This window comes from Rattus rattus, chromosome 11 (genome assembly GCF_011064425.1).
Source record: "Rattus rattus isolate New Zealand chromosome 11, Rrattus_CSIRO_v1, whole genome shotgun sequence".
NCBI classification, from domain to species: Eukaryota; Metazoa; Chordata; class Mammalia; order Rodentia; family Muridae; genus Rattus; species Rattus rattus.
In genome coordinates, this window is record NC_046164.1 from 15,415,884 (window position 1) to 15,559,120 (window position 143,237).

At 48.3% G+C, this 143,237-nt stretch overlaps 1 protein-coding gene across 3 annotated transcripts; it reads left to right on the top strand.

The window, feature by feature from the left end:
* Positions 1-7,993: 7,993 nt before the first annotated feature.
* Positions 7,994-117,623, top strand: Lrrc8d (leucine rich repeat containing 8 VRAC subunit D). 3 transcript variants are annotated; one of them, XM_032916110.1, is made up of 3 exons: positions 7,994-8,288; positions 36,435-36,579; positions 114,359-117,623. In XM_032916110.1, the coding sequence occupies exon 3, from the start codon at positions 114,361-114,363 to the stop codon at positions 116,935-116,937; it is 2,577 nt and encodes an 858-aa protein (XP_032772001.1). In that variant the 5' UTR covers positions 7,994-8,288; positions 36,435-36,579; positions 114,359-114,360; the 3' UTR covers positions 116,938-117,623. The 3 variants fall into 3 exon arrangements, with proteins under 3 accessions (XP_032772001.1, XP_032772004.1, XP_032772002.1); XM_032916113.1 differs by lacking the exon at positions 7,994-8,288 and adding an exon at positions 8,623-8,703; XM_032916111.1 differs by lacking the exon at positions 7,994-8,288 and adding an exon at positions 9,075-9,133.
* The last annotated feature ends 25,614 nt before the right edge of the window (positions 117,624-143,237 follow it).

Genomic DNA, 143,237 nt, shown 5'->3' on the forward strand with positions numbered 1-143,237 from the left:
AAACTGCACTGCTAACCCCGGGAGTGGCATAGCCTTTGTTCTTTGGACTTCAACTAAAGTATCATCCTGGCGGGTAGGTCACTAAAGCCCCGTTGTTGTTCATGCTCAGACTGCCGATCATTCCAAAGTCCTCTGGCCACTCTTGCCACCGTCCTGTCCCCGTCCTTCATGGGGCCTGGAGTTGCTGACTGCAGTGTGTGATACTCAGATAGTGTGTATCTGCTCACTCACGGTATGCGTGAGGTCTGGGAGAGAGGGAGGGATTTCATTTCATCCTCCCAGAACCCTGTTGGCATTAAAATGCAGCCAGCCAGCAGGATTTGTCTTTAGAATCCACGTTATTCTGAACCTTCCACGACTGTGGAGAAGATGGGGGTGCTCACCACAAGGAGGCTAAGGGGCTGCCGGTCATCTTGCGTAGAAGAAATGACTTTCAGAATACTGAGAAGTGAAGGAGACATTCTCGAGGGACAGCACTTGTTTTAATGTTTTGCTGATTTATACAACTCATATTAAAATTTGAAGGTAGACAGGGTTAGGGCAGTAATTTTTTTCTGAGTTGCCTCTCACGACTAGTGCTCATAATGAAAAAAGGCAAACAAGTTTGTTTAGACGTTTGATGATTGATTAAACAGTTAAAACAACCATCCTGGGCCTGGAGGGGTATGTAGCTCCCTTGGTAGAGTGCTAGCTTAGCAAACACCAAGCCTTGGATTTGATCCCAAGAACTTTGTGAACTAGATGTGAACCTCCCAGCACTGGGGGAGAAGCCAAAAGATCACAATGACAAGTCCTTCTTGCACATGTGGGGAGTTTGAGGCCAGCCAGAGCTCTGTAAGTCTTCATTTGGGGCAGGAAAAAAAGAACTAAAAATGAGTGTCCTGACATAGGGAACCATGGAACTGAAACTCTGCTTCCTAGAACCCCACTCAGTCAACACAAGAGTCATGTGACCTCATGAGTGTGGGAATCACCCGCACCAGCAAATAAAGCAATTACTTCTTCGGTGGGTCCCATGGATTATGGATGTCTAGTGTCCTAAGATGAGACATCGGAGAACACTCAAGGGCCATGTGGAGACACAGGGAAAAGCAAATCAGCAACCTAAGGGTAAAGAGGTCATAAGACACGGAGCCTTCTAGCAGGTTGATCTTGGTCTTCGTTGTCGCCTCCAAACCTTCAAGGAAGCCCATTTCTGCTCACCCCTAAGAGTATTCACATGGAGTAGCATAGGGTCCCATAGGTTAGGGGCCAGTCCCATGGTTGCCTCTTTTAACTCTGGATGCCAGTAGCAAGTCTCAGGTGGTGGCCCATACTTCCAACTGAGTAGCTACAGGCTGGGACCGCATCATCCCTTCTTGAGTTTAATTTGCCAGGACTCATGGACCTCGGGAATGTACTTAGTGAATTATTGCGGAGAAAATCATAGAACAGCAGAGCTTCATGGGGTGGAGTAGGGAAGTACGGGATCAGAACTCGTAGACCTCTGTAGGCATGCTGCCTTGATCTGAGAGCTCCCTGAATATTTCTTTGGGGTGGGGATGGGGGTGGTTTGAGGCTCTGCTCACACACGTTTGTGGTTCAGTCATTGATCACGAGTGGGCATGTCACCTCCAGCTTCACTCACAGATGTCAGGGGAAATGAAGACCAGAGTCCTGGCCCTCTGACTCTTAACTTACTTCCATGTGACCAGCCCCAATTTGGAAAGTTTCTTAAAAACTACCAGTCCTCAGTGCCCATCTCGACATGGAAGGAATTAAAGACAGCAGCAACAACAATCCACGACTCCCAAGATTCCGGAAGAAGCTGTAGGAGTTGTGTGACAGGACACGAGGCCAAAGATGAAATACCTATTTCATAATCTCACACAGGTGGTTATTATAGGCCATTACAGAGTCCCAGAAAAAGGGACTTTCCTGGGCCTTCCTCGTGTGTGAGTGGTTTATAGCCCTCTTTAACTCCTTAAGGCCTTGTCCTTAAGACCTTGATAAGACTGTGTCTTTAGCTCCTTGAGACCCTATTAGGATCTTCCAGAGAGTTACACACCATGAGCCACAGGCAGATGTATAGATTAGGCAATGTATAGACAGGTGACATAAACATACAGGAAAGGGGTTTATGGTGGGGGTTGGCCCGTGTGATTATGGAGGCTGAAAAGCCCTATGCACTACTTCTACACAGGAGAAGAACACGGGGGTCCACACATAAGTGGTCTGAGTCCAAAGGACTGAGAGCTTTCCAGATGTTGTGTGACACTATTTCTGGGGAGATGTACACACATGTCTACTCATCCCAGATAGAGGGCTGTCAACAGACCACAGTAAGGACACCAGGAAAAGTCCACACTGATGAACCAGTTTTTTGTTTATTTTTTGGGGGGGGGTGGTTTCCTTACAGAAATGTGAGTCGTTACCTACAGAAGCAGAAATGACTCAAAGACAGAGCCGCATCACCAAAGACCACCCCAGCACGGATGAGACACGTGGGTGACAGCTCCCAAATGCTGGGAACCTGGAGCACGCTGTACAGCGTGCAGGAAGCTCAGGAGGTTGGCAAGGGGCCTTTTCATGTGACTTAGTTGGTTTAAACCTCTTTCAGGCAACAGGGCTGGTTTCCGCGGCTCCCCCGGTCTGATCTCAGTGTCTCCCGTGCAGCCGGGCTTGTCTGAGAGGGATTCTCTATTGCTTACTCTGGGAGGGAGGGGCCTAGTGACCCTGGACTTCTGGAAGCTATTCTGAGTGTTTACCTTCTGGTTTAAGGGGCTTCCCAGTAGGATGGAGTATTTCTAGGAGGAAACTTTGACCAAACAAGGGTACAGGAGGTCAGTGTAGTATCGGAGGAAGTGCTTCCGGACACTCTGAGAAATGCTTTGTCAATTGTGTCATTGCACAAAGTGACTTTGTTCAGAGCTAAAATGCCTACAGGCGATCAAGTCTCAGGGAACGGCCATTATTCAGTTTGCTGTTGTTACTCTACAGCAAAAGACTAGTTAGAGGCAGAGGTAGGTGTGTGTGTGAGAAAAAGGGGGAGGGGGGAGAAAGAGGAGGAGAGAGGGAGAGGGAAGGAGGGGAGAGAGAATGAGAATGTATCCCGGGCTGTAACAAGTACTGGAGAGCTGTTTGAAGAAGGACAGATTTGTTTTGGTTCAGGGTTATAGACATGCATACCATAGTCATGTGGATCCACTGCTGTGGGCTGGTGGAAAAAACAGAGCATCATGGGATAGCAGGGATAGTAGAACAGAGGAGCATTATGGGATAGCAGGGATAGTAGGACCGAGGAGCATCATGGGATAGCAGAAATAGTGGAACCAAGGAGCATCACGGGATAGCAGGGATAGTAGAACATAGCTGCTTACCTCACGGGTACTGGAGGAGGGCAGAGGGACGGTAAGAGAGCCAAGATACTCCACAAGTGCATGTCCCCTAGTGACCTACTTCCTCCAACAATGTCCTGTCTGTTAAAGTCTCCACAAGCCTCCCAGAAGAATGTCACCAGCTGCAGACCAAGGCCTCAGTGCACGAGCCTGTGTGGAACAGTTCATATTCAAGCCACGACAAGAGCTGACTGACTGAACTTTCCTGACTCTTTAGATATAAATGGTGAGAGAAAATGTCGAGAATGCCCGTAGAGCATCCTGTCTGCGTAGCACCAAGGGTTAACTTTCCATTTACTGAGGAGAAGTTGAAGAAAGTCCCGAGGAGGAACTGGCTCCGTTCTGGTCATTTAAGTTTAGGAAAAAAAAAAAAAATCAAGAGAAAAATGGATATCCTTGGGTGCAGTCAATCTCTTGAGGTGTTCAGATGCAAATTTGAAAAGAGAAACGGGTAGAGGAGGTAATGAGACATTTTAAAAGCCCTGAACCGATTCATAAGTGCATGTTCTCACTGAAAGCCCCTCTGGTCTCTTGCTCTAGATCCCAGTGGATGACTGAGACCAGGAGTACTTTTCTGTTCTCTTTCCCCGGTTCACTCCAGTTTTGCCATCGCACCACTATTTTTCTTAGCCGAGGTGGTAGCAGGCAAGAAGTCAGAGCCTGCAGGTTCAGATTTGCAGGCGTCTGAATTTGTTCTATCTGTTCTCTTGATTCGTCGTTTTTCCCTTCATTTACTGAAATGGTATATTTACTTCAGGGCTACAACTTGCCGGCAACCACACGGTGGCTCATGACCATCTATATTGAGATATGGTGCCATCTTCTGACCTGCAGGCATACATATGTGCAGGCAGAATACAGTATATACTGTATACATAATAAATTAATACTTTTTTTTTTTTTTTTTAAGGAGCGCCTGTTCACCCAGACGGGCTGGCTAAAACCTGCCAATCTTGGAATCCCTTTGAGAAGGGCTCAAATCCCCTTCTCATTCTCTTTGGCTGAGACACCTGCCTTAGTTTTTCTGGTTTCAATTTCAACACATTCTTTCTAACTATAGCAGCCTGGCAATGTGCTATGTCATAGGAAGTTACCCAACACAGTCCACCCAGGCCCGATTTCTTTCTGCCCTGCTCACAGCTACTCCGGCCTCCATCACTGAACCGTCCTCAGCAGTAAAGATAGAAGGGGATTTGCCGCCTACCTCAAGGCTAAGGGTTTATTTATATAAATGTAAAAAGTAAGATGGCTTAAATCCACTTAAAGAAAAAAGAGGAGCTACCTCAAACAAGGAGAGAAAGCCAGTAGTGGTGGCATTCAACTTCCATCCAACCACTAGAGGTGCATGGGAGGTCCAGAAGTTAAGGCCACCCTTGGCTACATTGGAAGTTTGAGGTCTGCATGGGCTGGCTACCTGAGACCATCTCAGGTCCTGCTTTACCATTGGCTAAGGCTAAGCTCACAGCATTTAACTCTAGCCTCTGTACTCACCCCGCTAGTGCTCTACACCTTAGCAGTGCTGTGAAGCAAGAAAAGTAGACATTTTGTTACACTTCTGCTATGTAGAAATATGTAAATTAGATAACCCCTATGTTCTAGGCGCCTGGCTAAGCCCTTCCATAACTTTCTCACTCTCCTAAGTCTCCCGCCACACCCTACGTTGTTTATATGTGAACATCCAGGTGTAAATCAGATTCGGCCCCTTCCCCAGGGGTTGTGTTTTATTTTACAAGTTACCCCAGCACATTTGGGACAAGTCTGTAAAGTTTGATTTCCACACATTTAAAAAAAAATATGTCTGTGGATCATTAGTAATGTCTATGGCCTGTCACACTAAGCTTTGTACTTAATGGTAGAAAAATAATGTGAAACCCTCACCTCTAAGGAGCCAGGTGCCTTCTCTGAGTGGAAGGTCAGTGACCCACTCGGTATAACTGAGAGTCTTCAAGCATACTGCAGCATGGGTAAAAAGCAAACTACCTTTATAATTAAAACACCCAGGAAAGATGGACTATTACTACACTGTCTCTCTATCTCTCTTCCTCTGAGACAATGTTTCATGTATCCTAGGCTTGCCTCAGGTTTGTTACATAGCCAAGAATGACCTTCTATGTCTGATTCTCCGTTGTCTTCTTCCACAGGAATGCTAGGACAGGCATGCACCACCATACCTGGTGTACTGTGTATTTCGTGCTTGAGATCAAATCCCAAACTTACTGCATGCTAGGTAAACTCTCTACCAGTTAAGCTGTGTCTCTGGATGCCACTCATAAATATTTTTGACACATATAATTTTTGCACACATGTACTGAAAGCAAAAATTCCTAGGCGTGGAACTGTGTATTCGAAAATGGTCACATGACTTTAATCCCAACACCTGGGTGGCAGAGGCAGGAAGATCTCTGTGAGTTCCAGGACAGGCAGTGCTGTGTAGAGTAAACCTGTCTCAAACAAAACGAAAACGTCCACATAGAGGGGCTGGGGAGATGGCTTAGTGATTGTTTTTGAAGAGGACTGGTTTGATTCTCAGTGTCAGGCAGCTCCCTGCCACCTGTAACTCCAGGCAGATCCAACAACTCTGGCTTCCATAGGCTCTTGCTCTCACTTGTACAGAACCACAGGCAGACTGTACAATACACATAACTAAAAATAAATTAAAAAAATTTTTTTCGGGGCTGGGGATTTAGCTCAGTGGTAGAGCGCTTATCTAGGAAGCGCAAGGCCCTGGGTTCGGTCCCCAGCTCCGGGGGAAAAAAAAAAATTTTTTTTTTCATGTTTTGGCTGGTGACTCACTCTCCAGCAATTTCAGCAGGAGCTGGAGGTGAGATCAGGAGTTCCAGATACACTGTGAGTTCAAGGTCAGCCTAGCCCCTAGATCGAGGGGACCTGATCTCAAGAACAAAAAAACATAATTTCCAAATTGTATTTCTGAAGAATTTGTCTCTGAAATGTCAAACTTAATCTCATATTCGGAGTGTGACAATGTGTTCTTTCTCTCTGCGGTGTGTGCACGGACTGGTTGCCTTAACATCAGTTCTTTGCTTTTTAAATTTATATCAATGCTTTTTTTGGGGTGGGGTGGGGTGGGTGAGAGTGGTTTTTGAGACAGGACTGAAACTGGGTATGTAGCCCAGGATAATCTTGATCCTTATCCTTATCCACTGTAGTGCTGAAATTACAACAGGCCTGAGCTTTTAATTTATACCAATAATAAAAACATTAAACAAAAGCCAACTCTAGAATCAGCTAAAAAAACAAAAAAAGAGAGAGAAATAGAGAAGACAGAAAAGGCAAGTAGCCGTTCTGCAAAGGGAGAAACTTTTCTAAACTGACTGTAACAGCAGGGAATTGTCCATCCAGTCATCCCATCACTAGCTGTCAGGAGCATAAAAACCTCTAACCTCCTAGATCAGCAAAGCCAGGACTGTAATTAGATCACCTGCCACACATTGGCTGCCCACGCACTTCCTCCTTGGCAGGGTGTAGGGAATTGGAGAGGCTGCGCTCCGGGAGGGTCCCGGAAGGAAACAGAAGGCTCCATTTTAAACTGCCTGGGGCTGCTCAGCGGGAGGGCGTGGGCCCCAAGGCTGGCCTCCTCCCACTCTAGGAGTTCTATTCCCACCTTTTAGGGGCAACTATCACCATCTGGGAGCACAGAAAAACATTCTCTTTATTGCTTCTCTGTGGGACCCGGACCTTCCTAGATACCTTCGTGGCGCTGGCTCCTCAAGAGCGTTGGATGATAAATGAATCTTGAGGGCATCTTTTTGGGCATGACTTCTCATAGTTTCAAGAAACACGGGATTTCGGATGAAAGGAGAAACGAGTATGGGGAGGAATCATTTGCTTTGATTGAACCAAAATAATTACCCTGCCTGACGCGGTGTCCTGGCCCTCATCTCTCTACGGAGGAAAAAGAAAAAAAAAAAAAGACACTAATAAAACTTCACCCGTACAGGAACAAAAACCACAGGAAAGCTATCAAGTTGGGAAACTTTTTAGAACAACTTCCCAAGTGCCTGTTTCGTACGCACGACGTTTTTGGTTTAAAGGCTTGAGACAGGGGAGGTCCTGATTCAGCTGAAAACAAAACCTTCGAGATCCGGCTCTGATAGCTGAGGTAGCAGTTCGCGCAGAGATTGAGTTAGTAGCACGTGCCCTAAATCCCAGGTAATTGCTTTCTCCCGGTTGGAAAGCACTGGGTGACTTTTAAATGCCAATCCCGCACCCGTTCTCCCAACCTCATCGGCTCCTAGTGGTCAGAACAGCCTCCTGAAACTGCAGCACGGACGAAGCTTCCCCGCCCAACCCGGTTGCTACAGGGGAACAGCCAGCCTGGCACCATGCCCTGCCCAGGTGCGCTTGGAGGAGATATGCCCTGCGCCTCCGGCGACGTTTGGCAGCCATTCTTCTCCGCGCGGTGCACCTGCTGAGCTTCAAGCAGTCAGTCCAGCATCCCGGCCACCTCCCCGCCACCCAGTCCCTCTGGCCAGCCGGACAGACCCCTAGGCAGGCGCGGCGGGGCGCGCGGGCACAGCGCAGGCAATCACATGGAGGCCCGGGCCCGCCCCATTGGCTGCGACCCGGCCAGTCGCGGCGCTCGCAGGCTGCGGTTGGTCCCAGAGCTGCGGCGCCTGCACGGGCCCGGAGTCCATGTTACGCTTTGTCTAATTCCCCTCGTTACAGAGTCATGTGCTGCTGCTCCCGTCGCCGCCGCTGCCGCCGCCCGGGGTGCCCCGGCTCCTCCGCCGCGCTTCGAGGTGGCAGCCGCGGGCAGGGCCGCGGACTCAGGGTCAGGGCGCCGCGCGCCTCCGGGGCGCGTCCGGTGCAGCCGCCGCCCGCCGCAGGTGATGCCGCCGCCTCCCGCCTCCGCCTAAGCTCCGGCACGCGCGGCCCGGGCTGCCCGCGAAGGTGGGTGCGCGTCGGTCCACCCTGGCGGGGAGGGCGCAGGTAAAGCGGCCCCCGGACGCGCAGGCGTCCGGCCTCTCCGCGCGCGGCGCCGCGGAGGAGCAGGGTCTGCCCCCGGGGCCGCGATCGAGAACTCGGGAGGGCTTCGGAACCCCGGGGCGGGGAGTGCGATTAAGTCCCCCACCCTGCGCCGGGACATTGTTCCGCTTTGGGCCCTGCGCAGGCCGGGTGCCGGCTGCCGCGCTCCCGCCTCGGCCTCCGTGCGCGCGATCGCAGGGGCGGAGATTGCCTATCGCGGCGACTCCGAGTCTTCCCGGAGGTGGGTGTCTGGTGTCTGGCCTGGTTGGCCGGGAGCCGGCGAGAGGAGCCCTTGAACTTCTGCAGAAACGCTTCCCTATCCGCCTCCGACCCGCTCCGGGTGGGCCGCGCGGGGTGTTCCCGGGCTGGGGCGGGGAAGGGAGCGGAGCCCTGCGCCCCGCCCTCCGCGCCCGGGGGGAGGGCACTGGGGCCGCAGGTGCACCCTGCGCGCCGCGGGCCATCTCCGGGTTGGGTACCGGTATAATCCGCTTCTAGCTTGTTTGGAAGCGTGGGCTCTTGGGAGCGGGACTTCTGCTGGATTCTGGTTTAGGGGCTTGAAAAAGAGGAGAACTGGGGTGCCTTCCCAGAGGACTGTTGCCTCCAGTTACTAGAGGGTCGATGGGGGACTCTCTCTTTCTGTCCCCCTTTATGCGGGGTATCCCTAACAGATAAGGAAATGAGATTTTTGTTGTTGTTGTTGTTCTTTGATTTTTTTTTTTTTTAAGCCATCCGCAGTGAAGGAGAACTGCTTCGGGTCGAGGGGAGGAGAGGTAGGTCCCCTCTGGAGAGGGTTGGGGTGTAAGGTCTGGAGGTTCCCTCGCAGCTGGGGTGTGTGTGTGGCAGAAAGTGGGGAGGTATGATTGCTGGAAAGAAACAGCAGGGTAAAGAAACGGGAGCAGAAGGAAGAAGGCGAAGAGATGGGACACCCAAGTGTTGGGCGTCCTCGCCGAACCGGAGCCCCAACTTGAGACTTTGGGGCTCTTGTTTGTGTTTCCCCGTACGATTTCCTTCTCCTTGACTTTGAAAGTTTTCTTTTAGCTTTTATTTTTTTGTATTGGGCAAGACAGTTGTGAAGACGTTTTTTTTTTTTTTTTTTTTTTTTGGAAGAGATAGAGACGTGAAGCACTGATTTCCAGAAACTTTCCTCGGCCACTTAAATAATAAGATCCCACCCAGGCAGCGTTCCCAGAGCACCTGGTACACACACTCAGTGCTGGAGTGTGGAAAGAGCCCCGGCAGAGCATGGAGTCTGGTCTCAGTCAGGGTCAGGGCTGCTTACTTAATAAACAACCGAGGAGAACATGATTCAGGCTTCCCTCCCCAAAGTGTCTGGGTCTTCGCATAGGGGGTCCTACAGACTTGGGGTGGGGGTAAGTCACTCTGTGAGGTCTTCAGACACCACCTGTTACTACAGCTCATGAACACAGGGCATATATATTATGAGCTGGGTCAGGGGCAGAGCTGCCCTGACACCAACTGAAGTTAAAATCCAATGTCCAGACGTGAAAAAGAATCGAAGATTAAAATGAGGTAGAGAACCTGGGAGTGTTGACTGCCGCTAATTATTTAGGGAGCCCTCCGGAAAAAAGAGGAAGTAACTATGCCCGGGATTCCACAGTGGAGAGTTCCCAGCTCTGCCCACAGGAACATACTACCTTAGATTCCTCTAGTTTTTATTGAAGGTGTGTAAACTTTGTTGATTGAAACCTAATAGATTAAGAGGTCGGTGTGAGCTGTCCTCAAGTGACCTATGGTCCCCTCCCCCCACTCCACACTCGGGGAGGGTGGAGTGCTTCTGATGCAACCAAGTATTGAGCCACGGCCACAGCTCTCTCTGCCTACAGCATTGAAACACTTCGTCAACATGTGCCCCCCCCCCCGCCTTTAAATTGTATATTTGAGCCTTTTTTTTTTTCTTAATTCTTTTTTCCTTCACTTTATTTTAGAACAGTCTGCTGTGTTTGGCTTGTCCAGGTAGTTTAATTGTTTTGTGAGCTCTCTGTCTTGGAAATTGGACTTTCTCCCACAGTGTGGGCAAGTTGTAGATAAGTTGACTTAGGTCAACTTATAAGAAGGTTAAAGTTTGGACAGATCTTTGTATTTATGGGGGGGGGGATTTCTCACACTGTAGCCCAGAGTGGCCCGGAACTCTAGGCTGTCCTCCGTATGCCTCCCCTAGGACTGGGATCGCAGGCATGGCCTGCCTTACTCAGCCACACATGCTGTCGAAATGGTCATTGGAAGGGATTTCTCCCACCGCTGGAGATGGTGCGTCTGACCAGAGACACACGGGACAGCAGTGGCAGAGTGGATGGTGTGTGAACTTAACGGGGGTGGGGCTAGGGGGGGGATTGCCTGTATGGCAAGGGTAGACAAACATGGAGTCCAACAGTTCAGGATGAAGACGTGTGTCAGGACAGAGGCAGGGATCAGAGTAGATTTTTGTTTGTTTTAAAGATTTATTTACTCTGTGTATATGAATGCACTGTCGCTGTCTTCAGACACACCAGAAGAGGGCATCGGATCCCATTACAGATGGTTGTGAGCCACCATGTGGTTGCTGGGATTTGAACTCAGGACCTCTGGAAGAGCAGTCAGTGCTCTTAACCGCTGAGCCATCTCTCCAGCCCCCAGAGGAGACTTTCGACAGTAGTTAGGGTTGGGGTTGCCTCAAAGGAAGGGATCAATGGGTGCACACACTTGAGTGGAAAGCTTTGAGAAGTGAATAGGTTTGCCTAGCTGGAGCAGAAAACTCTAACCTATCAACTAGTTATGGAAAAAGTTAGCATTAATTGTTTGCCTTACCCCAAGGTTCTCCAAAGGACCATTCTGCCTCGGTTGACAGTTGGTAATGTGTGGAGAATGTGTGCTTACCAGCCCAGGGGCAGGTGCCACTGTCTTCTGGTGGTTAGAAATGCCATTTAGACAGCCTTGGCGGGGGGTGGGGCTGGAGATGGCTTAGCACGGAAGAGTGTTTAATTCCTGGAACCCACCCACGTTGGAATTTGAGACTGTCTCTTGTTCGTTACAGACCCTCCCCCATAAGTAACTAATGTAAAACATCAGGGAGGCCTGCAGTGCACAGGAAAGCTCCTAGCCCAGGGAATACCTCATCGACCATGTCAGGAGGGCCAAACCCAGGGCTGGGGGAAAGTTAGCAGGTTAAGCTCTTGCTCAGGCCTGAGGAAACAAATTCAGTTCCCCGTGCCCTGGAGAAAGCCAGGCGTGGCATATGTTTATAGCCTCAGGGTTGGGGAAGGGGGAGACAGGATTCTTGGGCTCATAGGCCAGCCAAGCTGATGTGGTGACGTGAGTCCAGGTTCTACATGAGACCCTGATCTCAAAGACTAAGGTGGAGAGGATGGAGTATGTAGCCTCTATACACATTCCTATGGGCATGTGCACGCAGGCACAGGCAGTGCCCAAGTTGACATTGCTTGGTGTCAGCAGTGAGCAGGAGTGTTGTGTGTCCTTCCCAGAAGTGAGCGGAGGGCAGTGGTTCAGACAGGTGAAGGAAAACAACAGGAAGGCCGGAAGCCCGTCTAGGAGAGCATGTCTGTTTAGGCCCGCAATGACTAGGGTCTGGGCAAATCCTGATCAGGAGACAGTTTCCGAGAGCAATTAATCGATGAGCTTGCGTGCAGGATAATGTCGCCAAACTGCTGTTTTAGAGAGTCTCAATCCTTCAGCAAATCCTTGCCCTTGGTAAGTAGCTAGTTTTAAATATCCCAGGGAAGAGGGAGCTCCCCCATCTGAAGAGGATCACTGTCTTTGGACTGTTTGGATATTATTAGGTCTAAAGACGGCTCTGTCCCATGGTTTCATAGGAGTTTCTGGAGTTGTTCCTGTTCACAGGATGAGGTCGCCTTTCCCCTTTTCACCATGGGAAGTAGCCTTCAGTTCTAGTCAGTCTTCTCAGGGGATGCTAATCCTCCCAGTCTTTTCAGCCTGGCTCCTGAACAGCCTGGGATTCAGTATGGTGGTTGAAATTGGCGAGGCAATCCGGGAACAATCAAAAAATCTGCTCTGGAGACCTGGTGAACATAAACTTCTATCTTTGCTTAAACTCCCAGCTTCCTTTCCGATGAGCGGTACCTGCTGTGGACTCAGGTTATAGGTGATCAACTGCAGGGGCTGCTGCGGGAACTGCCTATACATTGCTGTGCATGGAATAGCATTTTTCTTTACTTCTTGGGAGCTTGATTTTAAACTTTGTTACCTCGTGGGCCTTTCTGAATTTTGGTTCCATCTTGTATCCTGACAGGGCAAAAAGTAGGCAGCGGTGGTAATCCCAAAACACTAACTGCCCCTCATCTGGTGGTGGTGGGACTCAAAGATTTGGGGTGCTCTCAGACTTTGAGAGTTGAGTGTGCTAGGGATGAGGGAGCTCTTGAGGTTGGTTAACCCTTTGGTGAGGGGCGTATGGGAGTCTTGTCCACACGGCTTTGGGCTCTCTCAGCGTTTGCACCTGCATTGCCACTTGCCCCCTGTCCTACTGTCACAGGCCTCGGAGAGGCTGGCTTCCCCCTCTGGGGTTCTTGTCCTTCTGTGTGGACATCTGGAGGAGAGTTGCTGATGTTTTCCCCAGGTTGAGAGCCTGCCAGCTTGCCAGATCAGAGTCGCCTTCGAGCTTGTGAGGTGGTAGACAGTGTGAGGTAGCTCGGTTCCCACTCGGGCTCTGTGCTGTTTTCTCTTTGCCCAGAACACTGCCGACAGCTTTATGCCTTGGAAGAAGAGACAACTGGGGCTTAGAATCAAACAGCTGTCCCAGCGCCGAGCTCTCGGGTGCATTGTGATTTTGTGTGTGATGTGGATTTCATGACCTCACTGAGAGTCTTAGGAATTACTCCCAGTCAGGTTTTAAAGGGAACGGGTTAGAAATCTTGGGAACTTAGTGCCAGGGCCTTCAGATATTCTGGATCTACCCAGCAATATTGATTGATGATTGATTGATTACTGATTGAGACAGATTTGTGTATTCCAGACTGGTCTGTCTCAAATTCCCAGTTCCTTATGTAGCTCCAGGATGAGCTCGAACTCCCGATCTCCTGGTTTCCACTTTTCCTAGTGCATTGCAGGCGTGTACCACCATGCTTGATGTGTGCAGTACTACAGAGTTAACCCGGGGGCTTTGTCCTTGCTGTGGTCACATCTATCCAACTAGTAAAACTAGTTGTGTCTTGCTTCTGTTCTGGTCCACAGGGGAAACCTGTGTGCACCTTCTGGGGATCAGGGATGTTTCTATAAGGAGGGGTGTTTGGTGAACATGTGATAAATGATATTGAAATGATATTTGATGTTGTCCTGCGTTGCTGGGGCCGTAGCGCAGTGTAGCTCAATGCTTGTTTAGCTTGTTCAAGACCCTAGATTCAGTTCTCTGGACAACCAGAGAAGGAGGGAAGGAAGGAAGGGGGGAAGAAAGGAAGGAATAAAACCAGAATGGATCAACCTTTTAAGTATTACGGACAAGGATGGCCCCGCGTGGGAAGGTGGTTTGATTAAGCTTGCATTCACAGTTTCAGGCCTCAGAATCTTTCTTAAAGAAGACAAAGGCTCAGAGGAAAGATTTCTCCTCTGCGCGGAGGTGTGTAAACAGTTGAAGTCCCTCAGGTCTTATTTATATAATTGAACCAAAAGAAGGCGTGCACGGTGGGACTTGTAGCTTCGCAGGTGGCACAGAGCTTTTCTGGATTATGAAATCTAAGCAGAAGGGATCTGCTCTGGGGAAACCACACAGGCCAGTGTTAGTCACCGGAAGGCTTGCAGGTGAGCTACCTGGCTGCAGATGGGTGGAGCTTTCAGGGAGAATTGTGGGGCTATCATGGGACAGGGTCTTGCTTGTTTGTTTTTCGGGGGTGTGTGTGGGGGGCATGGAGAAGCTATGGAGAGAACCACATAGCACTGTCCTACTGTGTCAGGCAAGAGGACAAGGAATGCCACTTTCAGAAAAGAGACTTGGGGAAGACACAATAGTCTCCCCCCCTCCCCTTTTTTGGTTGAGATCAGTGTATATGCATTTATCTGCTTATCAGTACTCAGGATTTGCCTCTGATCTTTACGTTGCTTTCTGGGAACTAGGTTGAATTGTACAGCAGATGTAACATCTAAAGCAGAGTTGTTTGTTTTTTTTTTAAGATTTATTTATTTTATGTATGTGTGTACACTAACGTCAGACACACCAGAAGAGGGCATTGGATCCCATTATAGATGGTTGTGAGCCACCATGTGGTTGCTGGGAATTGAACTCAGGACCTCTGGAAGAGCCAGTCAATGCCCTTATCCTCTGAGCCATCTCTCCAGCCCAACAGTCTTTTTTTTTTTTTTTTTTCCCCCCCCTCGGAGCTGAGGACCAAACCCAGGGCCTTGCGCTTGCTAGTCAAGCGCTCTACCACTGAGCTAAATCCCCAACCCCAATAGTCTTTTTTTTTTAAAAAAAAATAATTTTAAAGTATAAGCTGGCCTCAAATTCTGGTCATCTTCCTACCTCCACCTTCTACATGCTAGAGTTGCTGGTGTGCACCGCTAAGGGCATCCTAGAAATCAGTTTGAATTTCATTTCCATGATGCTTTTTTTTTCCTGGTCATGGTCACTCTGCCTCAGGAAACACAAAGGTGTGATTCCCGGAAAGACCCAAGAGTTCTTGTTGGAGCGGAAGCCCCTTGGGCACAGGCTTCTTCCACAGCTGTTTTTTCTGACAGAAATTTACAGTCTGGAAAGGTTTGCTTGAAGGGTGTTGTCAAAGCCCCAGTAACCGCTTCTGTAAGGATTCAGGAAGAAGCAATCCTGTAATTCCAGTGGAGACTGGGCCCACCGACTTTTTTTTCTTGTGCCATACAGGTGAGAGCCTCTCAAATAGCGTTTGTCGTCTAAAAGAATGAAGGGAGAAGGGTTTGCTTTCAAATGTCTTAAGTGAGACGCAAATGAGTTCAGATCAAATGTTAAAAAATGAGGTTTTAGTTCCCTTTGACCTGGGATGCTGCAGAGGCAGCTTAGAAAATACTGTTCTTTTAAATGTACGCCAGGATCTGGAGAGATCTCTCGGTTGGTAAAGCACTGACCATACACATGAGGACCTGAGTCTGATCCCTGAGCCAGCTGTGGTAGTGTGCGCTTGTAACCCGATATCTGGGGAGATACAGGTAGATTCCTAGGGCTCCCTGGCCAGCAGGCCCTAGCCTCATTGGCCTGCCCCAGGTCCCAGCACAAGAAACAAGACCCTAACAACAAAACCAAGGTGGTGCTGGTGAGATGGCTTAGTGGAATAGGTAAAGGAACTCGATGTGCATGCCTGGTGGCCAGCATTGGGTCCCCAGAACCTACACTGTGAAAAAAGAAAACCAACTACACAAAGCTATTCTCCGATTCCTACTTCCATGTGTCTTCCCCCTCCCCGCCCCCCATACTTCATACACACATTGGTGTGTCTGCACCAATAAAAGGTGCTCAGGGAATGACACGTATGTTGACTTATAGCCTGCACATGCATGCGCACACATGTATACATAGGACACACACGTGCATACATGCCAAAGACCTGTCCATATCTTTCACCATGTCTGGTGAGTCAGAGTTTCTGGAGCCACCAGAGTTGCTTATTTTTGGTTTTGGTGTTGTTTTATGGAGGTTATTCAGATGAAAGCCTTCCTCGCCTCCAAGTAGCTCTGATGTGCAGCCAAGGCTAAAAGCCAGGCACCGATTGGCTGAAAACATTAGGGTGTGGCCGGTGAGCTGTATAGGTTACTAGGAACTTGGAGGCAGCCTTAGCTCCCTTGCACAGTAAGGACCAGGACAGCGTATGTCCCTCGTGTGGCTCTTGGTGCTGCCATGACATAGGCGCCCTGGACAGGACGGCACCTGCAGTCCCTTCTTGAGCAGTTGTCTCCGTAGTGAGACTGCAGTTTGCCCGACCTGTGGGAACCCGTGGGAACTCGAGAATAGACAGTATGCAGCAAGCGTCTCGTTTTAATTTTCCTGCTAAGTGTGTTCCGTTCCAAGAGGGCTTTGCTTTTAGGTGATGGTTCTATTTCTCAGGTTGTTTCCCCTGCCCTGTCGGATTGCTATTCTTACTTCTTTTGTGAAAGGATGATAAAGGGGTTTTTGTTTATTTATGTTCCATAGCTGCCTCCCCTTTATCCGTGTGTCTGTCCATCATTCCATCCATCCACCCATCTGTCCTATTTTGAGTGTGTCATGTAGCCTGTCCTGACCCCCAAGTCAGCACGTAGCCAGAATTTGAGGCCAGCTTATACTTTAAAATTATTTTTTTTTTAAAAAAAGACTATTGGGGTTGGGGATTTAGCTCAGCGGTAGAGCGCTTGCCTCCTTCCTTCCTCGACCAACCGAGACTCATTGCTGCCTCGATTTCTTCTTTTGGCCAGGGTCTTACTGTGGACATTAGTATAGGCTGGCCTCAACCCAAGACTCCCCCTGCCTCAACCTCTCCACCATACCCAAACCTTGGTCAGACTTTAATCTCCCAGTGTCAGGATGGTCTTCTGCAATTTTACTAGCGTAGGAAACCAGAGGTCTGTGAATTAGGTTCCAAGATGTCCGGAGCCTTCCCTGACAGCCGCCATCCTCAGAAATGTGCTGACAGTTTTCATTAAGTCTTTTGGGAGAGACTCCCCCTGAGTGATTGCCGGCGACAGTGTCTCAGCCACTGTTCTTGTTGCTGTGAAGAGACACCATGACCCAGGCAGTTCATCAAAGGAAGCATTTAGTTGGGGTCTTGCTTGTTTCAGAGTCTTTTTTTTTTTTTTTTTTGCGGAGCTGGGAACCGAACCCAGGGCCTTGTGCTTCCTAGGCAAGCGCTCTACCACTGAGCTAAATCCCCAACCCCGTTTCAGAGTCTTAAGTTCAGTATCCTCATAGTGTAGTGGGGAGCGTGGGTGGTAAGCAGGCAGACATGGTGTTGGAGTTACATCCTGATCTGAGGGGGGGGAGCGGGGGAAGAGGAGGAAAAGGAAGAGACTGTAGACCTGCCATTGGACTCCCAACAAGCCTGCACCCTCTCTCTGGTGACTAATCATTCAAAGAATGGCCTATGAGGGACCGCATAAAGTGACCAGGTGGAGCGCCTGCAAGCTGTCAACAGCTGTGGGATGTAGCTCAGTGGTGCAGCTCTTGGCCGGCATACAGGAGGCCCTCGGTTCAGTCCCAATGGCAACAAAGTAATTCTGTCAGCACTCTCCTCACTGACTCTCTACAGCAGAATTTTAAAGCTCTCAGGGAAACTATCCTCACAGCGCTTTCCATGAGAGTCTCCAGAAGGCTTAGAACCCAGCTTAGAGCCGGTGACAGGGCTCAGCAGGTAAAGGACCTGCTGTCAGCTTGACTGACTTACATGGTAGAAGGAGAGAATGGATTCCACAGGTATTCCCTGACCTCCATGCGTGCTGTGACACATACATGCCCGGTCAATCAATGTATTAGAAATCAGTTTATCATTAGATGTAAGTTTCCTCATTTAGTAGACCAGGAAGTAATTGGACAATGTACCGAATGCCTGAAGGTTTGCTTGTTGTAATGGGACCTGAACCCAGGGCCTTGTGCGTGCCAGGTAAGAACTTGACCAAGATTTATTTCCAGTCTCCAAAGTTCTTAATAATAACAACCGCCATTTTTTTGGCTTCAATTGATCACCGAATAGGTACTGTGAAATGTGTGCGTGCTCTTGTTTAATTCTTCGACCAATCTTACGTTAGCAGCAGGCTCACTCCCTCTTGATGGGTGAGGTAGTGAGGATGGGGAAGGCATTTGGTTTTCATGTGTGGGTTTCTTGCCACCCCCATGCTGGGGACAGGGGTTGAAAACAAGCTCAGGTATTTCACGGCCTGTTCTCTTGTGCCCTGTAAACTTCGTCTCATTTCTCTTCTGTGATCACCTCATAAACTCCGTGATATTTCTGTGAAAGGGAGACCCTGAGTTAGGGGTGGGGTCGTGTGGGCTGTGGGTATAGTTCTTGCTTTTCCTTTGAGCAGTGTGGCTCTGCTGGGTCATGTGTCACCCTTGTCATTCCAGGTCACTTTTATAGGGTGAGTGTTTATACTAGAACTCAGAGGGTAATTGTGTGTGTGGTGTTCTGTGTGTGTGTTTGCACACATGTGCGTACTTGTGTGTGTGTGTGTGTGTGGCCTGTGTATACATATGTGTTTGTGTGTGTGCTTGTGTATGGTCTGTGTATGTGATGTGTGTGTGGTATGTGTGTGTTTTGTGTGTGTATGGTATGTTTGTACATGTGTGGTGTGTGTGTGTGTGGTCTGTGTATGCATCTGTGTTTGCATGTGTGTGCGCACTTGTGTTTGTAGTGTGCTCAAGCATGTGTGCATATACTTGTGTGTGTGGTGTTTGGCGCTGGTGGTGTGTGTGTGTGTGTGTGTGGTGTTATGTGGTGGTGGTGGTGGTGTATGTGTGTGTGTGGTGTTATGTGATGGGGTGTGTGTGTGTGTGTGTGTGTGTGTGTGTGTGTAAGTGGTGTGGTGTATTCGTGGAGTATGTAGAGGTCACTCTCTGTTTTCTTCCTCACCTACCACCTTATGCTTTTTTTTTTTTTTTAAGATTTATTTATTTATTTAATGTATACGAGTACACTGTAGCTGTCTTCAGACACACCCAACCCCATTACAGATGGTTGTGAGCCACCATGTGGTTGCTGGGAATTGAACTCAGGACCTCGGGAAGAGCAGTCGGTGCTCTTAACCGCTGAGCCATCTCTCCAGCCCCACCTTATGCTTTGAGATAAGAGTCTACAGATTGGCCAGGCTGGCCGGCCCTTGAACTCCAGGGATCAGCCTGTCTCTGCTCTTCCTATGTTGGCAGAACAGATGGGCACGGTCACACCTGGCTTTTATGTGAGCTGGGGATCCAGAATCGTCCTCACACTCGCTCAGTAGGCTCTTTCCCAACCAGCCTTTTCCCAGTTACAGCCCCCAGACGTAGCTTCACGTCACTTAGTTGTCTTGGTGTCTCTTTAGCCCCTTTCTCTTTAGTCATGGTAGAAGGCTGCACTAGGACATGAGAATGCTCCTCCTAATCAGGCTTAACCCCACAATACCACTGTAAGAGCTGTATTGCAAAGCAATGACCCTGTTTGCCAAGAGAGCAGGTCTTCGGTGAATAAATGCCGTAACAAACAAGTGTACTAAGACATGATCTACCACATGCTCAAAGTAAGAAAAAAAAAGAATAAATATATATTCATACATCTTAGGGTCTGTTTCATTTGTGCAGTTTATACTTTAGTCATTTGGGTATTGTTGTGTTGTGGTTGTAAGCCTTGTCTTATTTATTCTGCGTGGGCCTGTGTGCCTCGTGGAGCATGTGTTGGAGGGCCAGAGAACACCTTATGGGATCAGTTTTCTATTTCCACTTTGATGTGGTTTCAGGAATCCAGCTCAGACCGGCAGGCTTGCACGCAGGCCTTTTACCCACGAGCCATTTCCTGCCTCCCAGATTTGTGTTGTTGTTTGTGTTCTTTTTCTTCCTTTAAAAAGTATTTATTTATCTTGAGTCTGGCCTTGAACCCTGGTCCTCCTATGTCTGCCTCTCAGTTGCTGAGCTTGTAGACCGGTGTCAGCATGCCCGGGTTAATTACACATTCACTGTGTTCAAGTATGGTTCCAGTGGATTGAATTTCTACAGCTAAGTTTCCTACCTCAGCAGTTGTTTTTCAGACTAACATTTAGCCTGTGACGAGGTGGTTGGCTGTGTGTCTTACAGAAGTACGTCCCTGTTTCATACATTCTTGTTTTTCTTTTCTTTTTCTTAAGATTTATTTATTTTATGTATATGAGATACAGGTACACTGTAGCTGTCTTCAGACACCCGAAGAGGGAATTGGATCCCATCACAGATGGTTGTGAGCCACCATGTGGTTGCTAGGAATTGAACTCAGGACCTCTGGAAGAGCAGTCAGTGCTCTTAACCTCTGAGCCATCTCTTCAGCTCCTTGTTTTGTTTTTCAAGAGAAGGTTTCTCTGTGTAGACCAGGCTGTTCTGAACTCACAGAGATCCGCCTGTCTCGGCTTCCTGAGTGCTGGGATTAAAGGTGTGCACCTCATGGCCCCATTTGTTGTTACTTTTTAAAACTCGTGGGCTGTCTGTCTGTCACTGTCTCTGTCTCTGTCACTGTCTCTCTGTCTCTGTCCTCCCTCCCTCTCTTCCTCCCTCCCTCCCTCACTCCCTTGTTCTTTCCTTTCCTCCCTCCTCCCCCTTTCCCCTCTCCCCCTCCCCTCTGTCCTGGAGCATATGGAGGTCAGAGGACAGCATTTTGGAGTCAGTTCTTGCCTTCACTGTGGTCTCCTGAGATCAGAGTCAGGTTGACCGCTTAAGCTGAGGGCTCACAGAGCTCCTCCTCTCTCCCTTTTAGTTTAATTCCTTAAACATGTTTTTTATGTTACAAAACATTTTTTCTCTTGCTTAGTTCTGAATTGTTTTCCATATGATTTATTTATTTATTTATTTAGGTATCTTGTAGATTCTGTGCTAAGTAGGAGCCTCCTGGTTACTTTTTTTGTTTTGTAAATTTATTTTATTTTATTATTATTATTATTATTATTATTATTTTTGCATGAAAAAGAGAGACTCTGGTTTGTCTGTGAGGTTGGAGCAAGAGGTGTTTGGAGCAGGTGGATACCAAGGAGTCCCGTAAGGCAGCATCTCCTGAGATGCTATGTGGCAGTTAGAGCTCGGTCTCTGGGACAGCAATCTGGAGGGAGGTGGAGAGGGCTGAGCAGATTCGGAAGAGGCCTCTCTCTGAAGAGGGTCTATTTACAGCTGTTCGCCCTGTCAGAATGTGGGCCAAATTTCTGATTTTTTTTTTTTTTTAAACTGGAAGCCAAAATCCGGATTCTTTTGTAAAATCTGATTTTAAAAGGTTAGCTAATTCAACATTTCAAATAAGAACTTCCTGCAGTCTAAACAAAAATAATATTGTGGGCTGGAGAGAGCCTAGGCGTTTAAGCCCTTCAGTAGCAGATGGCCTGCCCTTTGTGGCGAGATAAATTGGAAAGGCAGGATTGGAATAGGAGCATAGTGCATTCTTCTTTACTTCTCTAAGGCAGGGTGTCACTTTGTAGGCCTGTCTAGCCTGGACCTCCCTGTGTAGTTCAGGATGGCCTTGAAGCAGATTAGAGCTCTTGCCTACAGAGGGCTGTGATTATAGGGTCTGAAACATGTATGGCTCACTTAACAAAAAGTCCAATCAGAACTTGATACCATCCCTCTGTTTCACACACACACACACACACACACACACACACACACACACACACACACAGAGAGAGAGAGAGAGAGAGAGAGAGAGAGAGAGAGAGAGAGAGAGAGAGAGAGAGAAGAACAAAACTTGGAATGTGATATTTTCTGTCTTTACATTTGGGTATGTGTTCTTCTCCTGGCCTGTGAGTATGGCATCCCCAGGTAGTAGGTGTGAACTAGAGGGGGGCACAGTCTGGCTCTTCTGCTCCCTCGGTGCAAGACAGGTCCTCAGATCTGTACCTCACCAGCGTGGTTCACCTCTCGTGGACATTTTATCTGCTCGGGGCATCCTAAGGTGGTGGTCGAATTATACCTAGCTGTGCACACATCCTCTGGGACAGAAGAGAGGGGAAGTATTTCGGGAGATCTCTGTAGTGGCCAAGTTCAGAATCCTACTGTGAGGATGAGGATCTCTCGGCACATTTTCGACTTTTAAATCTCAGTCACTCCCAGTGGCTAATGGATTGTGTTGGAACTTTTTTTTGTCTCTGGGAAGAGAAACTTTGTGTCCATCTGCAGGTTATATTCCTAAACCTTCCGGTGATACCATAGTGCGAGTCGAACCAATCCCTCCCGAGCAGAGTAACTTTAAATTCCTTTTCTTTTTGAGACAGTCTCATGTAACTGCGTCTGGCCCCCGAGTCCCAGAGGAGCCGAGGCTAATGTTGAGGGGTTTGTTTTGTTTTTTAACTATGTAAAAGGTTTATAATGTTATGTGTACAAGTGTTTTGCTTGCACGTATGTCTGCATACCACATGCATGCCCGGTGTCCTCAGAGGTCAGAAGTGGTCAAGAGGGCATTGGGTCCCTCGGAACAGGAACAGCAGAGGGTTGAGGGCTGCCAAGTGTTAGGACTTGAACCTGGGTCCACCAGAAAAGCCATCTTCTCAGCCCTAACCTTAAACGTTGATACTTAGGGTCTTTCTGCCTCACTTCTCAAGTGCTGTAGTTTCAGGTCTGTGCTGCTAACACACCCTGTTTCTGTGACTCGGGAATATGGGGGCAGGGGTGAATCTTGGGACTTTGTGTGTGCAAGGCAGGTGTTTTAAGCAATCAAGCTTTAAATTTCCAGTGTTTTGGTGGTTTTAGAATGGCTGCATTTAAAAGCCTCTCAGCAAACACTTAGAGCAGTAAGAATTTGGGGAGGATATTTTCCCCCTCTCATTATGAAGCAGGGTTGTGGTATCAGGAGAATGGGTTTGTTCTTTGCTCGCAGGAAGTGTCTTTGCAGTGGCTTGGGACATTGTGGACTAAAAAGCTGTACAAGATGTCTTTGTTGTTAGTTTTTTGAGAGGGTTTCTCTGTGTACCAGCCCTGGCTGGCCTTGAACTCACAGAGATCAGCCTGGCTTTGCCTCCCAACTAATGTTGGGATCAAAGTCAGGCAGCCTGGCTCCCCCTTAACCCCCTTGAGATGCCTTCGTTAAACTCCTTATAAAGTGAAATGTGAAGAGAAAAGGCACCCCCGGAAGCACCCAGAGGAAATGTCTGTGCAGCTCTCCTCGTGGCCGAAATGGTAGGGAGCACTTTATACATATGTTAGCTCATTTATTCTGCACAGCAGCCGTGTTTTGTAGGGGAGGAAACCAAGGTCAGTCTTCTGTCAGCTGCTCCACCCAGTCACCAAGGACAGCCAAGTGATTCAAGGTCATGTAGTTTGGATTATAATTAAGTGGAGGAAGAGTGGTGGTTTGAACCCCCAGTGTCTGCCTCCCAAGTACTGGGATTCCAGGTGTAGGATCCCAGTCTAAGCTTTGCCTGCCGATCTGTCCTAGAAATTTCTTTAACTTTATCATATCGCTTCAGTCTTGAAATCAACATCACAGTTTGACTGAAAACAAAGAAAATCCTATGCCTCTGGTCGAATGTGTCCCTTAACCAGCACAAGCAAATAGAAACAGAGTAGAACAGAGAGCCCAGTTCTAGCCTTCCTGGAGCCATGTCCCAGACAGTGGAATGACCAGTATAAGGCTGTACCGAGAGCCTGTTGCTGTGACAACCCTCATCCCTGGCACCAAATTATTTTCAGGAATACAAAACCCGCGTTGTTTCACCTGTCCTTCCCAGGAGTGTGTTTGGTGAACTTCCAAAGGGGTATTTTAAAATCACCTCTTACAATCAGTGTGAGCTGTGGGAGAGACCTGAGCTTGGGGGCTTAAAGAATGGGCTGCCGGTCTCTTCTACAGCCTGCTGTGACCTTGGCTTTCTCAAAACTTGAGGTTCCTCCCCTGCTGGTGGGGGAGGGGCCGACTCAGCAGTGTAACTTGCTCTGGGAGGGTTAGGAGCTTCTCACTGCAACAATGTTTCACTAACAACAACAAAAGCCACATGTGGTGGATAATGAGCTGCCCATCACAATCTTTGTGAGCCTTGGAGTTTGATTTCCATAGTGAGTGGGGAGGTGGGTGGGTGGCTGAGTGGCTGGGTAAGGCCTGTGCTGGCCTGAACTCATTTCTTTCAATCCCTTCTTACCTGTATTAGTGTGGAGACCAGAGTGTGGGCGTTGACTCCATTTCTGGCCCCAACTCTTTTTTTCTTGGTTTCTCTCCCCTCCTCCTTTGGGCTGGCTTCCAGTTTCCCTACAAAGTGCTATTTGTTTTAAGGGTGAAGCAGGCGATTCTCTGGGCAGAAACACTGGCTGCAGGCAGTTACTGTAATCATGGTGGAAAGCCAGGCTGGAGTGGGAGGGAGACTGAGGGGCTTGTTCCTAAAACTTGGTACATTGATTTTTTTTTTTTTTTTGAAGGAAAGCAAGGAATGGCTTCTCAATAGAAATATTATGAAATGCCCTTCACAGCAGAACAAAACTGAGTAAGGAGAAAGGGCTTTCAGAAGTCCCTGTTTATGACTGTAAAAGCCCCCTCCTCTTCCTCTTCCTCTTCCTCCTCCTCTCCCTCCTTCCCTTCCTTTTTATTTTGAGAAAAGATAATAACCCTCTTGAGTATCACTCCGTCCACCATGCACTGCAGCATGAAAGGAAGTGCGTGGAGATCCTATCACTGACCACGCGACAGTCACTGCTCCGATGCATCTGCCCAGACTCCCAGCTTTCTCCCCTCAGTCGTGAAGGTCATTGCCATTACTGTCCCATAGCAGAGATTCTAAAAACCGAGGTTCAGTGAGTCGAGGTTAACACGTCAGCATTACCGCACTTGATGGTAACTCAAGCTGGCGAAAGATGACGCTTTCAACTCAAGCCGGTCTCACTCACCGCGTGAAGTTCTGTGCATTCGCCATGCTTCGAGGGGGTGGCCAGCTCTCAAGAGCCGCTGTGGAGAAAGATTTGGCACATGCCAGTCTGCAGTCTGTGCCACGTTCTCGCATGAGCTGCACGCTGGGGCAGTTTCTCCAAGGAGGGAGACTGACTTTGCCTGCAAAGTCTGGAGGTGACTTGAAGCAGGAGATGACCTGTAAGGGAGATGGTGACAGAGAGAGAGACCTGGTAAGAGAGGGAGGGACTTTGGAACAGCCTATAACCTGGTTCTGTGGCAGACTGGGGTGGGGAGGTGGGGGGTGGGGGAGGGGTCGGTCAGAAGAGTGTGGGGCAGGTATGGAGGGTTAATGTCCTGCTATGGAGCATGGACTTTTGAACAAAAGGGTTCTTTGAGTTGTAAAAAAATTAATTGCATTACTTATCGGAGACTGTGGGCGCATGCATGGGACATGCCAGTCACTGTCATTGCGTGCTCAGAAGATAACGTTTGGGAAGCAGCCCTGTCCTTCTGCCGGTTCTGGGGGCCAGGCTTGGTTCCTCAGGTTGGTGTGGGAAGCGTTTTACCAGTTGGTTGAGTCACTTAACCAGTTCTTTTCATTTTCTGAGGCAGAGTCTTATGTAGCTCAGGCTAGCCTTGAAGTCCTGACTTTTCTACATCTGCCCCCTTGTGTGCTGGGACTACAGGCCTGAACCATGCCCTCCCCAGAAGGTTCTTGAAAGGGAGCTAATTTACTCTGGTATATGAACATCCGCCTTCATTGTTTACAGCAGGAGAGAGAGGGGAGTAGTATTTCTGCAGCACAGCCAGAGCAGCTAGGGGGGCCGTTCCTTAGGGGGCCTGGGAATTATCTAAATGTACAGCTTCCACAAACTCCCCTGCTGTCACTCTGAGGCTGCAGATCTGGGGTAAGGCCTGGGGAACTGTTTAAGGGGCCTGCGTGTGACTGTACACTCTGGCGAGGGCTTTAGGACATTTAGAAGAAGAGTCTGGGTTGCAGCCAATTTGTAGTTTGTATGGAAGATTTTCTTTTAAACCATAAGAAGAGACCAGTCATCAGACCTTGTGTGCACGCACTCACACAGTCATTCGTGTGAGTGTATGTACACCAGGATGAGGCCAGGGGTCTGTTGGTGTGGTATTTCTCTCCACTGATCTCCACCTCTCTCTCTTTTTTTTTTTTTTTGGTTCTTTTTTTTCCGGAGCTGGGGACCGAACCCAGGGCCTTGTGATTCCTAGGCAAGCGCTCTACCACTGAGCTAAATCCCCAACCCCTCCACCTCTCTTTTGAGATAGGGATTCTACGTGGACTTGTTGCTCACCGATGCTCAACTGTTTGTGCCATTGAATTCTGGGGATCTGGTGGCTGTCCTGTCTGCCACCTCCTGCTCCCTGCCTCCGGATAACAGATGTGTGACTGTCTGGCTTGGGTGTGTGTGTGTCTCTGTGCATGTGTGTGTGTATGTGTGAGCACTCCTGTGTGTGTCTCTGTGTGTGTGTGTGTGTGTGTGTGTGTGTGTGTGTGTGCGCGCCTGTGTCTGTGTGTGTCTCTGTGTGTGTGTGCGCATGTGTCTGTGTGTGTATGTGTGAGCACTCCTGTGTATGTGTGCGTGTGTGTGTATGTGTGTGTGTGTGTATGTGTGTGCTGGGGAACTGAACTGTAGTTCTCACACCTTGAACCACCTCCAGCCCCACAGTGTTTCTATTCCCTGTAAATAAATAGTAACTTCAGAGCTTAGTCATAGGACAGATGTGTCCACGTCACCTCCCCACTCCTGTGTAGACCTCAGCGTGCTCTGCTTTTCGTACCGTTGTGTAAAACTTCTCTCCTCCTTTGTTTGTTAGAAGGAAATGGAAGACGTAGGCTGGAGTCCTGCCTATATTTTGGTCCTCCTGTGTCACTAGCTGATCATGGTCCACGGCAGAGCAACCTGGCTTCCTTGTAAAATGAAGATGTGAGTGTGCGGTTAGTGGTGAGGATAATTCATGTAAAGCGGATGCTGTAGTTCCCGCCTCAGAGTTAACTGCTGTTATCGTTGCTGTTGGTGACTGCAGCTCCGAGTCAGTCGTCCTTCCTTCCGTACTCTGGTCTTGGCGAGATCTGTCCTTTTGAAAATAGCTGCCCAGACCACAGAGGAGAGTCCTGAGAGTGACTGACGTATCAGGAAGTTTCAGTTACGTAGGGTCCCTTCTTTCAAGGTCTTTTATTTTCTAGAAGCACGTCTTGCTTACACAAACAAGCTTGCCGGGATATAACTGGAGCCTATATCCCAGGGCAGGGGAGGTTTCCCCTCCCAATTCTTACTTCTTAGTTCATTCTTCAGTCTCTGTGGAGCTCTAAGATGGTCTCTTGTTCATTTCCTGCGACCCACTGAGCAGAGGCCATTACAGACTCATCCTCCTCCCCCTTCTTTTCTTTCTTTCCTTTTTGCCTTCCAGTTTTTCTTTTCTCTCTTTCTTTCTTGACAGGGTCTCCCTGTGTAGCCCTGTAGTTTAGATTTGTAGACCAGGCTGGCCTCAGACTCACAGAGGTTTTTACCTCAGTCTCCTAAGTGCTGGGACCAACAGGTCTCTGACTGGCCCACTCTTCTCTTTTAAACTTTGTAGCTGCTGCTAACTTTTGAGGCAAAGTTGTAGCTCAGTCTGGCCTTGAACCTCCTTTGTAGCCAAGAGTGTTGTTGAACTTTTTATCCCCTTACCTCTAGCTCCTCATGTTTAGAGATTACTGATGAGGACCACCCAGCCCAGTTTATTCTCTCCTGGGGACCAGATCCATGCTAGGCAGATAGGACACCAACTGAGAAATGGCCCCAGCCCCCTCAGCTGATGACTTTTGAAGTATAATTTTTTTTTCTGGGAAGGTAAACAGTTCTGTCAAGGGAAAAGCTATTTTTTCCAGCATTAAAGATATTAGAAATGATAATTTATGCTTGAAAAAACAAAATTAGTCCAAGTTTTAGTGCTCCTCTCCTTGTCTCAGCCACTCTTCATCCCAGCACGTATCTGCCAACTCTTCTCACGACCTCCGGCCCAGCCATGTTTGTACTGGAGCCAGAGTCCAAAGGCACCATTTCATCTGACCATCAGACTTCAACCTCTGAGCCCTTCTTTCCTTTGGGTTTTGCTAACCAGCTCTTTCACTTAAGGGGTGACATTTGCCATGGAACTTTACTGGGATATCAGGATGTGTTTGATGGTGATCAGTCAGAGTTTCAAAGTATTCCCTCTGTCCTGCCCTCTTGGAGCTAGAGGCAGTTACTCGGCATGGACACCTGCAGACCCTCCCTTGAGGAGTAAAGGGATCACAACAATGTAGCAACTTGCTTCTTTACCATTTCTGTTACTTTGACTAAACCCTTCACTCACTCTCATTTGCCCTTTCCACACCTCCCAAATTAATGTTATATGCTAATTTGGTTATACCAATGTAAACAGTTTCTGTTACTTCTGAGTAGAGGTTAAATGATGTTCCTCCTGGCGCTCTTCTTCCTGTTGCTAGGAAATGTATCCACTGTCTGTGCTCTCCGGTTCTTGGGGCCAAGGAAGTTGCAGGTGCTCAGGGGTCCTGACTTCTCAGGTCACTGTATCAACTGCTTTACTAGGATCTAAGTGCATGAAGTACAGTGGGTTAGTCCATCTCCCTGCAGTTGCTAGTCCAGCTGCCTCGGAGCCAGGAAGTTCTACAGTCTGGAAATCTACGGTGGGTGCTGTCAGGCAGAGGAAGCAGTAGCTCTTCCTGGTTTGCCTTGCTGGAAATATCTGCACTTTCCTTTAGTTCTTTATTCTGTAACTTTTATCAGACTCGGGATTCCTGCTGTGCCACAGCTCTCTCTGTACTGTGGTGACCAATGGTTACACTGTTGCCACAGAGAGGAAGACCTGAGGATTTAGCTGTACTCATAACCATGACACTGGACCCCTCAACTGGGGAAGGCATACCCTCAGGTGTCTGGCTGGTAATTTGTTAAAATGTAGTTATTGTGGCCAGGCCTTCATTCCATGAGATAGGCAGGCAGAGGCCTGAGGATCTCTGAGTGGCGGATGCGTTGAACAACAGCCTGGTCTGCATAGGCAGTTCCAGGCTGCTGGAGTTATACAGTGAGTCAAAGAAAATACAGCTACTGTGGCCAGCCAGGGTGCCGGTAGGATGCGGTAGGATGTGCTGTCAGTGACTCGGGGGCAAACTTAGATTTCTCTCTGTTTCCTGACAGTTTATGGAGATAATTCTGGAGGGACTGGTGGAGGCAGGAAATTATGTCATACATGTGTCATGATTGACATTTTCCTGAGCCAGAGTTAGTGTTTAAAACATTGACCATCAGGCTGAGTGAAGTGGCATACGTTTTTAATCTGGGCACTGAGGAGGCAGAGGCAGGCAGTTCTCTAAGTTCAAGGCCAGCCTCGTTTACAGAGAGAGTCTCAGGACAGCCATGGATATATATCGTGTCTTAAAAAAAAAAAAAAAAAGGGGGGGGGGTTTGAGCCGAGGGGAAGGAGCTGGAAAAGCACTTGCCCTAGGAAGGACCAAGGCAAAAAAAAAAAAAAAAAAAAAAAAAAACCAAAAAAAAAAAAAAAAAAAAAAAAAAGAATAAGCCATTGATCATCAGCTTTCAAAAGTTTAATACAATTTCTGGATTTTTTAGGGGTGTGTGTGCACTTTTATGTTTATTCCATGCCCTTTACATGGCTGTTTCATTGAAAGGAAACGGAATGAAAATCAAACTATTTATCTGCCCCATGCACTTTTTATAACCTGTAGTTTTTGTTGCAGTAGGCAATTAAGAGGGGATGTTGTCAAGACTGTGTGTATGCCTTATTCCCCGTTGACTTCTGCATTTTCTTACTCCTACGTCTTACATGTTTGGCTACATCAGGTACTTGTGTGTGCACAAAGTCAGGCTTTCCCCCCTGGGGATTGCTAAGTATCTGTTTCTCTAGCTGCCTCCAGCCCTAGGAACTGCGACCTTCCGGTCTCTGCCCCCTGAGCTGAGAGCATAGGTGTGCACTGGCTGCTTTGTAACAAAAGTTGTTTTAAGAGTATTGTTGCCTTACTAATAATCATATTTGTTAGAACAAATTATTTTTAAGTTGCTTGGGTTTCAAATACATCACGGTAGGATAGAGTAGAGTGCATAGAGAAAATGAAAACAATTCTTTGGAGAAGGAGGCTGAGATACCCAGCATAGAAGGTGAACGGCTTGAAACATGCTTTCCAGGGAAAAAATGCTCATCGAGCATGCTCAGAAGGCAGTGGGCAGTCAGTGTTCCCTGCACTTTCTTTGCTGATAACATTTTTAACAGTCCTCACTTGCTTGAAGGTATTTGGATTTAGCCATACTTTTGTGACATCTTTTTGTTGTTGTTGCTGCTGGGTTCCTTGCTTTGTTTTCGAAACAGGCTCTCGTGCATCTCCCCGCTGGCCTCAGACTCCATAGGTAGTAGAGAATTACTGTGAACTCTCGATCATCCTTCCTTGTCTTCCAAGCACTAGGATCACAGGAGTGGGTGGCCATACCCTGTCTAACTTTTTCCTCTTTTAGCCTTCTCGTGTATTAACCCTCAAAAACCACAGACATTGACCTAACTAGCTGAAGAATAAGAGAGGACGCATGGGACAGTCTGTTAGTTTTGTCCACCACAGTTCAACCCAGAACGTGTCTAAATGACTGTATAAAATTACGCTTAGCTCATGAGCACGTTCAACCGTCTCTACTCCTGCTGGTACTACCTATTGGGTTGTTTTAAAATTGCTACAGCCTTTGCCAGGGAAGGGACGCACTACCAGCTCTTCCCTGCTTCCTTTCTTACCCAGCCTTAACTCTGGGAGGTTTCTGAACCACCAGCCCACTCCTGAAACCTAGCCCCTACCAAACATCCTAGGCCAACCACCTGTAGCAGGGCCTGCAGGCTCTAGCTGTCCCCAAGGCCTTACATGATTGTTGCCTTCTTTTTGTTCCAAAGCATGGCAGAGAAAGCCCCTCTCCTGCATTTGTCTTTTCCTCCTGGGACCGGGAAGTCCCACCTCTACCTTCTGCCCAACACTTTGCCCCCTGGCCCTTCGTTACTGACAAATCAAGGACCAATTGGAGAGCAGGATGTTACTATCAGAACCTCCCCTTACGCCACTAGTTGTCCATCGCAAAATAAGCAGTTGTGCCTTGCAGTTCACCAGAATTTTGGAAGGCAGTGAGCAGTCGAGGCACCATTCATTACAAGTTAAGATGTATTTATGTGCGGTTTTCTTTATGCTTGAGACGAGGTCTTGCCTTGTAGCCCAGGCTGGCGAAACCTAGAGCAGCCCTGCTGGCTTTGTCCCCTAAGTGCACCTTGAAGCCAGCTCATGGAATATGCACCCACTCATTTCTATCCGTTTAAAGGGGAGGAAGAATAGATTACAAGGGAGTATTTGCTCATTTACCCTGTGCCTTAGAACACAAATCAACCCTGAGTGTACACAGCACATGCATGCAGACACAGTCTCACATGCACACGCGTGCACAGACACACACACACACACACACACAGAGGCAACTGCACATATATACAACATAAAAGTTAAAACCTGCATCTGTGCTACCCTAGTTCTGCTGAGCTCAGTGACTACACCTGCCCCTGCCCTGCCCAGCCAAATTGGGAGAGTTCTGTGGGGGGGCAGGTTGGCCTGTCGGGTGTATTATTATTATTATTATTATTATTATTATTATTATTATTATTATTATTTTTGGTTCTTTTTTTCGGAGCTGGGGATCGAACCCAGGGCCTTGCGCTTCCTAAGCAAGCGCTCTACCGCTGAGCTAAATCCCCAACCCCATTAATTTTTTTTTTTTTTTAACCTGAGGAGGTTCATGACTCTTGTGTTCAGAAGCTGAGAGTACCCAGCTCAGACCTTGACATTGTGCCCCAGCTTTAGGGCCGTGGAAGCCCTGCTTTCCAGAGCAGCTAGAGGTCGGCCCAAATGGGATCCCATCCCACCCCACAGCCAGATGCTCTGAGAAGATGGACCGGCAACCCCGTGTTACACTGTGCCCTGAAAAGGGACACTCACCCTGGCTCTGCGAAGATGGTAATAGCTCTCTGGGGGGCATGCCAGTTGAGCCAGCCAGTTGGCTTGAGAACACTTCCTTGAAAGCCCTCGGCCGGGTTTTAGAGCCTCACTCCGTGCCAGGGTCCACCTTTCCAGAATGGGTTGCTGCCTGTGTTCTCCTGGGAGGGAGGGCCGAGTCAGGAACATCTGTTGTGAAGGCTGGGGGCGGAGGGCATCTCTCAGGGAACCAGACGGCTTGTCAGCTTCCGCTCTCCTGTCTGCGTCCATCTGCAGCCATGCTGATATCCACACAGAGAAACCTCGTGGTAAACAGCTTCAACCTTCAAAGCTGTGCCTCCCTTAGGACGAAGAGCAAGCAGCCATGTTTTGAGAGAAGGTAACTTAGCGTAGAGCCTTTAAAATGGCTTTTGCACACTGTACTAGGTTGTGGTACTGAGGGAGAGGTTTTACTTACACACACACACACACACACACACACACATGCACGCACGCACGCACGCACGCACGCACGCACACATACACACACACGCACGTGTGCCTTCTAAAATCAATGTTTTCAGACAGAGTCTCATGTAAGGAAGGCCCCATGCTGATTCCCCTTCCACCTCCAAAGCACAGGGATATTACAGGAGTGTGTCGCCCAGTGCTACTCCATTTTCAGTTTCTGCCTACCAAGAAGCTTCTTTTTCCTCAGGGGTTGGGGATTTAGCTCAGTGGTAGAGGGCTTGCCTAGCAAGCACAAGGCCCTGGGTTCAGTCCTCAGCTCCGGAAAAAAACAAAAACAAAAACAAAAAAACCAAAACAAAAAAAACAAAGAAGCTTTTTTTTTTTCTCTTCTTGCCACACTATGATTTCAGGGTTTTCCCCCTTTGGGTAACAGTAAGAGGAAACACTGTTCTGTGTTACACAGAAGGAGCTGAGGAATAGCTAGATCAGGGAGAAGTATGATGTAATATTAGGCCTGGTGCATGTCGAGGGGTAAGCAGCCCGTTAGAGACTGTGTCTTATTCAGTAGGGTCTCTGTCGTATTCAGTGGGGTCGGTGTATCCTAGTGTATTGCTCAGGGCCAGGAAAAGATAAGTGTGGCTTACGGTTCATGTTTCACATTAGCGACTGAATGTGGCAGACCTAGGGGAGAGCCTGAGAAGCAAGGTGGCGTGATCTCATTCCTTAGAAGTCGCGGCTCTGCGAGGTAATACAGTTAAACCTTTGCTTTCTGTTCTTCTATGTGTGGTTACATCTGTGTGGAGGCCCAAGGTCAGCTGGGCAACCTTCCTCAGGCCATCCGCCTTGTCTTTTGAGACAACCTTTCAGTGGAACTCAGGGTTGCTGACCTCACCAGGCTGGGTGGCTATGGAGTCCTGTTTACATTCCCCGGGGCTGGTGTTACAACCTCACATCGCCATACCTGGCTTTTGACGTGGGTACTGAGAACTCGGGCTTACGTGGTAATCACTGTACTGACCAAGACACCTTCCTAGCCTTTCTTTTTCATGTGTGAAATTTTTAAAAAGGAGTTGAAAGTTTTATTTTGTACGCGTGTATCTTTTGTCTGCATGTATCCTCCTTTATGTACTACGGTCATGCCCTGTACCCGAGGAGACCAGAATAGGGCATCGGAACCCCTGGAGTTACAGACAGGTGTGAGCTGCTGTGCGATTGTTGGGAACAGAACCCGTGTCTTTGCAAGAGCAGCCAGTGCCTTAACCACTGAGCGGTCTCTCCCACTCCTTGCCTTTTCCTAGAAGCTATGCCCTTCCTTATGCCCAGCATTTGGAGCCTGAGGCAGGCAGGCAGATCGGCAAGTTCTAGGCCAGCCTGGTCTACATAGTGTATTCCAAGCCATCTAGAGCCATGTACAGTGTCTCCTAAAAACAAAAAAAGTCATTTTTCTTCAGAGATTCCCCTTCTGGACTTGGGGTTATAATGAGTAACTGGAATACAGGGATGGCAAAAGGTATTTTAAAAGTGGAATTACGTCCTTAGAAGCTGATGGTTTATAGGCTTTCCTTCTGACTGGAGACTTTGTGAGCCCTTTGGGAAGAAGCATTTCGCCAGTCAGAAGCGTGGTTGGATCCAGCCATGGGATACCGGTGGGCAGAGCAGGACCTAAATGGGTCAATTCAGAGCCCTTCAGATTTGTAGATCACTCGAGGACTAGGGCGAGGGTCACCGATTCTTGAGGCCCCTCTATCCTATCTCTGCCAAACTTGAACTCATCTGTGTCATCTACAGCTCTGGTCTGTGCTGCTCTGTCACATGAAGGGGAAGGGTGGGGCCGAAGAGGGTGGGGCCGGAGAGATGCAGTTTGTGTTCTATGTAGGTGTCTGGGATGCCTTTACTGCCAAGACTCCTGACTTTTAAAGACGTGTTCCATGTCTTAGCCTCTGTCGGGAGGGAAATAGCTCCATGCTACCGACAGATGAGCATCGAGCGAGTGCTAACACAGAAGGAAATGGGCAGTGAGGAATGGCCAGCCACTTTCCTGAAAGCTTCAGGCAGGCATTAGTTTTTGCCAGCGGCCTTTGCCTTCTTAAACTTGCCCTGCTAGACAGACAGAAAGCAATCTGTGGGACAAATATTAGCTAGTTAGATTCTGCACTGGACAGACTTTGTCCCTTGGCATACGAGTGGCCATCAGAACCCGTTGGACTTTTGCTACCAAGTAACTCTGAAGAGGCTGACGGAGGCAGTACAGCTGGCTCCTGGATGAGTGCACCGCATGCCCCTGCCTCACCCCTCCCCTTCAGTCATCAAGGGCTTTACAAAATCAGCTGGGTGAAAAACCCAGTTCCTCCACAGTGGGAGCCTGTAAATTACAGGATCATTCCGAGACAAGGAGTGGATCCCAGATGGTCTCCGGCCTTGACTTCTCCCCTAGAACTCACTGTTGTCTTAGGAATTCAGAACATAGAGGAAATGACCCAGATTTTATACTTAGCAAAAACCTGTATCCATCTCTCCAGTGGACCACTCTGTAGCTGAGACATCGGGCCAGTTACTTAACTTCTTGACCCTGTTTCTTCATCTGGGAATATGGGAGCAAGGTTTTTAATAGAGCGGTTGGGAAACGTTAAGACCTAGCGGGAGAGAGGGGAGGCCAGTAGCACCCAGTAGGGCCTGAATTCGCAGCACGTCCTTCCTACTGTCAGTATGTGTATATATATATATATATATATATATATATATATATATATGTTGTTTCTGTTCTTTTGGGGTTTGGAAACAAGAGCAACTTAATTAAACCAACAGGTTGCGATGCCACACATCTGTTGAGTGCCTGTTGCCTGATATTTCCAGTCACAGGGGCAAGCAGGTTGCAAACTCTGGCCAACTCCTGGAACTGATGAGACCCTCCCGCCTTTGGTAGAATTTGAGCCACCTGTTTACTACTTTTTTTTTTTTTTTACAAATTAAAAAAAAATAGTTGTTTGTTTATATGTGTGTGGGCAGTCGTGTGCCACCACTGCAGCCATGGAGGTCAGAGGACAATTTGTGGGAATCGACTCCCCCTCCTTCCACCTTGTAGGTCTCTGCTTGGTGGCAGCCCGTGCCTTTACTGCCGAGTCATCTCCCTCCGCGTCATCTCCCGCCGCCTGCCCCACCCCCAACCACCCCTCCACGTGCGCCTTAGTTTACTACTCTGAAGTTATTTTTAAGTCGGTGCAGTCCTGGAAAGGCACTTGCCATCAGGCCTGACTACTTAAGTTAGAGCCCCCAGGACCCACAAGGTCGAAGGAGAGAATTGACTCCGAAAAGTTGCCCTCGGACCGCCACACAGACACTGTGGTCCGCATGCGCCGCCCATCTCCCCCGCCATAAATACATTGGGGGGGGGAAATTAAGACGGAGTTTGACCAAATTGAACATTATCTCAGAACTTAACTTTTCAGTGATGCATAATCACATGGAAGAAAAGTTGAGGGTTGCGTCCCGGGGGCATTGGTATCTGGTAAAGTGGGCTGGTGATCTCCTTGATCTGAATGGAGAGACCCTAGGAGGAACTCGGAATATTTGCAGGGTCCCCTGACACCCCCCACCCCCATTTCTTGACGGCTCTATTGCGGTAGTTGTGCACACGCTTCTCTTTTGAGTCAGCAAGGCACAAGACAAGTAATTTCCCATCCTGAAGCTCCCTGCTGCGCGTGGATCTGCTGGGATGTGGCTGCTAACTTCCCAGATTTGCATACTCGCAGCCTCCTCTCTTTTGGCGAGGCTCGGTCTTTATACCTTCCCGGAGGTGATTCTTCTCCTGGGAGGCGGAGGCAGGGTAGGGAGGTGAGGCATTTGGGAGGCGAAGGCCAAGTGCCCGCTGCCCACCCCAGGGAGCCTGAGCGTGAAGTCCACGCAGGGAGGTGCATCCTGCAGCTGGGGCTGGACCGGCGGCCGGCAGGGGGAGGCCGGGCTGGGGCAAGCGAGCCGGGTAGCCGCGGACTCCGGTGTGCGATTGTGGGCTGGATGGCTGCCTGTGCGTGTGCGAGCCGCTGCCCCTCGCTCGCTCCATCCGCGGCTGCTCCGCGGCCCCTCTGCCAACACACTCTCTCGCTCTCTTTGAAACAGGAAGTGCACTGCTGACTGCAACGTGCTGCCGGCTCCCAGGATGGAGGAGTGAAGTCTCGCGTCGCAGCGGTTCCAGTCCCCGGAGCCTGCCCGCAGCCGAGTCCTCGAGAGCGCCCTGAGGGAGCAGGGTGGCCACCTGGTCCAGGTGCGCGGGCCGGGGCGGGAAGGAGGGGGGTCTTTGCTCGCGGGGACTCTCTTGATCGCCTGTGCCTGCCACCATGTCTTCCTCCAGGAGTCTCCGCCACTTTGTCGCCACCGCCCAGGTGTATGGGACAGGGCAGGAAGGTTCTGGCAGCTCGGTCTGGGGACCTCCGGGTGTTCCCCTAGACTGGTGCTCCCCAGGCTGGGCTGCCCTGGGACTGTCTGGGCCGCCTCCAGCAGTCCCTAGCTGCCCTCACCACCCTCTCCAGCTGCTGCCCAGAGCAGCTGCTCTTTGTTCCTCACTCGTTGGCCTGAGGCTGTCTAAATACCGCTCTGGGAAGCTCAAGACTGTTGGGTGTTGCTGAAGTTGGTGTGAGGGCGAAAGTGGAGAGGGAAGGAGGAAGCTCTTGGCGGAGTGTATGAAAGGCTTGACAGCTAGGCTAGGAAGCTGAAGGGCTGGGTTACTTGTAGAGCCAGGCTATCACAAACTGAGGGAACTGGTGGTGCAGATACACACCGGAAAGGTAGGGACCGCGAATGAGGGACAGCACCGAGTTCTGAGGTGTTTAGTCTGGTGTCTGGCTGGTGAATGCTGCTGTGGTTTCCCCTGTGTGGAAACATGGTGCTTTATAAATATGAGCCAGACATTTTTAATTTATTAAATTCCAGTTGTCACCAAACCAAAGTAGGGACGGCTCTTCTGAGGCTCACCAGGTAGACAGAATTTCTTAACCCTGCCTTGCTTGGTACCAGCTGTTAGTAGGAGTGGAATAAATGCTTAGGAACAGGTGGGTTCATGGTGTAGACTTTGCACCTTTATTTCCAAGGATGCTTCTCTGCAGGTTCAGGCTTCCCCCTCGGTGGAAGGAGGCCTGGCCGTATTTGACTGCCTTTATTTATTCTCTGGAGACGGCCATCGTGCTAGGGAACCACTTTGGCTGAGAAGACTGTTTGAGATGGTTGTTATGACAAGTTAAATGTCTGAGCCGTGGAGAAGCCAGCAGCAACTTCTTGCTTCTTTTGGAGGCTGAGGTGTGAGCAAGTGACAGGAGGGAGAAGAGGGAGGGAGACTCTGCCAGAAGGAGGGCCTTTCTTTGTACTCCCAGTCCTTCATCCAGTTGCGGATTACTGAATTTAAGTCCACGCCCCTCAGTGGCAGCCATCCCTTTGGGGGGGTGGGGCAGGGACAGGGATCTTACCCTGTAGCACAGACTGGCCTGCAGCTCAGATTTGCCTGCTTCCCAAATGCTGGGATCTAAGGCTTCCAAGTCCACACCTAATCTAACTATGTCATCCTAATGTCTCAGTGGAATACATTTTTTTTGCATAATTAATTTTGCTTTAAGAGAAAATCCTCAGATGGGTCATTAGGTCTGTGCCCCATCTTTTTCTTTTTAAAGATTTATTTATTTATTTATTTATTATGTATGAATACACTGTCGCTGTCTTCAGACACACCAGAAGAGGGCATCAGATCCCATTACAGATGGTTGTGAGCCACTGTGTGGTTGCTGGGAATTGAACTCAGGACCTCTGGAAGAGCAGTCAGTGCTCTTAACTGCTGAGCCATCTCTCCAGCCCACACTGATCTCTTTAAATTAGGGCTTTTGAGCACCTTAACAATGTCAGCAGTTGGTGTGATACAGTAGCAGTAGCCAGGATACTTTGTATGGACTGAGCAGCTAATTTCCTCCTTGCTAGATAGATCTGCTTTGACCCAGGCTTGAAGTTAATGGTATATTACCTCTATTTATTTGTGCCTCTTCTTTTCCCAGAGACTCCCTAAGAATAAAAACCAATCATCCAAGAAGTCCCCCATTTCTTTCTCTCCTTTTCTTAGTTCTCCTGAGTTTTGAACTCAGAACCTTGTGGCCAAGGTCCACTCGGTTACACTTGATTTTTACACACACACACACACACACACCCCTCTGAAGGATCCAGATAGCCTTACTATTATTCATATTTTAGGAGTATGCACTGCCCTCGGGTTTATTGAGGCATTTATTGCACGAGACTTTGGCATCTTTCTGTCACTCTGCTTTAAGATGCAGTGGGCTGGCTTTTCTGACCCTCTGACCTGCTGCTGGAACAGGTTATATTCCCACCTCGGGAGAGTGTGAACTCGGAAAGAGTACAGCCTTGGGCATCCTGCTCTGTTTGCAGGGCTACTTTGTGTATCTTACATGTAGCCAGTCGGTCCTGACACTAGTGAGGTAAAAGAGTCCATTTATGGAGAGAGTAAGGCCAGTAAGAGGGTCATCAGCCTCTGTAGATGGAGATGCTGGGGTTCAGACAAGGGTCTTGGATTTGTGGCTCTCGACTCTTTGCGGTAGTCTGGGAACTTGCCTCCAGACGAGAGAGCAATGCTAAATCAGGTAGGCCTTTACTGGTCCGAAAAGAACAGGATCAGGTGACACTCCCCCCCACACCCCCAGTTCTAAAAAGGACCAGCTCACAGGATCAGGTGACCCCCACTTCTAACAAGGACCAGGACACAGGATCTGATCAGGACCAGGACCCCCAGTTCTGATCTCCCCTCCTTCTCCGTTTAGACTTGGCCAAGAGCTTGGCTAAGCCTCTTCCTTTTGTCTGTCACTGGGTTTAGTTGCATTTACATGAATATGATTTATGTTCTGCCAAAGTTCTGGCATGTTTTAATCTGCAGCATCTCGTGTCAGGTGTCAGCGAGCACGTGTCCTTTCAGGGAGCTAGGTCAGCACTCTGTAAGCTTTCGGTATTAAAAAGAATCCTCTTAGCCGATCACAGTGGCATGTGCCTTTCATCCTAGCGCTTGGGAGGCAGGGGCAGGCAGGTCTCTGAGTTCCAGGACACAGCCAGGGGCAGTTGCATAAAGAAACCTTATCTTGGAAAATACATAGACAGACAGACAGACACATAGACACAAGAGGCAGAGGCAGGCAGGTCTCTATGAGTTCCAGAATAGCCAGGGGCAGTTGCACAGAGAAACCTTATCTTGGAAAATAGATAGATACACAGACACACAGACAGACAGATGAAAGGCCTCTCTGGTTCGTATGTCAGGATGTAATCAGTCTATACCTGGGTTGTGCAGGCAGATCTTTTGCAGGATAGCCAGGGTGAAACCCTGTCGGGGGTGGGGGTGGGGTAAATAAATAAATATTAATTTGTTAATTAGTAAGACTGGTTTGTATCTCAGGATCTAATCAGTTCATATCTGGTGTGTGCAGGCAGATCTCTGTAAGTCCTAGGACAGCCAGGGCGGTTGCATGGAGAAACCCCGTCTCAGAACATCAATCAATCAATCAATCAATCAATAGCAATGCAAAAGACTCTAGTTTGTATCTCAGGCTATAATCAGCTCGTCCCTGGGGTGTGTACTTCTCCCATGTACGCCATCATACATACTTTCCCTACTTGTCGGCACGGAGAAGTCCACACACGCTCATCTACCTTTATGTTAACACATGAAGTATTTTTGGGACGGTCCCGAGATGGGAGCTAGGGTGCCGTAGCTTAGTTGGTACTGTGATTGCGTACTGTGCGCGAAGTCGTAGGTTTGATCCAGCTCTGTGTAGACTGTGTGTGTTGATGCATGCCTAGAATTCCAGCCTTCGGGAGGGACGGGCTACTTAAGCTACACAGTGAGTTTGAGGCCAACCTGGGATACATGAAACCCGGTTCCAAAAGCAAAAGTTCTGACAGGGAAATAAGCTTGTTTTAGTATCTTTGCATTACTTAAATTTGAGGCGTTCCAAGGTATTCAAATTTGTGGTACATTTTCTTTGGGAAATGATACATAAAACACCTGTTTCCTTTTTAGTTTCTAGTGTTTTTAGTGGTCTAAAATCCTGGCCATGTAATACTTTGTCAGAATGTCAGGGAGAAGATAGGAAAGACTGAAGAAGAGAAAAGGGGGGGAAGTTTTTGGTTTTGTTTCTTTTTTAAGGGAGCGATGAACTGAAACACGCAGGTTCTCTTAAATGCCACAGGCTGCCATTTCTGTCTGTCCTGAGGACTTGCTTGAGCAGTGGGTTTTTCTCTTCCAGCAGAGAGGCCAAGAGTGAAGGGTGAGTGTCTTTGATGTTAAATGCCAAGGAGAAGTTGGTGGTCAGGAGCGGGTTTTCGTGGAGGTCGGCGTAAGCTAAGGTTTTCATTGTTTTCAGAGCCCTCTAACTTTTCTAACTGTGGGTAAAGTGAAAATACTGTCTCTGTCAGACCTTGTGTTCCATTGGTTCTCAGCTCTTAAAAAATCAGGATGGTTTTATTTACTAATACATTTCAGAGGTCTTGCCTTATGATGATTTCTGTCATGTCTGGTGACTAAATCACTTAATGTTATTCAAGTCCTTACAGAGTAATGGCTATAGGTTGTCTGTCTGTATTAGTACTTCTGAGTATGAAGCAGGGATTCAGGGATGGGGATTCCCCCAGGACCTTAATCCAATTCAACACCAAAGCAAGCCTGCTCCAGACTGAACGAAACACTCAACATCCATGGTATGCTACCGCCAGGCTGTAAAGATTCCTTGGTGCGATTTTTCTTCTTTGTTGCACATTAGGTTGGTGACGTGTGACGTCCTGCTTTTGGGTCTGATCTTGTATCCTGGCTAATTGTTATTTCGTGGTCAGCTTTGAGATCTTGGAGTTATTCAGTCATAGGTAACGGGGTGTTTTGTTAGACACCCCCAGCCTAAGCCACGAGCATCCATTCCTTGCGTCTGCCAGGACTCAGACACCAACTACAGCATCACCACCGTCTCAGCTCCTGTGGCCTCCATAGTAGCCTGTCTTCATTTCCCAGAGGCCAAGAGCGGCCCACCTTTAACCTTTACAGTGTGTGATAAGCATGAGGAAAGGGACCTGTAAGTTATCTGTGGTCTGCAGTGGGGAAAACGTAGACACTTATATTGAATCAGCCTCTCTGGCTGTCAATCCAATTGTTAGAACAATCCTGAAGTTCTTTTATCTAGTTAAAAAAGAAAACATGTCTTAGGCCAGGCATGATGAGTGAGAGTTGGAGGCTAGCTCAGACTACACACTGAGACCTTTTTGTGTATGTGTGAGAGAGAGTGTGTGTGTGTGTGTGTGCATGTCTGTGTGTGTGGTATGTATGTGTGGAGTGTGTTTATGTGAGTCTGTATGTGTGGTGTGTATGTGTTTCTATGTATGTGTCGGATGTGTGGTATATGTCATTGTGTGTGTGTGTCTCTGTGTGTGGTGAGTATGTGTGGTGTGTGTCTGTTGTGTGTATTTGTATGTTTGTATGTGTATATGTTATGTGTTTGTTTGGTGTGTGTGTCACTGTGTGTATGTATTGGCTGGTGTGTATTACTGTGTGTATGTGTCTATATTACTGTGTGTGTATGTGTCTGTGTCTCTGTGTGTATGTGTCTGGTGTGTGTCTGTGTGTGTTCTGTTTAGTATCTCATACACTTTCTAGACACTCGTGGATGATGTATGGTTCTCTTAAATCACTATGCATTCTGGGTAGTGGCCCTTTTTATGAAAAGAAACTGAGGCAGGCATAGTTTGTGACCTATATAGACAAAGCCTTGTTTGTCCAGACTTGTACAGGCCTCAGTCATTAAACAACCCCCTCTCTGCCTTCTGCTCCCTCCCTCTCTCTCTCTCTTTCCCCTTACCCCAACCCATAGAGAGCGGAGGTCGTGGTTTGTCTAGTCTGACTTGCCATTTCAGTGAGGTTTAAGTTCCACCCTTGGAGACTGTACAGACACTAGCAGTAGAGATGTGGGGGAATATGCATTTTTGTAAATATTTTGGGTTTTCAAAGATGTATCTCCCTTTTCTCTACGGCACCTGGGTGTATAGAGTTCTGGCTTCATTTTTCAAAAGACTTGTTACTATTATTTATCTATGTTTATGTCTGGGCGAGTGTGTGAGATGCCCCGGAGTTACCTGTGATTGATTGCACCTGTGGGTGCTGCTCTTAAATGCTGAGCCACCTCTCCGGCCCCGTGAGTTTTTAAAACAGTTGTGCAAAAGCATTATTACTGGATTACAGTGGATGCCTGTGCTAATGTTATTTGGGGTTGTAGAAAATGTTATTTTTTTTAATCTTCACCAATGTCCTATAATGACTTGTTTTTTGGGGAACCGGTCTCATTTGCTATGCACATGAGACTGGCCTTGGACTCACAGAGATCCACCTGCCTCTGCTCCCAACTGCTGAGATTGAAGGCTTGTGCCACCACGCCTGACATCACAGCATCTCCATTTCCTTTTAAGTTTTCGTGCAAGTGTATGTGAGCATTTTTTCTCGCCAAGGTCTCACCTCACCGGCCCCTCCCCGTTTGTGCCACTCACTGGTCTGGATAGGTCTTCTCCTTCCATGTCAGAACTGTACAGTGATGACTTAGCTCAATAACAGATTTCCTGTGCTTACTGAGTGGGTAAGTTCTCATTGGCCCTCATAGTTTAACTTTCCCTTTTGGGGATCACTGTTGAAGTCGAGATTTCTTTATTAATTGATTGCCTTCCCTGAGTATCTTCTCCTGTCTTTGCCATGTCTGCTTTTTTTTCTGTTGAGTCTCCCCTTTCATTGAAAGCATTTTCATAGAGTATTTTGTATCTTTAAAAATGTGTGTTTGTATCTGTGAGTAGATACGTGCAAATGTCTCATTCTGGAGTCTTACCCTTTGATGGCTACTTACTTGTAGATTATTTAAACAGTTAACCTGGAAACAATGTTAGATCTGAAGCCAGTATTTTGGGCATTATATGTACAACAGAGAGGCAAAATATCACCCAGCAATGAATAAGTGTCCCTGAAGGCCAGAGGCAAGTTCAAGGCTAGTCTGGGCTACTAGGTGGGAAGACCCTGACTCAGCAGAACTAAACCCAAACTCTGTAACTTCTAAGTAGGATTTATACTTTTATTGTTTCCCTTTCCCTTCTATCTGACAAGCACATGTGTGAGTGTGTGTGTGTGTGTGTGTGTGTGTGTGTGTGTGTGTACACAGACATGTACACACACATACAGGGGCTCATAGCTGGGCATGGTGTCACATACCTTTAATCCCAGCACTTGGAAGGGAGAGTCAGGCTGAATTTGGGCCAGCCTGGTCTACTGAAGGAGTTGCAGGATAGCCAGGGCTATGAAGAGAAACCCTGTCTCAAAATAAGTGAAAGAATGGATGAATAACTCAGGCTAGCCTTAAACTTGATGTGAGCTGAGTCTGTCCTTGAACTTCTGATCCTCCTGCCCAAACCCCTGGAGTTTTAGGGTTACAGGTGATGCCATCCATCCCAGTTTAGCACGAACCTATTTTGATACTATCTTTTTTTAAAGATTTATTTACTTATTTTATGTATATGAGTACACCATAACTATCTTCAGACACACCAGGAGAGAGCATCAGATCCCATTACAGATGGTTGTGAGCCACCATGTGGTTGCTGGGAATTGAACTCAGGACCTCTGGAAGAGCAACCAGTGCTTTTAACCACTGAGCCAACGATAAATTCAGACTTGTAATTCCCCTGTCTCCACCTCCTAAGGGCTGGGATTACAGACATGTTCCACCTTGCCTGGCCCATTCAATGTCGGGGATCAAACCCAGGGCTTCGTGCATGCTAGGCAGACACTATACCAGTTGAGCTGTGGCCACAGCTAGCGTTTTAATTCTCTACACACCAAGTACGTTTTCTAGATGTGTCTGTGATGTGGAACATGCTGTAGTTGCCATTCGAAGGCAGCTTGCTTTTAGCCTCTTTATGCTCCTGCTTGCCTGCTTGGGGCCGTGGCTGTCTGGTCCTCACTGCAGGGCGATGGTGTCTTTGGTTAGAGGTTTCTCTTTCTTCCTCAGTGATCTGTGTGAGTTTGCGAGCTGGGGTGGTTTTGAATGTTTTATGAGGTATGATGTGGTAATACTCGGGTGTGTACCTTTGAAAGCCTGTTAACTATAGATGTCTCTCTATGAGCGGGGAAACAGCGTCAGTTTCAATTTGCTCTACTCCAACGTTCCCCTACCCCAGTGCATTCTCAGTACTGGGGTCTCGTTTCTGCAACCTACATTACACAAAGTACTACGTTACATCATAGTACCAAGCACTACATTATGTTACGTTAAGTGAGCGTTTGCGTTTCTGGGCAAAATGAATGTGTGTTGCTTGGATTTTTATTATAAATGGACTTGAGGTCACTGAGTGAATAAATGTGGTCTCAGTTGAATATTGCGGGACCAGTATTGGAGTCCAAAGATGGTGGTGTCCTTTCCCATCTGCTTTAGGACTGTCTGGGTGTACGACATCAATTTTGGTCTTGTTTGTTTCTTTGAGACAGGGTTTTACTGTGTAGCTCTGGCTGTCCTGGAACTCACTTTGTAGACCAGGCTGGCCTCCAACTTCACATGTTGGTACCTCCCAAGTGATGGGATGAAAGGCACCATGCCTGGCCTTAGTTTTTGCTTTTAAAACACAGTCTCGTGTAGCCCAGGCTGGCCTCAAACTCCTTTATGTATCTGAAGATGACCCTGAACTTCTGGTCCCTATGCCTGTTTCTCCAGGTCTGGGATTTCGGTTGTGTGCCACCATGCCCGGTTAGTACCGTGCTGGGGTTTGGACACCTTTATGCTTCTTTTACGCTAAGTAAACACTCTACCAGCTGGACCACACCTTCAACCCTTCGTCTGTAGCCCTTTAAGGGCAATGTAAGAGAGTTCCAATAAGAAAGAGCTTGATTTGTATTTAATTACTGATAATCGCTGAGCTGATATTAAGTCTGATGAAATTAGGCGAATGTCCCACCTCCAGAACCCGCTTTGACAGATAAACCTGTGTTGTTACAGTTGCTCTCCCGACTCCCATACTTCAAACAGGCCCTGCTACCTGTCTGACTTACTGCGTGTGGAGGACCTGATCAGCGTTCCCATTTTTCGTTCAGATTCTTCTGTGCCACCCTCACCAGGCGTCAGACCCACCTTTCCTACTAAACTCTCCCCTTGTCATGATCCTAATACGATTGGCATCCAAGCTACATCACCCAGTCTACAGATGTTTGCCAAGCTCCAAACCTCGAACGCTCAGGTCCCCTTCCGCCTTCCTAGTTCTTGTGTTACGGTTTGAGGGTGCACTGGATAACAGGCAGATGCCTGGACAGATTCGGGACAGGCACAGAAGCCACTGTCTGCAGTTCAGCTCACAAGGTAGACAGTGTAGCACTAACCAGAACTCAAGCATTTAAGACATGAGGCTAGAATATACGGGGGGAGCAGGACACAAAGAAGCTGATTTTGTGGGGAAAAAGAGTTCCTGGCGTGAACATTAGTTACCAAGCTGCGGGGGAATGGTAGCTGCATCCACGGTTTAGAGACGGAGAAGCCAGTGTGACTATGACACAGGCAGGGTGGCTGGGATGGGCGACGGGGATGTGGAGAACAGTGGAGGTCCCTCCTCCATTCAGCTCATACCCAGGGTCCTCCGTTATATCCTGGAAACATGGCCTTTATCCCAACGGGATTGTGCAATCTCAGGACTTAAAAAAAAAAAAAAAAAACCGCTCAACTTCCTTTCTTAGGTGTGGGGACTAGACACAGAAATCCCGCAGTTCCTCGTGGTCCGTGGTGATCCAGCCGAGACTGTGCTCTGCAGCTGAAGTGACAGGAGAACAGGCAGACTGGAGAGAGATTTAGGGGGAAGAATTGGTGTCTGGTTAGGTAGAAAGTGGGTGGGGAGTAAGAAAGGAAAAATAAGAGCAAAGGGGAAGAGATTCCTGGTGTCATTGTCACGGGGCTGACCTTTAGTAAAGATGGGAAACCAAAGGACAGGTTTGGAGAGGATGCTGAGTCTGTTTAGAAAACATCCTGACACTCACATACTTGATGGGGGCGTGGTCGCATGGTCCACCGTGTACACACGGAGGTCAAGGGACAGCTCGCCGGTGGCAGTTCTGCCCTTCCGTCTTCCGAGTTTCAGGGGGCATTGAACTCAGTCTGTGAGTCTCGACAGTGTATGCTCTTACTCACCGAGCCGTCATGGTGGTCCCTTGAGTATCTGAAGTGAAGCCGGGGTGTCTGTAGAGCCCTGAGAAGTGTGGGCCCAGGAGGAATGGGAAGACAAGGCCGGGTGCACTTGGCTGGGTCAGCATAGCCACAGATGTAATTGACGTCCTCCAGGCATGGCCAACAGATCAAAGACAGAGTGAGCAAACAGAAAGGAGTTAGTCACCTAATCCTTCCAGTCAGCTCTGTGGAAGAATTACTGCTGTAGTCCTTTTCATACATGGTAAGGAACCAAGTTACCCAGGTAGGGATCAGCCACCGTGAAGGGAACATGGCTCCTCACCAGGGAGGAGAGCAGAGGGGACTAGATTTGGTCAGGGAGGTCAGTCGTGTATACGCACACATCCTGTTTATGGAGCATGGGATGGTGATTGACATTTTCCCTTTTTGGTTTGTTTCTTTGGTTTTTTGTTTGTTTGGTTTGGTTTTGAGGTAGGAGCTCACTGTATTTCTGGCTACTGTAAGAACTCCGTGTGTAAACCAGGCTGGCTCTCCCTCACCTGCCTCTTCTCCTGGGTGCTGGGATTAAAGGTGTGGATGGTTAACACAGATGGTGGATTAGTTGATTGAGAAGTGATTAAAGGTAGGGAAGAATTTACAGGGAAAGTTTGGGAAAACATGGGGCAGGGGAGGGCACGCTCAGGAGTACTCATGTGCTCAGTGGGGTTGTCCTAGAAAGGACAGTTCTTCTTGAGACAGGACAAGAACTCCCACGTGGATGAATGTGCAGGTGTATGTGTGGGAAGCTGAGGGATTTACTCCTGTTGCTGGGAGATTGTTAGCAAGGGGACAGATGTTGCTGTTAGGGGCTTTGAGACAGACATTCAGAGGTGACCTCAGAAATAGGAGCCACTGATCTGAGAGAAGCAAGAGTTATACATTTGTTTATTAGACTGATTTATTACGCGTCTGCTGGGGACACACAACTTGAGGGAGCCAGTTCTGCCCTTCTTCCCTGTGTATCTGCAGCTGAGGTCTCCAGGCTCGGCGGCCGCCTTGCCCACCCCGAGTCGCACATTCTTTGAGCATCCTGTCGTGCTTTTCTCCGTGGGCATTAGCCGCTGACTGCGAAGTTTGTTTTCCTGGGTGACTGAGTGTTTTGATAACACTGCGAACTTCTGACTTAGGACCCCGTGGCCTTGCGAGTGTTGAGTTAGAATTCGGAGAAAAGGAAGCTGAGGAAACAGGGAACCAAAGACGGAGTGTTAAGGGATTGGGGTGCCAGCTATAGGGAAATCATTCACCTCACGAGGCCTCAGTTTTCCTGTCTGGTAATGGAGGGAATTAAAATTTATGTCTTGTCCCATCTCCTGGAGCTCTCAGAACTCCAGGGAGACTTGTGCACCATTAGACAGACATTAATGGCTCGGATCAGGGTCTTTAGGGGGGGTGAACCACATGAGATCAGGTGGGGCGGGTAACTCGTTTGTGGTCCTGGGCGTCAGTCAGAGCCCGGGAAGGAGACAGACAGGAGGGAGAAACCGTGGCTGTTATCTGTTCCTCTTGTGTGACTTGGTCTGTTTCAGAGCCACCTCTTTTAAGGATGGGGCTGTGACCCCCCTAAAGCCTCGAGGCGTGGCTGGCATTACAAGGTGAACTCAGGTCAGGTTAAGTGGCTGTGGAGATTATTGTAATAACTTAACAAGCTACGAAGGTGATAGGACACTCTTTTACAAGTAAGCCTCTCATCTTTCTCTAGGCTCTTAGAGAGCCAGAAACCCCGGTACTTCCTTCCCCCTGCATTTTGCTGTTAGACAACTCAGAGCTTGGAAAATTCTTCACAGGAAGAAGAAACAGGGGTGTAACAGACTCAGTGAAGTGTTTTCACAACGTTCACCCTTTTAAGGCTGAGAAGACTATCCCGTCTCCGTGCCTCTTCTCTCATTTCTCAAAGTCTGCCCCCCCCCCATTATTAAATATTCTTCAAAGCGAGGCAGCGTTGAAAAAAATGAAAACCATTTCATCTTGAACTTAGGCCGAAGTCTCTCAGTGCGTTCTCCCATTTCCTGAGAAACAACAGGAAGGATACGCTTCCTCAAAATAAACCCAGTAGCCCGAGTGTGAACTCAGGGCAGTGGAGATCAAAGATTCCAGCACCTCACCCAGTAGGAGCTTTACAGCCCATTCCGTAACCCCAGAGAGTCAAGTCTGATAACCTCGGTGGCTGTGAGTGTCTTCGTTTGCCATGAAGTGTGAGAGTACATATGTGTGTGACTTGGACATGCCTTGAGTGCTTGAGCTGCTCTTGGCGTCAATGTCCTCTCTCCTATGTCCTGTAGTTGATTAGTATGACATGCTCAGTGGGGGATGTGACGTCATATTTAGGGAGACAGAACACCATCTGACTTTCTGCATTGTGGTTTGAATCAGAATGGCCCCATAGGCCCGTATAGTTTAATGCTTATTCATTAGAAGGATTAGGAGCTGTGGCCTTTCGGAAGAAGTGTGTCACTTGGGGTAGGCGTTGAGGTTTCAAAAGCCCATGCATGCCAGGCCTCTGTGTGTGTGTGTGTCTCTCTCTCTCTCCCTCCCTCCTTCCTGCCCCCCTAGCGGGGGGCGCCGCGCCCCCCCTCCCCCAGATCAAGATGCACTTCTCAGCTACCTCTCCAGCACCATGATGATCTGCCATGGTGATCGTGGGCTAACCGTCTGAAACTGTAAGCCAGCCTGTAATTAAATGCTTTCTTTTGCAAGAGTTGCCTTGGTCACGGTATCTCTTCACAGTCAGAGAACAGTGACTAAGATGTGCATCTGTTTGAACGAAAACCCTGTAGCCCAGGAAGCTGTGTGATGCTGTTCTGGTAGAAAAGGGTCAGCAGCTCGCACATTGCGCCCCGTTGGGGAGGAAGTCTGTGACAGTAATCACGTGTGAGTCTGTCTGTCTGTTTAGGTGGGAATAGGATGTTTATTAATACTTGTTTCCAGAGATAGGATTCCATATGCAGTTCTCTGTTCTGTCTGTGGTACACAGCAGGTCAGTTTATTTTGTATAATTAGCACCTTTGCAGGGTTATACTTTCAACAGATTAAATTTCCCCCAACCCCAGCACCATTTGTCTCTTAAGAGAAAGTAGAGTAGAGAGGGCAATGGTGATGCACACCTTTAGTCCTAGTGCTTGGGAGGCAGAGGCAGGTGGATCTCTGTGAGTTGGAGGCCGGCCTGGTCTACAGAATGAGTTCCAGGACAGCCAAAGCTGTTACACTGAGAAACCCTGTTTCAAAAAAACAAACAAATCACACACACACACACACACACAGACGGGGGAGGGGCAGGAGGGGGGGAAGACAGAAAGAGTGGGCACAGCTCCTCAGTGCCCCACACAGTAGTAGCCTGCATGAGGCCCTGAGCCACCCCACACATAAAAAGCAAAAGTGGAGAAAGGTGAAAGCAGATGTCAGAGACGCTCAGAGCTGTCGCTTCTCGGCCTCTTTACTTTTGATCCAAGCCTTTGTATTTAGTGGGTTTCTCGAGCATGGAATTTCCCCCCACCTTACCAGAACATTCAAATTTTTCACATTAAATGGGGTCAGTGATGGGCTGTTCGTCACATCTGTAATTGCTCTTTGAATTGTTGCTTGGGATCTTGGCTACCCCTTGGCTGACTTACGTGGTTTTTGTTTGTTTGCTTGTTGTAGTGTTAGGTGGGGCCACCACTCCCTCTCACAATTCTCTGTTCTCTCTGTCTCTGCAGTTGCAAAACACATTGCCATGCTTCCATACTTAGTGATTACCTTAGAGTTTATAACTGACACCTTATTATAATAGTAGTAATAGTAATAGTAATAATAATAATAATAATTGTTATTGTTGTTGATCTGCACCTGCACAGCTTTGGATTGACCTGACTGGGACCAGGAGAATGAGGGAATGGTGGACACATACATGTACAGAAAAGCTCTGATCTGGTGGGCCCTGCGTTCTTGATGGAGATTCAGTAGATCCCAGAAGCCCAGCAGTTTTCTTTTATAAGCGGAAGGAGGGTCAGGTTAGCTCATCTCAGTAGAGGGTCCCTGGAGAGGCACAGTCTTAAGCTTTAGTCCTCCAGGAGCAGGAAGGTATGGTTGATCCTTTTCCGTAAACTGTCAGCATCTGTAGTCGGACCAGGCCTTGCTACTCCCCTGAGCCTGATCGGTAGAACTGTTGTATTCCCATGGGTTAGAGGCATTGGGGTCTTTGACTCCTGTCCTGAATGCTCATTATCACAGGGTACACTTATTCCCCACACATGTGTGTGCATGCATATGTGTGTGCATGTGTGTATGCATGTATGCGTACATGTGTGTGTGCATGTACATATGCACTCATGTATGTTATGGATGAGAGTCAGAGGGTGATCATTTAGGGTCAGTTATCTTCTTACACTTTCATGCAGGTTCTGGGATGCAAACTCAGGTCATCAGACTTGGGTAGCAAGTGCTGTCCCCACTGCTGTCCCCACTGTACCATCTTGCTGGCCACCAACTTCTGCTTTGATTTTTCTTTTTTTTTTAAGACAGGGTTTCTCTTTGTAACCCTGACTGTCCTGGAACACATTCTGTAGACCAGGCTGTCCTTGAACTCATAGAGATCCACCTGCTTCTGCTTCCCGAGTGCAGGATTAAAGGCATGTGCTGCCACAACCTTCTCCTTTAAAAAAAGAAAAGAAAAGACAGTTGGGGGCTGGAGAGATGGCTCAGTGGTTAAGAGCACTGACTGCTCTCCCAGAGGTCCTGAGTTCAATTCCCAGCAACCACATGGTGGCTCACACCCATCTGTGATGGGATCTGATGCCCTCTTCTGTATGTCTGAAGACAGCTACAGTGTACTCATATACATAAGAGACAGATACATAAAGATAATTACATACATGTGATACGCATGGGATAAATGTAGGAAGGCTATCCATGAGTATATTAAGAATAATGGTCGCTTCGTGGTGAGATTATCGATCGTTCTTAGACTTATTTTCACTTTTAATCATGTGTATATATGATTGTATATGTGTATATATGATGTGTATATATGACTGTATGTGCTTGTGAGTGCTGGTGCCCTGGGAGACCAGAGATGTCCGATGCATCCCCAGGCTCTGAAGTTGCAGGTAACTGTCAGCTGCCCAACGTGGGTGCTGGGAACTGAACCCGCTCCTTAGCAAGAGAAATCTGCTCTCTGAACAGCCGAGCCATCTCTCTGGTCCTGTAGAGCTTTCCCTTTTTTATTTTTTTAAATATAGCTTTCTCTGTAACCTGAGTTTTAAAAATAACCAGTGTTACGTTCATTACCAGAACGAACCAGGTTCTTTTCATTTTGAAGAGATTAAACCAAGGGCCAAGCAAACTGAGACTCTGCTTGGCTCTAAACGTACGGCCCTGCCTCTGTTTGGAGTTTGGGATGCGCACAGGGTCTCGTGCCACCTCCACTTTCTGGGCAGGAAGATGACAGAGTTGGTTTTCTCTCCCTGTTATCACTCCCTTGGGCTGTTTCTTCTCTGCCTTAATATAGTGAGAACCAACCCAGCAGGATGTGGGAATCCACACACGCTCTTAGAAGTTTCTTAGCAGAGTCTCAGTCTCTCTCTCTCTCTCTCTCTCTCTCTCTCTCTCTCTCTCTCTCTCTCTCTCTCTCTCTCTCTCTCTGTGTGTCTGTCTGCATAATTGAGATTTTCCCCTGCACAGAGCTGCTCTGTGACTTCTTTGTCTTCTGAAAAACAGTGAGAACAGAGAATGATGTTTGTTGCGAATCTACCTTAACACGTAGTCTTTCGAATAAAACCTCTAACTATTTAGTTTAGTTTGTAAACGTGCAGCTCTCGGGTGGGGCATGAACCTGCTGAAGGAGTCAGATTTGGGGGAGGGGATCACCTCTGAAAGGTGTGGGTGACGATGACTAAGGTAAGGCCGTCTAGATATTAGGAAAATAAAATATGTGAGAAAATTGTGACTGCTGCCACTGCGATATTGCTAATCCTCCCTTCTGAATTTATTTGGACTCCTAATATAAAACAAACCCAAACTCAGGTTTGGGAGAATTCGCACGGCTCAATACTATAGATGCATGGACGGTGGCTCTGTTTGCTGCCGTCGTTAGTGTTTTGAATTACTGTGGATTGGCTCACGCGTGACAGACATACATGTACCACAGCTATAGGCTAGGCTCACGTATATGAATAATTGCTACTTAAGGGATTGAGAGCAAAATGTAAGCATTTTTTTCTTTAGAATACTTTGACAGCAGATGTTTTACAGGTAAGTGAGCTCTGGGGTGGGGGGGGTACTTCAAGAGAATATTGAAATAGTAATGCGTTTTTGTTATGTGTAATAAAATCCTATCACACCATTCAGTAGATGTGGGGGATAAGGGGAGCGAATTTGATTTTGTTTTCATTCTTGGTCCTGAATAGAGATAGGATTTGTGGGAGGAACGGTTGAATTACCAGAGGAACACGGGTGAAGGTTCTAGGGTTTGCTCCTGCCTCAGTTTACCTTTGGGGCCATTGGGCTGTGCTGCCATTGGTTTCCTCCCAAAGAAGGGTCTTTATATATAACTACACTGTAGCTGTCTTCAGACACACCAGAAGTGGGCATCAGATCTCATTACAGATGGTTGTGAGCCACCCTGTGATTGGTGGGACTTGAACTCAGGACCTCTGGAAGAGCAGTCCGTGCTCTTAACCATTGAGCCATCTCTCCAATCCAGCTCCCCTCCTTCTTTTAACCTGCTGTTTGCAGCTGTGATGGGCTGAGTGAGCTGTGAGGAGCTTGTGAGTGAGGAGAGAAGTAACCTGTTGTTATGTTAAATGCAGAGGAAGCTGTAATCAGCAGCTGAGCTCTCTCACCCACAAAGGGCAAGAGTGTGACAGCGGCGACAGCCGACCTTTGCTTTTGTATATCCAAAGGTAATGCTTTAATGACCACTCTGAGGAAAAGATTGGCAGGCACTAATTTCCCAGTGTCCTTTCATGGGTTACCTCCCAGTGGCCTCCCTGCCTGTTCTAATCCTTTTGCTCTTAGAAGGAAGAGGTCTTGAGATCCGAGTTGCCCCTACGGATGCCCAGTGCGAGCCCTCCATGTAAGTAGAATAGCCCATTGTGAAAACCAGAGTGACAGATTCTTAAAGGACGGAAATGGCCTCGGCGGCAGGTCCTCGAGGTTGTGTTCAGAATTGTGACTTTCTTTTTACAGACCTTCGCTCACACCCAGTGTAATAAAATAAGCTATTTTAGGTAGTTTCAGAATTAGGCTTCTTCGCCACTTTCAGTGTTAGCTTGTAATTCGTGTATTTGGAAGAGCAGAATGTATCACGGTTTCTAGATAGATGGTCGCCCAACTTTTACTCTACTATGTGGATGGGTCCGCCACGTTGGGGTCGCTCATTAGCCAAACTTTTTGTGCACCGACGCTGGGCAAGCCAGCCTACAGAAGCGGTACTCCGGGCAGAAAATGTGCAATTTAAGCTTTTGTAGAAGACATCAGAACCTCTGCCTTCTCTAATCTCTCTTCGGTCAGTAGCATTATGAATTAAACCTTTTGTGCAAAAACTTAAAATAACACAAATTTGGCTCTGGCTTATCCATCTCTCATGAAATGGTTAACAAGATAGGTTTGCCTCCCTGCCCTCTCCTTTCCCTGTGAGGTTTCCAACTTCAGAGCTCTTCCTTCACTTTTCTGGACAACTCTAGTTATTTGACTTTTATTTCTGAGATAGGGTCTTACTATGTAGACCAGGCTAGCCTAAAAAATCAGAAGTCCGCCTTTCTCTGCAGGGATTAAAGGTGTCTTCTATCCCCACTACCCACAGTAGCTTGTTTATAATTGACAAGATTAGATTAGATTTTCTTTACATTCTTTCGACATTCCCCATTTTTCCTTTTGAAATTACACAGGAGAACCTTCTCTGCTACAGATGATCTTCTGTGGTTAGGCAGGTGAAACACAGACAGACAGGAGACCCAACTCCTATGCATGCCATAGTTCCTTCCCCTCCGAAGTACAGCTCAAGTGCTGGTACCTCTGTGCAGTTACCCCTTCCACATGGCTCTGTGATTCTGAAATTTCTCATCCTGCACTCCTCTCTCCCTGAATTGTTTTTTTCAGAATCTGTTCCTATTTTGAGATTAATATTCACTTTTCAAGAATATGTATCACGAAGTGACGGTGTGCTTAAGGACTTTTCAAAAATTCTTGGAAATTCTGTCCTAATCCTAAACCATTGGTTTTCAGGATGGCTCTGTTTTCTTTCCCTTCCCCTTTCCTTTCTCCCGTGAAGACTAAGCCTGTCTATTTGAGATTTCTCTCTTACAGACCAGGCCAGACAGGAGTCTCTGTTCACATGAGGTTTTCTGTGGTCTGTGTTAGTTTAGTGCCACACACACACACACACACACACACACACCCGTTTTTCTGCACTTTGGTGTGAAGATGCTGTTTATGAAGAGAGCTTTGGTGCCTTGTATTATGTATTCTCGTGACAGGTTTTCATAAAACTAAAGCCAGCAACTGAAGCCCCAGTTTTTAAAACCTAACATTCTAACAGGATGACATTGAAAGATAGAGGAGAATGGTGCTTGCATGCTGAGTAATGGGGGGATATTAGAAGTCCCAGCAGGCATCTGTGCCTCAAGCACTGTCTCTGTAAGGACAGACAGCTCTATGTATGTATGTATGCACCTTAGAGGGGAGTGTTTCAGTCTGTGTTTGCTGGTCTTACACGGTGTGACAGGCAGCCTATGTGCTACAAATGCAGCACAAAATGTGCATGTTCAGGACCACCTGAGGGTCACAAAAAGTGATAACTTTTTTTAAAAATTAATTTTCTGTCATTGCTAGCACCAAATTTCTTGTGGCCCTTTCATTTACTTACCTGAGCCGGGTGGTGGGGTAGTTTCAGAAACTGTGTAGGAAGCAAACAAACGTATACTTTGTAGCAACTTGTTGCTGGTGGGAGAGTTCCAGAGCCTGAGCTCCCTTGTAATTTCTGCCCTCTTTCAGTCTCTTCTGCCGGCTATGAGGAAGCGGGTGTGGCTAGGACGGTCTTGGAGCCGGCTGGCCTGTTCTTGGATAAGCTGTTTTTTCCTATGATTTCATGGGTGACATGTTTGAGACCATGTCTCTATTTGGTCTTTATAAAAGTTTGTTTAAAAAGAAAAACATTCATCTGGTTCTTTGTTTTGGCAAAATAATAAATCCTCCTTTGATGAAAACACAGGGAATAGGGGAAACAATTGAGATGAACTGTGTTGTGTTGCAGGCACAGCTCAGCTGATTCGGAGTGGATTTGGGTCTCCATCACTTCCTGGCTGCTCCACGCCCCCCCCACTCCACCCCCACACACACTGGTGTCATGTCCCTTACTTGGGAACTACATAGCAAGTGCAACACAAGTGTGGGTTAAATAGAGTGGGTGCTCTTGATGTGCACGGGCTTTCCCTCTGTGCCTCTGGAAGGGGCAGAGAGAGAAGGGGAAGACCAGAGGATTGATGTTCCAGCAGTGCAGTGGGCTGTTGACTGACCGCTGCTGGGTGGAAGTACGTGTGGGGGGGGGGAGGAATAGCGTCCAGGGCTCTTGCCTGTCTGCCTAATTTGTAATCCTGATACCTGGAGTATTGCTGAAGGTCTCCTGTCTCTCACCACCATTGGTTTTCAGGATGACTCTGTTTCCTTTCTCTTCCCCTTTCCTTTCTCCCGTGAAGACTAAGCCTGTCTATTTGAGATTTCTCTCTTACAGACCAGGCCAGACAGGAGTCTCTGTTCACATGAGGTTTTCTGTGGTCTGTGTTAGTTTAGTGCCCACCCCCCCTGTTTTTCTGCACTTTGGTGTGAAGATGCTGTTTATGAAGAGAGCCTTGGTGCCTTTCTTGTGTTATGTATTCTGAAACCAATCCCAGCCATCCCTGACCCTCTGAGATTTTAAAGGCGCTTTGTTCCGGTTTCTGCACATTTTTGAAATATTAAAAAAATTGTTCTTGAGGGGGTGGGTCATGGGAAAAATTTTCTCAGGGTTGTTTGTTCTTAGAAAACTGTAGTTTTGCTTAGAGAGGTTTCATTCATGGTTCAATTCGGCTAGGTGCACAGGCGCCTTGAACTGAGCCCCCCCAGCTTGTTTGGTATTTAATTCTGTTCTCGGAGACGAAGCCTCTTCAAGTTAACTGCCTTCATTCTTCCCATTGTCCCATCAAAGAAAGGTCTGAAGGCCTGGGTTTGTGTTGGAGCCACATGTCAAAAGTGAGGATCAAAAGATTCTTCTGTTCTGTTTTTTTGTCTTTGAACCAGGACTTTTCCAGAAAGAACACAGACTTGTTTTGAATATTGCCGCCTCTGGGTGTGATTATGCAAGTCAGTAGAATTTCTGATTTTTTTAAAATCCCGTTCATAATAGTTGCAGAGGTATGAAATTGCAAGGAAAACAAAAATACTTTTTTCCCCTCCAAATAACTTGCACAAAGCAGCCTTTGAGTGTAGGTGGTTTATAAGGATCTGTCGTTCTTCCACTGTGGAAGACGTTTCCGCACCAGCTCCTTCTCGTTTAAATGGCACCTAAGATGAACTGCCTTGCCCACTCAAGTCTGCCCGAGCTCTCATACTCATGTGTGTTTGTGTGTGTGTGGTGTGTGAGAGTGTGTATGAGTGCGTTAGTATGTGTATGAGTGTGTATGTGTGTATGAGTGTGTTAGTGTGTATGTGTGTATGAGTGTGTATGTGTGTGTATGAGTGTGTTAGTGTGTATGTGTATATGTGTGTATGAGTGACTGTGTTAGTATGTGTATGAGCATGTTAGTACGTGTATGAGTGTGTTAGTATGTGTCTGAGTGTGTTAGTGTGTATGTTTATGTGTGTGTATAAGTGAGTGTGTGTTAGTGTATATGTGTGTATGAGTGTGTTAGTATATGTGAGAGTGTATGTGTGTGAGAGTGTATGTGTGTGAGAGTGTATGTGTGTGTGTGTGTGTGTGTGTGTGTGTGTTACAGGCAGATATCTACACATGTGTGTGTCAGTCTTCAAATGTAGTTCACCTCTGTTTTTGAGACAGAGTCCCTCACTGACTTGGAACTTCCCACGCAGGCTAGGCTGATGGTCTGTGAATACCAAGGATCTGTCTATGTCTACCTCCCCAGCGCTAGAATGAAACAAGCCCAGACTTTTTATGTTGCTCTGGGGATACAGCTCAGGTCTGAGTGCTTTACTGATGAAGCCTTTTCCCCAGTCATGAAAGTTTTAAATTCCATCCCATATCCTTGAGTGTTCCCCATGCACTAAGTCCATTTAAGGCCACCATCGAGTCCTCCTGGAGCTGTGGTCCTTGCAGTCTCTGTGTCTCTGACCTCCGATGCTTGATATGCCGCCACCTACCTAGGCCCTCAGTGTTTATCTTTGCCCCCAGATTTCTTAGGAAAACAGCATCCTCACCTGTGGCCTTGTATGAGGAAGTCCCTGCCTGTGTCTCCAGTCTGAAGCTGCTGCCCTTCCCCACCCTCCACACCAGCTCACATGGAACCCTGCGGATCCTCCCTAGGCTCTTCCATGCCCTTGCCTCCAGCCTGCTCTGCTCTGCTCCTTCACATTGACCTAGCCGTCTCCATTTTCTTCCTGTTATCTTAACTTAAATGTCATCTCTTTCAGGAGACCTTCACCAGTGGGGACCAGGTCCCCACTTTCCACGTGGTCTGTTTGTCTTTTCTGATCTCAAGTTCCGTAAGACCTTAACTATGTCCGCCCACATTTCTTTCCAAAGTTGAACATACAGTAGGATCCCAAATATTCTTTGAGTGGACAGATCCAGACCACCCTACATTTTTGTGTAGCAGTACATACCAAACGGTCTGTGAACGAACGACCTGGAGAGATGGTTCAGCAGTTAAGAGCGCTCACCGCTCTTCCAATTCCCAGCAACCACATGGTGGCTCACAACCATCTGTAGTGCAATCTGATGCCCTCTTCTGCTGTGTCTGAAGACAGTGACAGTGTGCTCATATACATTAAATAAATAATACTTTTTAAAAAAGGAATTAAAAAAATCTGTCTAGCCAGCTTCTTTTGGTGGCTTTAAGGTTGCTTGTTGTACCAAATGCATACAGATATGAACTGGACATTCTTGCAGACAGTAGAGCTGTTGGGAAATTTGAAGCCGGGTATGCACCCGCGCTTGTGTTTTAGCACTTGGGAGACTGAGGCAGGGAGGAAGAGGATGAGTTCAGGGCTAGCCTGGGCTACATAATAAGACCCTACTCCTGTCCCCTGACCTCACTCAAAAAAGAAGAGGGCTCAGCAGGTTAAAAAGACCCTGCTGAGAAGCCTGGTGACTTGAGTTCCTCTTCCCTCAGGGGTGGGGATGGGATGGGGTGGGGTGGGGATGGGTGTATATGAGTGAGTGTGTTCATGATGAGAGAGAGAGAGAGAGAGTGAGAGAGAGAGAGAGAGAGAGAGAGAGAGAGAGAGAGAGAGAGAGATATCCATATTGTGAAAGCAGAGAACCTATTACTACTGTCAGTTGCCCTCTGACCTCTAGACCAGTGCTGTGACAAGCAGTGCGCACGTGCATGGCTGCACACACGCCAAGAATAAGTACATGGAATGGAAAAGGAATAATGAGCTCTTGGTTTATTTAAAAAACGTTTGTAAAGTCAGAGTGAGTGCACACAATAATTTAAAACCACTAAAATGGAAACAGACGTCATGTGACAGTGCACTTGGAGGGGGAAAGGCCGCCACGCAGCCACCACAGGTGTGGGGGGCTGACCGTCGGCAGGCCAGGAGTTGAAGAGAATCGGTTTGGTGATCTCCCATCTTCAGGAGCCTCCTCCTTTGTAGCCCTGGAGTGTGGCTGATCCAGCTGCTGACCCTCCATGGGAGGAAACTTACTTTTACCGATGCCAGCAGGTGCAATTAAGAATTGTTATTCAGGGGGTTGGGGATTTAGCTCAGTGGTAGAGCGCTTGCCTAGCAAGCGCAAGGCCCTGGGTTCGGTCCCCAGCTCCGAAAAAAAGAAAAAAGAAAAAAAAAAAAGAATTGTTATTCAGACCGCCGCACGGGGTGCACATAAACGTACACAGGTGCACAGAAATACACACAAGTAATAATAAGTGAATCTTTTCACAAACCCCTCACTCCCTGCTTAGGGGCACTTGGCTTCAGCACTCAGAATAGCCATCTTATCGTGTCCCTGGAAATGTTGGTTTTATGTGTCTCTTCCCTTTAGCTTGTCCAGCCCTGTTTTACAAAGCCCCTGCCCAGTGAGAGAGGTGATGAATCTTTGCTTCCTGGAATCACTAAGGCCACGTTGTTCTCTGTGGACCTCTTGTGGGCTGTTTCTGGTTACCTGAGTAACACGTAGCCATCTCCCACAGTAGCCGGGAAGTACCTGTTACCGAGGGAGTGGAATCAGCCCAGCAGAGCCATCAAAGCCCGGTGAGGAGGCCAGTGAGCATGTTAGGTGTGATTGGGGCTGATGTAGATCTCAGAATTGGAGGCACTTTCTCAGCCTAAACATAAGCACGGTTTCGACCTGTGGGTCCACAGGAAGCGGTCACGCTTCTATATACACGGACCACTTTGTTGAATTCTCACATCGAATTACTGGCCATTTACAGTGTGCAGTCCAGTACTGTTCAGTGCATTTGTGGAGCTGTGAAACCGTTGCTGCCATTTTAGACATGATTGTCCCCCTGTCAACCCCACCAACCTCTGGCAAATACCAGTCTTTGTCAGTTCGCCGATAGCGTTGAAAGTACGCAGACTCGAGTTTATCGTCTTCTGTGCCTGGCTTTGTCCACTGAACATGACGTTCACTGATGCCTCCCTGGGTCAGTACATCATTGCTTCGTTGCCAGAGAACATTCCATTATACAATATATGCAGTATTTAAAAAAAAAATACTATTCGGTGATTCAAATTGCTGTTAAGACAGCCCTTTGGGTTATCTCATTTTGTAAAACTTGAAACTCTGTATACCGAGTTCTGTCCATAGTGTCTGGCAGGAGTCTGAGGAACCTTTCCTATTTGGGCTGGTGTCCCTGATACCAACACGTTTTGAGGTATGTCTTGGTGTGCTTTTCTTGGTGTCCCCTCGGGATATAATTGATGGATCTTAATTGCTTAATGTGCCGAGGGCCTGCGAAACCGTTTCCTGAAGCAGCTAGACCGCCTTGCATTCCCACTCACAGGTTTGGGCTCCATTCGTTCTCGCCGCCGCAGCCGGTATGAAATGGGGCCGCCCTGTAGGTTTCCACGTGCATTTCTCAGATGGCTGAGGAGGCAGCGTGTCTTGTCTGTGCAAAGACAAAGCTAGTTAACGTTTATTTCCCTTCTCGAGGTTTCCCTAGAATCTCAGAATTACAACTTAAGGTAACGATGTCCTCTGGGGACTCTCTGAAGGGGGAGAGACCGCCACGCAGCCACCCCAGGGGTGGGAACTGACCATCGGGTTGAGAAGTGGCTCGGAAACCTCATCTTCAGGATCAGGAGCCTCACTGTGGCCCCGGAGTGTGGTTGATAAAGCCACTGACAGCTCCCCTGGAGAAAACTTACTTTCCCTTTGCCAGGACGTATTGATTGCAAACAGTGTCTTGGTTAAGGGTAGGGCCTCGTGGCCACTTGCCCCTCTTAGTGCAGGGACCCCATGCTGAACCCTGTGCAGGTCTTTTGAGTGCTGCCACGGCCTCTGCATTCCTATGTGTACCTGCCCTATTGGGTCTGGAAAGCTCTGTGTCCTTGGCCGCACCACCACCTCCCGTTCTTACAGTCTTTACGCCTCCTCTTCCCTATAGATGGCTGGTACTGGGAACTAGGAACTAATTGTTTCATTCTGGTTGTGCATCAGGCATTGTGATAAGCAGCTTGCATTGTCGTTTGATTGGCGTGAATTTGTAATTCAGAGAAGCCATTCTTAAGTTGGAGCCACTTTTCTGGAAAAGAAACTGAGTCTAATCTCTCGGATCCAGTGATTTGCCGGGTATCGCGCACTCCACAGACACAGCACTTGAGCCTCTCAGTACAGAGGTCTCCTAGGTTAGTCTTTTCATGGGGGATTGAGATGCTATAAATTGGTCTTCATGTTGTGCTGTGCTGTTTGAGGCTCTGTGAGCACCACCATGGCCTACTTACAGAGGTGCAGCCACCTGTGCCAGCCACCTCCCAGGACTTGTGGCTGGCCCTGATATCATGGCGGCAGTCTTGCCCACACCTTGCAAAGTCGGACTTACTCCGAGACTCGGCAAAGGGCTTTTGATTCCTGATTAGATTTTCTTTTTCTCTAACAAAGTACATATGGCACCGTGGAGGTTGGGTAGGAGCCGGGTGGAGGGTGAGGGAATTTGCTTTGGAGTTGAAGGCTAGATCGAGGCAGCGGGTAGGAGAGAAGAGGATGAACGGTTTCCGAGAGGAGGACTTAGAGATGCCAGGGGCAGGAGAGTAGCATGGGCCATGTGGAGGTAGGTGCAGGGCTGGGAGGATGTGGTGTATACGGGGCTGGGAGGATGTGGTGTATACAGGGCTGGGAGGATGGGGTGTGTACAGGGCTGGGAGGATGTGGTGTGTGCAGGGCTGGGAGGATGGGTGTGTACAGGGCTGGGAGGATGTGGTGTGTGCAGGGCTGGGAGGATGTGGTGTGTACAGGGCTGGGAGGATGTGGTGTGTACAGGGCTGGGAGGATGTGGTGTGTGCAGGGCTGGGAGGATGTGGTGTGTACAGGGCTGGGGGATGTGGTGTGTGCGGGGCTGGGAGGATGTGGTGTGTGCAGGGCTGGGAGGATGTGGTGTGTGCAGGGCTGGGAGGATGTGGGTGTGTGGGGCTGGGAGGATGGGGTGTGTACAGGGCTGGGAGGATGTGTGTGTGTGTGGGGCTGGGAGGATGTGGTGTGTACAGGGCTGGGAGGATGTGGTGTGTACAGGGCTGGGAGGATGTGGTGTGTGCAGGGCTGGGAGGATGTGGTGTGTGCAGGGCTGGGAGGATGTGGTGTGTACAGGGCTGGGAGGATGTGGTGTGTACAGGGCTGGGAGGATGTGGTGTGTACAGGGCTGGGAGGATGTGGTGTGTACAGGGCTGGGAGGATGTGGCGTGTGCGGGGCTGGGAGGATGTGGCATGTGCAGGGCTGGGAGGATGTGGTGTGTACAGGGCTGGGAGGATGGGTGTGTGCAGGGCTGGGAGGATGTGCGGGGCTGCGGGGCTGGGAGGATGTGGTGTGTGCGGGGCTGGGAGGATGTGGTGTGTGCGGGGCTGGGAGGATGTGGTGTGTGCAGGGCTGGGAGGATGTGGTGTGCAGGGCTGGGAGGATGTGGTGTATACAGGGCTGGGAGGATGGGGTGTGTACAGGGCTGGGAGGATGTGGTGTGTGCAGGGCTGGGAGGATGGCCGTGTGCGGGGCTGGGAGGATGGCCGTGTGCGGGGAAGCCAGTGCTGAGCTCGGTGCTGAGCTCTTGGAAGACTCTTCACATTGCTTCATCCTGAGGATGCATCTTGCATCTGCAAGCCTGGAGCTTCCTAGAACACTAATGGCGGGTCTGACGTCTCAGGTAATGTTCAAAGTCGGGAAGTGGGCTTCATTGAGCCACGAGAGATTCTACCACAGTGTCTTTGTTTTTGCCCAGTTTTCTCTTCCGGGAATCACAGAGAGCCGTTTTACACACCCTCGCCCTTATGCCCGATGGATTGAGCCTGCGTATGTAGATAATTTCAGACCTGTCTGGTCCTAACCTCGGCCATGAGATTCCTCACTACCCAGCTTCACCGTAAGCAAATGGGCCATGTCAGAACCAGAGGCGGTCCAGGACCAAGGGACCGACCGCTCCCAGTTCAGTTTATTTAGTCATTTGGTTTTTCAAGACAGTGTTTCTCTATGTAGTGTAGTGTAGTCCTGGGACTCTGTTTTCAGACCAAGCTGGCCTCAGACTCTCAGAGATCTGCCTGCCTCTGCCTCCCGCGTGCTGGGACGAAAGGTGTAAAACCATCGCACCAGGCTTAAAACTGAGTAATTTCTTTAGGACGCTCTGCTTTCAATGAAGGCAGCGAATGTGACATGAGTTGGGAATTATACTCCGGAAGCCGCTTCTGGGATGGAAAGCCTGGCAGTGCAGTACCGAGGGGCTGAGGAAGCCGCTTCCTGCTGTTCGATGCACGCCTGCAGGTGACAGTTATGTAAGCTGTTTACAGTGCGGCCCAGCGGAGGGCAGGTTCATTAGCCACTGGCGGGGATGGACCCCAAGCGTTGATGGTTATCTCTGGTCTCTCCTCACAGATGTCTTGTGTCTACAGAGTGAAATTATCTCGCGTCTGTCTAGGGTTAAATGTCACAGGCTCGTGGGTCATACGATGCAGCAGAGTTTGTCTTTTGCACCGTGTCGAGGAGACCGAGTAGATGGTTTACCTGGGCTTTAAGCTGGTGTCATTGATCATTCATTCAAAACACAGAAGCACTTTTCTTGCTAAGCGCCTGTATAGAGCAGTCTTTTTTAGGTCTCAGATTTCTTTTTTAAGTAGCTCATAGGGGTGTCAGACTTGCTATGTATCTGGGGATGGCGTTGAGCTCTTGCTTGTAACTCCGCCTTACCTCCCAGGGACTGCAACAATGACAGGCAGCCAGGGCACCCCAACCACAGTGGCACCCCCAACCACAGTGGTCTTCTGTGATTCAAGTAGTAGGAGGAAAGCAAGTAGTAGGAGGAAAGGAGGATGTCTTCCTGCTTTCTCCCTACATACACATTGAGAGAGAGAGAGAGAGAGAGAGAGAGAGAGAGAGAGAGAGAGAGAGTGTGTGTGTGTGTGTTTCAAAGCTTAAAATTCATCAGAAGCACAGCTTATGAATTAGTGATTTACATATGGTATAACAACTCTTACATTTCTGATGACAGTAGTCGGGTTTTGGGGTTTCTCACTTCACTTTTTGTTTGCCTTTTTTTTTTTTTTTTTTTTTTTGAGGGGAGGGTGTTTGTTTTTTCTCCCAGTAAAATCTTGTTTCTGCTCCTTCTAGGCTTACTTTCCAGAAGGCTTCAGCTGTCATCTCAGAATACCACGTGTGACTAACCCTAGGTCCTAATCTTAGTGGTTTATCGTAGAAGATACTGACAGGCAGGATGCTGACACCCTTCGAACTTTTGTACCTGCGCGCACTGGTTTCCTCTCCTGATGCTGTCCCAAAGTAGTTGCCAGAAGTAACTTAGAGAGGGAAGGGTTTGGCTTGTGGTTTAAGAGGGCTTGTGGTGTGGTAGGACTGTGGAGTGGCGGGTTACGTGTGTCTGCAGTCAGGAGGCCGAGGGACATAAACCTCTGCTCACTCTGGATTCCGTGTGGGACCCCAGACAGCACTTACACAGACACACCCTGAGTTGTCTCCTAGGGGGCTCCAGACCCCACCAATATGACAGGCAGGATTAACCCTCACACTGGTTGGCACAGATGATAATTACACTGACTTTAATACTAGGATTAGAGACATGGCCAGCTGTTAAGAGCACTGGCTGCTCTTCCAGAGTTTCCCATACCTACACAGACAGCACCTATGGTCCCAGTCCCAGGGGATCCAGTCCCTCTCCCAACCTCCCAGAGCACCATGGAGTACCTAGACGCAGATGTGCGCCAATCACGCACACAGCTTTGAAGAACACTTCGATACCTTGTCTCCGCTATGCTCAGACCAGTTGACCATTCTAGGAAGTGTCCTTTTCCTTCCCGCCATCATTTTGGGTCTGTGCTTTCACGGCCGACTTTTCGTTTTCTCAGCTTTGCGGTGGACACTTGGACCTTTTGCCTTCATTGGCACGGGAGCTGACATACTCCTGCTGACCTCGTGTTCCGAGGGGCCGTGGCAGGTCTCTTCGGTAGCATCGGCAGCCTCTGGCAGAATCTGAAGTCCGTACATTATAAAATACACGTGACGGAGGTGTATTCCATGTCCACGTTACATACGAGTTGTCCTGGTGCAAAGGGCCACAGTTTAAAGGGCACTTCTCCCCCCAAAGCAGCCAGCATGGTGCTGACCATGTGGTGCTTACTCAGAGCGTGCTCACGGAACTGAACTTCCTCCTGAGCGCATTGTCTGGGAGTGGAACGGAGATTGTCCTGCCAGCTGCCAGCTGTCGTTTGGGGATGTTACCATATCCTTCCAGGCCACACCTCTCAGTGCTGAGACGGGAGATCTAAGAGTGCCACGTGTGTCAGGGAGACAGACCACCAGTGAGCTAAGGGCATGTTCTTTATTTTCTCCTTCCATCCGTCTGTCTGTCTGTCCATCTGTCCGTCCACCCACCCACCCATCCAGGTCTCGCCGTATAACCTTGGATGGCCTGGGACTCACTGTACGTCAGGCATGCCTTGTGCTAACAGATCTCTGCCTCTTTAGTCAGATCTCTGGCCCCTGTAGGATTTGTTTTAAAGTTTATTTGTGTGTGTGTGTGTGTGTGTGTGTGTGTGTGTGTGTGTGTGTGTGTGTGTGTGTACGCATGCATGCATGTGTGAGGGGAAGGGACGGGGAGGCCAGTGGCTGATGCTTGACATCTTCCTCTCTTCGGCTTTCCCACCTTGTGTTTAAGGCAGGGTCTCGCCGAAGCTGGCGTCCACCTTTGGCCATTCTAACTGACCCACAAGCGTCTTCCCACCCTTCCATCTGCCCACGGCACGGCCATGTTGGGCTGTCTTACATTGGAGTTGAGGATCCTCCTGCTTGTGTGGCAGTCACTTCACCCATTGAGCCATCTTCTCAGCCCAGCTCTGCACTCCTCCTGGGTCTCTGGGGCCCTGATACACAGCTTTCCTCTGGATGCCCCAACCCAGAGCGCCTTCATCCTCTGTCTTGCTTTCTCCGGTGTCTGTTTCTGTATCCACACCTCCAGGAGAACATCTCCGAGGATAGGGATACAAGAGTATGTCTACTATAGCTCTGTATTTAGCTGCTGACCTTTGCCGTGGGCTCCATTGACTTTACGCAACTTCATTTCCATGAAGCCGAAGTTGGCAAATATCTACGTTTTGAATTAGGTGAACCTTTGTGCTTTGGTTACCTTTCCCAGTTCCCGCCTTTCCCGCCTTTTAGATGACGCTACGTATCTAGTAGCCTGGCACCTTAGGCCTCCTATACTGGGCCACACAGGTAGTAAACACTTGGTAAGGTGTGTGTAAAGCTTCTGTGAATACTTTTAAATAATTTCAATGTGTTTTGTCTGTTCTCCATATGTTCGGGGGTGGATTTGTGTCAAGTTGAATTGGGATGACCCAAGAAGAATAAAGGATCTTAATAGACCGATTTTTTTTTTTTTTTAAACTACAAACCCAAAGATTTACTTGTTCTGTCCAGACTGCGAACAGTTGTCTTGTTCTCACCCAAGGCGAATGTGCCGAAACGTTCTTAGAAACAGCGTGTACAGGCTTCTGCGATCGTGCAGGGAGGGAGGGAGAGGACAATACTCAAGGAACATGAAGCCACTAACTCAACCTGTCCCCTCTGGAAGCCGTTTGCTTCTGCCTTTGGATGCCACAGCCCCACAGAACTAACTCTCTGCAGATCGTGTAAGAGTACAAACGCAGATCCTGCATCCCTGCCTGTGGGAAGAGGATGGGGGGAACTGTTTCATACATGGTTACACAGGTGCTCCTTGGACATCTCATGACCAAGTGCCGTGGGACGGAAAGGGCAGAGGGAAATCAGAGGGACGGCGTTGTGTTGAAGTTCCTGGCTTCCTCCCTGGGGACGGTCTTCCGTGCACCAGGCTTACGGGGATTCACAGTGGACTGACGGTGTGGGCAGCTCCTAGTCGAGGTTTGGCAGAGGCTTACATAGAGCACTGTCATCAAGTTACCCAGTACTGAGCCTAGGAACTGAAATTGCTGAATGGGTTTAGGGAGAAAAGAGGTGGGTGAGCCTTGTGAAAGAAAGCCCTTCTGGTGTAGGGACGAGAACCTTACCAGAGCAAACCGAGTCACAGAACCTAACGTTCTATTTTACAAATGAGGATGTTTGAAAAAAAAAAAAAACAAACGAAACACACCTGAAAATGATAGCTGAAGAATTAAAATATGAAATATATCTTTGCTATCACGGACCATTTAAAGTTCCCAGGACATAAGCGGTTGAGTTGAAATGTTGGCACGGTCCTCACAATCCCCAGACTTAGAATCCTGTTAAGTTTGCTGGGTGTTCTTGTTCTTTTTTTTTTCCCCCCCTTTGTTTTGTTTTGGTTTTGGCTTTTAGAGATGGGGCGTCTCACTGTGTAGTCCCGACTGGCCTGGAACTCCACAGAGCTCCCTCTCCTTGTTGGGATTAAAGTTGTGGCTACCATACCCGGCCTTAAGTGCTCTGAATATGGGAAGTATGGAGGCTCTCCCTGTGCATCCTGTGACGAATGCACCTTGAGTGCCTTGCCAAGTGTAGTCCCTGTAGGAGCAGCAAACCAGCAAACGGAGTAGCTTACGTTGCTAAAACGAACCTTAGGACCAAAGTGTCAGCTATGCTGCAGCTTTTGCCGCTCGCTGACCTAATCGCTCACTAATCTCTTCTGTGTAGAATGTTTTTTCTCCTCATCTGCCTGAAATATCTGGGCAGCTCTATCCTGTGGGAACTACCATTCATCAGGAAATGCTTGTTCGTAGATGTAAGCCAGACCGCACGGAGCAGCAAATGTTATTTATCACCATGGAAACCAGAAGTCACAGGAGGATCATCCTGAGTGCTAAGCTTTCTGCTGCTTCTGGGGACGAGCAGAGTCCAGCTTGGGTTGAGTTCACCAGGTAGTGGTTAACGGCGCTCACTCAGACGTTTCAGGGCAGTTATCGTTCCTAGGTCCATGGCGACTTGTTAAAGGTCTGAATTTCACTCACGCAGAGGCAGCCCCGGAGCTTGGAGGAGAGCATGCCAGAGGACTTCCAAGGCGGGCTGCCTGGCTTTGAGTAAGCCCCTAGTTTCTCCACTCACGAGAAGACAGTTTGTAGTGAATGTTTCTCTTCCTTGTTCCTTCATAAGAAATAAACTATTTTGTATTTTGAAAAAATGTTTTTCTAACCAGTTTATCTGTTGGGTGTATGTGAGTGTGACCATCGGTATGTATGAGCCAAAAGCCTAGGAGTCGTCTCTCCTTCCAGTGTGTGGGTTCTGCGGCTCAAACGCGGGTCGCCCTGCTTGGTAGCAAATGCCTTTATAGCTGCTGAGCACCTCGCCAGCCTAGAAGGGATTCATGTGTGTATTGAGAGGTGCAGTGGGGGTGAATTGAGAGGTGCAGTGGGGGTAAGTTGAGAGGTGCAGTGGGGGTGTGTTGAGGTGCAGTGCGGGGTGTGTTCAAAGGTGCAGTGTGGAGTGAGTTGAGAGGTGCAGTGGGGGTTTATTGAGAGGTGCAGTGGGGGTGTGTTGAGGTGCAGTGGGGGTGTGTTGAGGTGCAGTGGGGGTAAGTTGAGAGGTGCAGTGGGGGGTGTGTTGAGGTGCAGTGGGGGTGTGTTGAGGTGCAGTGGGGGTGTGCTGAGGTGCAGTGGGGGGTGTGTTGAGGTGCAGTGGGGTGTGTTGAGGTGCAGTGGGGGTGTGTTGAGAGGTGCAGTGGGGGTGTGTTGAGGTGCAGTGGGGGTGTATTGAGAGGTGCAGTGGGGGGGTGTGTTGAGGTGCAGTGGGGGTATGTTGAGAGGTGCAGGGGGGGTGTGTTGAGAGGTGCAGTGGGGGTGTGTTGAGAGGTGCAGTGGGGGTGTATTGAGAGGTGCAGTGGGGGGTGTGTTGAGAGGTGCAGTGGGGGGTGTGTTGAGAGGTGCAGTGGGGGTGTGTTGAGAGGTGCAGTGGGGGTGTGTTGAGAGGGCAGTGTGGTGTGTGTTGAGAGGTGCAGTGGGGGGTGTGTTGAGAGGTACAGTGGGGGTGTATTGAGGTGCAGTGGGGGTGTGTTGAGAGGTGCAGTGGGGGGGTATTGAGAGGTGCAGTGGGGGTTTGTCCCATCATGGGAGTGATGAGGATTAAATAGTACTCCTTAATCGCCTCTACTCCATCAATAAGGGCAAAAAGCTCACAGCTCGGCAAAGATGAGAGTCTTGGCCCCTTGGCTCCTCCCTTTGTGTCCACAGAGGCTGCCGATCTCATCTCCATGGGGCAGGACGCAATAGTATGAACTGAAGATGTTGGACTTGATGTACTGGGAAGGTCGGATAAAACAGGAAGGGCGCCTTCCGTTAAGCCACAGACGCTTCTTCACTTAGGGGCACTCGTAGACGGGGTTTGATGTGTTTGGTGAGGATGTTTACCTGTACAACCATTTCCTGTTTGTTCTGCTAGACCTCGACTGGGAGGCCCTCCCCAGCAGCCCCCATGCCTGACCCTCCCCAGCAGCCCCTGCGCTTGGTTTCAGCACCTTTCCTACAGTTAATATCATAGACTCTAAATCCCTGAGCCACACCTGTTACCACACCTGGCGAGGGGAAAGATACCTGATTTCCAACTGGTGTCTGAGCAGCTTGTGTGGCCAAGGAAACCTTGCTGCCTGCTTTCGTATCAATACTGGAGGAAATCTCCATTCCATCCTTGCCTCAGAATATTCTGAGGGCGAAGACAATAGGTAAATGGAGCCATAATCCAGTTTTATATAGGTCAGGGATCTAGTTGGAATCTCTGGATTCGGAATATGGATGTTTCCGGGGTGGCTGCTGGTTTTTTTTTTTTTTGTTTTTGTTTTTTTTTAATTATGGAAGGAGTACAGTAGACCACAAACAAGTGTTTAAATATGCATGTGACTAAAAAATCAGAGGCCATAAAGTTCTTTAGTACCCGGCCTTTACAGATCTCATAAAAGGGAGCTAAGTGTTCTTATCACTCGGAATGTATTCATTTATTCATTCTCTCTCTCTCTCTCTCTCTCTGTGTGTGTGTGTGTGTGTGTGTGTGTGTGTGTGTGTGTCTGTCAGTTGGTCTGTCTGTCTGTCTGTCTGTCTTTCTCTGACTTAACAACATAACGCCAGCAGTCCTGGAACTCACTATATAGACCAGACTGGCCTCCAACTCACAGAGATCCACTTGCCTCTGCCAACTGTCATCATGAACGCTGGGGTTAAAAGCTTGCACTACCACACCCATCTTCAGAATCCATTTCCTAAACTGTCATTAAACACCAAGCACTGATTTAGGAACCAGATACGGTGTTGGCTTGTGCAAGGAAATCAGCCACACAAAGGCCGTTTCGTGACTGAGCCCCGTAAGCTTACATTCTTTTGGGTATTAATTGGATGTCCAGCGGTGTTAATAAGGAATAGGACTGGGAGACAGGGTAGTGGTGTAGGGAGTGCCCGGTGTCAGGAAACTCTTTCAGACCCTGCAGTGTTTAAGTTTCATCTCGTCTCACCCCTCCCCCAACACACAAGGGACGGACGGGGTCAGGGGATGCTTATTAAATGCTGGTAGCATTTTTCGTTTGTTTGTTTATTTAACAAACACCCGACATTTACTCCGGGCCAAGCAGTGTTTTCAGTGTTTGTAGACATTGCTTCATTTGATTTCCAGGTAAGCCGCTTTACTTTTACGATGGGGACTGACACAGCAAAATCGTTGAGGAATTTGTCTACGGTCACAGTTAATTACGGCCCACGGGATCCATTCATAAAGGAAGAGGAAGTTATGATAAACAATAAGACTCTGAAAGATTCTTAGTTGGGCTCCGGGTTCCAGGAACAGGAATGGTGGGTTAGGTGGAGCAGGTGGGTCCTCGGAACAGCTCCGTCTAGATCCTCAACTTGATTGGGTCTGGAATCAACTAAGAGACAGACAGACTTCTAGGCGGGTTTTTATGGCGGCATTTCCAGGTGGATGAACTGAGGTGGGGGGAAGCCTCCCCTAAAGTGGGGAGGGTCTCCTGGCTGCAGAGGCACAGAAGGGAAAGGCAGTGTGGCTCGCTTGGCCGGCCTGCCTGCTTCCGCTTCCGGCTGCTGAGCGTGTCCATCCCTGATGCCGCTACCCACATCTGACATCCTTCATGGTCCTCACTCATTACAGTCTGTGCGAGGCTCCTCGGGGATTTTCCAGGCGTTCAGCACCAGGTCAGAGCCTAAGAGGCAGCACCCAGCCTGTGCACAGAGCGACTCTCAGGTTCTCAGCCTCTGTTGTGGGCAGAAGGTCGCGTGGGGTTATTCAGCCTCTGATGTGTAGGCCAATCCGGGAACTCTCCCCCCTTTATAGTACCCATTCATGTTCAGACCTGCTCTTTCTTCTAGAGAACCCGACAGTCTTTAACAAATTCTCCCCGGAAACCGCTTACTGCTTGTGCCCAGACCACCCTCTCTCTAAAACCCTTTCCTGCATGACTCATGGGAAGCCTCGGTAGCCCCTTTACGACTCTGTAAATTGTTGGACTTTCTTGGTGCCTCTGAAATTCAGTGGCCGCTTTCTCCCTTTGATTTGGGAATTGTAGACACTAAAGGGAAATTTACCACCCACCTCTCCGTCCCTTCCCTGCCATAGTATATGGAAGGAACGGCTTGGCCTCTGACATGACAAACCATCATGGTGGCCCTTGGCCAGACACATACTAGGTGGCACCTCAGAGCCACTAAATCTCTGCAGAGGGGTCTCCAAAGTCTGTGTGTCCGACTTGTTAAGAACAGCTGGCTATAGCTGGGTGGCCGTGGCTCATGCCTTTAATCCCAGCACACAGTAGGCAGAGGCAGGAGGATCTCTGTGAGTTCCAGGCCAGGCTGCTCTACAAAGATTTTTGTTTGCCCTTGGGAGAGAAAAGAAGCAGTGAGAAGAGAGAAACAGAAGGTTCCTCTCTACAGATGCAGGGACTGTGTAATGCCAGTGTGACTCTTCTCTGCTAGTCGGTGGGGGTGGTAGGAAGGTAGGGGGAAATCCAAGTGAAATCTTCAGTTATCTGGAATAGGGTGAGGGATACCATCTGTAGGCTGGGTTGAGATCCTCCTGCCTCTGCTTCCAGAGGGCTGGGGTTAGAGGTAAAGCACCACCCGGTCTGGCCGCTTTTATAGACCCTTAAAAGGGAGATGTCTCTAGAGAGAGAGAAAGCTTCATCATTAGGCGAACCAGCTTTGAACCATGTGCTGCTTGGTTAAGGATGCTGGTGGCTGGTGTTACCGTGGACCTGGGACAGAGGGACGGGTTTCCTTGTGTTCAGGAATTCCAGGGTGATTTGCATGTGGACCTGGCTAGTGTAGTGGGTGTCCAGTTTGGAGGTCAGCTGTGCCAGTGTCCTTCTGAGTAGGTTCCTTATATTTACTCTCTGGGTCCAGCAGGCGACCGTAGGCATCGTGGTACATGTCCGGGTTGCCCTGATTGTGGTCTGTCCTAGTAGATGCATGGGTAATTCTGCACGAACTCTTCAGAAATAAAGTAGACGCGTTTAATAATCAGGAGCAGAACTCAGTCACACACTTGTCTTGCTTAGGGTTTCCACGGCCGCAATGAAACACCACGATGGAAAAGCAAGTTGGGGAGGAAAGGGTTTTTTTTTCAGCTCACAACAGCCCATCATTGGAGGAACTCACATAGGGCAGGAACCTGGAGGCAGGAGCTGATGCAGAGGCCATGGAGGGTGCTGCTTATGGGCTTGCTTCCCCTGGCTTGCTCATAGAACTTATAGAACCCAGGACCACAGCCCAGAGGTGGCACCGCCCACAATGGGCTGGGCCCTTCCCCCATTGGCCACTAATTGAGAAAACGCCTTGCATTTTTTTCTGATCTGGTGGAGGCATTTCCTTAGCTGAGAATCTCTCTTCCTTTCTCTCTCTAGCCCGTGTCAAATTAACACATAAAGCCAGCCAGTACTTATTCCCAGGTATGAGAACCCTAATAACCGAAAAGAAACAGCCTCCCATTCTATCTGAGACTTGGCCTGGAGCTCCTCACACAAGTAAGCCTCATGCCTTCCCCATCCTAGAAGGTGAACAGGGTCGGCTGCAGTGTGCTGGCTCAATTACTTGTGTAAATGGTAACGGCGCTGACAGCAGAAGAGAGAAAAGGACGCCCAGAACCGTGATCTCGGGTTGTCCTCGGTCCCGAGCCTCTTCGTCCAGTGCAGCTGAATCCTTACCTCGGACGAGCGGCAGCTTTTCCAGACTTCCCATGAGCCAGTGAATGAGGCTCCTAAAAGCCCACTTTACAGGCAGGACTGACGAGGCAGCTCAGTGGTTGAGAGTGCTTGATGCTCAGTCCTGAATTTGGATCAGCACTGGGCATTGTACATGTCGCCCCAGTTCAAAGTGGGGCAGAGAGGGGGTGATTTCTGGAGTTTGTTAACTTTCAGCTAGCCTATAAAAATGTGTACACACACACACACAAACACGTGAGTGAGTATGAGTGAGTGAATGAGTGAAACTATTTTAGGATCTGCTCACAGACTCTCTGATATTGCAGTGGTAAGACTCAGATCTATTCTCTGAGGTTGAACATTGTGGTGTCTTAGATGCTCTCTACCCAGCAGTTGCTCCTGAGGTGCTTTTAGGAGGAGTAGCATTACGGTTTGGTTTGGTTTGGTTTGGTTTGGTTTGGTTTGGTTTGGTGTGTGTGTGTGTGTGTGTGTGTGTGTGTGTGTGTGTGTGTGTGTATAACATCGACCCCAGCCTCGCCTTGTGCACACCATGTGGCTGGGGCTGGCCTTGAACCCCTCCCCCCTCCCAAGAGCTGAGATCGCAGGTGCCCCTTGTGCCCCTTTCCCCTGGCTCCAAACTGCATTTTTAAAATCAGCAACACCATGCTGCAAGACCTATTGATTAGCAAATGATATTAAGAAATAGCTTTGCCCGGCGGTTGGGCTGACTGATTACCATGTGGCGCTGTCTCTTAGCTGTAGTACTCTACGTGTTTTCTGTTTCACAATTCTGAGATAGAGCTGAGATTTTTTTTTTTTTTTTGAGCGAGACTTTAAGTCTGCGCTCTGATATGTTGCTGTCATTGTTCTAATGATGGGCGTGACTGCTTTAAATTCATTTTCTAATTAAGGACTGAGACTGGCTATAGCGTACTTGATTCTTGAACCTGCTGAGAGTTTTATATGAATTCTTTTTTTTTTTCCCCATGAAGCTGAAAGAACGAGAACTGGCCTGCTGTTTATGTCCCCTGGTTTAAAAGCATGAAAACTCTAAAACTTGGGTCTGCGGGGACAGGAGGGCGTCTGACACTCTTGACGCTCTGTGGCCCTCCAGCGATGTGGCAGATTGGGCTGTCAGCGAGCACAGCGTTTTGGCTGCAAGGTCGATTTCTCCTGGTTCACAGTCCTACCTTCCTGCTTAGCGTCTCAGTTCTGTTTGCCTGGTGCCCTTCTTTTCTAGAACATTCTTGTCGACTGCCTTCGACACACCCATCCGATCGCTTCCACTGAGAGAACGGAGGACAGAAGCAGCCCCTCCTGCTGTAATTTCGATGGTTTTATTTTTTTCTCCCTTCTCCTTTTGTTTGAGGTTTGCAGCTTGCAGTCGAGGAGACTGTGGTTCCAATTATCAGTTTCCTGGGGGGTTATGAAGCTCATAAGCTGCAGAGCCTGAATTAATCATTAGGCATTCTGAGAAGACTGACTGGTGCCAAGCCTAAGAGCCATTTGCTAAGAGTTAGAGCTGGTCAGTGTTCTGCTGGAGAGAGACTGCGCAGGAAGGCTCTGCTAGGATGGGGATATAGTGGAAGCTCTCAGCGTGGTTTGTCGGCTGTGCATGCCATTGGTTACCTTGGAGTAAATGTTTCCTTGTTATGTCTGTGAGGTTATCATGTTTATGATATGATGTACTAAGCCGGCTCTCTTTTTCTGAGACCTGGGATCAGGTACTCTGGTACGTAGCTGTCATCGGTTTAATGATGGCTGTTGATCGATCACATTAACTTCGTTTTAAAATCCAAGACTCTCTGGTTATAACGAACCTCCCTGCCTCCGGCAGTCGGTTGTGCTGGGTTCTTACAGCTCTGCCATCTTCCTTGGGATCGGGATTGGCTATAAGGAGCTGCCACATCTGCCTTCTCACAGACAGGTACACAGGAGCCTGAACACGGACGAGATAGCGTGGATATTAAAACCCAACTGCAGAAACCACAGAGCAACAAGCCAAATAGTTCCCAGAGCAACCCAGAGGTGGTGTGTATTATGTTTTATAAAAAAGTAAATAAATAAAAGGAAGCCAGGGGTATGATTGGCAATAGGAGGTGTGGTGAGGTGGAAGGGGGTGCCTCTGCGGACCCATCCCTTTCCTGTGAGGTACCAGCCATACAATGGATATAGTATGGAATAGATGGAAATAGTATGGAATTTATTTAGGGCATGGGGAGGGGAATTGGGGGGAGGAAGAGAGAGGAAAGAGAGAAGGAGACGGGGGGGGAGAGAGAAAGAGAGAGAGAGAGAGAGAGAGAGAGAGAGAGAGAGAGAGAGAGAGAGAATATGAAGAGAGTAGAGTAGTAGAGGCCAGCCTTAAACACGTGGAAGGAGGTGGGGATGGAGCGGGAAGGGACAGAGTGAGGAGGGACCAAGCAGCCCCTTTTATAGTGAGTCAGGAACACCTGGCTGTTGCCAGGTAACTGTGGGGCAGAGCCTAGAAGGAATGTTAACAGTGTGGACAGATCCTTAAAAAGATGAATGTGGCCTAGCGAGGTGGCTTCTACTGTGATCCTTGGCTCCCTGCTACTTTGATCCCCGCACCATGGAGACTGAGCGCAAGAATTGGGAGTCTGAGGTCAGTCTGAACTACAGTGTGAGATGCTGTGTCAACAATAACAAGGAATGACAAATAATAGTACGAATTGCCGTTCCCTACTTGTAATGTACTGAATGCAAGCGTCCGCGTGTTGTGAATGGTTTCTGTTGTTTTGCCTGTTTGCCTGTGCTTTGCCTGTGTGTGTACTGTGCACCATGTGTGTGCAGTATCTGCAAATTCCAGAAAAGGACATTGGATCCCTTGGGACTGAAGTTATAGATAGGGGTGAGCTGCCGTGGGATACTGGGGATTGAACCTGGGTCCTCTGGAAGAGCAGTCAGGGCCCTTGACCGTTGGGCCATCTCTCCACCCACTGTTTAAGACAGGTCACGTTATATAGCCTTGGCCAACCCAGAACTGACTAGACTGACTGGCGTCAGACTTGTGGGCAATCCTTCTCTCTCTCCCTCCTGTGTGCGTGAGGCAGTGAGCGTGCTGGTTCATCCGCACCTTGGCATGTCTCTTTGGTGGTGTTGTATTCGTTTCACAGATGAGGAAATGGGTCAGGAATAAAGCGTGAGTTTGGTTAGATTGTATAAGGACAGGGATGTTGTAGCCTGGCTTGGCTGGATATAGGGTTTATGAGGGAGAGAACTGGACAGCTGAAACTGAGGAAGCTGATGTGGGTTGAATTCTCTCATTGAGAAAAGCTGACTTTGCAGCATTGCTTCTAAGACCCTTCTGAGGCAAATGCCCACTGCCAGCACTTCAAGTCCCTCTGCTAGGTTATGGTTAAGTCTCATGGGGTGAAGAGACGCAGGCTTGCTTTCTCTCCTGTATTTGCGGTGTTTTACAGAGACTCGGTCCCTTTACCCATGGTCTGAAGGGCTCTAAACTGCACTGGGTGCATGAAGGTTCCAGACTTGAAGTCTTATCTGCCTCTTGTCTAGCTGGCTAGGTACCTCGTGTGTGTATGCTTCTTTCCCCGGGCCCACCAGTCTGATTTATCATTTTATTTTCCTCTCTTTCATGGGGTGTCAGTTTTCCAGTGTATTAACGCGTGGATGTTAAGAGCGTAGAGTGTCAGATCAGTTTCTCTCAAATCTGATGTGTATCGTGTTATTTCCAGAAGGCCTTGGATAGCTATCTGACGTCATCCCGCAGAATGATGAGCTAACCTCTGAGCCTCCACTCCTCTCACCTGTGTATTTCCTCATCTCCAGCTCTCTCACACCCTAACATCCTGGCACAGTCAGGTCCCTCCATCTTTGAAACTTGTTACATCTCTTGATACTTTGTTTATCGGTTTCTCAATTTACCCCCACACCTGTGACACACTCTCCACTAGATACATGTTCTCATTTTAGCACTAAATATTACAGGTGTGTATATCTTACCACTTCTAGACCATTAGCTTTTGAGGACTAGAATTACATGTTTGTACCTTTCTACAGAGCGGTAGACACTTCGCATCTGTGATGGAGATGAATGGTTCAGTACTTAGGCTCTGTGCTGTTACCCTGTCTTATTCTATAGAAGTCTAGGTATGCTATGGAATTTTCAGAGAGTAAGTGATGTGAATTTATCATCCCTCTATAATGAAACATCTTGGGAAATAATTAAAAAAAAAATCCTTGGAATTGCTCACACTGAAAAGGGCAGGCATTTCTGTATAATCCACATGTGTTGAAAGAAGTGACGTTTTAAGAGACCTGTTATTTTCTCTGTGTGTATTTAAGCCATTAGCTTTGTTGTAGAAGTTTAACCTACTTGGGAAGGAAGCCAGAAGTCACCAACAGAACATTGTTTCAAGTTATCTAAAGAGAAAGTTGAGAGACTCTGTATCAATGAACAGAGACACTGGCAGGATGAAGTGGGGGATGGAAATCCTCTTTTTTCTGCATTTTTTCTTTCTTTCTTTTTTTCGGAGCTGGGGACCGAACCCAGGGCCTTGCGCTTACTAGGCAAGCGCTCTACCACTGAGCTAAATTCCCAACCCTATTTTTTTTTTTTTTTAAGGAGAAATAAAAATGTAGTGGGCTTTGGGCCAGGGATAGATGTGTTTAAAGAAAGGAGCATGCACACTGCGGTAGAATGGGAAGATTTGGAGGCCAGGAAATGTGTGAGTTTTGCCAGACTAGCCAAGTACTCACCTGAGGTCAGTATTCGGGTTGAAAATAGTAAGAGTCAGTGTGGATACTGCTCTCTCTGACTGCTTAGCAGCCCAGATACAGGAGCAGACCGAGCAGAAGTCGAATTGAACAACAACAACAAAAGGGCTATTTGGCTGACAGATTTGGAGGTTCTGGTCCTCTTGCTTTAGGTGAACGTTGGGAGTCCCAGGTTGGGGATGCTTGGAGGAGGAGGGGCCAACAGGTCCATGTGTCAAAGACCTGAAGGCTTAATTAACATCAGGACCCACAGTTATAAGTTTTCAATGTCTTCGAGCCAAGCTGGGGCCCAAGTGTTGATATATGAGCTTTTGGGAGACATCCTGCGTCTAAACCATATCTATATGGATGAAGAGGAGTCACACGGGAAGCTATGAAGGCGAGTGGGGTGGGCGATGTGGTTGGGGGAGAGAGGATCATGTTAGGTAAATAGAACGAGAACACATGAGGGGGAGGGGCGGGTAATGTGAGCAGGTAGGAGGAGGATAGCACAATAGGCAAGTGGAAAGAGAATTCATGTGGGGGCCAGCAGCTGGCTTACCAAGTTATGTGTTGCTGGTGTACCCTACCTGACACAAGCCACTTGAAGGAAGAGCATCTTGGCTCACGGTTTGCGGGGTACAGTCCATCATGGGGGGTGGAGGAGGATCGTGGTTGCAGGAATTTGAGGCTTCAGATCCACACTAGAAAGCAGGGGCCCAGCTCACTTTATCCTTTTTATCAACTCCAGGATCCCTCCCACCACCAAGACAGTTCTTCCCAGCTGGATTAACTTAACGCAGATAACAGTGGTGGTGCTTTGCAGGCGTGCACAGAGTTATCTCCTAGGTTGTTCTAGATCTGCCAGCTTAACAGTCAGTATGAACCTTCCTACGTGCACGTACTCAGACAGGCAGGCCAAGAAGTAAGAGACAGAAAAAAATTATCAAGCCAGGTGCTAAGTCTGTCCAGGACACAGGCCCCAGGGAATTCTGGGAAAGGGCCTGAGGGAAGTCAGACGTGCGGCTTCTCTGGGACCACTGCTTTTTCCTTCCCAATGGAAGGCTGGGTGAAGTGACCGTTGGTCTTATCACCTGTGGCTCAGAGCAGCAAGGCCGCACTGAGGGTGCCCTTGGCTGTGTACCGAGGAGAGAGCTGGCCTTGCTCACTTTAAGCCTTTCGGTGAACTAATGCTAAGTTTTCCTCAGGAAGCTTGGGCTTGGGTGATGGGATTGGAAAGCCAAGTCATGTCAGGAGGGGCAGCTGCCAGGAAGGGTGGGGAGAAGGCCTTACGCCCATGGTAGCTGGATCAGGGACCACACTGCATGCTGTTATAAATCTGCTCATGGGCCTTTTTCCACCCACACTGGGACCAGAGACTGAATCCTCACAGCTGAGAGACAGGCTCATCTGGAGTACTGGCTGTCAGCAGATGTGTGTTGTACCCCATTGAATACCAAGACCTGTGTGGGCCCCACAGACATGAAGGGGAACAGAGGAGACATCCCTGAGCTCATGGTGGGTCATGGTTTCACTCATTCATTCATTCATTCATTCATTCTTCATCAAATTACTGTGTGGTTGTTTTGGACCATGTATTGAACGTGTGTGTGTGTGTGTGTGTGTGTGTGTGTGTGTGTGTGTGTGTGTGTGGTGTGTCTGTGGGGTGTGGTGTGTGTATGGGATGTATGTATACACACGGGAAGTGAGTGCAAGTGCCTGTGGAGGCCAGAGGCATCGAGTCCTCTGGAACTAGAGTTACAGGTGGTTGTGAGTTGCCCACTCTGAGGGTCCTCTGTGGGAGCAGTACACTCTTAACTACTGGCTGAGATATCTTGCAGGCTCATAGAAATTTTTAAAAATGAATGCGAGGGGAGGAAGAGGATGGCTCAGCAGCTAAAAGTGCTTGCTACTCTCCTGGAGGACCTGAGTAGTCTGGTTCCCCATACTCTTGTCAGACCACATGCAATTGCCTGTAACCCTAATGAGGCAGGGAATTCGACCCCTTCTTCTGGCCTCTCCAGACATTGGTGTATATGTGGCATACCCAGAAACAAAAATTAGAATAAATCTTTTCTTTTTAAATGAATGTGTACTCAAGGCTAAACTGGTAAGTTACAATACTCCGTTGGTTACATCAGTGTAGCTATGACCAAATACCTCAAAAAATAAAGGACTTGAAGAAAGATGTTTTGGTAGTTTCCGGGGGTTAGCCCAGGGCTGTTTGGCGCCCTGTGTAGTGCAGGCTGTCATTGCTTGGTTCTTGACCGACAGGAGTGAGGTGGGGAATGGACACAGGAAGAAACCAGCACTGGGTAGAGCCCCCAGTGACACTCCCGGTATCCTCCTTTACCCATCTCCCAATAATGCCGTCGTATGGATCCATCCAGGGGCTAATCCATGTGTGAGGTCAGAGCCCTGAGAATCTAGTAACCACCTCTGAGACACTGTCACAGACAGACATAGCTGTTCACTTCCGGAATACATCAGGCGTTCCTAATCCAGTCCAGTTGGCAGTCAGGATTGCCCATGACAAACACCTCTGTGCTTAGCGCTTTAACTGAGAAGTCTTTAAAGTTCTGTGAGTCCACAGATGTGATGTGGGACAGACTTGTAGTCAAGTGCCTGCTGCACAAACATGACCTGAATTCAGACCCCCAGCCCCCACTTCAAAGCTGGGTGCGGTGGCAGTGGGCATCTGTAGTCCTGGTGCTGAGGGAGGGCGGAGACCTGTGGACACCTGCGGCTCACTGGCAGCCAGCCTAGCCAAATGGATGATGAGGCCCATCTGTGGTCAGTGAGAGACCCTGCCTCAAAAAGTAAGATGGAGAGTGATTCTGGAAGACAGTCTCCGCAGGTGTGAACACACCTGCGCACACGTCTGCACACCCATAGGAATGTGAGTGTGTGTGTGTCTCTCTCTCACACACGTCTGCACAGCCATAGGAAGGTGTGTGTGTGTGTGTCTCTGTGTCTCTCTCTCTCTCCACACACACACACACACACACACACACACACACACACACACACACACACACACACACACGCTCATTTTGTGCCCTTAGGAGACATTCATGCCCATTCTATGATGCAAACTTTTTGCTGTGTGAGATCATTTTCATCGTACAAAAATACCCCATCTATGTATTCCCAGTAAAATACTGGTATCGGAAACTCCATTGATGCTGATTGAGTCCACGGACCAGTAACTATTGATTGCAAGACAGAAGTCGACGTACGGTCATGATCGTGATTCTTGTAGAACGAGTGACAGTTTGATCCAGGTCTGGGAAAATAGTCCACAGGAGCGAGGAGGAGGCTGGCCAAGCACCAGAAACGCCACAGAAGCAACCGGGGCTTCTGTTTGTAGTTGCCCCTGAGACACGTGGAGGAAGGAGTTGAAGCAGTAGTGGGCCAGACTGGAGAGTTTAGACTTTGCTTTAGAAAGTATTGCCCTCTGTAAAAGGTCACCCCAGAAGCTGCTTCCAGACACTGCTTTTGATGGTAGATGGCACTGTGATGTTCGAATAGGAGAAGCTGTGGGATCACAACAGGGGTTCGGGTTTGGGAATGAAAAGGTCAGAGGTCAAGGTGGGAAGGAGACCCGGCTCTTGGGTCATCTGAGATGCTGAGGAGGGAGGTGATAAACTCCCTCAGCCAACCTTTCCCTAGAGAGAGGCCTCGGAGTGCTGGCCTCTGCTGTGAATTCTGGGCAGTGGGGATCAGTACGGCTCACAGGGTTTGTCTGGAAGAGACATAGGAAGTCGGGGGCGGGGGCTGATGGACACCCCCAGTGTGCTCCACAGCGTCTCATATATAGTCCAAGTGGTACTGTTGGCATGGTGACCGTGTCGAAGATGCGGGTCTCCAGGGGCCTTAATTACTTCCTTTGTAACGTAGTTCTTTGGTGCCTGTTCTGCCAGCATCATGTGGCTGTCAGTGAAGACAGGACTTGGGAAGCCCCGATGGCCGCCTCCTCTAGCATCCCACTCTCAGCTGACTCCAGCCCGAGCCACTGCCCTCTGTTTAGTCAGCGTTGCCCAGATTCTCCAGGAAGACAAAGCAGCGGGCTGGCTGGTTCCTGCTAACCTTCTCACTGCTGGGAAAGTAGGCCATGGTGTTGGAGGAGCATCTGTCAGGCCACAACCTGCACCTGAAACTACGGAAGGGATTTTCTTCCAGGCCCCAGAGTGTGAGCACAGTTCCTCGCTTGTTTTTTTTTATCCTGCCTTGAGGGAAAAGGTTCTTACAGTAAGCCTTTAATAAGTTCCGTCTTTGGAGTGGGCTGCAGAAGAAGTTGTCTAGGTGAGGCGGGGCCCCCTCTGTTTCCTGATATTACTCATTGGAGGAAAACTCCCACTTAATAATTAAAAATAATACCGAGCACCTGCTTAGCACTCCTAAGTGCTGTGCTTATCCACATCCACATATCAGAAGCCGCTCTGCGATGCTCTGCTCTAGTGGAAGCAGGGGCGGGGGTGGTGCGCCCGGAGCAGTGCCTCTCACGCTTGACCCTGGGCAGCAGCGTGGGGTAAGGGCCATGGAATTCGGCAAACGTGAGCTCTGATTATGAGCAGGACAGCCTTCTACGGAGCTGCTCTGTGTGTCCAAGTCCCCGAGTTGGGAGGGTAGACAATAGTGAGGCTCTTTAAGCCCCTGCACATGCAGCCTGACCCAGAGAAGCGCGGTCTGCAAATGAATAACTAGAGTCCTCGAGGCATTCCCTGTGTGACCTTGGTGTCCTGCCTGGACTTCCTTATCATTTGGAGCTGTCACAGTTCCTACCCAGGTTGCCCCCTTTAAACACAGCCTTTGCCCAGCCCTACTGTTTTCCTGCAGAATTCTAGCCATAGTTCTCTGCCCCACACCCTCCCTCGCTCTCCTGCCTCGAACTCAAGACTGCGCTCCGACTTTACCCTTTGGAGTTGGGCTTCTAGGCGAGCGCCACCACACCCAGCTTTCCTTGTGTCTCGGAGCCGGAATTTCACTTTCTAAAGCCCTTTCAAGTCAGTGTGAATCTGCACTGTCTTTTACCTACTAAGTAAAGCTGAACTCCCTTTGGGTTTCCGTGCCCTTTGACCCCTGGCTAAATAAACCCTTCCCCTTTCTTCGTTTCCCATGACTACTTCCCGCAAGCTCGCTTCCTCAGTCTCATCAGGCATTGGTTGTTTTGACTTAAGACACAGAAGGTGCAGAGTCAGTCTTGCCAGTGTGAAGTTCACTCCTGTGGGTCTTCCTGTCTAATGTGCTGCACACAGTGTTTTCTATCCAGAAGCACTCACACATGCGCATGCTCTGTGAGTCACGGGAGCCTGGAGATGTCTTCCTTTAAGGAATGACCAAGACCCTTTCCCTCCCTTCGTGGTTACCGTTGGGCTGGGAATCGAACCCAGAACCTCAGCCGTGGTAACTAGTACTCCACTCCCCCATTTTATTTTTCCCTCATAATAAATAATAGGACGTTAGGACACGGTAGTTTTATAATCGTATCCGTGTGTTCTGGTAGCGGAATATTTGTTTGCTGGAAGGTTTCACTGCGTCCCTGCCCCTGGGAAAGGACAGCAAGTGGCAATGTACAACAGCACCAAGTCTTTTCTAGCTCTGAGGAACCTCCTGCTGCTGTCACGGGCACGTCTGTCTGTCCGTCTGTCCTCCTTCTGGTTTGCTTCAACAGAATGAACAGGAGCCCTGATAAGAAAGCACCTCCCTCGGGGTTGGGGATTTAGCTCAGTGGTAGAGCGCTTGCCTAGGAAGCAAGGCCCTGGGTTCGGTCCCCAGCTCCGGGGAAGGATTTAAAGAAAGCACCTCCTCTCTCAGACTTCAGACTATGGAACGGGAAAACAGTTCTTACGCCCCCCACTTTCTGTTATGAGGGTTTTCCTTAGGGTGGAGCAAGTGTTTCTTGGACATTTAGATGATATGTCCTTGACTTGGTCTTTCTTCACAGGAGATTGCGCTGTTGAAATGCTTTATCGCGCAGACGTGAGCAAGTGTGCACCCGTCAGCAGCTACGTTGTTAGTCCTCTTTGGTTTTTGTTTTATTTTGAAACACGGTATATTCACAGCCTGTAAAATGACATATGTGAAGCCCAATTAATAAAAGGGAAATATGTTTGAGATTGACCAGATCAAATGCAAACAGGCACCCAAACCATGACTATTATAAATAGAACCACACATTTGTTTGAAGCAAAAGTGGGGTGGGTAACCTTTCATCTCCCTGAAACCCATAGCCTTAGATGAACGAACCATGAGGAAAACATCGGACAAATCTCAGGTCATCTGACAAGATACGGTCGAGGTTATCAAAACAAAGAAAGCCAAGCAATTGTTGAAACAATAGGAACCTCAGGAGAAGGCAGTAGTGGATGCCATATGCCCTGGATAGAAAGCACCCCTAGGAAGTCAACAGAATGTGGACTTTCCTATGTCTTGCTGTTCGTATTGGATACATTTTGACACATGTGCTATAGGGGAAACTGAGTATGAGGTAAATTGTAACCTTTGGTGATACTCAGGACTTTTCTGTGAACCTAAAACTGTATTGTATTTTCTTAGACGTTTCTTTGTAAAGGTAGGCTCCAGAAACTCACAACACAAGGAAAACGGAGGCAGGAGGATTATGTATTTGAGGCTTGCCTTGTCCAAATAGTGAGACCTTGATTGGTCTCCTTGGATCCCTTTCCCCTGCCCTCACCCGAGATGATCCAGGAGCATCGTGGGAGGAGGTACACCACACCCTAGGCACCCAGGCCTGGGGCTTCAGTGTTGCAAGGACTTGTTAGTGAATGCTCTTAGCTCTACCGCTGAGTCACCAAGAGCTGGACCAACTCCGCCCTAGAGCCACTCTTCAAACCAGAACAGTTCTCTTTCTGGTTAGAGTCAAGGTTTTGGTATTCATAGCCCTGGGCTCTGTGCACTTCTCTCTGTTTTCTTTAACGTCCTTTGGCCTCCAATCCCAGAAGCCAAAATTCAGGTCTGACTCAGCCGCTCCTCATCCCCTGTATCTCTGTCAGAATCTTCCTGGTTCTGCTGCATCCGTTATTTTGATGTTTGGTTTTGAAACATTTTAGACTTAAGGAAAAGTCACGCAAACCGTGCATGGAATTCTCAGATACCTTTTACCCAAGCTTCTCCTGAGGTTAACGCCATGCATCCCTCAGGATGGCGGAAGCGGAAGGTAGCATCCGTGTTCACCTCAAATTCCACCAAATTTCCCATCAGTCCTTGTCCTGTGCAGATTTCACAGCTCCTAACCTCCCCCCCATCCCTCCACCCCCCACACCCAGTCCTAATAGTTCCTCAGATTCTCTTGAAGCCTGCTGGCCAGCGAGGTATTTCGTACCCTTGCAGTTTGGGTGTTCTGGTTTCCCATGATTGGATGGAGGTTGCACATTTTTACCTACGAGGCCACACAAGTGGCATTCTCTTCCCAGTGTATCATGTTAAGACACACAGGCAGCTGTAACGCTGACACCTCTTGTCACTGGGGATGGCACCCGACAGTCTGTGTCAGCCCATTGTGAGGCTGCTGTTTTTCCTCCACCGTTAAGTGTGTGATGGAGAAACACCGTGGGCCATGCTGGTGTCTCGCTTTTCATTTTCTCTCTGCCCACTGAGCTCAGCATCCGGCCCTGCGGCCTCCCTGAGGCAGCCATTTCCACCACGGTGTTTGCCTGATGGTGAGTTTTCTTTTTTCACCACTCGGATTTCATGTGCTAATTGGAATACTTAGCCAGGGAACACCTGATGGAGAATTCTCTTATTTATAGTCATAGCAACCATGATATCAATTATAGTTATCATAATACCCAACATTAGTCTCGTGACGTGTCTGGTGCTGCTCTTCATCAGACCTTATGAATCAGCTGTGTGTTTTCTTCCTGGACAGCCTGTCCTCATGGCTTGAAGAACCCTGTTCTGGAAACTGCTTGCCCTCCTGGTTATTCTCCCTGTCCTGTGCTCGGTCTCCTAACAGTGGACCTTTGATCTTTGGTCTCTCGACTTGCATCTCCCTGTGTATAATGCCTATTACCCAAGAATTGCTCAAAAACTGAGTGCGGTGAGCAACATAGCTTTGTCGCTCTGGTCTTTCCCACCCTGGTTCGTGACCTCCAGCCCACCCACCATGTGTACCTGGCCCATAGGAAGCTCAGGACACAAGAAGCCCTGGGCCGGTTAGAGTGGTGCTACTGCAGCTAAGCCAGGAACCTGAACTCCACTTGTACTGCTCTTTACAGACAGGCCAGCAGGACGTGGTGGCACTCGCACGTCTTTGATCCTACCAGCTGGGAGGCAGTGGTAGGGGGACCTTTTGGTTAGAGGCCTGCGTGGTCTAAATAGGAAGCTTCAGGGCTGTAGAGACAGAGTCTAGTGTTCTGTTTAAGGTAAATTACACAGAGACTTTAGCCACTCTCCTACACTCAAAGGTTTTTACCTTTTGGATACACGAGCAAATTAACCACAAAATCCTTCAACTGGTTACAAGGGCTGTGGAAACATTGCAGTGGGTGGAGGCCAGTAGAGAAGGGCATCCGTGGGAAGATAATCGTTGAAGGAGACTGAAGTGGAGAGACTATAGAGGCCGTGACAGGGTCTGCAGATGCAGTCCTGCAGAGGAGACTCTGCTGACGTCCTGAGGCATGTACACTTAAAGAACACACAGGCTTTCTGTGGCCTAGAGTGTGGTTACAGAGTTCAGATGCTTGACAGACACACTCAAAGCTAGCCATCCATCCATCCATCCATCCACCTACCTACCTATCCATCTTTCTTTCTAGCTGTCTAGCTTGCTTGCTCTTTCTCTCTCCCTCTCTCTCTCTCTCTCCCCCCTCCCTATATCTACTAATCTACTTGTCTGTCTGTCTCTTTATCTATCTTTCTATCTGTCTGTCTGTCTGTCTATGACTTTTTTGAGACATGATTTCTCTGTAGCCCTGGCTGCCCTGGAACTCGATCTGTAAACCAGGCTGGCCTGAAACTCACAAGAGATCAACCTGCCTCTGCCTCCCAAGTGCTAGGATTAAAGGTTTGCACTACCATGCCCGCCCAGCTTCACTCAAAGCTTTTTGACTCTGGAAAATATCCAGTTTTATGCTTCAAATTTGACCTAATTTTCTCAGATAGCTAGGGAAAGAGACAGAGCGGGGATTGCAGGAAAAGAATTAGCATATTCCCCCCCAGGAGCAGAGTGTGCTACCTGCAAACAAAGCAAAAGACATTGGAAATGATCTCCAGGGTTGGTGGGAGTCACTTAGTCCCCAGGTGAACCTTTCCCTGGAGTGAATGCCAGGCCCCTGTAGTAGAAAAACCATCAGTGCAGTCAGGGGCATCATTTTAGATGCTGTGACATCTGATATAAAATGTTGTCCTGGGCTCTGTTCTCGGTTTGTGGCATTTTGTTATTATAGCCTTAGTAGGAGGTGACTGGAAGGGACACTCCGTGAGATACATCTGTGGAGCGATGTCATTAACAGTTTGGATTCTCGTAGCAGAATCGGTGTTGTGTGTTGTTGACGCCTTTCTGAATATGCTGAACCTCTTGTTGGTGACAATACGTTCTGGAAGCAGAGGGCTCCTGTTCCCATCTAAATCTTTTGGTCCTACAGGAGATGTCTTTGTTGAAACCTAAAGCCCAGTGCCCTGTTACTAGGTGAAGGGCTTCACGGAGACACTCTTATAGAAGGAGCTGTCCAGAGAGCTTCCCAGGCCTTTCCTGACGTGCACTGTGACAACCTGGAAGAACTCTCACCAGAGTCCAGCCCTGCTGGCATCCTGACCTCAGGTTCCCACCTCTAGGACAGAGAGGAATGTTTGTCCGGTTAGGACACAGACTGTGTCACTTGCTGTAGCCGCTCCCACCTCCTTCACCTCTCACTTTGCTGTTGTCTGAGAGGGAGCCAAGTACAGTCTTGGCATCGAAGGGTACGAGGGGAGACGTCTAGGAGCAGCCAGGGATATGTGATTCTTGTTTTTCTATTGAGGGTCAACGTTCAGAACACAGGAGGCTCAACACGCCCTGTCTCTAAACATTGTTTTTAAGCAGGTCCACTAACCTCGAATTATTTAGGAGTTTTAGACAAACCAGTTTTCTGTTGGATTTAGGCTGAGCAAGGGTTGTTTGACTCGTGCCTCTGCTCCTTACACTTGAGGAACTAAGGCAAGAGGAGAATGAAGTCAATGCCAGCCTGGGCTACTTTGTAAATTACAGGACATCCTGGGCTACAATTTGAGACACTGTCCTAGTGGAATCAAACCAGATAGTAACAACAGCAAGAAAAGGAATTTGCTAGAAGGGAACTGAGAACAAAGGAAATAAAGGAGATAATGTATATTTACAGCACAATGTTAATTAAATGGGATTGTATAAAGAGTAATGGTGTTACACGTTTACTATTTGTGTGCGAACGGTATGAATATGTTTATAAGGGTGATCTTAATTACACATATCCTATAGCTTAGGGAATCTCTCCACTTAAATGGGGCCCCAAGAGGTCCTGTCAAAGATGAAAACACTGCATTTCCAGCAACAGGTGTCCTCATGTTGTCCTTCTCCTGGGACCCAAATGTGTCTATGGAGGAAGATCTCTTACAGAGGGGACCCCAAAGAGCTCCCCCACACTCCTCCACTCAGCTTTTAGTCAGCAGTTTCAGGGGCTGTGTGATTGCCTGGGCCCAGAGGTGCACTGGGTAACTAAGAAATAGCATGCTGATCTATAGTGACCATGTTTGACAAGCAATTATTATATTTTTAAAAGGACAACACTATGCTTGGAGCAGGGGATGAACTTTTATATTGCTTCCCCCGCCCCCAATAAGGTAGGATCAATGTATCCATAGAGTGGCCTCTGTAAGCTGGCATTTAAGTACAGTTTATTTATTTATTTTTTACTGTAAGGCCTGGCAGAGTTAATACGTTTTCTCTGATCTGATCATTTAAACAGATTACTGGGAGTTACTTGTTACTCTGCTTGTGTGAGAGCACAACACACACACACACACACACACACACACACCCCACACAGCCTACATTTACAGCGAATAGCTCTGAGCAAGCAGGGAACAATGTGAGTGGAGGTGTGATGATGAATTTACACATAGAGAGCGACCTACCCATTCTGTTCCAGCCTACCTACCAGTGTCTATTTATAGATGACACAATTCATTTCATGTCGCAGTTGGGCTTCTAAAGAGCTGGTGAGACCTCGAACTTCAGTAAGCTAAATTATTTTTAGAAATCTTGAAAGAGTACTACAAACATATAAAGTGAATAATCAGAGCCTTATTCTTTTTATGGGTCTAGTGATCTGGCCTCTCTGTCTCTCTGTCTGTCTCTGTCTCTCTCTATGTGTCTCTGTCTCTGTCTCTGTGTGTGTGTGTGTGTGTGTGTGTGTGTGTATGAAACACTATACATCAGTATATAATGGTAACTCTAGAGTGTCTCTCAGCTTTATGTATGTAACTTGTCCGTGGGAAGTACCAGGAAACAAAAGCTGTATCAGCAGACGTATATTAAATGCATTTCGTAGTGTAGCCATTACATCTCCCAGTGTTGGAAACAGTGTTATATATATACCGTGGTCTTAACGTACTGTAACTGTGGTTTGCTGATACCTTTTTCTAACAGAGTGGCATTTATGTGCACACTGACCAAACCGTGACTGGGATGGGACACTACGTCAGGTTTTTACAGGAAAGGTTTCTTTTGGCACTTGTTTTCAGGTTTACAGTATTGGTATTTGGCCTGGTGCTGGACCAGTGGCCACTCTTGTGTCATGGTGGAACATGTGGTGGGAGCTGCCTGCTCACCTCTGCTGTGAAACCAGGAGGGAGGACAGAGGCAGAAGCCACAGTGATCCCTTCCTGGGAAGACCTCAAGTGACCCAGCCTTCTTTCTCCAGGTTCAACGCCCGAAGGGTCAGTCCCCTTCCCTCAGCCGTGTATCTGATGACACGTGCCTTGAGGTGAGGGTGCATTTCAGATCCAAATTAAAGAGCGAGTTTTAGGTTTCTAGACTATCCGCTCTGCCTAGCCCCTGACCAAAGCCATGTCTCACATGATCTGTTGTTTAAGTGTGTGGCCACCAGGGCCTGAGACAGAGGTTTCGATGTGGGAATTGGTTAGCGTAAGACAACTCCCCTGTAGGTAGGGGGAAGGCGGAGAGAACCACCAGAGAGCAAGACAGCCATGAAGAGGCTGTGAAATGGGGTCGTGAACTTTGGGATCAGACAGAGACCTTAGAAATCCTGTTGTCTAGGGCTAGTAAGGTGGCTTAGTGGGTGAAAGCGGTGAGACCCAAGCCTTATGACCTGACTTGCGTCCCCAGGAGCCACCTGGTAAAAGTAATGAATTGGCTTGAGCTAGTTGACCTCTGACCTTCACATGCACCTTGAAGCACCTGTAAATGAGTGAATTTGTGCACACGCATGCATATGTGCGCACACACACACCATAATAAAAATATCTTTAGAAAAAAAATATGCGAGTAATGTCTTCATTACCTTATAGAAGGGGGATGTGGATCCACACATCATGAGCCTGGCCCAAGGCCCTGAGCTCTGCACTGAGCAGGGTCAAGAATGCAAGGCTGGGACTCCTGACACAATTTTAAAAGTACACGCCCTGGGACTTAGAAAGAAAAAGCCGGAGACTCAAGGGTGTGAGGATGACCAAGCCAGGCATGGGGAGATCAAGATTCCCAGCCCTGAAGGATGTTCCACAAACAGGAAATTACCGTGTCACATCAATGTCACACTAATGATGGGAATTACCATCGCCACTTAATGAGCACCTACCGTGGACTTGACGTGACGGTGGGCTGGGTGTTTATTGTTAACACGTCACGTTCACAGAGCTTCCAGTGAAGATGTTCTTGTTTCCATCTTGTGGGCTTTGTTTTGGATTTTAAGAGGAGGGGGCCGGTAGGAGGTGAGGTGACTGCTCCGTTCAGAGTGACCTAGTTTGCCTCTTTCCGCCTTAGCGATCTGTCTTTGGATTTCTGTGGTGGTGTGTTGTCAAGCCCAAGTCACAGACAGAACGGCTGTGCAAACACAGCAGAGGTTGGGCTGGGAAGAGGTACCGGACGTAGGGAAGGGACAGCACGGATCCGGCCACCTCTTCTGGCACGGGCAGTAACAAAAGGAATGGCCGTCCAACTTCCACAGCTGTTCCTGAGGAGCATAAAGAACTGTCAGAGGTGGCTGCACTCTGTGGTTCAGGGCCCACGGGCCACTGATACTGGCAGGGGGAAGCGTTGGGCTCCTAAGAACCTTCAAACTTTTAGCATGAGCCAGCGAGTGGCCATTGATAGAATACAGTCACTGTAGAGAAGTCTGCTGAGACGGTGGAAGGGAGATGGTTCACAAGAGGAAAGCTAGAAGCATGGCTGACAGACACATAGCCGAAGGACGGGCATTTGGGGAGTCTGGGGTCGTATGCTTGCCTAGCATACAGGAAGCCTTGGGTTTCATTTCCAGTGTCAGATGCATCAGACTGGTGGAGCGTGCCTATAGTCCCAGCATTCCCTCTGGAGGCGAAGGCTGGGGGATCCTTGTTGGCTGCACGGGGAGTTTGGAAGAGTGGAGGGGAGAGAGGATGAGTATGAATTGGGGTTAGGATTGAGCCTCACCAGTGAGAAGCGGAGGGAAGCATCTTGGAATCTCCTCGATATTTCCCAATTCTCACAAGCTCCAAAGAGAACACCTCCCTCCTGTGTGTCAGGAGCTGAGATTGAAGCTGACTCCTGCAGGTCGTTAGCTGTGGGTCACACAACACAGGCAGTAAATGCCTTCAGACCTGGACACCCTCAACCCATGGGTACTGATGGCAGTAACAGGAGCAGGCAGGACAGGGGACAGTAGAGGAGGATCTTGGGGGGTGGAGAGAGGGGTGATGGGGCACTTTCTTCAGACTTCTTTTTCCACTGGGAGGTGTGGTTTTATTTTTGGATTAAGGAGAACAAATCCTAGTGTCTTAGTTAGGGTTTTACTGCTCTGAGCAGACACCATGACCAAGGCAACTCTTATAAGGACAACATTTAATTGGGGCTGGCTCGCAGGTTCAGAGGTTCAGTCCGTTATCATCTCGGTGTAAACATGGTAGCCTCCAGGCAGGCATGGCGCAGGAGGAATTGAGAGCTCTGCACCTTCATCTGAAGGCTGCTAGCAGAAGACTGGCTTCTAGGCAACTGGGATGAGGGTCTTAAGCTCACACCCACAGTGACACAACTACTCCAACAAGGCTACACTTTCTAATAGTGCCACTCCCTGGGCTGAGCATATACAAACCATCACACCTAATTCATGTGTAGGTACCTGGGATAAGGAAGAGAGAGGAGATTAAAGGATTTCTGTAGTCAGAAACCTGTGGTCAAAATAACATGTCCGAGTGGAGCTTGCTCTGTGTTTAGTATCGGAGGTGAACGTTGAATCTGCAGGGTCCTGTCAAAAGGCTGCGTGTTCTAACAGCTGTGGAGGGACCAGGGCTGGCCCATCAACCATGCAGAGCCCTGGGTAGAGATTCCATTGAGCTCCGGGTTTGTACCAGCAAAAGCACAGCGCTGGTCAGAGCCAACCTTCAGCCACTGGGGAGGGCCTTTCGTCACCTGTTTCCTTTAAAGTCTCTGTCCTAGAAACCAAGACTCTCAAACATCAGTATCCAAAGCCAGTTCCAGCCCTTCCAAGATGAGGGGTGAAGGCCAGAAGGGCATGGAGAAGCTTTTCCTATACAAACCGTCCAGTGCTGTGGCCCGCAACCTAATGCTGAGACCCTTTGGTACGGTTCCTCATGTTGTGGTGACTCCCCCGCTCCCCAGCCATGGAATTACTGCGTTCCCACTTCGCAACCGCAGTGTTGATGCTGTTATGGGTTGCGGTGTGAATAGGGGACCCACCCAGGTTGAGAACACTAGTTAAGCATCTAGACTGCTAGGCGGGTTAGTTCTGTGCTCTATAGATTCCTAGCTCAGTGAGACGCCATGAAAACCCCATGTGGCTTCCAGAGAGGGACGGTAGGGTGGCAGTGCTGGCCCCTCAACCATAATGGGAGTTAGGAGGCCTGCCTACAGTTCTAGCATGTGGAAGCCCCAGACCACAGGAATCCCCAGAATAAACTGGCTCGCTAGTAAGCTCTGGGTTCAAGCGAGAGAGAACTCAAGCAAGACACCTGATGTAAACTGTGCTCCCGTAAGTAAATGCATGTGTGACTCTGAATATACGTGTACAGTGTGCAGACATGCAAAACAGTGTGAGAGTGAGGGTGTCCATCTGGTCTCTCTGTTGACGCGTGGCACTGGCCAGCGGTCTGCCACGTTCCCTCCCCTTGGCTGTCTGAGTCCTGGTGTTGGTCCGCTGCACCCCATGCCCTGTGAGCACAAGGGATATGCTCAGTGGAGAGAGCGCTCCTCCTGGACAACCAGGAAACCCAATTTCAGTTCTTGCTCTGCCCCTCACTGGCAGCTAGGCCCTGTGCCAGCCTTCCTAGTGGGCCATAGCTTCCTATAAATGAAGAGCCAGTTCAGGTTGCGTGTGAAGGTTTCTCAGTGTATCCTGATGACTTATCTGCTGGTGTCATTGCTGACCCCCAGCTGCACTGGCCGCTACCCTACCCTCACTCCCACTGTCTTCCCTACTTCCTGTTCCACTCGGGCCCGTCCTTTTCTTTCATAACAAGCCTCTGTGGGCCTGGAGTGACGCCTTGGTGCCAAGCTGGGTTACCAGATAGACAGAGTAAACATGCGTTGAGGTCACCTGCAAAGCACGGCCACCACCAGAAAATGTTTATAAAAGAATCAGATACTCGGCGGGTTAGAGTGAAACATCCCAGCTGTTGTCTTATGCTTATTTCGTGGTTCATTGTGTCTTGAGTTTCTGTTTGGAGGAATGCAATATGATCCTCTGGAACACTTGGGCCTCCATTTTCTTTCTCTTTCACTGGGGCCACACAGACTTTGGAGCAAGCCCGCATGGCCATGGGCTTCTCTGTCTCTTTTTTTTTTTTTTTTTTCCGGAGCTGGGGACCAAACCCAGGGCCTTGCCCTTGCTAGGCAAGTGCTCTACCACTGAGCTAAATCCCCAACCCTGGCTTCTCTGTCTCTTGGCTGGCGCCATGTTGGCCTATGTATCCTGAAATCCCCCTGAGCTTATAAATGAGTCGAGGCCCAGGATTAAAAGCACATAAAGGTGTGGTGCAGGGGTGCAGAGGAGCAGACCGTGGACGTGGCCACCGAAGGGCGGAGGCAGAAGCTTTAGTGAGCAAGCCGTGCAGATCTGGATGGCTGGGTACTTGGTTTCTAAGCTTGGAATCCCACGGCCGGGGGTCACTGGGTGCTGCCTGTTCTCAGAGTTGCCGTAAACCAGTGCAACCCAAACTCGGGCATCCTCTGTGTGTGTCATATCCTAGGTCTAGGAGTCTGGCTCCCTTGGTAAACTACTGTGGCTGCTAAGGAGTGAGCAGGCTCTGGTCCTCAGGGTTCAGACTAAAAGGCTGTTTTAAAGAGAGCTCTGTGTCTGACCATTTAGGGGAACAGTTAGCTTCAGCCAGCGTAGGTCCTTCCTAGTCCCCAGAACATATTTTCGCAGCGTAGTTTAGGGTGTGTTAGCGTTGTCAGTCACATACGGTACTTCTGTGCCGGGGACTAAGCACGTGTCTGGATTAGTAGATCTTTATCCACACTATGTCTGCTTTACAGATATGGAAAGACAGGGACAGAGGTGGTGAACTAACCTAGCTTACTCAGCTCACAAATGGCAGATTGAGGATTTGTCCTTGCATGGTATATTTGTCCCCCAAGCCACTGTGCGAGAGGCAGCCATCACACTCTTCTGATGTCAGAGAAGTGAAAGTGGAGGTGCAGACAGCACAGAGAAGGCGGAAGTACCCTTCACGTCATCCCTAACCCGTACATCATCTGGCTCCGGGTGATTTCCTTTGGTCCTTGCTGACATTCTACCCAGACCCTATCTGCCGCTCCTGCGGCGACCACGTCCGGGGACCTGGCATGTCAGAGACACCTTAGAATCGTGACTTAAATAGAGAGCACTTGTTTTTCGTATTGGAAGACCAGGATGTGCACCTCAGCACACTTCTGTTACAGGATTGATTCTCCCTTCACACCGATGTCACAGGGAACTTACAGGGTTTACGCCTGCACCGTCCTGACTGTTAGCCTTGAGGGTCAGCTTCTCCCTGTCGCTGCCTTGCCTTTTGCATATATTGGAGTTTAAAAAAAAAACAAAAAAACTCATCTTAAAGGAATCGTGGTTTGAAATGTTAGGTTGTGAAACTGAGGAAGAATTTGTGGAGAGCGTCGTGATGCCCTATGGGTCTCTCTCTGCTTCAGGAAACAGTGAGCCTTTCTGGCATCCTCCCCTTCCACGGCACAAAACGTCTGGGAGGAACTTTCCGTGGGATCGGGATCCCGGTTCCATGGAAATGTGTTAAGTCATCGGTGACATTTGAGTTGTTCGCCGTTTAAGAATTCGCTCACTGGAGAAGTGAGCACTTGTGAAGTGAGCGCTGGAGGAGTGTCTTGAGCAATTGAGAGCACTGGTTGGTTTTCCAGAGGACTTGGGTTCAGGCCCCAGCATCCTTGTGACAGCTCACAACTGTAACTTGAGTTCTAAGCAAGTGTATGGCTTCTCCTCACCTCTGCAAGTAGTAGTCATGCATGGGCTACACAGATACACGTGTAGACAAAATACTCATTCACATTGGAAGGGGGGGTGGATGGATGGACGGACAGATGGATTGATGGATGGATGGAAGGATGGATAGATGGACAGACAGATGGAAGGACTGATGGACAGACGATAGAAAGGATTCTTAAGGGGGAAATGTCCAGAATTTCTTAGCCAGGTAGGCAGACAGACAGAATTCTTAATGGAGGAAAATGCCCAGAATGTCTTGGATACCTTCTGACTTCCTCCTCAAGAATTTGGTGGAGAGTGCTCAACTGTCCGCTCCCAAATAAGACCAAGCAAATTGTTCAGCTTCCCTTTCACCGTGGTTTTACACATGTCTTGAACATCCACTGTAGAAAGATAGAAGACAGGAGGTAAGAAACCCAATCCACATTCAGAACCAATGAAGAAGGTAAAGGCTTGGGCTGGTTCTTAGCCCACCCGCCACCCTCCCCCACCTCCTGCCGCCATTTTAAACACTGACACTTGTTGTAGACTGTTTGACCTTAAGTACCCTTTCCCTGGTTCACCAAGACAGCACAGCTGGCAGGCTACCAAAGGGAGAGCCACCTATGCCCCTCAGGCTGGGTGTGCATAGGCGGGGAGGGCCTCCATAGCCCTACCTAGTTAGTGAGGAGGGTGGGCAGAGAAGCATCCAGGTGGATTCCTTCAGGGATTGCCCAGGTGAGCCCTTCCAGCTCAGGCGGCTGCCTCAGGGGAGCGTAGAGCCCTGCTAAGTCCCACTCACAGATCAGCCAAGGCTGGGAGCTTGCTTCCTAGTCACAGATCTCTCCTCCCCTGGTGTTTTCACTGCCAAGTTCCAAGCCCTTTTAATAATTAATCCCTGTGCGACTAAAACACGAGAGAAAAGATTGCTCTTCATAAAATGCCCGGGCGGGGCTGCTGGGCGTCTGTAGGTGAACAGGACGCCCTAAAGGTGGATTTTACACTAAATACACACAGAGTAGATTGCATAGCAGCCATCAGGCAAGCACACGCTCCTCTCCAGCTGCTAAGAGGCATACAAGTCACCTCGCTGTCATCACCCAAGCAAGTTCACGACGCCGTCAGCATTGCTGACAGCTCAGCTTTGGAAGTCACTGCGTGTAACCACCAGAACCACACAGACACACCCCAACCCCCACCTCCCCTGTTCTTGGCATCTGAGTCCTGTCTTAGGACCGCAGTTTGACCGGACAGGCACTGGTTGGGTATCTGCCTGGGCTCTTGGCTAATGTTCTCAGCCAAACCTTTGGTAGCTGCGTGCCACCCAGGACCGAGGGCTGACTCCCATGAGAAAAACCTGTGTATTGTGCCAGGTTTTGCTACGTGCTGTCCTCAGGTGGGCTCCGGGTTGAGACCAGTCTGTGCACAAGCATCTGTAGCAGGCACTGGGTAAAGGGCTCCCCCCAGTTCAGGGTCACAGCCCCAGCCTGCTGAGTCATCTCGGTTCTGCCTTGCTGGCTAGGACTCCCAAGCCGAATTCAGTTTGCCTTTCCTGCCTGAGTGAGCGTTCTGCTGGTCAAACAGCTCTTTTGTGCAGGTCTCTGGGGGTTCGTGTAGACAGGGAGCGGATTTGAGGGAAGACCTGCTCGGCTGAATTCAGGTTACAAGAAACACCCGGTGGGTAACCTACACCTCTCCAGCCCATCCTGCCAGCATTTGCTCATGCAGAAAGACTGCTGTGACCTGGCATTGAGAACACAAAGTGTTTCAAAAGCTTCGTCCTTCTTGGAGGTGCCAGGCTTCCTGTCTGCCACTCTGCTCATGGGTCAGAGAGCCATAACCTTTTTTTTACCACTTTGGCTCCTAATCGCCGGGGATGAGCCTCAAGCAAGAATAAAAACAGAAGGGCAGACAAGTACTGCATAAGCCTCTGCTTCAGAACTTGAAAACTAAACACGGCCAAGCCAAAGACATCTTTACCCCCCTTCCCTGTTTGCCTCGGCCTGATGTAACCTCCTCCTTAAATTATGCCGCTTTGTTAGAAAACATTTCTAATCTTCGCCAACACTCCCCGACCCCACGCCCAAGTGGTTTAGTTTTTTCCAGGTTCTGTCCCAGTGAGCTCACTTATTTCTTCCGAATAGTTGAGTTGTTAGAAGGGACCGTGGTGGGATTCGTCCCCACGCACAGGGAGTGATAGGCAAATGGTAACAGCTCTCCAAGGTGAGTCACAAGGCAGCGGTGCACAGAGGTCCTGGGATCTTACATACCGGGAACTGGGAACGGGTTGCTTCTGTCATTCACGTGGACTTGCTCCTTAAAATGTACTAAATTTTTCTTAACGTTATATCATCCACGGGAGCCCACTGTTTTTTTAAACTAAAAATGGTTTCGTGAGGAGGCCAGTAAATCCTTAGAGCACCAGCCCCCGGCCCCCACCCAACAAAGGGAAATGGCATGTTGTTTTTGACGCTGTGATTCAGAGAATTTATTTTATAGCCATTTGTCATGTGTCTTGTGTCCAGGGCAGCCAGAAACAGATACTAAATATGCAGAGACCAATAAGACATGCTCTCCCCTCTGAAATGGCCCAGTTCGTTGAATGAACAGCAGTTAGAGCCTAGTGCGTTCACGCTAATGAACTGCGGGCGATGAAGTGTGGAAACTCAGAGGCGGCCCCGTTAACTCAGCCGTGCAGTGGGACAGAAGGCTTTGCTAAGACACGTTGGGAGTTACAGTTTGAGCCCACGAAGGTGACTGCAGGTCCGTCCCCATTCACGCATCTTCTCCACACATGAGGAATCTAAAACTTGGAGACATTAGGTGACCTTGCCTTAGACCCGGCAGCAGTCTCTGTAGACTCACGGCAAGAATTATGCTGGGACTCTCCTCCTCCTGCTGGAAATTGAGCTTGGATCATGGGTAGGTTTACCCCGTAAGAGTCATGGAGACACAGGTCAGCTTTTGATTTTGGCTTCTCCTGAATGGCCTGTGTTGATGTGGGGCTACTGTACAAGGGCCGTTGGTTGGCTTTTGGCTTTTAAAAGTCTCCTTCCTATAAATGGATGACGTGCATTGTCTAACATTTAATTACAAAAGGCAGGACACTCAAGACACCTTGGGACCGGGTTCGTGTGTGACTCGCGGGGAGTCTGAGGACACCAGGCACACCAGACCGTCCGTCATGTAGTATAATTAAGCACAGGACAGAAAGACTGAAGGAGTCGTTTTCATCTGTTTTGCTGAGCTGTGTTCACTACAGACTTAATGATTTGCATCAAATCACTCAGGGTTGAGCACTGTCCTAGACTAACATGACTGTGTCACCACTGTGCTGGTTAAAAGCGGGCTGGCGTGGCTGCCTGGCTTCATACGTCTGTACAAAGTCTTGGTGTGCATGTATTCTATCAAGTTTATCCACCAAACATTTGGGAACTTATTTACTTACAATTTTGTTCGTTTGTTTGAGATAGAGTCTGACTATGTAGCCCAGGTTGGCCTGGAAACAACTCTTTGGCTTCTTCTGAATGGCCTGTGTTGTTGTGGGGCTACTGTAGAGCAGGCTGACCTCAAACTCAGGGGCATTCTTCCCGTGTGTGTCTCATGAGTACTGAATTACAGGCTTTCCTGCGTACCCGGTTTTATATTATTGTTTTGTCTTTGAGATAGCGTCTGTCCCTGTGTAGCCAAGATTGCTTTTCAGATACATGGTCCTGCTGCCTCAGCTTCCCGAGTGCTGGAATTAAATGTGTGCACAACTGCACATAACTTGCAAATGTATCTTATTCTGTCACTGTGCCTTCTGATTTGTGGCACTGGGTGGATCAGTCTAATGCCCTGACCAAGAAACATGTAAATTACGATGAATCATAGCTTGAATTAATTTGTTTCATTTCCTGTAGACATATTTATATAAAGCATTAAGAATAACCTTTTGAATAAAAAAATCTGTTCTTTCAAAAATATTAATAAGAGTATGATAAATATGCACGCACGTGCATGCACACACACACACACACACACACTTCTTTATTCTTTTAGAGTTCTGATAAGTCCTTTCTCAGCAGTGGGTTTCAGTGGTGGATTTTGATTTTGAACCTAAGTATTATTGACTAAGAAAAAAACCCGAAAAACAAAACCACAGGCCCCTGGAGTCAGGAAGTGTTGATTTTGGTTCAAGGCCAATGGGTGAGTGATGTTTAATACATTAAATATTAAATACAGAATCCTTTGGTGTGCTGAGTGCTGCGAACGCTGCCAATTAAAACATCCAGTTTGATTTATAGAAGTTTAATTTGATCTGGATACAACCTGTTTCATCTGACAATTACCATATCATCATGACGTTTTGATAACAATCCAAATAACTCTCATTGAGAGAAAAATGGAAATGACCTAATCTAGAGATATGGCTGCCCTGGCAGAGGACCTGGGTTCAGACCCCAGCATGCACATGATATCTTACACGAGCCCGATGCTCACATGACCTCTTGCTGGCTCCTGCACACGCGAGATACACATACATGCATACAGGCAAAGCTCTCAGACACAGCAGAAAAAAAACTAATGAAAATAATTCTGCTTAACTGCCTAGACTTCGGTTGGGTGGCCACACTTGCCTCTTCAGTAGTGAGAAGGATAATTTCATTTTGAAGTATTGTAAACCAGATTTTAACGATAATGTAGAAAGAGTTTCGGTGGGTTCAGAAAAGTATCTTCCCCCTTTGTTTTTGCTTTTCTGTAATTCCAAAGTATTCAGAATTCCTGCAGTGTCGATTTAAAAACATATCTTTTTCTAAAATATGATTTTTTTTTTAAAATTCTACTACCTTGAGCCTCTCTTCACACGTACTCCATATTTACAACTGGGAAAGAGTTTTCTTCAGTGTATATGAAGCCTGGGACCTGACGCCATCACCAACTAAACAAACCATCTGTCTCTTCTAAAATAATAAAATAACATCACCAACTAAACAAACCATCTGTCTCTTCTAAAATAATAAAATACGGGGCCTTAGCTAGGGCACAGCCTTAAAACTTAAAGGCATGCTTTGTGAATAGCAAGCAAAGAAGTAGTAATTTTAACTATTTTTTCATGTGTGTGTGTTTTAAAAGGATCTCTTGATAGGAAAACTCGAGCTCTTTCTGTAGTTGAGGATTTCCTTGAATACCTGGTCCTCCTGTCCTGTCTGTCTGTTGTTGTATCCACTTCCTCCTCCTCCCTCCCTCCCTCCTCCTCCTCCTCTCCTCCTCCTCCTCCTCCCTCCTCCTCCTCCTCCTCCTCCTCCTCCTCCTCCTCCTCCTCCTCCTCTCTCTCTCTCTCTCTCTCTCTCTGTCTCTCTCTTTCTCTCGTGCTGGGGTTACAAGGATGCATCACCTAATTCCTTTTTTTTTTTTCTGCCAAGAATCAAACGGGGGTCCTGGACACGCTAGGCCAGCACTCTGCCACAATACTCTACTGGGCCACATTCCCAGTTAGAACACCGAGGAGTAGCACTGTTCCTGCCCCACCAGTGCTTTGCAGTCACAGCTCTCCAGTCAAGTCTGTGCGGAGGCCAGGTCTGGGTGCTCCTCTGAACGCATCCCATCTTCGGGTTGACCCTTTGAGGCAGGTGACCATTCCTGCTGTGGTTATGATCACGGTCAGGCTTCTTACCATTCCACAGTCGTGGGAACAGCAGCAGAGAGAGACCAGGCGGTCACATCCACTCAGCTCGAAGTTGCAGTCACCTGTTCAGGTTCCGTCGGTTAGCCCCATAACTGGGGCGTGTTGGGTAGACCCGGCCCCACTTCCATGTGCTTTTCACGTGGTACGTGTGCTGTTTCGGGCGGGTTATTCCCCGTTTACAAGCAGGCGAGCAGTAGGACCTTCTCTTTAAGGCTGAATTTTAGCCTGAGACCAACATGCATGTAGCCCAGTTTCCTTCTTTTCCCTGTTTACAAATTAAAGTAATTCTTCCCTAAGTTCCCCAGATAGAGTTAGTCATTTCCTGTCCTGAGTCCCATGGTGTTTTCCTCAGACTCCATATTTTGAGTAAGTACTGTTTTGTAATTAATTTGTTTATATGTCATGTCTTTCCATCCCCCTCCCTTGCCTCCAGTCGAGTTCTTCAAGAGCTGGAACCAGGTCTCCTCTATTTTTGTCTGACACCAGCCTGCTGCTGGTGACAGGTAGATGAATCATGTGAAGGGATTTGCCCAGAGTATAGGCCTGGAGTATAAGGACTTTCATAATTCGCCATCTCATCTTGGCACTTGTGTCCTGACAGATGCATTTCAGATGGCTTGAAGTTGTGTGTGTGTGGATGTGGATGTGTGTGTGTGTGTGTGTGTGTGTGTGTGTGTGTGTGCGTGTGCGTGTGCCTGCCTGCCTGCCTGCCTGCCTGCCTGTGTTGTGCATGCCTGCCTACACAGCTGTGTATGTTTATGTGTGTGCACGCCTGCCTGTGTACCTGTATGTTTGTGTGGGGGGGGGTGCACGTATGTGAGTGTGCATGCCTACCTGTGTATGTACATGCCTATGGGTGTGTGCGAAACCAGAGGAGATACTAAGTGTCCTGCTCTGTCGTTCTCTCTCTTACTTTCTTAAATGGGGTCCATCACTGAATCTCCAGCTAGGTTTGTGTAGCAAGCCCCAAGGAACCCCATCTTTACTCTCTCCCACTGGGATTACAATCTCGTCTGGCATCAGACCCAGCGTTTTACATGGGTGCTGAGGAAATTGACTTTAGATCCCTTCGCTTGCTCTACAAGCAGTCTTACTTGCTGGATCGCCTCCCCAGCCTCTGACTCGAACTCTTGCTGAGGACTTGGGACACAGTTTGCCCACAGTGATGATGGTGGTGATGATGGTGGTAATGGCGAAGAGGAAGAGGAGGAGGATGGTGATGACGACGACGACGGTGATGGTGGTGGAGATGCTACCCCGTTACCCCTGTTCTATAAAGAGTACAAAGCACCGTAACTCTAGTCTGTTACTGCAGTGTGACTTTAAGAGTATCTCACGGTCGTTGTCTCACTCACTCTCTGAAGTGGTGACCTCACTGCCATTTCACAGAGGGGAGAACTGAGGTTCCGAGAGATGGAGATCCTGGGTGTTGGCAAAGAGCCTGAAACCCACCCAGCTCCTCTGTTTCTTTCCGGCTGACGCACGGGGACCAGGCTTCCGTGTGTTCCAGGCTACTGTCTGAAGCCTGGCTCCCGACGCCTCCAGAGTGAGTGGAAGGCAGACGTCTGAGCCAGGGAAGAGGCTCTTCTGGGGCCACCATCTGTTGTTGTTCCGGCACCCCGGTGTTGGGGGGAATGTGTAGACCCTGCCACAGGGGCTAGCCTGGGCATCGCTTTTGCCTCTCCTCGGCGACTCTCAGGAAACGAAGGCTGCTGCGTCCAGCGTCCGGCTGCTGCTTCCTGTTCTGTAATTCTGAGACCCTTCTTTCTTTCAAAAGCGTTGAATGCTTTTATTTTTAAACCAATGGAAAAATACTATCAACCCGTTCCTTAGGGAACTTCCTTAAAAACTGGATGTGCTTGTCTGCGTTTTATAAGGATATGCGAGAGAACCTGCCATTATCGCTGCCTGGATGGCCAGGCCGGCTCAGTGTCTGCTTTTCCACAGCAGAAAGAAAAGCAATTAAGACGGATCTGATGGGGCAGGAAGCACGCTGAAGTCGATGACAGCATTCGGGGGAGGCCTGTAATTTACATCTGTGGCTCACTGCCTCCTGCCATGCTTGTGCAAACTCAGGCCTGCTTTTCCTTCTGCCGGTGATTGTGACTTTAGTGAATAGAGACCTGAGTCATTTAGGCAGCGCCGACTCCTCACGTAACCCGGACAGAAGGGAGCTGTTGGGCCGGGGTGACTAGACGCAGCTTGGTAAAGGGTTGCTTGCATAACCAATGGCTGTGTTACCCATGCTCCATAGCTAAAAGCAACAGGTAGAAATATTTTCTCTAATACCTCATTTTCTTTTCCATTCCCTAAGCAGCGGAGAACGCGTAGGGCTCTCATGGTTCATCTTTGGAGAAACACTAATTTAGGAAATGTTATTTTGCAAAGCAGACTTAAAAGAAGGTCCTGAGTATGCCAAGGTCTAAATGAGAATCTTGGCTCTGATTTTAGCCCTTAGAGGTGGAGGGGGATGTTTGAGGGGGGTGTCTAACAATTTAAGATTACCCCGTGAAGATTCTGTGCACTCCCTCATACACACACACACACACACACACACACACACACACACACACACACACACACACCCCACTGTGACCAAGGAAATACAGAGTCAATTCAGCGATTTGGGTCGCTGACACTCTCCTTAGGAAGAATAAACATTTCTTTTCCTGCGTTCTTCCTTCCAGTGAGATCAAACTTGAGTTCTCTGGATGTTTAGCCTTCCCAGAGAGTTTGGGTTGGTGGGAGAGTCTGATCCTGTTTGCATTATAAGACATTCACAGAGCAGTTCACTCGTGTGTGTGTGTGTGTGTGTGTGTGTGTGTGTGTGTGTGTGTGGTATGATTACCTGGAATTACAATGCACTCCTGTTGGACTACAAAAAGGGACCCTTTAAAGTTTTACTATTGGATGAGTAGGATGGTGGTTGGTAAAGTTAATGTTTGCCCAGGGAGTAAAGGGAAAACAAACACTGTGAAGGGAACTTTCACAAGGATAGAAATTCCCTCATCTTTTCCCTTTTGTAAAGGTGCGGAGATTAAACAAACTGTGTGCATGTGTACGCGTGCGCACACACCTGCTCACATGTGTGAAGATAAAACAAACCGTGTGTGTCTGTATGTTTGTGTGTATGCACCTGTGTGTTCATGCATGTGTGTGTGCGTGTGTGCACGCTCCTACTCAGAATGTGTTTGTGTATATAATTTGATGCCTCTGCCCTTTCTCAGCCGCTGTCAGCTTCTCTCACCTAACGCCTTTTCTGGCGTAAATGTGTACTCTGCCAGATCTCCTTCACTCCAGGCTGCAGCCCAAGCCGGGCTTTTCCATCCGGGCAAGTGAAAGAGGCAAACGTCAAGTGTCTGCCTGGGCCTGGCCCACCCGAGCCTCGCTGTGTAGCTTGCTCTCAGCTTACCTTGCTCTCAGAGGGCTCTCACCTGCAGATGCTGCTGTGGACTTTACCCCTCCCCACTACTGTGTGGGGATCCCTGTGCTGGGCTCCATGCTGACCCCTTCCTCCAGCCTCTCTGCCCACCTCCCATCGCCCTCCTTTGCTCAGCTCTGCCGTGTCCGACGCTGGAGGCTGGTGCTTCTGGGTCTGTTGCCTGTGTCTCCCTGACTGGTCTCGTCTGGCACATGCTGATGAGTTTGTGGGTCTGCCCCTGGTCTTCATTTTGATAGTCACGTTAGCCCCACCCAAACCTAGCTGTGCTTTAGTGTGTTAGTCGATCCAAGCTGTCCAACCTGAAAAATTAAAGTTATCCATCCTCCTGTCTCCAGCCTTTTCCCTCCAGTCTTTCTCCTCTTGTAAGACACACATTTGTACCCCACTGTCCCACCCGAGATACCGTCCAAGGGTTCCTCGTTGCCTCCTCCTAAATTCAGTATAACAGGGTTTCCAGATATCCCTGTATCTTAATTTCCCAGAGGTTTCCCCCATCACTCTCTGGGGGTCTGAGGAACTACAGCAAACCAGTCTGCTCTCGAATGTTCTGAAACCCATCTCTCCTTTGTCCTGGTTCCCATCAGATGAGGTCTTTATGAGGCCAGGCCCCCTCCTTTTTCTGAGACGGCCCTCATTATTGGATGTTTTATTGCTGTAGCCCGAGTTGAGTCATCGCCTCAACTGTCCAGTGTATTTTGCCTCTCACGGTTTACTGTTAACTTTGTTACAGTTATAACCATACTCTGTTTATTTTAATGTGAGTTTTATGGTATGTTAATTTGCTCTTCTGGCCTGCCAGTTGTTCGTGTAAATTCCTATTCTGTATTTTCCACTCTTTAAGACCTTGGATGGCGTTAGAGAAAATACTTGCCCTGTAGATAAGAATACCAGTCTGTCACAGATTCTTTTTTAGTTAATTATGCAGGGTGTTAGGCGCCTATCGCGGAGAGGCGCCATAGAGGAAGGTTTGAGGAAGTGAGTCGTTTATTTCTTTTCCACGGGGCAGGTGTGAATAGCCGGATAATTCCAGCAGGCTGCACACATACATGGCCTCTGAAGTTGTATCTGTACTTCTTGCTTCCAGCCGGCTGAATGGGGAGAAAAGGAAGAGCAAGTCAAGTAGCCTTGTCTTTAGAGAGGGTACTGGGGAGTCAGACTTGACTTCCTGTAGACCATTGGCCCCGATGCCCTGTGTTAGGCTGGAAAATGACATTTTCACAAAGCACAAGGGTGTGGTGGAAGCTCCCATGGTAGAGAGAGAGGGAGAATGGTTTTAAAGTGGGATTTGGTGATCTGTATTTGTTATGCCATTTGTAGTGCTAGTGATTGAACCCAGGACCTAGAGCATGCTGGGCAAGCACAGTACCACTGAGCCACAGCCTGTTGGATGCTGCTTATCACAAGAGTGAGGAACTGTTTTAGTTAAAAAGTCAAACCTGGGAGGAAATGAGGGTTTTGTTTGTATTTTGTCTCCTGCCCAGCTAGGCTTACCCCATAGCATCAGCCGCTGCTACATACAGGTCAGAATCCAGAGCCTCAGAGAGATCTGGGGTCTTATTTCCAGTGTGTGGATTTGTGACGAAGATCGGCGTGTCAGACAGATGAGCGGATGGACGGATGTGAAGGGTAGAATCTCCCTTTATATCTTCTGCCTCGCCAGTCATAGTTTCACAATACAACTGTGTGTGTGTGTGTGTGTGTGTGTGTGTGTGTGTGTATGAATGTGTATGAGTGTGTGTGCATGAGTGTATGTGCGAATATGTGTGTGTAAGAGTATGTGTGAGAGTGTGTGTATGAGTTGTGTACATAAGTGTATTGTGAGATTGTGTGTGTATGAGTGTGTGCGCATGAGTGTATGTATGAGGGTGTGTGTACACAAGTATGTATGAGTGTATTGTGTGATTGTGTGTGAGATGGTGTGTATGTGAGATTGTGTGTGTGTGCATGAGTCTATGTTATGTAGCTTTGACTTCAGGGCCTTGGACTTGCTGGGGAAAGTACTTTTCCACCAAGCTATGTGTGTGCAGAGTACCAGGTGCACATCATGTGTCCTCCCAATCATTCTACCTTTAAGTCAAAGAATTAGTGTTCATTTCTCACCGCCATGCGTCCCTGCCCTCAGAAGTGGATGTTAGTGTGCTACCCTCCCCATCGAAATGCAGATCATCTCAGGTAATGTATGTGCACAGCGTCTGCTGCTGTGGACAGCCTGTCCTCTCTCCCTCTCTGTATGGTATTTATTATGTAAGAAACACATTTATAAGCATGCATGTCTTTATATGTGAGAGCTGCTGTTTACACGGTTGTCCTTTATCTTTAATTCAGGATTGCTTACTTTGGGCTGGCAGGGTGGCTCAGCAGCAAGGGTGCTTCCATCACGAGCCTGGCAAGTGGAGTTCGGATCCCAGAACCCTTGTAAATATAAGGGGAGAACTGGCTCAGCAAGATTGTCCTCCGACCTCCACCTTCATGCTGTAGTATGCACATGTGTGTGTGCACGCGCACACACATACTAAAAGAAAATTTGAAAAGAGTGTGTATTGTAATATACCAGATATGCACTGTAAGAAGACTATCCCGAGACCTGAGCCACTTGGAATGGGCTAGAGCAGTGGAAGATAACGCAGGCGTGTGGATTGTGTGCCTGGCAGATCTACGCTTGTGTTTGTGCACCAACTACTGTGACCTTAGATACGAATACAACCTTAGTTCTAATGTGTAATGTACCAAGTTCTACAGAGGAGCCACTTGTCCTTTTTCGTTGCCTTTGTTGATTTGTCTGTCTTGAGGCTGTGTGTAACTGTGTAGTTCTGGGTGGCCTTGAACGCTCTCCTGAAGTTCACTTGAGCACACCTCTCTGCATTCATCCCAGGATATAAATAAATGCTGTTCTCTACGAGTTTACTCAGAAAGGAGTTAGAAAAGCTCATTTTTGACCTCTACAGTTCAAGTGGTTGATGCTTAAACAAATACATCGACACCTTTAAGGTACACAGGTAAAACAATTTTAAGACAGTGTTAACGAGGGCCAGCAACATGACTTGATGGGAAGGTGTCTGCTGCCGAGCCTCAAGACCAGAGCTGAACTTTTCACAGCCACGTTGGGGAGGGGAGAGTAGACTCCCACAAACTCTCCTCCAAATTCCAAACTATGCTATGGTACTTGTGGACACATAGATATACTCACATATGCACGCACGTGCATACACACACACACACACACACACACTCACACACACTCACACGCACCCTGCAACCTGCATGCACACGAAGTAAATTAAACGTGATAAAGTCATCATTCAAAGATAATACTTAAAATACGTTGTGGTGGTTTATATGTGCTTGGCCCAGGAAGAGGCACTTTTAGGAGGTATGGCTTATTGGAGTAGGTGTGGCCTTGTTGGAGGAAGTGTGCCGTTGTGGGCATGGGCTTTAAGACCCTCAACCTAACTGCAGGGAATCCAGCCTTCTCATGCTTGCCTTTGGAACCAGTTGTAGAACTCCCAGCTCCTCTATTCCCATGCCTGCCTGGATGCTGCCATGCTCCCGCCTCAATGTCAGTGGACTGAACCTCTGAAGCTGAAAGCCAGCCCCAATTAAATGCTGTCCTTATAAGACTTGCCTTGGTCATGGCATCTGTTCACAGCAGTAAAACCCTTGCTAAGTTCTCTAAGACTGTTCTTTGTGCTTATCAGAAAGCAGATATTCAGAGTCATCCCAGGTCAAAGATCTCCATGTAGTCCTCCTCTGGGAGGCAGCATATTATTCTGACACAAACGTGCGGATAGATGCTCGCCGACACGTGTGATCTGTCATGTTCACCTCTAGGTTTAGGTTTCCTAAACTACTGTGCTCAGTGGTGCCTTAGCAACACAGCTCCCCTAGTCCATAAGAGCTGTGGGAAGTGTTTTGAGTTATTACTCAACGAGCAGTGCCTCTCTATGGAGCGGTGCCTCTCTATGGCACGTCCACTAGTGCGTACTGAAGGGACAGGAAGGTGGCTGCTCACTCCAAGCAAGTCCCTGGAGAGCTGCACGCGTGCGTAGATCCTTTGGAGCTCAATTAGATAAATTCTGTTTGATTGAAACATGTCTGTATTTTATTCAGCCCTTAGAAATAGGACGGAGGTAGCAGTCAGTTTATCACTGATCCTAAAATAAGGCATTACTTGTACCATTTTGAAAGGCCAGCCCTTGGAGGAATTTTTCGTGAGCACAGAGATGTTTCCTAGTGTCGGGATGAGTTCTGTTATAAGAGAGGTGATTATCAGAGGTAACTGATGACATTCGAGAGTCTGTCAGCTGTAACTTACGCATATAGTGTGTGGGTGTGGGTGTGGGTGTGGATGTGGATGTGACCGTGCCCTGGCGCACATGTGGAAGGCAAATGTAGAGAGTCGCCTCTCTTCTTCCACCATCCGGGTAGAGGATTGAACTTAGGTTTTCAGTCTTGACAGGAAGTGAGTGCCTTTTACCCATGAGCCATCTCACCAGCTCCCGTGATCCTTGTTGGTCTTCTCTACCACCACCACATGCAGATCCTGGTCATGCCTGCCCACCCCAACCCCGTGTGTTTTGACGCCTATAGAGGCCCTTGGGGAATTGCTCCAGTGTGAGTGTTGGGTGTGTTTGCTCTGTCTTGGTGGTGTTTCAGTCCCTTTTTCCTCCATAGGAAAAGGGAAGGCCTAGGTGCCCTAGAAGACAGCCAGGCCACGTGCGCTCCATGTTACAGTTAGTATACGCAGTGAGGAGGAGAGCTGAAGCCAGCATGCTCTACCCTGCTGTGAGTTCTAGCCCAGCTAGAGCTTCTGGGCTGGGTGGGACTCTGCCATGTTGTCAGTTCTGGCTCAGCTAGAGGAGAAATGAGTAAGTGGACAACTGAGTGAATCCTCGATGCCGATGTTGCCTGCACAACATTTAAATGAACTTGGCAGAAGCGGCAGCCGAGTGGGGAACATCTGGGCTCCACGGCTCCTTGTATCGGTTCATCGTGAAAAGCGGACTTAGCGCAGAGTGTGCATAGGATTCTTCAGGTAAAATGGCCAACACCAGCACAGCTAGGTTGTGTTGGGTGCTCATGACGTACCAGGTGCGTGCATAGCACGTTAATACCGTGCTCTGCTTTACTGACTGCAGTAAAATGTGTGGACAGAGGGAGACATTAACTACTAACCCAGCCGCTCCCTAGAAAACCCCATGCAGGGCAAGAAGGAAGCCAGAGGCAGGAGGCTGCCTCCTGGAGGCCCCTTCCTGGCCTTTGGTGTGGTGTCACCCTTGACGTGCTAAGTCTGTTGGCTACTGGCCCAGAGATTATGGGCTTACCACTCTGTTGGGAGTCAGGACCTGGTCTCCTCCTGAGGACACGACTGCGCTTGCCCCTGTGGTCTCCCGAGCTGCCTGCAGTTGGCCAGCTGCAGTGAGTTAGCTTCAGAATAACCTGCTATGAAGGTCTCTAACGGGCTGTCCATTTGGACGTTGAAAAATACCTGTCAACGCCGATCATTTCCACCTTGGTGTAATTACTAGTGACCTTTTCTTGCTGGCGGTATTGGTTTGGGTCCAGTGTCTAATGAGCCTGCTGTTGGATGTCCGATGTCCGTGTGGGTCGTTCCGCACACCAGCCCATATTAAATGCCCATCCTGGGCTGTGCCCTGGGGACATGCAGATAAAAAGAAGCTACCTGCTAGGAGAGGAACCCAAGCTAATTGGAGGGAGTCGGCAGGGCACCACCGAGGGCCCAGTGTCTGCTCTGTGTTCATTTCGGTCCCAGTGGTTAGGTTTCCTCACACACCACAGGAGCTTTTTTAATGTAATAAATCCCTCTGGATAGAGCAGAATTTGTATCCCCCATCTGTCTTTCTGTAACCTGCCTTTGAATTGTTAAGAGCCAACAGGATACGTATCTGGCTGAAAGATACTTCCAGATTGCTTTCTAGCAGTCTCCCACACCGAGAGATAAGGGTTGGCAGGCTCAAGGGTCAGCGTCTGGGCAGAGGTCCTTTGATGAATGAGCAGAGAGGCTTCCTGCTTCGAAGAGAGGTTCGAGAGAATGCTGGGAACCTCTGGGACTGCAGAACTGCGCTCCACCCACCCATCCCCCATCCCGGCTTCAGGCACAAACTATGTTTTACCTCGGTACACACTCAAGGTGAGGGAACATATGGAGAAACCAGGAACTCAGGTCTCGGATGCCTGGCTCACAAGTGGAAGGAAGGGATGTAGAAATGTTTGCAAAGCTTCCTACCAGGGCCCCTTAGATGCTTTTTGGGCGTGGTTGTACACACGTGTCATCCTAGCATTTGGGGAGGTGGAAGCAGGAGAGTAAGGAGTTCAAGGCCAGTCTGGACTTTATGAGATCCTGTCCCACCATCCTTGCAAACCAAAAAGGAAAGGAGAGAGAGAGGCGGGGGAGGGAGGGAGGGAAGGTAAATTAGATTGTACTGTAACCTGGATGAAGTTAGGCTTATGAAGGCTTGCTCAAACTCCTGGCTTTAGTTAGTGGCATCCTTCCCCGGACTCTTTGTTAAGAGAGCCATTGACCTTGGATGTTTCCAATAGGACATCTCAGTAAGGAGACTTTTTTTCTCTCTCAGTATGTACGAGTGTTTGGCTCGGTCATGGTACTCTGTCGCAGCAGTAGGAAAGTAACTAAGGGAGCCCACAAAACTCTAAACTCGTAATCAGTTCGTTTTCAGAAACACGTTCTGTACAAACTCAGGGTCCACAGCCTGTGTGACTGGTCTAAGACAGTGCTTGGCATCTGGCAGGAAGATGGCAAGTCTACTGGTCCTGCTCCTGTGTTCTTTCAGGAGTCAGGGTAGGCCATGGTGGACCCTGAGGTGAGTAAGGAGATCAGATTAGAAGCCATTACTGTTAGTATGCATGAGAGGACCAGGGCAAGCAAGGCTATGTTTCAGCAGAAAGAGGATGGGGACATGTCACAAATGTTGGGCATCACCCTTGGCAGTGGCAGAGCAGGAACTGCTGGAGGTCGTGTCTGTCTGAGCGTGGAGTTGATGCTGGTCTTAGTTTGGCCTTATCATTCTTGCTGGAAAGGATGGCGGCTGGTGTGAAGTCATGGTGTGCTGGCAGCTGGTGTGAAGTCACCGTGTGCTGTTGGCAAGTCCCCTGCTGCTACCTTTCAGGCTTTCTGCTTTCTTTGTCTACTGAGAAAAAGACCTGTCTCCTGTCTCTCCTGGCACCGAATGAAGCCAGTTCCTGGGACAAGATGCTTGAAGGCCAGTCTAGACTGAAGGTTTGACCACTCTGAAACAGCGCCATAAAAACCCCACGGCTTCTTGTATGCGGCGGCCATTTACTTCTTCCATGCCGAGGCCTGTCCTGGACTTTTATTCTCGCACAGTCACAAGTTGCTCCTCGGGGTGGTTCAGCTTTAACAGCTGTCCCCCCACCCCATACTATACAGATGTAGTTAATGGTGTTCCTGGAATCTTTATACTTTGAAGGTGATGATTAAAACCTCACACATTATTTTGTCCAAGCGCCTGCTACGCCAGGTATTGATGTGCAGAACAAGGAAAGAAAACGACTGCAGTCCTGGCCCTTGCTAGACTGGTAATGTGGACTGATGTGGACAGGCTCAAGACAAGCAAAGAGCGCGAGTGGGGCAGTGGTGAACAGAGGTCTGTGGCCTGCAGGAGCGCATCTGAGGCACGAACTTACGGGGAAAAAGGAGACAGAAGCCTGGCAGCTGAGCAGACTGGAGGAAGAGTTCCAGGAAGAGAGAACTGCAGGGAGGGAACAGCTTCGTGGAAATTACCTCAGTGTATTGGGACAGACAGACCGCAGGGTGTCAAGGCAGTGATGGAGGTGTTAAAGACAAGTCTCGGGCGCTCTCAGGACAGTGGCCAAGATTCAGTCCTCGATCCTCAGTCCTCAAACCCAGACCTGAGCTCGAGTTGTCTCTGTCACTCTGGGAGCCCTTCTTCCTGCTTGGATCCCCAAGCTAGTCATGAAAGGTTAAAAATGCATAAAACAGTTACAGGAAACTCCGAATAAAAGGGGGAAGGAGATACGCCATCACCCACGTACCCCACTGTGTCCTTGAGAGAGCAGAGCAACAGACGGCGTGTCAGACTTGGTGCCCAAAGTCTGGGTTTACGTTTTTTCACAGAGCATCATAACTCAGTGGTTTCAGTGTTTATGGTCCTTAGGTTTATATTGGTAGGATTACATAGAAGCTTTATAAAATCATTGATCATTCCTGCAGCTGGGGAAAGAGGCCGGATGGGGAGAGACTTGAACAGGGTCTGTGGTTGCAGCTCTGCTAGCCTAGTGTTCACAAAGCCTTGGGTTCAGTTCCTAGTGGTGTAGACCACCTGTGGTGGCATATGTTTGTCAGCACACTCAGAAGCTGGAGGCAGGGAGGTCATGAGATCCAGCTAAACTATGCCTGAGTGGTAGACCCTTAATTTCAGCTCTCTGTGGAAACGGTCTAACAGGGCAGTCTTTGCTAACAACCTGCTAACACATGCTTGTGGTCGGAGCGGTGGGAAGAGCTGCGTTCCTTACCTAATTTAACCTTTGTGGCCATCCTTAGACATTATCCCCATGCAAACAGAGATGGTAAACACAAGGCCTTGAGTTAACACCTTTAAGAAGTGACAGGGCTCAGTCGGGCTCATCGGGCTCAGCTGTGTAGAGATTAAGGGTTGCATGGCCCCGTTAGACTTAGACAAACAGAAGTCATCTTGTTCCCTGCCCCAATCCTTGAGTCCTAATTGGAGCTTGTCAGATTAATATATAAATGACACCCCCTCTGTTCAGGTCCAAGACCGGCGAGAGACTTAGCATAGACCTTCATTCCATCTCATCCCGAACCCGGTCCTTCCTTCCTTCCTTCTGTTTATTTTCTACTACAGCTGCTATGTAAACAAATATAAGACCTGGCTTAGAAGCTGTCAGTTTGAGCATGGGGTTTTCCTCTTTCCTGATACCTCCTGCTGTGTGATGATGTCTATAATGACACATTTTGTAGGTTTCCTCGGTCCCCCACCTGCTGCTTTGTGGTGACGTCTGCAATGACGCCTGTGTAGCGCGATGACGCCTGTGGGGCGCAGTGATGTCTGTAGTGGACTTGGGTTCTCGTTGGTCCCACTGCCTGCTGCTCTGCAATGACACCTGTAGGGCGCAATGACATCTGTAGGGCGCAATGACGTCTGTAATGGGCTTGGGCTCTCATTGGTCCCACTGCCTGCTGCTCTGCAGTGACGTCTGTGGTGACGCAATGACGCCTGTGTAGCGTAATGACGTCTGTAGTGGACTTGGGCTCTCCTTGGTCCCACTGCCTGCTGCTCTGCAATGATGTCTCTAGTGACGCCTTTTGTTTTCTTTATGTTTTTCAGGAATGTTTACCCTTGCGGAAGTTGCTTCACTTAATGACATTCAGCCAACTTACCGAATCCTGAAGCCATGGTGGGACGTGTTTATGGATTACCTGGCGGTTGTTATGCTGATGGTAGCCATCTTTGCAGGGACCATGCAACTTACCAAAGATCAGGTGGTCTGTTTGCCAGTGTTGCCGACGCCTGCAAATTCAAAGGCGCACACACCACCCGGGAATGCTGACGTCACCACTGAAGTCCCCAAGATGGAGACAGCCACACCCCAAGACCAAAACGGGCAGACGACGAATGACATTGCCTTTGGCACATCTGCTGTGACGCCTGACATACCTCTCCAAGCCACCTATTCACACGCAGAGTCAACCTTTCCCAGTCAGGAGACGAAGAAGGAGAAGAGAGACCCCACGGGCCGCAAAACCAACTTGGATTTTCAGCAGTACGTATTTATCAATCAGATGTGCTACCATCTGGCCCTTCCTTGGTATTCCAAGTACTTTCCATACCTTGCCCTTATACACACCATCATCCTTATGGTCAGTAGCAACTTTTGGTTCAAATATCCCAAAACGTGCTCCAAGGTTGAACATTTTGTTTCAATATTAGGAAAGTGTTTCGAATCTCCCTGGACTACTAAAGCGCTGTCCGAGACAGCCTGTGAGGACTCTGAGGAGAACAAGCAGCGGATAACGGGTGCCCAGACCCTACCGAAGCACGTGTCCACCAGCAGTGATGAGGGGAGCCCCAGCGCCAGCACCCCCATGATCAACAAAACGGGCTTCAAGTTCTCAGCCGAAAAGCCGGTGATCGAAGTTCCCAGCATGACGATCCTGGACAAGAAGGACGGGGAGCAGGCCAAAGCCCTGTTTGAGAAGGTGAGGAAATTTCGTGCCCATGTGGAAGACAGTGACTTGATCTACAAGCTCTACGTGGTCCAGACCCTCATCAAGACCGCCAAGTTCATTTTTATCCTCTGCTACACTGCAAACTTTGTCAACGCCATCAGCTTCGAGCATGTCTGCAAGCCAAAAGTTGAGCACCTCACGGGGTATGAGGTGTTCGAGTGCACTCACAATATGGCCTACATGTTGAAGAAACTGCTCATCAGCTACATCTCCATCATCTGTGTCTATGGCTTCATCTGCCTCTACACTCTCTTCTGGCTGTTCAGGATCCCTCTGAAGGAATATTCCTTTGAGAAAGTCCGAGAGGAGAGCAGCTTCAGCGACATCCCGGATGTCAAGAACGACTTCGCGTTCCTCCTGCACATGGTCGACCAGTACGACCAGCTCTATTCCAAGCGTTTTGGTGTCTTCTTATCCGAAGTCAGTGAAAACAAACTGAGGGAAATCAGCCTGAACCATGAGTGGACTTTCGAGAAACTCAGGCAGCACGTGTCTCGCAACGCCCAGGACAAGCAGGAGCTGCACTTGTTCATGCTGTCAGGGGTGCCCGACGCTGTCTTTGACCTCACGGACCTGGATGTGCTAAAACTTGAACTGATTCCCGAAGCAAAAATTCCTGCCAAGATCTCTCAGATGACGAACCTTCAAGAACTCCACCTCTGCCACTGCCCTGCCAAGGTGGAGCAGACCGCCTTTAGCTTCCTTCGAGATCACTTGAGATGCCTTCATGTGAAGTTCACTGACGTGGCTGAAATCCCTGCCTGGGTGTATTTGCTCAAAAACCTGCGGGAGCTGTACTTGATAGGCAACTTGAACTCAGAGAACAATAAGATGATCGGGCTGGAGTCTCTGCGAGAGCTGCGACACCTTAAGATCCTCCACGTGAAGAGTAACCTGACCAAAGTTCCCTCCAACATAACTGACGTGGCTCCGCACCTCACCAAGCTCGTCATCCACAACGACGGCACCAAGCTCTTGGTGCTCAACAGCCTGAAGAAGATGATGAACGTTGCCGAGCTAGAGCTGCAGAACTGTGAGCTGGAGAGGATTCCACACGCCATTTTCAGCCTTTCTAACTTGCAGGAGCTGGACCTGAAGTCCAACAGCATCCGCACGATCGAGGAGATCATCAGTTTCCAACACCTGAAGCGACTGACTTGCTTGAAATTGTGGCACAATAAAATTGTGGCCATTCCTCCCTCCATTACCCACGTCAAGAACCTGGAGTCCCTCTACTTCTCCAACAACAAGCTCGAGTCCTTACCGGTGGCAGTGTTTAGTTTACAGAAACTCAGATGCTTAGATGTCAGCTATAACAACATTTCCATGATCCCCATAGAGATAGGTTTGCTCCAGAACCTGCAGCATTTGCACATCACAGGGAACAAAGTGGACGTTCTGCCAAAACAGTTGTTTAAGTGCGTGAAGTTGAGGACTTTGAACCTGGGGCAGAACTGCATCGCCTCCCTGCCTGAGAAGATCAGTCAGCTGTCCCAGCTCACTCAGCTGGAGCTGAAGGGCAACTGTCTCGACCGCCTGCCAGCCCAGCTGGGCCAGTGTCGGATGCTCAAGAAAAGCGGGCTTGTTGTAGAAGACCAACTGTTTGACACGCTGCCACTGGAAGTCAAAGAGGCATTGAATCAAGACGTAAATGTCCCCTTTGCGAATGGGATTTGAACCAAGTGAACGTGGGCACATCCGCGTGCGGGGACACCTTCCTAGATTGCAGATGCTCACTTGCAAGTTATTACAAGATAATGCATTTTAGGAGTAGATAAGCCCTTTAAGCAGAACACGGCGCACGGAGGCTGGTAGCAGACGAAACCGAATGTTCGATGTTTGTAGCATTTTTAAGTCACTCATTTCCAAATCTTTTCTTTCCTGTTCGTTTGTTTGAGTTTTTTTTTTTTTTGTTTTTGTTTTATTGTTCTTCTTCTGGGGAAAGGGAAGGAAAAAGAAAATCACAGTCACTGATCTCAGTTCTTTTTAAAATTGTAAGTTGGATGCGGCTGCTGGCTGAATGTTTACACATTGCTTGCCTGCTAAAGTAAATGATTAAATTGACTTTCTTCTTACTACGTTGCGTTTTTTGAGGTGTCGTGATTCATTTTTTGCTTAACTGGTGCAATGTTGCTTAATCTTGGATCGTTGAAGACACAAGGGGCCAAACCCATAAATTTAGATTTGCTAAATATTGACTTCTCTACTGTTTTAACTTAAAGCAAGTGCTTCCTGGAGCATTTGATGGTTCAATACCTCTGGGAATCCCACAGCAGACTTTACAGTCTTGATGGCCTGGAATGAAGTAGAGTGTGTGGCCTGTCAAGACTCTTTGATTGTTTCTTAAAACAAATGCTAAAAATTAAAAAAAAAAAAAAAAAAAACACACCCTTTAATAGTCACTTTATGTGCATAGGCTAGAGTTTTGGTTATATATGGTACATTCTTGGTTCAAATATAATAGGATTTCCAACAAATAGAAAATGTGTTTTAAAAATAAATTTATAACAATAAAATAAGTTTATCTAAATCGTAGTGGTTCACAACCTTTCTTGGGACCAGCATTTGGATTATAAATAGATTCACCTTTTCATGGTGGTGTCAGTGAGGGGCTATTGGGAGATCGGGTGTGAGAGAAAGAGGACTTGTAATTCATTGAGCTGGAAGGTGCCTGGCTTTTATTCACATTTTAGTGGCAAATTGTATTTCTGTGTCTGTGAGGAGAAGGAATGTAGGTTGGTGTCATTATGCAGGTGAAGGCAGGTACAGGATAAAACGAGGCCTGTCATTGGATGAGAAGGATGGACTGGTGGGAAAGTTTTAGAGAGGCTGAGGAGGCTGGAGCTGAGGGGGAGAGGGCTGAGAGAACGTGGTGGCGGATGTTAAGATTCCTCTCTGCACATGTTACATGTTGATAAGACTATTTTTTTTTTTTTCCCGGAGCTGGGGACCGAACCCAGGGCCTTGCACTTGCTAGGCAAGTACTCTACCACTGAGCTAAATCCCCAACCCTGCTAAGACTATTCTTTTTTTTTTTTTTTTTTTTTCTTTTTTTTTTTCGGAGCTGGGGACCGAACCCAGGACGCTAAGACTATTTTTAAGGGATGGATGTGTACAGGATTTTGTGTTGTCTAGATGGACAAATTATTATCTTATCTAGGTGGGTGGTTTATATCCTTATCAATTGGTTGTAAGTTTATTGTGTGGATTCTAATAACTACTAGTACCAGGAGAGATACTAATTTGAGATGAATTAGCACTAGTTCCAATGGCCTGTTGGAGCCGGAACTAGCGACCACAAGGGTACACGCGGGAACTGGTTCCACCGTTTTTTAATTTTTACCACAACAGAGGAAGAGGAGGAGTAGTGAGGGGATTCTCTGCTGTAGCTTTAATTCTTTAACTCATGGAATGTCTGAATCAGCCTGCCACCTATTTAGACATTAGCGGGGTAGCTTACGGACCTTCCACAGGGTGGCTTCTCCCTCCCTCCCGCCCTCCTTTCCATCCTTCTTTTTTCTTTGGTGGGGTCACTTTTTCTTTCCTGTCTCTGTCCGTCCTGTAGACAGTGTATCTTGAAGCGAACGTTGACCTCAGGCTCTTTACCTCCTGAGTGCTGGGTTCTACCACCATGACTCCTGGTTTCAGCTGCACTGAGGATGGAATCTAGATTCTGTGTACACGGGCTCTCTACCCACTGAGCTCCATTCCCAGTCTTCTCTCCATAGCCTAGCTAACCTGGAACTGCTTGGGCAGACTAGGCTGGCCTCAAGACTTGCATCTGTCAGGCTGGTGTGGATTTTATAGATATAATCACTACAGTTGGCAAGAGCAGAGGACTGATGGGCATTCTGTCCTTTCCGGTCAGAGTGGACTCTTACAGAGACACTGGACTTCTCTCTGTCCATTAAACGTAACCTGGAAGCTTCTGACAGTTGGGGGAAGATGGGCTTACACGGATGTTTTCCTCCACATTTAAAATGGCATTCTGGAAGAAACAGCACACGCCCAGGGGCATACACCTCTGCACATTGGAGAACTTAGAAACAGTACGGCATTAACAGGTCAGTAGCCACTGTCGTTGAGTTAGGAAATGTTTGCACGCTGGCTGTCCATTCTCTTCCCTGAAGGACTTGAGGTACGAGGTTTATGAAAGGTCAAGCTTGGAAAATCAGAACAGCCACACAAGCCATGTCCTGCACACCGTCCAGTTCTCATGGTATTTACCCGAGTTGCTTGCGCTTAAATGATACAGGAGAGTCCATGTTCCAGGAAGGCAGGGGCCCTGGTTTCCTGGAGGCAGGCAGGAGGAAATGGGAATGTGTAGACACTGGTGATACTACATTACAGCTTCCCCCAAAGGATGCACAGGACCAGAGTGCATCCAGTGAGTTTCTGGGAAGCATGTGTTCCTACCAGCCAGGCCAGTACTTCCGGTGTCTCCCTCCCGCTTGCCCTTCTGCCGCTTAGTAAGCACCTGAAGTTGGTGGAGCATCCGGTTTGTTTTTACTGTTCTGTTTCGGTTCAGTATTTTAAAGAGGGCGCCACAGAGTCCAGATGGTGACGTCAGGAAGCCAGGTCTCAGGATTTTTGCTTCATGAGCTAGAACACGTGTCTCTTTTTTTCTTCATGCTATTTTTATTACGATGTGGAATATGCATTCACATTGACGGTCAGGATGTAAAGAGATAACAGCTTTGGGGCTTTCTCCAACTGAGCTTTGGATGTTGAACTTCTCAGGTGTGGTGGTGCGTGTCTTTAATCCCAGTGCTGAGGCAGAGGCAGGCGCTGTGAGGTCAGGATACTACATCCAGGCCAGGTGCAGCTAGGTAGTGAGACCCTGTCTCGTTTTGCCTTTACCTATTGAAAATATTAATCACAGAGAAGGACTCTCATGCTGGGTTTTTTTCTTCTTCTTCTTCTTTTTCTTTTCTTCTTTTCTTTTTTTCGGAGCTGGGGACCGAACCCAGGGCCTTGCGCTTGCTAGGCAAGCGCTCTACCACTGAGCTAAATCCCCAACCCCTCATGCTGGGTTTTTGATGGGTCTGTGTAGACCAGATGTTGGCATGGGATGTCTTCCTTAATCTTTTGTTGTTTTTGTTGTTGTTGTTGTTAATTGTCTTTGACTGTTTATTTGTTCATGGTGGGGGTGGGTGCCATGGGGCACAGCCTGTGTGCACAGGTCAGAGTCAAATCCATTCTTCATCTTTATGTGAGATCGTAGGATTGAGCTCAGGCCTTCAGGTTACAAAGCAACCTTTACCCCATGAGCCAGCTCACCAGCCCACAACTTTATTATTTTTTGAGACATGGCCTCTTCTTGCTGAGCCTGGAAGCCATGCTTTAGGCTAGACTTCCACAGAGCACTTCACCGTGGTCGGTTTCTGTGGGTGCTGTGGGTCTGACCCCTTGGCCTCAGGGTTACATAGTAAACATCTCAATGACTGAAATGCCATCCCTCCAGCTCTCCAAAGCTGACTGTAAACAGTAGGAATGGCAGGATGCCACGGCTCGCTTGGCTTGCAGCGAAGAGCCGGTCTACCGAGGCCGTAATCGGCAACCACATCCAAAGCTGGGTGCTGGCCGCTCTGCCCCAGGCATCTGCTGTCTAATCACTCAGAACTGATGGGCGCGAGATCCCTCCAGCAGCATCAAGGGCTGCCTTTCCTCTTACTCAGTCTCTATTAGCTTTATCAGCTCTTAATAATGCCCCTGAATTCGTAAGAGCTCACGGTCAATTGATTTAAATGCCACCCCCATGGCTCCGTTTGCACACAGCAACATTCTGAAAGAAACGGAACTGCAAGATGCGGATTCATCCAAAGATTCCTTTAGATCCCAAACACAGTAAGAAACCGGGCCCCAGGGTCCCGAGAGTCCATGAGCCCTCGTGACTGTGTTAGGGTCAAGCGCACCAGATACGAGGACAGCAGCTCAGACGTGTTTTGGCTGAAGAGTGTTTTGTCTTTCTCAAGTTCCTTGAGTGTCCATCTGAAGAACTGGTTTTATCTGGCCCTTCAGCATCCTTGGCAAACAGTGGGTGGACCCTTAGCCACTGACAAAAAGGACTTTGAAGTTTTATTTTGCTTTGAGACAGGGTCTTCTGTGGTTCAAGCTGCTTTCTAACTCAGTGTAGCCAAGAATGACCTTGAACTCGGACTCTTCCTGTCTCCCCTCCCACGTGACGGAGCTACAGATGAGCAGAGCAAACGCCAGACTCAGTGGTGTAGGTGGAGCAGAGACTGTGCACGCTAGGAGAGGACTCTACATCTCAAGCCCCTCGGTGTGTTTAAATAGTCCATGTTTAAGTGAAGCCTACAGAGTCTTAGAGAACACATGCCCGCCACCCCCCACCATCCCCTTCCCACCCTGACTGGCTTTCTCAGTTCAGAAAGGTAAGCTTCATGTCATTGTAGAGGTCCCAGTTTTAGTAATGGGGATTAAGTAAGCCAGGAACAGGCAGAGAGAGTTTATTGTTTAGAATTTGTGGCCAGCAGGCCCTGCTGTATGGATGTTTTCGGGTATGAAGCAGGGCTTTCTATTGTAAGTCTCTGCCTTTTGTAACTACCTCCCTCCCCTGGTTTCCACATTAACCAGTAACCAGACCCTTCAAGTCGCTGATGGCAGCAAACTCCAGAGTGCCCTTGACGGCAGCGCCCAGCCCTTGTTCCCACTTACCTTGCTGAAGAGAGGCCAGAGGGCTGTCCTCCCGCCGATCCCAGCGGGACTTTTCATCAGTGATTCATCCCAGCAAAATAGCCCCTTTATTAGTTGAACTCCCCAAACAAAGGCCGGACAAAGCAAAAGCCCTTTCATCAAAAGAAGGGAACAAAACCGTTCCCGAATGTCCTCTAACTCAGGACTGCCGCACAGAGCGGCCCTGTCTGGGCCTGGCCAGCTGTGGCTTTCCTAGAGAGGTGTACCTGCTGGAGGCTGGGACAGGCTGGAACAAGGGTCAAGGCCAGCAGACACCAGTGACCCACTTGACCCACTTTTGTTGCTGTAGTTTGGTTTTAACTTTTGATGTTGAGGATCAGACCCAGGCTCTTTGCACGCTAAGTGCATTCTCTACCTCTGACTCCTTTATGACGTGTTTTGTTTTTGATGAGGTCCCAATGTTAAGTCAGGCTGGCCCCATGCTTGGATTCCCGAGTGTAGGAAACTGGGTGTGTGTCACCACACATGGCTAAGTATAGTCTCTAGAAGCCGTGTACAAAGCTGAGTGTGTTCGCACACATGCCTGCAATCCTCCACACTGGGGCCAGAGACAGGAGGATTATGAGACACGCTGACCCAGACCTAGCCTCAGATTCAGTGAGACACGCTACCTTATAGAAATAAGGCAGAGAATGGAACAGGACACCCAACTGTGTCTTCCTTTGGACTCCATAGGTACACAGGGGCATGTGCACATGCATGTACATATTCCATACTACTCACACACACACACACACACACACACACACACACACACACACACACACGTAAAATCTTGAAAATTAAAACCCTGTTTTCTGTAACTCATGTACCTGATGCTCCTCTCAAGTATATGGTAAGTATCCTGACTATGACTTTCTTTTATGTCTAAAGCTCATGAAACCGCTTCACGCTGAGAAGCCTTAGTCAGGGCAAGCCAGAGATGTACTACTCCAGGTGAGCTGACTCCATGTGCCCGAGTCACAGAGACACCCTTACTTGCCTCAGAATAAACTCTTATTTCCTTTGAGGAGAGAGCTACACTTGATTTACATCAACAAGAATCGTGCCCGTCTTCCAGTTGGGAAAACTGAGGCTAGGCAATCTGTCTAAAGCACCCACACAGCAGAACGGGAATGTGTCTGCACAGGACACCAGACTTTACACTCTTTTATTCCAAATACAGAGCAGTGACTGGGCTCTGTCTGTCAGCAACTCTGAAGTGAGCGTGAATATCCGCTTATATTAATATGCCCAGAGCTAGGATCCCCCATGTTTCAGCATCAGATATTTTTGGTTTGTCTCCACATCTGCCCTTGTACTACTTGTTAGGAAAGGGCAACCCACCCAAGGTACCGCAGTCATGTTCCCTCATTAAATGCTGAAGGCGTGGTGTCCTTACTGGGAAATGAGGGCACTCTGTCGGGACTGTTGGAGGAGAGTCAGTGTGATGCAGGCTGGCATTCAGCAGACGCAGAGAGGTGGGAGCAGGCAAATGCTGGATCCTTCGCAGGCCCCTTGGGGCAGATGTGGCTTTTCTCTCAGCACGGCATTTCAGGGCGGATTCCCAGGCTGTCACAGCCTGGGCAGCAGCAGGCGGCTACACTGCTCTGACCTTTATTCTTCCTGCACTGCTTTTTTCTGGGTAGTCACCATAGTTGGCATCTGGGATAGGGCAGGAAGACATGTTTGTGGTCTGTGCAGGGGAAGGGGCCGGGCCCCTATGAATGAACTGCTTGGAACAGAGATGAAGGAATCTTGGGATTACAGTGTAGTTCTCTCAGCCCTGCTGGCCAATGTGCTCCTGACAGATGTGAATTTCAGAGCCCCCAGGAGGAGCGCTCGCGGGCGTGCGTGAGAGAGAGAGAGAGAGAGAGAGAGAGAGAGAGAGAGAGAGAGAGAGAGAGAGAGAGAGAGAGAACACATGTGTACTGTCTGTGTATTAGTGGGGGTGGTTGTCGGGGTGGAATCTGTATGTGAATTAGTGTCTGTGTGTGTAAGTGTGGTATGTGTGAGTATGTATGTGTGGTGTGTGTGTGGTGTATATGAGTGTGTGGTGTGGTATATGGGGGAGGTGTGTATGTGTGCTGTATGTATAATACAAGTATGTTATGTGCTGTGTTGTATGTGTGTGGTGTGTATGTGTGGTATATGTGTAGTGTGTGCATATGTATATGTAGTGTGTGTGGTGTGTATATGTGTGTTATGTGTGTATGGGCATGTGGTGTGTATATGTGTGATGGGGTATGTATGTGTGTGGTATGTGGAAGTATGTGTAGTATGTGATGTGTATGTTACCATTGAACTCCTTATAAAAGCGAGAGAAACCTTGAGAAGATAACAGCACAGCTCACGTTAGCACACGGTTCACATGTAGTCACTATTAGCAGATTTCCCCCACTTGCGATGACTAAAATTAGAGTCAATAGTGGCCAAGACCTAAGGAAGGAACTCCAAGGAAGCCAGGAAAGGGGCGGGAATGTTTTCAAATGTTGTAAACACTTACTCTGCCATTTGCAGAATAAAATTAGCCAGTGACGCATCCCCGGGTGGTGTCTTCCACCAGCCAGAGTGACGAACACTGTGTGTGCTCCGTCCACGGATCACAGGCACTAAGGTCCCCGCTCCTACTGAGTTTGCAGTGTCTGCAATCCTAAGTTAATATTCTTGGCCTCAGACTTTATTCCTTGTGAATGAGTGGCCTTTTCCCAGCAGTGTAACCACCTGCCCCTTGCCACAGGCATGGTGGTTAGGTTTAGACGACTGCAACTTCCTCCTGGAAAATCAGTCACAAGGTGAGTTTCGCCTCGCTGCCTGTAGAATGAACCTGCTGGTGCTAATGGCCTCAGAGCACATTGGGGAAGGTAAGATGCGGTCACACGAAAGAAACCCCTCAGAGCAACACACGGCCGGTGTGTCTGAAATATTTACGATTTGTGTCTATTACAAGCATAAACATAAACCTGGAAGACAAGGCGATGGGAACAGACTGGTCTAGGTGAGGGAATGCACACTGGGCAGGAAGGCCTGGCCTAGCCTTGCTCCCAAGGACAAACGCTTCACCCTTATGGGTTTGTTTACGTTGCTTAGCACATTGGGGCTGTCACACACTGAAATGTTAAGAACCCTCTTTAGTTGGCTATGATTATTTATAATTAGTACTCCAAACTTGGGTCAGGCCCAGTGGTCCATCTGGACAACGGCCCCAAGACACATTTCTAAAGAATGACTACAAAGAATGATTCCTAGAGCTGATATATCAGGCGTGTGTGTGTGTGTGTGTGTGTGTGTGTGTGTGTATGATTGTGCTTGTGCATTTGTGTATGCATGTACCTCTGTGTGTGTGCTTGTATGTCCTTGTACATGTGTGTGCATATACATGCATGTGTGCTTGTGCATGTGTATGTATGTACTTGTACATGTGTGTGTCTGTGTGTGTGCCCTACTTGAAAACTAGGGGAGCCATAAAAATCTCAGGTTCATAGAGCAGATGACTAAGATGATCCTTCAAAACACAAGGGGAAAGGACACTTTCATCCGTGATGCTCCTGAGAGTGGAAGGGAGGTACGGGTGATGCTTAGGAAGTCTGTATTGCTCAGGGACACAGACAGCATCTTTCCCCTCCCTGCAGCTCATCAAGTCATGTACTAAAGGAAGGGAGTGAATCTGTCTTTCAAAGAGAGCACACCACCTGACCTTTGCACTTTGACCTCCCAGCCCACACCTAGAAACAGCTGTCTGAGAAAATGTAAAATCTCAACCTTGGAGTTTCAGCTTGATTTGCTATATTTTAAAACTGTAAACAGACCATGCAACAAACTGATTGTCCTCTCATATGACGATCAACCTCCTACCCCGCCCACTGCTTGGTTTTAGAACCCTTTAGAGTTCAGCTGTGTCTACAAAGGAGGAAAAGCAGGTTAGGATTATTCTTTCCTTCCCTCTCCTCCTCTCCCTCCTCCCCCACCCTTCTCCCCTTATCCCTCCTCTTCTTTTAGTGTTTTGTTTTTTGTTTGGTTGATAGGTTCTTGAAGTAGGGTTTCTCTATGTAGCCCTGATTGACCTGGAGCTCACTATGTAGACCAGGCTGGCCTTGAACTCAGAGATCTGCCTGCCTCTGCCTCTTGAGTACTGAGATTAAAAGCATGCACACAACACCAAGTTTACTATTTTCTTTTGAAGACAGAGTCTCAGTTAGCCTTGAACTTGCTCTGGAGTGAAGGATGTCCCCGAATTCCTAACACGTCTGCCTCTCATCCCTGGGTGCTGGGGTTATAAGTGTACACTTCCTTGTTCAGTTTATAAACTGGGAATCAAACCCAGGACTTCCTGCATTCTGGGCAAATGCTCTACCAACTCAGTCCTAGCCTTAGTTCATTCATATGTGTGTCACACACACAAGCATGCACACACATGTGCTGTGTGCATGGATCCATGGGAGCATGTAGGTGCATGTGGAGGCCAGATGCCACCCATGTGTGTCCTTCCTCAGTTGGTGTTGTAAGAAATGACTATGATAGGTCACTTTCAAAAGTGCCTCAAGCTAATTTAAGTTCTAGAAGAATCAACAGAAAAGGATAGACCCCTGCTGGCTAGTCTAGGCATCTGCCACACCCAACCTCTGCTAAGCTAAGCTCCAACCCAAACTAGAAGTTTAGGGTAAACAATTACTAACAGCCAAGGTTGCCTGCAAGGCCTTCCCCTTGATAATCTTGAAAGTAAGCAGGATGCAAAACAGAGAGATGAGCCCCCATACTGCATTTGTTGAGAAAAAGAAATGCAAGTGACAGCACAGGCTAGATGACTTCAGACTGGCCCCCTACCCCGCCCCAGTACTTAGGAATAGGGAGGGGTACTCGGTACGGCTCACAGAGCTGGTTCTCTGCCCGAATCAGTGCACCTGCCGTTCTGCACTTTGCTTTGACCACATGAGTCTCCGGTATTTACTGTGAACTGAGGGTCTCACAGACTCCTAAATTTCTTAAAATTACATTTTTCTTTGGTGTGTGTGTGTGTGTGTGTGTGTGTGTGTGTGTGTATGTCTGTGTGTGTACATGTATGACAGAGCATGTGTGGAGATCAAAAGACAGCTTTCATCTCCTCTCCTTTCACCATGTGGGTCCCAGAGCCTGAACTCATATCTTCGGGCTTGGAGGTAGGCACGTGTACCAGCTGAGCCATCTTGCCAGCCATGCTCAACCTTAAGGTTTTGAGAGAGCGCCTTTCCTTTTACCTGGATCTTGCTGACTGGGCTATGCCAGCTGCCCAGGAAACGCCGCAGTGCACTCTGCCTCGCTAGCACTGAGGTCACAAGTGCACTGCACAGACCTTGTTAGAACTGGCGCTAAGTAGGAGCTGGAGTTCGAGTCTGGGTCCTTCCACTTGCCAGGTGGACACTTTACAGACTAAATCGTCCCTCTGGCTTCTCATCCATGCCTTTAAGAGACGTTTATTAAACTCCTGCATAGACACCAGGAAGGCCAGCCAGCAAGACTTCTCAGCAGGTAAAGCCAAACTTGGCAACCTAGGTTCAATCTCTTGGACTCACGTGGTGATAAAAACGACTGACCCACATGTTATAGCATGACCTCCACACATGAACTATGGCAAGCACACGCGCGTGCACACGCGCGCACACACACACGGTTCCCAGTCCAGACCACCTTATGCTCTCATTCCTCACCCATCCTCACCCTCTGTCCTGGCCTCCTCTCCTTTGGCAGACACAAAGCCATAGGAGTTTAGTGGGAAGACAGAGCCAGAAGGCAGGGCAGGGACCTGTGTTCACAGACTGCCAGGGTGGTGGGCTGCCGCTCCCTTCCAATCAGCTTCAACCTCTCTGCACTCTTTCTCCCTCCCTCCTACCTCCTTCCCTCCCTCCCTCCCTCCCTCTTGCACTTCCTCCCCCTCCCCCACATGTCGGCATTGCCGTCCATAGCTCCTGCCTGTTTGTGTATTCTATGTAGGTTTCCTGGGGTTCTGGTGACTTTTTTCCTGATTACACAAGCAACACATAGATACACACAAGTCAAATACTGCAGAAGCGCGTGCCGTCTGGAAACATGTCCCTCCACCCTGCAAAAGGTTCCGCAGACCTTCCTTTGAATCCAGTGTAAAAGGCAAGTCCTGAACTGACCTGCTGACCCCTGACCTCTCCCACCTTCCTTTCTCTACACTGCCCTGTCCCTGTCCAGCCTGTCTGTTCTCCGGGTCTCTCGGGAGCATCTGCATGGCTCCTCTCTTAGTCAGCCTGGGTTGCCATTACAAAAGCATGGACTGGGTGACCTAAGCCACAGGAATTTATTTTCTCAGTATCCTGGAAGCTGAGGAGTGTGAGCTCAGTGGTCTGGCAAGTTTGATTTTTGCTAAGGGCTGTTGGCCTAGCCTGGCCTCTCCTGTCCTGTACTGGTCTAGCCTGATCTGTCCTGGTCTAGCCTGGTCTGGCCTGGCCTACAGTCAGCCTTCTTGCTGTGTCTCCAATGCCTCTTTTCCTAACGGTGCTTTGGGGCAAGTAGGTAAAAGACTGCTGCTGTAAGGCTGTCTTTGTTTCCTTTTTAAACGTTTGTTTTATGGCATGGATATTTTGTCTGCATATCACACATGTGCCTCCCAGAAGAGGGTTTCTAAACCCCTGGAGCTGGAGTTACAGGTGGATGTGAGCCATCATGTAGGAGCTGGGAATCGAACCTGGGTCCTCTGCCAGAGCAGCAAGTGTCCCTAACCCCTGAACCATCTTTCCAGCCCCCATGTTTTTTCTTTTAAGTACTAATCCCCACAGGCCAATCCTCTTTCCTTATCACCATATTTAACCCTAATTGCTTCATTAGAGGCCCCACCTTCCAACAGAGCAATGATGAGTATCAAGCCAGCCTGGTGGCACAGGAGGGGGGGGAGGGAAGGAGGGGGATGGGGAGGAGGAGGAGTCATCTCAGGGCATCCTTTACTGTATACCTTGGCCTGGCCTCCATGGTCAAATAAGAAATCATTTTCTCAAAGAGGCTTTCAGGTCTCTGGTCCTCTGTTCAACCACTGACCTTCCTCACAATGGTCTGGGCCAATTAGGGTGCCTGGAATCTCCTGGAAACTAGACTAGGTCTTTGTTTGCATTGATGCACCCTTCACGACTGCTGTTGGAAGGCCTCCCTGTGCAAAGTTATCTCTTTGTAGAGGTCAGCTCACGCCTGTGGCCCAGGATAGCAACGGACGTGTATTACAACACAAATACGTAAACTTTCTTAAAACACTTGGGAATTTTCTTCTAAGTGGATCTTCTGGTTCCAGAGTATGACCGCTGTAAATCACGATATCATGCTACTGTGTCATAAAAAACAAAAACATACATATGCTCTCAAAACTCATAGGCCAGGGCTGGAGAAACAGCTCAGCAGTTAAGAGCACTGACTGCCCTTCCAGAGGTTCTGAGTTCGAGTCCCAGCAACCACATGGTGGCTCACTACCATCTGTAATGGGATCCGATGCCCTTTTCTGGTGTGTCTGAGAACATCGGCAGTGTATGCTCATATATTAAATAAATAAGTAACCCCCAAAAAAATTTTTAAAAAAACCTCATGGGTCAAAGTTGCCCACTCCTTTGATGTACACAACTACGTGCATTCAGGCATGCACACGTGTGAATAAATAGGTATAAAAAAGTGTCAAGTAAAACAAAATTGTAACCTTTTTTTACTTTCCTGTGTATTTTTATCCTTGGCTAAGAAACTATAAACTCCATGCAGGTAGAGATATCTGTGTCTGTATTCACTGACTTTCCCCCATTGTTTGTAAAGGCTCATGAATATGTTAAATGACCGACTGTATTAATATTAATTTGAAAATGTTTTTCCAGAACGCTTCACTGTGAGTCACCTTGTAACTTTGGGAATGCTGTTCCTGTTAAAAATGAGACCCACAGGGGTTGGGGATTTCGCTCAGTGGTAGAGCGCTTGCCTGGCAAGCACAAGGCCCTGGGTTCCGTCCCCAGCTCCGAAAAAAAGAAAAGAAAAAAAAAAATGAGACCCACAAAAGGTCTCATTTTATTTCAGGACAACTTCACACAGATGGCTGGAGAAATACCATTGCCTGGACATTGGGAATGGGTAAGCAAGGGCTCTCTGTAGGTGCAATAGCCGGTAAGTACACTGGCTAGAACTACAGCTCAGACGGTAAAGCACTCGCCTAGCAATGCACTAATCCCTGGGTGATCTCCAGCACCACATTAACCAGGTAGTATACCTGTGTCCCCAGAATTCGTAATGAAGGCGAGGGAATCAGAAGTTCGTCCTTGGCTATATGAGTTTGAGGCCAGCCTGTGCTACAGGAGACACAGTCATGGAGGCAAACCTGGACTACAGGAGACACTATCTTTTTTTTTTTTTTTTTTTTTTTTTTTTTCGGAGCTGGGACCGAACCCAGGGCCTTGCGCTGCTAGGCAAGCGCCTACCACTGAGCTAAATCCCCAACCCTCAGGAGACACTATCTCAAAAGAAGTAAGCTGACTTTTCTATCCAGGCGTTCTATCAGCCGCCATGAAGGCCCCTAGGACACATGCCTTGCTGTGCTGGGGCAGCTATATAAACCATCAGGCTCACCAACAACTTTATTCCCTCTAGTATTTCCTGGTAGAAGCAGGAATGTGAAGGTCTCCTAAAGCTGGAGCCAAAAGACCCTGTAAAAGGTTAAAGGTGTTGGGTCTTTAAGGACCTTGTCCCTGGCTTGCACAATACTGGTTATGTAAAATTGGAGCTTTAAAGCCACTTGTCTGCTGAGGTCAGAGTACAATCTCAGCTGGGCTCTGCACAGCAACCCCCTCTCCAGAGGGCTTGCTTAATGAGCCACACTTAATAGTAAAGGGGGGAAAAAAAATCCAGGCACGAGAAAGAACTCAAATGAGTACATTCAAAGCATGTTCTGTTTTGCAGAAGGTCTGTGTTGCTTAAGAGTAGCCCTTTGAGGAGTTGAGGGTGTAGCGCTCTGGTAAAGTGCTTGCCTGCCATACTTGAAGTCCTGGGTGTGGGAGCACAAGCCTGTAATCCCAGCTCTTGTAAAACGAAGGCAGGAGGGTTAGAAGTTCAAGGCCACCTTCCACTGTTTATGGAGTTCTAAGTCGGCCTGGGGATCCTGAGACCCAGTCTCTGAAACAAAATTACTTGAGTGGTTAATTTAAAAATGAAAGCCCTTTGCGGCAAATTGCGGAGTATTGATGCAAAATAAGTCTTTAAAGGAAGTTTCTTTCTGTTTAAATTTAAATTTTCAGTATGGGGTTGGGGGGAGTGTTTAATCAGGTTGACACTGGTATGCTCCTTGCTTGTTCCCACCTTGTTTTTTTAAGCAGGTCTCTTTCTGAACCAATTCGGCCAGACTAAACGGCCAGCAAGCCCTAGTGATCTCGGTCCACGTCCTCAGTGCTGGGTTACAGTCTGAGTTGCACGCCTGGCTTTTTACCTAGGTACCGGAACCGGAAGTTGGTTCTCATGCATTGCGCCGGCAAGCCCTTTTATTGACTAGGCCATCCTCCCAGACTTTACTTCTAAATTCTAAATATGAAGTTTTATCCTTCATTACTTTACCTTTTGTCATCTTTTTTCCAGAGTCTGAGGTGCTTTTGTTTTTCCTGGGGTGGATATTCTTTCTTTATAATTTTTCACGGGGCTTCTGGTGACAAACTCCGCGGCGCTGGTTCTCCCGTTTTCACTATACCTGGACCAGATGTTATTTAAGATTTATTTATTTCTATATAAGTACACTGTAGCTGTCCTCACACACACCAGAAGAGGGCATTACAGATTGTTGCTGGAATCTGAACTCAGGACCTTTGGAAGAGCAATCAGTGCTCTTAACCACTGAGCCATCTCTCCAGCCCCAGTTTCCCTTTCTTAACGGCTACAAATGAGCAGTGCAAACAAGAGGTGCTGAGTTTCAGTGTTGCCTGCCGCACAGACTCTAAAGGGTGAAGCATGGAGCTCTCTAAGCCGTGCTGGGGAGCCTTAGTGTCATTCTGCTTACCTCGCAGCGTCGTTTCCACTTACCTCATAGCGTCATTTCCGCTTACCTAATAGCGTCACTTCCGCTTACCTATGCCATTTCCGCTTACCCAACAGTGTCACTTCCGCTTCCCTCACAGTGTCATTTCCGCTTATCTCACACCTCATCGGCTGATGGTCTGTCTCATTTATTGTTTGTTTTACGTTATGTTATTGTTATTTTTATTTATGTGTGGGTACCATACAGGCCATCAGATCCCCTGGAGCTGGAGTTACAGGCAGTTACAGCTGCCCGATGCGGGTTCTGGGAACCAAAGTCAGGTCCTTTGGAAGAGCCACCAGGGCCCTTAACTGCTGAGCCATCTCCAGCCTCCCGTTGTTCTTAATTTCGAGGCAAGGGTTCATTGGGCAGTCTGAGCTACTTCTGGGTGGGTATGTAGCACAGGCTGGCCAGGAACTTGTAATCCTCCTGCCCCCTTCCCTGCCCCACCAAGTGCAAGGATGGCAGGCATGCGCTGCGGTTCTTGGTGCTGCCAGCTCGATCATTACCGTCACAGCATCTGAAGCCTGCTTTCCTCCTCTTCTTTCTTCTTTCACTTTACCTGAAGTACACCAAGTGTATACGATTAATCATTTTCCTGCCTGGTAATTTGATTAGAAAAAGCAAAATTCGAAAAGAAACATAAGGGGCTGTTAAGAGCACTGACTGCTCTTCCAGAGGTCCTGAGTTCAATTCCCAGCAACCACATGGTGGCTCACAACCATCTGCAACACAATCTGATTCCCTCTTCTGGTGTGTCTGAAGAGAGTGACAGGGGACTCACTTATATAAAATAAATAAAATCTTAAAAAAAAAGAAACATAAAAAATCCTTTTAGGCTAGGGATATTCCGCTATCGGTAGAATATTTGTCCAGTACGTACAGGCCTTGGGCCCATTCCCCAACACAACATAAGGCAGGCATCATGACGGTGGGTATTAGTCACCAGCACTTGGAAGGTTGAGGCAAGAGGATCAGAAATTCAAGGCGACCTTTGGATACACAACAAATTCAAGGCTAGCCTGGGCTATATGCAATCGGGCATCAACTACTTTTTAATTTTAATTAAAATGACAAAAGATGACCAAGCCATGGTGTCACATACCTTTAATACCAGCACTTGGGAAGCAAATGTAGGATGATCTCTGAATTTGAGGCTAACCTGGTCTACATAAGGAGTTCCAGGACAGCCTACATAGGAAGAGCGTATGGGTTTATGGATTGAGAACATGTCTGTGTGTCATGTGTCTGGGTGAGTGGCGGAAACTCAGGCAAATGATGCTTCGTCCTACAATACAAGTCAATGCATGCTGGTCCCTGGAATTTTCCAGTGGAGATAGATGAATTTTTACGACAAGGACTTGTGGAAAATTTGGGTATTTCTGAAGACCCGCTGGTAAAACAACAGTGCTTCTCCCTCAGCATTGCCCTCCTTTAGACTCCTGTGAATCACGTGTCCCCTGTGAAGCAGCTTTAGAAGAATGCCTGGCATCGTTTATGTGCTAATATTCCAACTCAGATATGTTGACTGAGCTATTCTCCAAGCGGCTTTTCCTCTCAATGTTGTTTTCCCTTGAAGAGGTTTCTTTGTTACTGTTAAGCTTAAGTGAAGTCATCACTGAAGGAGAGAACAGAAGGAATTCGGAATAGTTTTCCATAAACTTCTGAACCCAGCAACCTATCCCAGGAGACTCCCTTAGGGCTGTTGTTAGAATAAATCATTTTGGGGAAAATGCTTGCTTCCTTTGTTTTTAGGTTGACAGAAAAAAAAAAAAAAAAAGAAAGAAAGAAAAGAAAAACAAAAACAATCACTGGGCCAAACATCTTAGCATGCTATTCCTTAAGCCACAGTTATAGAAACCATGAGAAGTTTCCCCTGTGTGGTACAGGGTAGTGTTTCACCAGGGAGCACTGTGCACAGCAGGCATTCAGGAGAGGGTTGAGTTGCATCGAAAGCAAAACAACACTAAGGTCCTGGAGAGACAGCTCAGAGGTTAGAGGGAGCTCTAACTGGACTTCCAGGCAACCTAAGTTCAGTTCCCAGCCACCAAGATGGCTCTTGACACCTGTAACTCCAGATGCAGGGACCCCCTCTAAAAACTCTTCCGGCCTCCTTGGGCGTACACATCCATATACATAATTTAAACTCAAAATAAAGTCTTTAAAAGTCTGCTAGAAATCTTAGGTGGGATCCTTTTGTTCTACAGGTAGTGGGCTATTTTTTTTTTTTTTACACAAATTGGGCATCTTAAGCAATGCTTTTTTTTTTAAATTAAATGTGTGTGTGTGTGTGTGTGTGTGTGTGTGTGTGTGTGTGCGTGCATGGGTGTGAATGTGGATGTGTGGAGGCCAGAGGTAAGTCTTGCCTGTCATTTCTCAGGTGCTATCCACCTTGTCTTTTGAGACCGAATTTGCCAGTTGGCTACATGACTAACCAGCTCTAGGGAACTCTCTCCTCCCCAACACTAAGATTAAGCCTGAACTACCCCACCTGGCTTTTGCTCGTGGCCACTGGCTATCAAACTCAAGTCTCTCATATTTACATGGGTGACAGTGGTTTTACCACTGAGCCATCTGACCAGCCCTGAACACACATAGGTCAAGGCCCCGAATGTATAAGCAAAGTCTTTACAACTCTATCACTGACTCTGGGTGTAAGTTTTTATTTCTGTGCCAGAACAGACCAGGTCTTCCTCATCTTCCATCTGGAGGAGGCGAGTGGATCAAAATCATCTACAGTAAGATGTAGATACTTTCAAATGAGGGACAACAACACAATAACACAGGATGAGGAAGGAAATAAAACTTCCTTACCCAGTATCGCCAGGCTGCTAATAACAGGATTAGTTACAAGTTATTACTCGTAGTATTAGAGGCTCACAATCTCTTCGATTCTCTCCTAACACCCACCATTGTTTTGGGAGGAAGAATAATGATGGCTTCGGGGACATCCTTGCCCTGAGACAATTCAGGACACCAGTTCCAGCCTTTAGCCTCCACTGTGCGGAGTTCTCCAACAGAACCCACACACATTTCCCTCCCCCCCAACAGAACCCACACACATTCCCTCCCCAACAGAACCCATGCACAGTTCCCTGCTGAGGTTGGACGGAGTTTAACTTCCTCTAACATCCAGGAGATATCCAAGGCTTCGCCTTTGCAGCTACAGAGAAAAGACAGCAGCAGTTGGGACCAGTTCTTTGACAAAGGTTTAGATCTTTGCCGGGGGGGTGGGGGTGGGGGGTGAGGGGTGGAGAGGAGGGGACAGCAGAAGCCTGGGGAGATGAGGCAGCTGTACCGTCACGGAAGCCCACGAGGTCTCGTGTGCTGACCTACACCTTTCCCACAATTCTCGCTCTGATGGGGTACCACCATGCTTAACCTGAATTTGGGGGGTAAGCTCGCCTCTTTATCCGTGTTCATGAGGCATTCTAACTGATGAAACGGATGTGGGTATGTTAAGGAAATGACTTGGTAAGGAGAGTGGTCAGAGCAGGAAACGTGTAAAAAACAAAACAAAACAAAAAACAACAACAAAAAACAAGTTTTTCCTCCCAGCCACTTAATTCCCAGAAATAATGACTCTGAAACGAATTATTTATTAATAAATGCCTTCGCAGGAAGCTTAGGCTTGTTCTCTGACTTGTTCTTAACTTTTATTCGAACCTGGGTTTAGCTACGTGGTTGGTTTTCTCTCCTTGTCTTCTGGTGTCTGACTTCTCAGAGTTCCTGGAGCGAATCGCCCCTTTATTCTATCCCAAGTTCAGGCACTCGCTGGTTTAGGTCCATTCTCTCAGCGTTCTACAGCGAATCTCCCGCGGGACCTCTGACTTTTTCCCAGAACTCTCTCTATCTCTGCCAGATGCCCCGCCTCCTATTTTCTGCCTCAGCTCATTGGCCATAAGCTTCTTTATTGGCAGGTGATGCTTATAAGAGAGTCTATCTACAGACACAGGCTAGAATGCCCCCCATAACTATGAAAACGAGTAGCTAACCCACATTCCTCCAAAGAATGGAGCCTTAACACACTGAGTACTTTTTTTTAAATTACTCTTTATTTCTGTTTATGTTGTGTGTCCCTGTATGTGTATACGCTTGTGTGCACTGGTACCCTCAGAAACCAAAAGAAAGTATTGGGTCCTCTAAAGTTGGCATTTTAGGAAGATATGAACTTGTCCTCTTCCTGGGGGATGATTCAGGTGAGTAAAGCACTTGCTGTGGAGAAGCATGAGGACCTGAGTTCAAAGCTCCAGAGCCCACATAAAGCCAGGCGTTACAGTGTGGATGTTTGCAATCCTTTGAAGTCTGACATGAAGCTAGGATTCAGAGACTAGAGCCCCCAGATTCTGATGGGCCAGTGACCTGCTGTGCAGAGGAAGACGGCCAAGGGTTCCTGTCTCCAGAAAGCTGGGAAGGCAGGAATGAGGCCTGAGGCTGCCTTCTTACCTGCTCACAGATTCCCACACTTACACAAACACATTGTACATACACACAGAGATACATTTTTTAAAATTACTTATTTAATGTATATGACCACACTGTAGCTATCTTCAGACACACCAGAAGAGGGCATCAGATCCCATTACAGATGGTTATGAGCCACCATGTGGTTACTAGGAATTGAACTCAGGACCTCAGGAAGTCCTCCAGCAGTCAGTGCTCTTAACTGCTGAGCCATCTCTCCAGCCCAGGAAGATACATTAAAACACACACACACTGGGGTTGGGGATTTAGCTCAGCGGTAGAGCGCTTGCCTAGCAAGCGAAAGGCCCTGGGTTCGGTCCCCAGCTCTGAAAAAAAAGAAAACACACACACACACACAATGAAACACAATTTTCTTGGGGTGTTTTTGAATTCATCATTGTTTTCTCTTGCCAGACTGACTTTTTCTGTACAGTCTTGCGTGTTGTCACTCTTGTGATGGGTGAGAGGAAGGTATTATATCTTTGCATGGTTTGGTGTGACACACACTTGTAATCCCAGTATCCGGGAGGTGGAAGAAGGAAGACCATGAATCAGCCTGGGGCTACCTAGGCTAGATCCTGACTCAACAAGCAAACCAGCCAAGAGCCAACAAAATACCTCTCCTCTCTGCACGGGCCTGCAAATGTGTTGTCATGATGACCTGTCTGCTTTGTCCTGATTGGACCAGAAATGTTCCTTAAGTCATCCTCATAGTAGGACCAGAAGGGTTTCTCCTGAACCCAATGGTGTGGGATCTAATTATTTAACCACAGGCCTTTTGTTAAAAACCTGTAAGCAGTGGGGGGGGGGTATGGTGCAGAGAATCTCTTCACAGGAGTTGATGAGGGGCCTTCATATGGCCGGCTCCCTCCTAAGCACCTTTGCTCTCTGACCTTAAGGATCCTGAGATACTCCAATACAATGGGAGAATCTACGGAGCAATGAGATTAGTCAGTAGACTGAAGATGTGATAAGATCAGGACGGATGCGGAAACTGGAAGAATGAAGTGGGAGAGGTTGAGAGGCGTTTCTTACGTACAAATAAATGGATTTGATAGGCAGTTGGAATCAGCAGGAGGGAAGGCGGGGCATGGGAGAAGCTTGTGAGTTCCTGTGGGGTAACTCCGCTTTGACAGAGTTCTTAAGAATAATTATAACGTTGACATCTGAGTAACAATATTGTCAACGGGGGAGACCTGAGAGGCTCCTCTGCTTGATTTCACCCACTGCCCCTCAAGGTTATGCTGCGTGGAACTGACAGTTGACCTATTTTAAACCTGGGAGCCTCGGTGGGGCTTTATAGGCATGCTGCCGAATGGGATTCACTTCCCGGTAGTGCCACAGCTGCCTCTGGTTATCAAAGCCAAGACTGTCACAACCGAAGGGCAGACTCAGCATAGCTAGGGTGAGGAGAGGGTCAAAGACAGGTGGCGGTGTGCCAGTCTGGACTCTGAGTCATGAATGAGGGTGTTGTTTTGCCTCTTTTGGATGAGTCTATGTGTATGTTGGAGAGCTCGAAGATCCTGGCAGTTCTAGAAAGGGTGGGGCAGGGGACTGACCTCAGGGAAGGGCAAGGAACAAAGAACACAGGCAGAGTTAACTGTGTAAAGCCAGAGCCGATGTATACTTTTCCTGTGGCGGAGAAATAAATACCAAGAGGAGGGGACACTTTGTGCAGAGCTCTGATGCTTCGGAGTCAGGTTAGGTGGGTTGACCCTAAGTTTCTTGGGCTGCTGACCCACACCATCTAAACTCTGGACATAGTAAGAACATGACAAATATTTGCTTCTACAGTTCTGAGTAAGTTGGAACTGCAAAAGAATATCAGAAGAATTTCTCTACAAGAAACTAAGAAAGAATAGTGTCTTAGTCAGAGTTTCTATTCCTACACAATCATCATGACCAAGAAGCAAGTTGGAGAGGAAAGGGTTTATTCAGCTTACACTTCTACATTGCTGTTCATCACCAAAGGAAGTCAGGACTGGAACTCAAACAGGTCAGAGGGAAGGAGCTGATGCAGAGGCCATGGAGGGCTGCTGCTTACTGGCTTGTCTCACCTGGCTTGCTCAGCTTGCTTTCTTATAGAATCCAAAACTACTAGCCCAAGGATGGCACTACCCACAAGGGGCTGAGTCCTCCCATTTGATCACTAATTGAGAAAATGCCTTACAGCTGGGTCTCTGGAGGCATTTCCTCAAGGGAGGCACCTTTCTCTGTGATAACTCCAGCTTGTATCAAGTTGACACACAAAACCAGCCAGTACAAATAGCTTCCAGAGGCTCAGTAGAGATCACTGTAGGATCACTCAATCAGTAATGTGCTTGCCACACAAGTGGTGGGAGCTGAGTTGGATCCCCAGAGCCCTGGCACACTGACAAGCTTGTAAACCCAGTACTGGGGGAGGTAACGCCCAGTGCAACCCTGCAAACTCGGTGAGCAGCCGATTCAGACCACTTGGTGAGAGCCAGACCGGTGAGAGGCTATAAAAGCAAGGTGGACAGGCCTGAGGATTGACATCTCAGGGTGACCTCTGGCCTCTGCACACACTCACATGTGAACCTGCACACACGTGTGAGTCCCACACACCTATGAAAAGGGACTAGAATCAGTACCTTTGGGGATGTAGCTCAGTGGAAGAGCTTAGAATTTGGGGGAGGGGGGAGTCTGGGCTTTCTCTCTCTCTCCCTTTTTCCGTTTCTTCTCTCTTCCTCTCTCTCTTTCTCACACACACACACACACACACACAGAGAGAGAGAGAGAGAGAGAGAGAGAGAGAGAGAGAGAGAGAGAGATACACCATCAGGAGTAGTAAGCAATAAAAGAAAAAAATGGAATAAGTGAGCTTCATCATCAAAACCAAATTCTTGAAACCTCAAGGACATGGTCCACAAGTGAACAACTACAGAAGGAGGAGAATTTGAAAACCACACAGCTAAGAGAAACTCGTATCTAAAACATATAAAAGTACAGTTCAATAGTAAAAAGGTACATCCTTCAGTTTATGGGCAAAAGCATGCAGTTTGGATGACCCAGTCCATCCGTCGGGCTGGGGACAATACAGGGGAGCAGCTCAGGCCACAGGGGAGCAGCTCATGCCGCAGCAGAGAGGAAGCAGAGACAGTGTATGCCTGAGCTTCGCCATGTCTCCATTCTATCCACATGCATTCCGCGGCCCATGGAACGGAGCCCTCCACAGTCAGCGTGGATCTTCCACTCTGAGTTAATCCTATTGGAAATGCCTTTACAGAAGTACCGAGGCGTATGCTTCCACTGTCCTGCGTGCTCCACTGTCCTGTCTGCTCCCACTCTCCTGTGTGCTCCCACTGTCCCACATGCTTCCACTGTCCTACATGCTCCCCACTGTCCTGCCTGCTCCCACTGTCCTGCCTGCTCCCACTGTCCTGTGTGCTCCCACTGTCCTGCCTGCTCCCACTGTTTTGTGTGCCCTCACTCTCCTGTGTGCTTTGAAGTCCAGCCCCAACAAGAGGATTAGCCATCCTTCTATGTGGCCCAGCTGTCCTATTTCTAAGTATATGCTGTTTAAAGGAATAGTTTGTTTTTGTTTAACACAAGAATTATTCTATGGGTACAGCTGTCTTGCCTGAGTGTGCCACTTGCATACCTGGTGCCAGCAGAGGCAGAGAGGGTGTCAGATTGTCTGGAACTAGAATTACAGTCAGCTGCAAGCTGCCATGTGCTTGCTAGGAACCAAACTTGGGTCCTCCAAAGGTGCAGACAGTGCTCTTCTCCTATCTTGAGCTATCTCTCTCTCTCTCTCTCTCTCTCTCTCTCTCTCTCTCTCTCTCTCTCTCTGTCTCTCTCTCTCTCTCTCTCTCTCTCTCTCTCTCTCTCTCTCTCTCTCTCTCTCTCTCTCTCTCTCTCTCTCTCTCTGTCTGTGTGTCTTTTTGTTTTGTTTTGTTTGTTTTGCTTTGTTTTCTAACTCTTACCATTCAGAGCAGAATTTCTGACACTAGGTCAGGGAGGTTTCCAGCACCAACCTCTTCTGTCATTTAACTCAGCAGCATCAGCCCTCACAGGCTGATCCACGGAACTCTCTTGGCCTCACGTGACATTTTAATTGCAAGCCTCGGGTTGTAGCTTGTGCTTCTGACTGAGCAGTTGTTACTCAGGGCTCCTGTAGTCTTCCCTCATGTTAGCTGGCTAAAGTGGTGGGTGGATTTTAGGGACACAGCGAGTTTATATTGGGATATTCATCATAAGCTACGTGGAGCTCACTGTATGGAGGCAGGGCTCAGGGTGTGCACCCTCTATAGGCTGGTGTGGGGAGTCTCTCCCCACAGAACCTGGCCTAGCCCATCGTTTTGGGTTCCTATGGGAGCACAATTGATTACATGGGTGATGGCGACTGAGTCAACCTTCAATTCCTTCCCTCCCTAGAGGTTAGGGGATGGGGTTGAGAAGCTCTCAGGTCTAAGCTCATGATGGCTCCCCTGGTACAGCCAGGCCCCCTAGGCTGGGACTGTGCAGGAGCCCAGCCTCTAGTCATTTTAGACAAAAGACATTCTTTTTTTGTTTAATTTATTAATTTTATTTACATAAGTACACTGTAGCTGTCTTCAGACACACCAGAAGAGGGCATCAGATCTCATTACAGATGGTTGTGAGGCACCATGTGGTTGCTGGGAATTGAACTCAGGACCTCTGGAAGAGCGGTCAGTGCTCTTAATCGCTGAGCCATCTCTCCAAAAGCCCTGACAAAAGACATTCTTACCCAGAGTACCCAAGACCTTCTAGGGTTGTATACCATTTAATAATAATTATTATCATTATGAATTAATTAACGCATCACAATTTCAAAGTCCATTTTCTGATTTCCAGTCATAGAGCAGCCTTAGGTCCCAATGGTACAAACTGCAGACGATACTGGCGTAGGGCCAGGACAGCTTTTATGTGTCCGTCATGAGGTTGGCCACTGTCACTGGAAACGTCTCCCCACTTTGTTTACTTGAGTCCGTAGGTCTGAAAGGCAAGAGCGGCATCTGTAAGCCTGCATCTCCACTCTTCCGTGCGTTCCTAAGAGAGTGATCTCTATCTCTGAGCATTCCTCGAGGGTTAATTAACACCAGAGTCCCAACATTACATACCCCACAAATTACGTTTCTCAACTACTCAACCACCATTCCTTCTTTCCTTATACCCAAGCTTCCTGCCTTTGAAGGGACATTAGTCCACTAAGTTGATCTGGAGTACAAGAGTACCTGAGTTTAATACCCAGAAGTCATGTAAAAAGAGCTGGGTGAGTTGAGGTGCTCTCCATACCAAAGAATTAGAGAATTAGCAATTCCTCGGCCTCACTGGCCAGCCAGTTTAGAATAATAGGCCAAGGAGATTCTGTCTCAAAGAAAAACAAGTTGGATGGCCCTTGAGAAATAGACCCAGGGTTGGCCTCTGACCTCCACACACATGTGTACGCATACATATGCAGGTGCAACACACACACACACACACACACACACACACACACACACACACACACACGAACAACAAAGAGGCTAAAAACAGAGAAAACGTATGATTGCATTTTTCTGATTAATGAATCAACATGAAATGAAAGATAACGTCTAGTGCTGTGTTAAAGAGTTCTGCGTGCTCTACACAGATGTTCTACATTTTAATCAATAACCCAAAAAGGTTCCCTTTCCCCCACAGCCACTCTCTGCCTTGCTCTGGAGACAGGGGTGACTTGTAAACTGTCCAATGGCCTCCAGAGCTCACAGCAGAGCTGACCATGGGCGTCTCAGCAGATCACCTGGAGGAAGGATATGTCCCTCCAGGCAGGCCAGAGGGTAACTGTCCTGGGAGCCTGTCTTGTCTAGCTCCTTCCTTACGCATTCCTTGGAGCCTCTCTGAAGTCACTAGCCTTGTACCACCCTTAAGGATTCCCTGAACTCTGCTCTGTTTCCTGTTGGTACAACAAACCAATCGATATTGTTGCTTAAGTGATGTAAAGGTAGACCAGAAGGCTGACTGACTGACATGGCTGAGCAGAACAAAGGGATGAGCAGCAGTGAGACAATGTTTAATATATAATGTGGGTTACTGTATACTATACATGGACTGTACTTCATTTGTAACGGCATACAATATATGTACTTATATATTACAGTATACGATATAGTATATAGCACAGTATATTGTATACTTCCCAGTCCCTCATGTCAGCTCCTGATTCTCCTCAGTTGACAGTAACCAGAGCTTCCCGTGCTGTAGTGCAGTAGACTGTGATGCCAAGGCTCCTTAGGCCAGCTGGCCAACTAGGCTGGATGAGAGAGCAAGCTTCATGTTCAGTGAGAGACTGTTTCCAAAAGTTAAAGTAGAAAATATTTAAAAAGACATCCGATATGACCCCTGGCTTCAACAAGTACGTATATACAGACACACACACAGACACACACACAGACACACACACACACCAGTGCCCCCTTATGCACATGCTCACACGGGAACATGTATGCATTCAGACACATTATTTATTGAGAGGGAGAGAGAGACAGAGAGACAGAGACAGAGAGGAGAGAGGGAGGGAGGAGAGGGAAAGGGATGGAGGAAAGAGAGAGGAGAGAGAGAGGGAGAGAGAGAGGGGAGAGAGGGGGGAAGAAAGAGAGAGACAGAGAGAGAATATGCCTGGGGAGACCAGAGGGAACAATTTGCAGGAGTCAGTTCTTTCTTCCACAAGCTGGGTCCTGGGGATTGAACTCGGGTTGTCAGACTTGGCAGCAGGCGCCTTTACCTACTGAGCCATTTTGCTGGCCTCTGGGTTTGTTCTTTTTCGGTG

Bases quoted from the DNA above. Each gene is read 5' to 3' on its own strand.
- Lrrc8d (XM_032916110.1), top strand. From the start codon at position 114,361: ATGTTTACCCTTGCGGAAGTTGCTTCACTTAATGACATTCAGCCAACT.